General features: G+C 38.6%; 1 protein-coding gene across 3 annotated transcripts; it reads right to left on the minus strand.

Annotated features, from left to right (window-relative positions):
- Positions 1 to 7,494: 7,494 nt before the first annotated feature.
- Positions 7,495 to 98,939, minus strand: LOC111154409 (protein phosphatase 2 regulatory subunit Balpha). 3 transcript variants are annotated; one of them, XM_022513998.1, is made up of 11 exons: positions 98,608 to 98,939; positions 96,694 to 96,768; positions 56,457 to 56,595; positions 41,646 to 41,743; positions 24,637 to 24,802; positions 18,001 to 18,113; positions 17,105 to 17,282; positions 15,697 to 15,861; positions 14,576 to 14,745; positions 11,547 to 11,638; positions 7,495 to 8,493 (listed from the first exon to the last, which is right to left on the minus strand). In XM_022513998.1, the coding sequence occupies exons 3-11, from the start codon at positions 56,470 to 56,472 to the stop codon at positions 8,214 to 8,216; spliced, it is 1,278 nt and encodes a 425-aa protein (XP_022369706.1). In that variant the 5' UTR covers positions 56,473 to 56,595; positions 96,694 to 96,768; positions 98,608 to 98,939; the 3' UTR covers positions 7,495 to 8,213. The 3 variants fall into 3 exon arrangements, with proteins under 3 accessions (XP_022369706.1, XP_022369698.1, XP_022369687.1); XM_022513990.1 differs by lacking the exon at positions 56,457 to 56,595; XM_022513979.1 differs by lacking the exons at positions 56,457 to 56,595; positions 98,608 to 98,939 and adding an exon at positions 97,165 to 97,201.
- Between the last annotated feature and the right edge of the window lie 45,240 nt (positions 98,940 to 144,179).

The following is a 144,179-nucleotide window of genomic DNA, read 5'->3' on the forward strand; positions in this document are numbered from 1 at the left end:
GGGAACAAAGTTAAAAATAAAAAGTGCCTTTAATAACAAAGAGGCAGTGTGTTTAATATTATACCAAAGGACACATGGGAACGGGAGTAAGAAAAACTGGGTTTGAGCCAAAGCTTACCAACTGGTGGAGATTCTGCACAAATCCCATCCTCGGAGCCCTGATTTCAAGGGTCAAATGGGGAGAGTAACACTCTTTCACCATCTCAGAAATGTGGCTGGGATCAAATGAGAGTTTATAAGAGGACTACATAAACCATGATACACTCAGCAAAATATTTTATTATTATATTGAACGTTGAATCCTTAATATCATACGCAATTACAAATAATTTTGTCCTAATTGCAAAGCAGGAAAGGTGCAAACTCAAATGGTTACAGAAGAAAGGGAAATAACTAGATGTAGTGGAATAAGCTCGTCCACAAGATACGTCAGCACTTGGCCACCAGCAGGGAGAGTGAAGCAAGGGTAAGAGGAGAGAAATAACTTTATAACAATATTTTCTTAGACTAGCAGTGTTCTTAGTGTGGCATTCCATCACATCCTAACCACCTGTTCTTTGCTATTTAAGATAACAACTATATAATCTGATAAGTGGATCCTTTCAGGCGTCACTGAGTAAACTGCTGGGCAGCAAGGCTTTGATCTAGATCTGGGCCAACAGATTAACATTCTCAAAGTTACTGGGAAGAAACAAAATGTCACCAGTAAAAGTTCAAATTATGGTGCTTCATTCTGCTGACTTTGCTGGGTGATTCAGAGAATAATAAAGTAATAGTACATTTCAATTCCCAGAAGGGACATATGTTACAGCTCTCTTTGTAGAGTGACTCACAGCTATGTGACTCTTGACAGAACAATTTTATGTTTTGCCATTTTTCAACTGAGGAGCTTGGCTTAACGGGGTATGAGGTCCCTTTAAGCGATAAAGTACTTTATTGATGTATAGGTCAAGATTATGCTAATAGGACATAGTATTTGGTAATTTGGAGTAGATTCTTTACTTATAATTATTTTACCTATTATAACCTTGATGGAATTCAGAATTAAAATAAGGAGGAACTTTTGGAGAAGAAAGTAACCGCCACAGAAATAAAATCCCCTTACCTCTTGCCACCCTACCCCCACTCTGCTGGAATTACCAAGAGTACACCTGATTAAAAGAAGCAAAACCATGCTAAAGCATTGAGAGAGATGAGACCATCTCATTTAATTTAATCAAGCTGGCCCAATCCTGACAACAACAACTACACACAAAAACATCATCTAGTATACAGAAGTAAATTCCAAAAATATTATCCATCAATTTAGTAGTTTCAAAGGGAACAAAACAAACTCAATAGACAGCCACAGCATTTGATATTACATTTGATAAAAAGAAAAAAAAAATCTTAGTGAAAATAGGACCAGGAAGATTTTTCTTCTTAATGGGATGAAAAGTATCTCAATCAACAGCTCATGTTATACTTTAACAACAAATACCAAAGGTATTCCCCTGCAGTCATAAATAAAACAAACAACTTCATGTCTGTTTTGTATTTAGCATTACTTTGGAAGTTACTGCAATTAAAGCAGAAAAGTCAGAGATTTAAAAATAAGAAATTCAATATTAGAAAATAAATGAAATTATGTGTAGACAACATAATTACACAGAACACCAAAGAATCAATTGACATACAGAGTAGAACTACTAAATGTTCTAGTTAATGGTTAAATTTAAAATAGAGTGAAATTAACAGCACTCATATGTCATTAATAGAAATGAAAATGCAATGAAGAAATAAAATGATTCATAATAAAAAGCATTAATTGTAAAAAATGATTAAAGAACTTTTTCTCATTTTCTAACCATAAATGAAATTAACACTTTGGTTGGAATACAAAAGAAGAAGAAGAAGGGGAGGGAGAGACAGAAGAAGGAGAAGGGGGAGGAGGAGGAAAAGAAAAAACACAGTCTACAGTATTTTGTTTAGTAGCTTGACCAAAGGAAGATAAAACAGAATGTTATGAATAACTACACTCATAAGTTTGGTAACTTAGATGAAATGGACAATTTCCTTGAAAGTTAAACCGCCAAAACTCAAGAAATAGTCAGCATAATTCTATTTAAAGAACTGAATTCAGATAAAAATCTTCCAATAAAGAGGCCCAAATGGTATCATTGGTGAATACTATCCAAACTGTAGGGAAGAAATTACATGAAGTTTACCCACATTCTTCCATAACTCGTGAAGGCAACATTACACTGACGAGACAATGAAATTAAAAGGTAAGGAAAACTACAGATCAACATCCCTTATGGACACTGATGCAAATATACTCAACAAAATACTAGCAAAGGAATCTAAGCAATATTCTGGAAATTCAAGGCTGGTCCTACAAAGGAAAATGAATGTGATTCACACACCAACATTATGAAGGGAAAAAAAGACATGATGGTTTCAATAGATGCAGAAAGAAAAAAAAAAAAAACATCAGATGAAACCCAACATCCATTCATGATTAACAAGTCTCAGAAAACAAGGAATAAAAGGGAATTTCCTCAGTCTGAAAAGGCCATTTACAAAAGTCCTACAAATAACCTCCTTAATGAAGACTGAATGCTTGCCTCCCAGGACTGATGACAAGGCAAGGATGTGTCTAACCTCACCACTGCTTTCCATCACCTAGAAGGTCAAACCAGTGCAACAGGACAAGGAAAAGAAATAAAAGGCATTTGAAAGGAAAATTTTCTAGAAAGATTGTAAAGAAAGAAAACATTTATTACAAATAAGCTGCAGACAACACGACTGAATAGGAAACTTCTAAAAATCTACCTAAGTGGATTTGGTATCAGGATACAAGATCAATGTACAAAAACCAATTGTACAATGAACGATTATAAATTGAAAATTTTGTACATATACACACAGTAAACTAGTAACAATGTATGTGCAAGATCTGTATGCTAAAAACTAGAAATACTGATAAATCCATGACCCACATAAAACAAAGCAATATGCTGCCTTCATGGATTGGAGGACAAATATTAAGATGTCCGCTCTCCCTGGTCTATGCATTAAGGGCAATTATCATTAAAATCCAAGAGGTGTTTGTTTTTGTTCTCATCAAGAGGCTGACTCTAAAATGTATAACGGAAAGGTAAAGGAACCAAAATCGCAAAATGTTTTTTGGGGGGAAAAAAAAAAACACGTTGATTTACTGGCTTATGGAAAGCTACAGCAACCAAGGCAATGTAGTATGGGTGAAAGCACAGATATATAAACTACTGGAACACTTTTTAGAAAAAGACTAACATGGTGCCAACTGATTTTCAACAAAGATACAAAAAAAAAAAAAACTTCAACCCATCTTTGGTGTTTATGTAATGTTTATATTTACCATATGTAAAAAGTAACTTAAATGGATCCCAGACCTAAATGTAAAAAGTAGAAACTAGTAAAGTCCTAAAAACAAAAAATCTTTGTCACCTTAAGGTAAGCAGTTTTCTTAGATAGGACGCCAAAAGCATAATCCATTAAAGAAAAAGTTGCTCAAGCGGACTTTGTGAAAATTAGGAACTGCTGCTCTTCCAAGAGCTCTGTCAAGAGTAGGAAGAAAAGAGAAGCTCAGACTGGAAGAAAATATTTACAGAGCACATCCTGTATCAAGATTATGGAAATTAGTATCTGGCTAGAAATTTAAAAAAAAAATAGTTACCACTTTTGACTTTTTCAATTTAATAAAGATAAGACATGGGATTTTTTTTGTCCATTAGTGAGAGTGTGATGATTTGGGTAATCCCATATACTTGGTGGAGCTTCCAGTTTTGGAAGGAAATCTGACAAGATCTGTCAAATCTTAAATATACCCATATCCTTTAATACAGACTCTATTTCTAGAAATCTATCCTTAAAAATCTTGTACTCAAAACAAAAAAACCACCTTACACTCAGGTACTTGTTTGCAAAAATGATAAAAATCAGCCCTTACAACAGACTGATGAAATAAATAGCAGATCCACCAATATGAGGCTATGCAGACAAGGAACTCTTGCTAAAAGTGTCTTCTGATCTGGGAAACTGCTCAAGACACAACATTAAGTGGGGAAATAGGACATAAAACTGTATACAGGATCCCATTTTCTATGAAGAAGGAAAGACAAATATGTTTTCTCTGCATGATGAGATTGCAGGTGGGGTATTTTTCCTTTTTTGTACTTCCTGAAAAACATGTATTCTCAGGATATAGAAGTTACTTTGTAAAAGGAAATGGTGTCCCATAGTTTAACTCCACCTAAGTTCGACGTAAGCCAACATGTAATTCCTGGGCTCCTTGTAAAGGAGAAAGCGAGTGTGGCACGTAAGGATGGGATTTTGCAAAGGGGTTGGCAGATTGCATAGGCTATGACTGACAGCTCAAAACTTTTTTTTTTGTTGCTTCCCCAGTAAGACCGTGACACACAGTTAACTGACATGTGGGTTCCCCCTCTATCACTGAGCCCTTAATTGAGTACTCCTAGTATTCATGTTGAATACTGGTCTTATCTGGACTTAAATATCCTTTGGACTTTCCCTTCACTTGGCTCCCAACTTAGTTTTTAGCAATTAAGATCTTACAGTACGGGAATAGAATTCTGCTGATGCATTCTTAAAAATACCTATTTAGGACTTAAACATTGCCCTCTAGTGGGAAGCCCTCAAATAACTTATTGCTGTTCACAGATTAGAGCAGAAACTGTAGCTAGAATATTAAAAGAAAAAAACTACTAGCTTCCCCCTCCATGCTCGTTTCTTTGCCAGGTTTCTCCTTTTGGAGGAATCTTTGTAGTGCACTCATTATGGTAAGTTCTGTGCTAAAGAGGAACTTTTCACATGTATTAACTTTAAGTCCGTAAGGTGGGCAGTTCTTATGTTTTTTTAAAAGTGGCCACTTCTTAATGCTTACACACACAGAGGTTAAGTCATAGCGCTAATACCATTATGCAATAAAATGTCAGGGAGACAAAAAATTTATCTTATCATTATGGCTAAAAAAGTATCTTCAGCAGTTGAGAACATCCCAAGACCTTTAATTTCACTTTTCATTTAATACTACAGTTACAATATTTTGGCCTCCTATGCATTTTTACAAAATGAAGCAGGGTCAGGTTCAAAGATTTTGGGTTGAGGTGTGTAAAAGAACTTTTTAGCCAGTCACACACACACACACACACCCCACCCCACCCCCCGCCACAGCTTCAGTTATTGAACAACTGAATAAAGAAGATACCCCATAGAGTAGTGCTCTCAAATACTAAATAGATTTCAGTTCTCAATTACCTAGCATTCACCTTTTTTCTCTTCTCTTGGTTTGGTTTTGTTCTTTCAGAAGTTTACAGTACTATCTCCACTTGAATATGTATGTGATCTTTTAAAAAAAAAAAAAAAGGGATGTAGAAACAGTGTTGCCTAAGAAGGTAATGATTCCACTAAAAATACTGTCAGTAGTGTTCAGGTTTCACATATAAATTTTCCAAGACTAAAAACCTATTACTTGAAATAAATCCTGTTACACACAAGAACATGTTTTCGTATTTCTCATTTTCTCTAGGAGTATCTGTAACCAGAATCCTCACATTTGAAGATTTGAAAAGATCCTCACTTAAAAAAAAAAAAAAAAAAATCCTCACAATTTGAAAGGAAAAAAAGTACACGAATGTAATATTTATTTCCAAAAGACTAGGCTTCACAGAAGAAAATTTAATATCCAGTAGTTGTTATATAAACTTTTGTTTACATACAGAGATTCATAAAGTAACTATTGCCCAGCCACTAAATAAAGATCAAAGGAAATTAACAGAATAAGAGTTTTTTTCCTACTCTAATTTAAAAGGAAAAAAAGTTTTAGATAGAAGGGATAGGATATGGAGGTGTCAAGAAAATAGGAGAATACAAGCAATTTGACAAGACTAAGTTTATTCTAAGCAAAATTTTTATTAATAAAAAAATTAACCATGACCATATGAGATGAGTGGCTGGGCTTAGAGTCTGCTACATCAAATAAATTAAAAACTGATAATTGAGAATATCATTACAATTTATAATAGCATTCTTTTATAGAGGCATTTTAACTTTAGCAATGTTTCTCTTAAACATAAAAAACTAACCCTTAGTGTCATGGGTGAGAATCATCATAGCTACTGCTGACTCAAAAGAGAATTTCCAAGAGCTGTTTGGTGATATTACCTCAAGACCTACACCCGAACTTTAGGGAAACAATCTTCCAAAAAGATCTGGAACGCCTGATAGGAAACAAGTATCAGTGTTTGATACTGTGGCAAGAGGATATCCCACTTCAAGTGTGAAGAATAAATAACACAAATTAAGAATGCACCCAAGACCCCCAAATAAGTTAGCAAAAGTGCCGTTACTTTAAGAATTATCAGACATATGTGTTTAAATACAAATTCAAATTTGTTAAGTCGAAAAGATACAGTAATTTTATTACATAAAATTTCTCCTGTGTGCTAAAAATGTTAACTTACAAAAACATAATATTTGTATAAGTGTAGAGGGAATTACGGTCGAATTGTCAAATCATTTTTCATTGATGAGAATAGAACAGTAGGTAGTGGACATAGTCGAAGCACTCAAGAGTCCTTGAAAATTCAAGGTTGTCTATTACTGCTCAGCCAATACACACTAACCATTCTCTAATAATATAAATGCCTACTTGATTTTTATTTTTAAAAATAAAGTCCATTTGTTTCTCCATTAAAGCTTCTGCAAGACTGACAAAGGTACATTCTACCTATTAAAAATAGGAGTACTCTTCATCTTTGGATAGGGAAATGTAATCATATACAGATTACCAAATTTTTATTTGAGGCAGCTCTTGGGAGTCCATTAAGCACTTTTTGAACACTATACCTTTAAAGTTTGTCTTTAATAGTAATACTTTGGAAAACCAAAAATAGAGGAAAAACATCTATGGCAAAGTACATTTCATTCAGATTTGATAGCAGTAAAGTACAAAAAAAAATAGTGCAGTGTCAATTTTCTCTGTAAATCACTTGAGAATAGTTTTATGTTTTATGATTGAAAGACAAAAAAAAGTTTTAACCTGTTAAAAAAGTTTTTTAAGTCTTTGACTTTAGTAAGGCAAAAATGAAATTAAGACTGTAAAAAGACTTTAAAAATGAAGTTCTACAAATTTGGTTCCCATTTACAACCATTTCATTAACAGAGGAGTTAAGTGTAGATACAATGTATCCAATACTCATAACCACAGTAAAAAAAAAAAAAAATCTCTAGCAATTTGTAGATTGTGAAATCCTTAGTAATACCAATATATATTCAAAACTTGTTCATACAGAACCAAGACCTCTCCTTCTCCATGTAAAAGAACACTTGTTAAAGATAATTAACAAAAATACCAATTAAACAATGGAAATTCATTTCATTTCACTGCGCCCAAAAGTATGACACAAAATATTGGCTTAAAGAGGTAGATTAAAAAGAAAAAAGAAAACCAGATTCTCCATTCTTTGTCACTTTTATTCAGTAGTAGTATTTTTTTCCTTATTTTCGGTGCCAGACACGGCAAGGAGTGATTACAGCCAACTGTTATTAAAACATTTGTTCGCAACATATACCCCCCTTTACCACTGACCCCAAACTGACTCATTTTGTGTGCTTTCGTTCTTTCTTTTTTTAATATACCACCACCAAGACTGGGTGGAGGGGGCAAGGGTAAAAGAGATGAAGGGGAAGAGTCCAGGAGGCCAGAAGAGGAGGAATGCTACAAGCCACAGTAAGAATGAGCTGTATTTAATTTAAAAAAGGGGGAGGGGTGTACCCCACAAATGATACAGTAATGAGGATACACAATTAAATCCCATAAGCATGACTGAAGGCTTTCACTGTGTTTGACGTCATCACAATGGAAGGCATAAAAAGTGGAGTAAATCAATGTTGATACAGTCCAATCTAGTCCATTAGGCAAGATGGTGCAAGAAGTCATTTAAATTAAAAGTGCCCTACCCTTACCTACATGGCTAGCAGACATGGAGAACACCAGTGATGAATCCACAGAGATTTCTCCATGTAGCTATAAAAAATGTGTTGTCGAATGGCACATTGTCAAACACTGGAAAGGGGCGCCACAATGGACCTCTCTCTTTTTTAGGTACGAATGCTAGATTCAACTATCTCAACTAAGCAGGAAGTGGGCTCTTCTGCTGGGAATGCCAACCCTAATTCACTTTGTCTTGAAATATATACAGATTGTTTGTAGTAGCTACAGCAATGATATTTTCCTTGGGGTGCCAGGCTGTATGAAGGATTTTCTTGTTGAAGTCTAAGCTGTCAACACTTATTTCATCCTTCTTTCGCTTGCCACTTGCACAGACTTTTCGTGGTTTCAGAACCGTGCGAGGTTTGTTGTTTTCCCGTGATGCTTCTAGGGTTATGTCTCGCTTTGTGTTCCTGTCAAACATTCTGAAGAAATTATTGTAAGATCCAGTCATGACAACACTGCAAAAGCAAACAGGATGCAAGTAAGTGAACAAAAGTTTATTTCCAGTAAAATGATTCAGTGATGAAACCTAGCCTATTACCACATAGGAAATAGCTACTTCAAGCTGATCTGGATTTAGGGAGAGGGTTGCTGACACCAACCCAAGGACCAATTATTCAAATAAACTAGTACTGGTCTGGTACTAGTTAGTGGTAATTAACTTGGATTTCTATTAATAGCTCCTTTTCAGGACTACCAAAACTATCACCGAAGTTGAAAATATTCTCGAAAGTAGCTTCTTAGTAGTACTGAAATAATCTCTGCTGAATATATTTTTGCAACTATAGGTTTTGTGATTAACCAAACTGGTAGCTTCTTCAAATACCAACCAGGGGATCACAGGTTCTAAAACCCTTCAAAATTCATGGTATATAGCTATTCATAAGAAACCAATACATTACTTTGTGATTTAAATTATAAACTACAGAATCTGCTCCCAGGATGTTGTCTGATTGGGAAAATGCTGTCTTATGAATGCCTTTTTTAAGGTATCTGGGATGCCTGGGTGGCTCAGTCCATTAAGCGTCTGCCTTCAGCTGAGGTCATGATCCCAAGGTGCTGGGATAGAGTCCTGTATCAGGCTCCTTGCTCAGCAGGGAGCCTGCTTGTCTCTCTCCCTGCAGCTTCCCCTGCTTGTATGTGCTCTCTCTCTCTCTCTCTTAAAAAACAAACAAACAAAAACCTTATTCTGTGATTATTAAGAGTAGAATATAAATTTTTTTCTTCACAGGAAGTCATTTTACCTATTGCATTAAATACATTTAAAGCACTTTTTCTGGGGACAAATATTTTTACAATATCCGTTTAATCGTTGCCAAATTTTAACCTTACCCAGGGTACCTCTGTCAGTTCAACTTTCCATCCATCACTGCTCAATGTTTGCTAAGTTTAAGCACCAACAAGCAAAACCACCCAAGTCTGAAACTATTAATTTAGAAAGGGTCTGGTGCTACTATTACATACCATGTTCTTCCATATGGTTTAAATTATTTTTTAAGTAAGATTACAGAATATCAAGGAACTGTTTAAAGTAATGCTTGAAAATAAGTATTTTTATGTTATCATACATTATACAGGTCATATATGAAATATAAATGATTACCATCTATTCAGTAATGTCAAGTCCTCCAAAGGACACTTGACAACATTTTAATCAAACTCAAATTGGTGCACATACCTGAGGGTAATATAACTCTCTTTTAATATGAATTATGTATTTGGATTGGTACCCCCATATTATCTGAATTTGTGAGATTTTAGTAATTAGAACACCTAGGTCGATGGCTCTTTGTAAATTTTAAAAGGTTTTGGTAGGTCAGCATTTCTATGGTATACCTGCCCAAAATGTATAACCTGAATCAAATTATGAGAAAACATTAGATAACACTCAGATTAAAAAATGTTCTATAAAATCAATGGCCTGTTTTTCAAAATGCCAAAGTGGCAGTAGACAAGAAAAACATGAAGAACTACTATTTCAGATTAAAGGAGAACAAGACAAGACAATTAAATGTTATATATACTTTGGGACTGCATATTTGACTGGATTTTCTTCTCTGCTAGGAAGGACATGGCCAAGAGGGCTGGTGAAATTTTAATGGGCTCTGTGGATTTGATGGGAGGACTGTGCCACGGGAACTGTTTTGCTTTATATGACTGCCCTGTCACAATGTAGAAGAGACTCTTATCCTTTAGAAAATGCTCATTAAAAAGTTTAAGAGCAATGGGCCACCATGTTATTGGTTCACAAATAAAGTATGTGTATCTATTTGCGTGTCTTTACAGAGACAGATATAAAGGAAGAGACTGACACAGCAAACAGTAACAGGAGACCCTGAGTAAAGGCTAAATAACACTGTGTCACTCTTACAAATTTTCTCCCAGTTTGAAATTATTTCAAAACAAGTTTTTAAACAGTAAGGGAAATCAAGAATTTCTTTTTGATAATGAACATAACTTAAAACCGGCAGCAATATGTTTCAACAATGAGAAGAGCTGGTACAGTGGTGCATCAGATCCTAGTGTATCAGTATCTTCTTTCTCTTCCTGTCTGCAAATTTCTCCTTTCTCTTCTTCCCTTTCCTTCTTCCTTCCTGATGGCTTAGGGTTAAGCAGTGGCATTCAAAGGCAAACCTTGCTTGTTCTGAGTCTAGGTTTACTGTGGCCAGCCTATTTCGGGGTGTCATGTTACATTCAGATGAAGGTAATATTAAACATCACAGCAAACATAAGTGATCCAAGTTCTAGCATCCTCTATAACACAGAACACCATGATCCTTGAATGTTCTATCAAGCTTCACTGATTAAACTGTTAAAAAGTACATCTAATGACCATGAAGGCAAGCTTAAGTAATTCCAAAATGTCTTTTCTAACGTTTTCTGTTCTACTGGAACACAATAAATGGTAAATAAATATTGATAAGGAAAAACTGAAAGACTTATTTGTCCTTCGAAATAATGGTACCACACATTTTAATGATACAGTAAAAATGAATCATACACTGTGGAAAAGTTGTAGATTTTAAAAACCCTAATTACTCAGATAATATGGTTAAAATGACTTATGGTAATCCCACTTCTATGAGATACTGATGTGATATCTGGAAAAAACTGGTGTTTAATATTCCAAATGAAATATCTATTGCCTAAATATTTCTCAAAAGTTTCATAGATGAACCACCAAAGTGAAATTTCGCCATTTTAACAGTTGTCATGTCAAAGATGTCACTGCTTCGGTTCATAAAAAGGAATATTTAAAGATGTTTAAATCATAACTTAAGATAACTACATTTTTGTGTATTTTCATATTTATTTAAATTTCATATTTACAAAGTTTAATTTTTATTTGCTATTATTGCTACAGGATTACTGAATTTATTTCAATCAAACTGAAGGAAAAATGAAGTAAGGATTTATAATTTCTGTCAATCATACTAGAAGTGAAACAGAACATTTTTTTCCTCCAATAAAAGGCCGATTTGAATGAGAAGTTCAAATTAAAATCAATTACCTGTCAGATCCATTCCAACAACATTCAAATTTATCAAATATGCAGTCATTTTCATATAGTGAACAAAGTTTACTTCTGAGGTATTCATGAACCTGGGTTTTAAATATAAATATATTATTATAGATATATTTAACTTCAAGATCTAATTGATATTAGAAAAATAAACAAGTCCTTATTTTTTTTAAAGGAATATACAGACACATACATACTCTGTAATCTTACTAAAACTCAACTCTCTTAGTAACAAACAATAAAGGCGTTTTATCCTTCTCACAAACAAAGCTCTCTTCCATGAACACACATTTTCCTACTGTAGGACAGAGAAAAATACCCTTTGGGGCATGACACATGAACTCTACACGCTGGACTAAAATATTTAGGCTAAAATACATTTGAAAGTGGTGCAGATAACAGAATAAGTAAAGACTACTATATCAATAGTTGAATATGTTAACACCTGTTTTTTTCAGTCCATTAACTGCTGATTAAAAAAATATTCAATATTATGTTTTACTTCCTTTTTAAATACCATTTTCGGGCATAAATAACTGAATCCTACATTATCATTAAAGTGCATATGCTATGCAATTATAACTGACCCTTGAACAGCTCGAGGATTAGGGGTGTTAATCCCCCTGCACAGTCAAAAATGCACATATGGGGCACCTGTGTGGCAGAGTCAGTTAAGCATCCCACTCTTGGTTTTGGCTCGGGTCATGATTTTGGGGTCTTGAGACTGAGCCCCATGTCAGGCTCCATGCTCAGGGTGGAGTCTGCTTCAGATTATCTTCCCCCTTCCCTGTGCCCCTCCAGTTTGCGCTCTCGCCCTCTCTCAAATAAATAGGTCTTAAAAAAATAATTCACATACACTTTTTGACTCCCCAAAACTTGACTACTAAGAGTCTACTGTTGGCTAGGGGGGACTTACTGATGATAAAGTTAACACGCCATTTTATGTCTGTAGTATGTATTATGTACTGCATTCTTATAAGAAAGTAAGCTAGAGGAAAGAAAATGTTATTCAGCAAATCACAAGGAATATACATTTGCAGTATTCTACTGTTTTTATAGACAAAATATCCAAGTATAAAGTGGACCAACACAATTCAAACGCTGTTGGTCAAAGATCAACTGTATACAGTTACTCAAAGCATGCATCACTGAAAAAATCTTATCACTTGATATTCCTCATAGAATATCAAACTAATGAAAATGTACCTCTTTTTTGAAGTATAAGTCACTAGGATTTCACAAGGGGATAAACCAATAAATAAATAAATTTGGTATTTAAAATGTACTCTGAGAAACAATGCATTTCAATATTAACACTGTTAAATTACAAAGGAGGAAAGTTCCAAAGCTTTTGTTGTGATGGGGTGCAAGGGAAGGGGTTGTCTTGATCTCACTAATCCTTTTTACTTAAGAACCTTAAAAAAGAATTAATGATAGAAAAGGGTAGGTACCTTCCCAATGCTTAGAATTCCCTGTTCCTTATGAAGCAACCTAAAATCATTTTAAGTGTCCATTTCAACTTTTAAGTATAATGGAATGATTCAGGCCATGTCTATGTGACATTACGTGCAAATTTGTTAACTATGAGGAACTGCAACTCAGGGAGGGGTCAGGATAGAAGGCAAAAACTTAAGATCAAAATACCCTTTAGTCACAAAAAGCTCAGGAAGATGCTTATATAAATTCAACAACAGCTAAATCTGCATACGTTGAGTATAAAATGTAACTCTACTCTGAATCACTAATCCAATTCAGCATAAGCAGAAAAACTGCAAATTAGGTTAATCATAACAATTCAGCAAAGTTCTAGAATCCACACATAGGGTTTCCCACCAAATAATTTTAAGAGTATGAAATTAAGATCCAAATCAATTTTATTCTCAATGGCAATGGGGGTGGTGGTGGTGGTGAGAAACACCAGGAGATAGATCACAATCTTGTAAGTTATACAAATTTAACTGAAAAGAAAGCAGTATGTATCTCTTTGCCTTTGTTTCAACGTAGCATTTCCTTTAAAATTTCAAACCAGGGGCGCCTGGGTGGCTCAGTGGGTTAAGCCTCTGCCTTCAGCTCAGGTCATGATCTCAGGGTCCTGGGATCGAGCCCCGAGTCAGGCTCTCTGCTCAGCGGGGAGCCTACTTCCCCTTCTCTCTCTGCCTGCCTCTCTGCCTACTTGTGATATCTCTCTCTCTCTCTCTCTCTCTCTCTCTCTCTCTCTCTGTCAAATAAATAAATAAATAATCTAAAAAAATAAGATTTCAAGCCATTAAGGAAGAATATTTATAGTAGTTTATGTTTGTAAAAGAGGAGTAAAAGGCTTGAGAAACATCATTTTAATTTTATAGAAAACACACAACATAAAGAAGGTACCATTTACAAATTCTGTATTCTTAAAACAGTGTTAAGTGTCTTCTATACTATAGTTTAGGGTTTACCCCACGTTTCTGCTTGCCCCCATTCCTGTCCCCGGCTGTGCATGTCTTTATTCTATTCTCCAGAAGAAAGGGATAGGGTATCGATGGTGGCTGACTGACAAGAGAACCCAGAACTAATATCCTGGGCTTTCAAGCCCTTCTCCTTTAGCCTAAGACAACAGTCATCCGCCGAAAGGCAGAATGTCAGTCTGTTTGACTGGGCACGCCAAAGTTAAGCTCCAGTTCAACTACTACTGCTCATACTCCAACCAAGATGGGCCATTCTCCACAATCTTCTTCCCCACCTAGACCTTATTACTCTTCCTCCTCACTTTAAATGCAGACAGCAGTGTGGAAAAATGGTGTCAACAGTGAACCAAACTGGTAGCAAAATCACCCTTTAACTGAACAGACAACACAACCTCTATAAAAGTATACATAAAATCAACATATGGAAAAGCAACATATTTATGAATCTCTGAAGGAAAATGCCTAAGGGTCCACCCATGCTGTATTGGGATTAACACATAGTACAAAATCCTTTTCTGTGAAGACTCAGAGTAAATAGGGCATATGCTAATTGAAAGAAAAAACTGCAAATACCTGGTATGTTTCCACAGGCCTGTTTTCCATATTTAAGTCCCAAATTTTGACTGATAAATAGTCTCTAGTCATCATATATCGACCACTATGGCTGAATTTTACATCAGAAATAGAGGAGATGATTTCAGAAAAAAAAGACCTGTTACTGGGATCTTCAGGTTCTTCAAACACTAAAAACAAGCAAAAAAAATTTTTTTAAAAAGGGCAATTTGTAGAATATTCTGGCTTGGACAAAGCACTTGCTGAGACAACCATTCACAAACTTCCTAAGAGTGAGCTGGAGATGACAGGCTAGTGCAGAACTGAAAAACATCTCTCTGACTATAAGAACATAACCTTCCCTGAAAGTTTCTTAAGGGGAATGACTTAACATTGATATTGAAGATATAAAAGTATACAGTATCTTCCCAGGGTCCTATAGCTGATTTAGCAAAAACAGGAATAGCCAGGACTTCTGATTTCAAAGTGGACCAGGTCTGTAGGTTCTGCATATACCTCCATAACTTTGCCTGTATGTTCACCACAAGGGAACACACTATCCGTATTTATACCAGATTTTATTTTTTTTAGCGGCCAAGTATTTTGGTAACAGGCATGTACCCATTTTTATGAGTTTTAAAAACACTTAACAACATGAAGACAATAATAATGCAACCCCTTAATTTTTTAACCCAGTGTTTTTTCTAACTTTTTTTAAACCAAGGAAATCTCTTCTCAGAAAAATCTTCCTAGAAAGCTCAAAACAGAAAGCAACAAAGGGAGAGCAGGAGGAAAAGAGAAAAGGGAGGCAAGGAGGAAAGGAAAAAAAAAAAAACAAAACCAACTCTACTTAAGAGTTAGAGAGCCCAGCCCCAAGTTCTCCCAAAATCACATTCCATTTAAAAATATATCCACTAGGACAACAACAGACATGCTCCCAAGAGAGCCTTTTATGGTCTTCCAGTAGAATGACCTATAATACCTCACGTGGAGTCAGGCAGTTTATTACCAAAGGGTACAGGAGGCCCTGGGCACACAGGTTTCCAGATTTATAAACCCATGTAAATGTAGTCACTATGCCTGATGCCACTTTCAAAGAGCAGAAAATGTTACCATTTGAAAAAAAAGACGAAAACACTTACGTTTAGAATGCCTATCACAGAGGGCAGAGGCCCTCATGTCACATAACCGAATAGTTCCTTTACTGCTGCTGTATACAAACGTGTTGCAGCTGTTTGGATGGAATTCTGCTGCCGTAATCACCTCTGTTAGCTCTTCCATATTGGCAGGCTTGATATCCACAATATCTGGATAGCATTTTATTAAGGAATTTCCACTTAGAAAAAAGGGCAAATATAATTTTACATTTCTCAAGTTTGAAATTAATTCATAAACTTAACCACAAGGATTAATTCTGAATTGCATTCTACTCCTTATAGGAGTACAAATCCCAGAGGGATAAAAACTTCTAATGCTTGGGAAAAAATCTTAGAAGAAACCATGTTAGAATGTAGATGGGCCTCTTTTTCTGAGTATGATGCGAATCCCAGAAGCCATAAGGGAAAGACTGATTAAGTTTATCTTCCTATATTAACAGGACTTAGTGTAAATTCTAAACAAATCAAAAGTAAAAAACTTCAAGGGGGTAAAAAAGGGAACCTATCTGCAACACAAAGGAGCTGATTCACTTAATATTTTAAAAAAGTGCTTTAAAAACAAACAAAAACCCCAGAAAGTATGTAAATTCAATGAAAAAATGAGAAGAGAACAAAAAGAAATATAAGTAGTTGATAAATAGGACTTTTCACTAACTAGACTGGTAATGAAGGGAAACAGGCTCTTTTATATACTATGGGCAGATTATGAACTATAGTAAAGTACTGATTTTTCAAATGATGTCTATTTAAAAAATATAACATTAACACTAGCAGCAATAACTACATGTAACAAGACCTTTAAAGAAAGATACTTAAATATATTTATAAACAATCCTAGGTTTATATGTATATAGTATACTGTGTATGCCAGGTATGTCTGAATCACACACTTGTACATGTACAGAAAAATCTCATAAGGATAATATAAACAATGAAAGTGGCGTCTGGAGAAGTATTTCTATTGCCTTTATACCACGATGACTTCTATGAATTTCTTTAGCCAACCTTACTAAGAATATTTTTATAATTATAGATAATACTCTACAAATTTGTTTTATTAAAAACTCAACCATTAAAAAAACTTTTTATAGGTAAAACTGTATTTAATATACATAGTAGTATTATAGGAAAGTATTTAGTACTAAGTACTAAACTTACTATAATAGTACTTAATAATTCTAAGAATCCTATTTTTTAATCAATATATCATGCTCTTTATCAAAGAACTTCCCACACTATTTAATCACTTAAACACAAAGAAAAAGTGTTATAAAGTAAGAAGCTACTTTTAAAAAGAAGAAATAAAAATAACACGGAGAGATGAAAATAAATCTAGTATGGGGCACAACATGTCTTCTTTACCAAACACCAAAAAAAGAAACCAAACAGATACTAAAACTCCTGTCTGTAATCTCCAGATGCCAAAGATTAATCCGTAAATCGTCTGCAGATAAATATGTTTCATAATCACTATTAATAGAAATTGAGTTGATGTGATATGTATGAGCATTGGCAAATATTCTTCGTGGACTGGCCTCAACCATTAGGTCCATGGGCCTAAAGACTGGCACCTGTCAATAAGACACATGAAAAACGGTCATTACAAAATGCTCACTATTTACAATGGCACTTAAGGTTCAGTTCTTTATCCTAGTTTTTGAGGCAACACTATAGTATAACAGTGCAGTACGGTAGTTTATATAGTGTAATATTACACAGATTTAGCTTTATAAAGCAATTGACATTGATCTTTATAAAGTGTTGAAAAGAAAAATAAATAATTTTGTTAATTTACCTTCTTTTATAGATAGCAGTATTATTAGAATTTGATGTGCTTTCTAGTTCCAATCTTTTGCTGGAGACTCGCAAAGCTAAATGTTTCTGGTTTGGACTGGCTAAGAAGGAAATTAGCTCAGAACACCTAATTCTTGGTATTTCTTAGCTTGAACTAGAATATCTGGTCCATTTTTACCTACTTTCTTATCTCCAAAGCAAATTAATCTTGATACTTAAGGTCAGAATAGCTGACATGCAAACCATAAGGGCAAAAAAGAGTGTGGTATTGTATAAAACGGTCTTGTATTGGATCCTGGGTCACCCCCTGGCACAGACAGACCTTTATGTGGGACAGTTATTTAAAACAGGAATTTTTAATGTCCTATCTGGTTATATACTTTTTGAGAGGGGGCAGATTATCGTTAATCCTATTCAAGTTGTTTAGGATCTAGAATATGTACTATGAATACAGAACACTATCAGACTTACCATCATTTTTTCTTAAGTACTTACTCGTAGTGTAGTGACTGTAGTAGGATCTCTATACCTTCCATCTTCCTCTTTCAAGTTATACCCTTCTGGTCTTTTGTCCCTTTCACTGATTTTCCATAATTTTATTGTTTTATCTGGAGAGAAAAATGAAAAAAGTCCTTAAAAAAAGAATACTGCTAATAGAAGAAAAACATTTTAAGGCATATTCAAACACGCTATTTCATAGTTCACCTAAAAGGATCCCAAGAATACAATCTCTTATATGACTTAATAAAAAAACAAATTTCCTATTACCTGGCGAATAAAGACATATATACATAGAACTACAATACAGAAATGACAAATTATACATTAGTGGCACTCAAGGTACCATTTTTTAGAAAGATTGTATTTATTTATTTATTTATTTGAGAGAGAGAGAGAGAGAGAGAGAGAGAGAGAGAGAGCGCGCGCAAAAGCGGGCAGAGCAGCAGGCAGAGAGAAACAAACTCCCCACTGAGCAGAGGCCTGACACTAGGCTTAATCCCAGGACCTTGGGATCATGGCCTCAGAGCCAAAGGCAGACACTGAACTGACTAAGTCAGAGGTGCCCCTCAAAGTACCATTTGGTATTAAAATCAAGTCACAACCAGGTCCTTGTCCTTTAAAACTAATTAATCCTGGGGGGGGGGGGGTTGTGTTTGTGCGTATAAGCACCTACATGTCTGTAAATACAAACACATACATACACATACACATTTTTTTAGAAAAGAATGGAGTTACTACTATAGCCTATTATCTAGAATAAAAAGGATAAAGGAGTATCCATCTCCTTTATCTCCTAGGATTTCTAACAGATCCTACCAAAGACTCCACAAATTCCTACAAAGACTGGATGCCTCTGTTTGAATCTATCTTTCCCTGTTGTATTAGGGATTCAAGTCAAGTTGGTCACGGTCTGAAAAAAAAAAGACCAATTAAAAGCTGTGTCCCAAGTTCTTTAAGACAAAATTCCTGGTATCAAGAATATATTAAATAGTATTTTTATTTTTTAAAATTAAATGCTTACTTTTGGAGTCAATTTTGACTTACAGTAAAGTTGCAAAATTGTCCAAAGTGTTTCCATTACGCTTCACCCAATTCTTCTAATGTCAACATCTTAAGCAACCATGGTATATTTGTTAAAATTAAGAAATTAACATTGTACATTACTACTAACTAAACTCTAGACTTTACTCAGAATGCACCAGGTTTTCTCCTAACAGCCCTTTCTCTTCCAGGATCTAAGCAACACTGTATTTATCTGTCAAGTTTCCCTAGTCTCTCTGACTTTAACAATTTCTCAGACTTTCCTTAGTTTTCATCATCCTGACAGTTCTCAGAAGAGCGATGCAGTATGTCTGCTGTTTTCGCATGAACAGACTGGGATCACTGGTTTTTAGGAAGAATACCAGAGGTGCAGTGAAGGTATACACAGTATCAACATGACTTTCCCACTGGAGATGACAGTTCTGTTCACTTGGTTAAAGCAGTATCTGCTAGGTTTCTCCATTTCAGAGTTAATTTCCCCCTTGCCATACTCTAGTCTCTGGAAATGAATCTCTGAAGTCCAGTCCACACTTAAAGGAACAATTAAATTACAGTCCCTGTGAGGAGGAGCATCCATCCATGTATTTTAAATTCTCCTGTAAGAAGCATTTCCTCTCCCTGCTTATTTATTTATTCAACTAACTTTTTATTTAAATCATTACAGACTTGTGCATGTTTATTTGATACTTTGGTTATAATCTTCGAACTGCATTCATATAAAAGTATCACATTCTTAATGGTCCTTTCATAATCCAAAGGGTACAATTGAAAAAAAAAGAAGTGTATAGAGGCACTTTCTAATACATTGTCTCACAGAGAGGTACAGGACTCCTCTAAGCCTACCACCTCTCTCTGCCTGGTAGTGAAGAGGGTGCTAGCCAACCCTGTGGATACCCTTTGCAAGGATGAAGTGTAAGAAGAAAAAAACTGCTAACTTTACTAACTTGTAATCTATTTTATCTAAACCCTAGTAATCTACAGTTAAGTCATATGTGTTTTCTATGTAGTATGTCTAGGTAAAGATTTATGCATGTTAGGATATTCTACTTGTCCCCAAATGTAGTAAGTCAAGCCTAAACTCTTAATTTTCAGGGTAATTACCCAAAAATAAGGATGAAAAGCTTCTCCTCACCCAATCTCCGAAACTGTCTTATTGCCTGTCCAAATTAATCATCCTTACCAAAAATCCAGATAAAGAAATCACAATATACTTACCAAACTTTTCAAATAAGATGTAATTAGTTTATGGTTCCTAATAGTGTTTTAGGAAGAAAAAAAATTTTTTTTAAATCACGAAAAACTGGGTAAAATGATTTTTTAAACGTATTACCAAAAAAATTGTCACTTAAGAGGTTAAAACAATTTGGGAGTCTGGGTGGCTCAAGTGGTTAAGCATCTGCCTTTGGCTCAGGTCATGATCCGGGGTCCCGGGATCGAGTGCTGCATCAGGCTCCTTCTCAGTGGGAAGCCTGCTACTCCCTCTGCCCCTGCCCCTGCTTGTGTGCTCTCTGTCAAATAAAATCTTAAAAAGGGGGGAAAAAAAAAAGAGGTTTAAAAAATTTAGTAACATAGGGGCGCCTGGGTGGCTCAATGGGTTAAAGCCTCTGCCTTTGGCTCAGGTCATGATCCCAGGGTCCTGGGATTAGGCCCCCCGCATCGGGCTCTCTGCTTGGCAGGGAGCCTGCTTCTTCCCCTCTCTCTGCCTGCCTGCCTCTCTGCCTACTGGTGATCTCTGTCTGTCAAATAAATGGATAAAATCTTTTTAAAAAATTTTAATAACATAAACACAGGATAGAAAAGTACTATACAATTTCAGTGCAATGCTTGGGAACAAGGCAGGTCAGAAATAAAATATTTTAATACGTGTAACAATTTTAAAAAAAAATCAAATTCTTAAGATCTGTAGTAGTGACTTTTTTAGCTGTAGTTTTTGGCCTATTGGAGGTATGTGACAATAATCAAACTCCATAGGACTACATGCAAAATTATGCAAATATACATATTTTTCTATAAGGGAATTATTGGATTCCTCAAAGAAATCTGTCATTTCCAAAAGGTTAAGAACCACCGCTCTATGGTGTTTCCCTACAGTGCCAATACTAACAAGTAAGGGCACCTGGGTGGCTCAGTCAGTTGAGCATCTGCCTTTTAATCAGGTCATGATGCGGGGGGTCTTGGGATCCACCCCTTAGTGAGCCCTGAGTAGGGTTCCTTGCTCAGCAGGTAGTCTGCTTCTCCCTCGTCCTTTGCCCCTCCCCACTGCTCATGCACTCTTTCTCTCTCACAAATAAAACCTTAAAAAAAAAACAAAAAAAAACAAAAAACTAACACATAAAGAGGGTTCCTAAAGTCCGTAAGCCCCACTGTTGGTCTCACCATAAAAAGAGGATTGGGAAAGGGAAGACCGCGCTACCATGTTTCCTTTGTGGGAATGCAGCTTTATGATTAAAGAGATTCTTAACAACAAGCTGTTAAAATACACTTTACTAGTAAACTTTTTATTACTCATATATATATTACTCATATATACAAGACCCACGGTCAACAGGTTAGAGGTAGAATGATAAGCAATGAGGAAGAGTTGAGGAGAACTCAGAGAAAGCAAAAGGAGATGAAAGAAAGAATACACCCACCTGAAGAAACATTAAATGAACTAAAACTATGAAGTTATTTAAGTAAAACCGATTTGGGAGACATGGGACAGTTTATGATGACCGTGGAAAGCCAATGCACAGACAAAAGTAAGATTACTTTCGGTCAATCACAGGTGATATGTTTAGTCCTGTTTTCCACCAATTTCCTACAGGAGTTCATCTTTTATGAGTGGAAAGGCCTGTTGTTATATGTGGAGGAGAGGTATTATTTTGCTCAATCTCACAGAGACAACTATACCAAATAATATAAAAAGTATTACTTAGATTTAAGCGATGCTGACATTCTCCCATGATTACTTTCTCTCTTCTTAAACAATAAAGCTTTCCAGATACTGCTTAAGTTTTAGTCCTTCCATCCTTTCCCCATCCCACCACATCCAGACACAGTAGTCTGTAAAATTCCCACAATGGTTTTATCCTTCCAAAGTGGGCTCTATTTTCTAGCTCAAAAAAAAAAAAAAAAAAAAAAAAAAAAAAAAACCACAGCCCCAAATAAATGTATTTTATTTACTATTCATTAACAGTAACAACAAAAGACAGAAACCTACAATGCCTTGTGCAAGTGCCCTTTAAAATAATTTGTATTATTAATCAAGGGCTTAAAATTTACATGGTAAACATACTGGGGAGACTGCTGTTTCCGTCTACAGAAAAATACTACATAGAGTCACATACTTGAGACCCAACCACTGGAATTCCCAGTGGCCTCTCCCTCCACTGAGCCTTTGAAGAGCTTACTGCCTAGAAAAGCTTGTCTGGCTAAACACTGCCTTGCATATTTCAAATCAGATAGCATGTGGATACCTGCATGGAAGACAAATTTGAGTATCAACAGAGAAGTTAAAAGGTAATTAAGACTTAATCCATAAGTGAACTAAAATGGGATTTGTTTCCAAACAATACTGAGAAGGAGGGGAAGTGGAAATATCTGAAAAAACAACTGGCTATGAACTCAGACCTGCTGAAGCTGGCTGATAGGTACACAGGGCTCCCTTATCCTAGTTCAGCCTATGTTTTAAATATTTCCCTTTATAAAAAGAAAAGTAATTTATCCCATAAGAAATGAACTGCCAAAATTAAGAACAAATATCCCAATACATGAATTATGTATGTCCCAACACACTTACTGGGGGCATTTATTTCCAAAAGCAGAAACCATATAAATTATTAGATTATGATTTTATGTGAAAGAGCAGTATCTCAAGAGCCATTTGAAATAGCTCAGTTTACCATATAAATGAAAACTGAACCAAGATTAGAAGCCAACATACAACAGGAATAAATACAATTCCTCCATCTATAATGCTCTAAGTCATAAGCTTGAAATCATTTATTTTTCTTTTAGTAAGGAGAAGAGAGGCAAATACAGTGATGTGAGAAGAGAGGGGGTAGAGGGGCGCCTGGGTGGCTCAGTGGGTTGGGCCGCTGCCTTCGGCTCAGGTCATGATCTCAGAGTCCTGGGATCGAGCCCTGCATCGGGCTCTCTGCTCTCTCGGGGAGCCTGCTTCCTCCTCTCTCTCTCTCTGCCTGCCTCTCTGCCTGCTTGTGATCTCTCTGTCAAATAAATAAATAAAATCTTTAAAAAAAAAAAAAAAAAAGAGGGGGGGTAGAGGGTTTTGGTGGACTGGCTGGGGAGAAATTTGACCTTCAGAAAAACAAAATGGACACCTAAGAGGAAGTAAACTTGAGGTGTTAGCTAATGACACTGTGTTAAGGAATACACCTTTAAGAACTTGAAAAAGTGGGTGATGAGGCCTAAACAGGATGAAAGGGGCACTTTGCATTTTCCACCATGTAAAAAACTTTTCAGAAGTTCCCTGAGTTTATAATCAGCAAATGGTAAAAAATGGTAAGGTCTACCAAGTATTAAAATCTGATTTAATTAACAGTGCCTTATATCAGCCTCAAGAAAGTTTTAATTTAAACTTTTACAGACAATGGCTAACCAGAACCTGTAAGTCCCCATCAATCACTCAATCACTCTAACGGTTCTCTTCAGACCCAAGCCCCCGAGGATTAACCAAGTCACAAAAACCCACAAGAAAAAAATTTTGAATAACAAAAAGAAGGTGCCTGTGTGGTTCAGGTCATGATCCCAGGGTCTTGGGACTGAGGCTGGCATCCAGCTTCCTGCTCCACAGGAAGCCTGCTTCTCCCTTCCCTGTCTCTCATGAATAAGTGAATAACATCTTAAAAAAGAAAAGAAATGTTCTTCAACTTGTCATGAAGTACTTTAAATTCTGGTATTCTCTTATTTGATAACTTTTCCCCAGCAGACTAAGAAGAATCTTCTCCCACCCATGAGGTTTGTTGGGAAGAAGGCAGAATGCAGACTCCAGTTTGTATCCTAACTGAACAATGGATCAAGTAGGAAGGGTGCTCCTCTAGAAAGTATCCTGGAATGGAGACCATCCTTTGACAGAGTATTTTGTATTTATAGTTTGAGATATTCTTTGGAGAGTTTAGGCACACTTTAACAATTATGAGAACTTTAACATTTATGAGAACTTACTACGCATACCAGGAATTTTATTTACTACCCATAACAATACTACTACATAGATATTACCATCTCCAGTTTGCTGACAAGGAAGTAACTCAAGTGCTATAACCTCTCCAAGGCTAGTAAGCCAAGCTGTGACAAGCCATACCTGATCTAAATCCAATGATCAAGTCCCTTTTTATTTCCACTACAGACTGTGTATGCACCATAAGAAAATTGACACCCGAGGACCTTTTTGTGGAATTTAAAAACTAAGAGAATTTAAAAACGGAAGACAAAAAAAAAGAATTTACACATTCCCTATGGAAGACATATTTCCAAGTGTCTATTTGCAGAAATCTCTGAACACCTATTCCTCTTTGTAAAGAACTAAGTATCCTATAGGACATATGTAGATAGTGGGCATACAAAAGGAAAAAAAATAACACTTACCATTGGTAGACAATAAAAACTGAGCAGCATTTTTCTGGGGTAACCACCTAATTTTGTTGATCTTTTCTTCTATTTCTAAACTTTTCAAGTAGTCAAACTCTGGTTCATGGCTCTGAAAGGTGCTGTAAACATTATATTCTCCTCTGCTATGAGACTGGATTTTGTTCTAAAATGGAAACAAAAATATTTGGACCATTGTTGAAAAATATTTCAAAAAATAAACATGCAATCAATTTCCAACAGACCTTGTAAAATGCTGGTTAATTACTTGCCATCTTAAATACAACTATATTGTTTTTTATATTTAAGGCCTTCAAGGAATAAGTAAAACAGCTCCCATCAAAAAGGGAAAAGCTAAATAAAGCCTAATAACAATTAAGCCCAATTCAATAGGAAAAGTGACATTAAAATATGATCATTTGATTATTAATTTACCATTATTTAATACACAGTAGAGAACTATTAAAAAAATCTAAGCATCCTTAATGAGGGAGCACATCTGAAAAGGTAAGATTAAATAAAATTAATAAAAAGGGAAGATAAGCGTGTCAGAATCAGCTGGCCACCGCACTCTTTCTCCACCCACTTTAAGGTCAATCAGTTATTTATTATGATGTATTGTCCTCCTCTTCCTTTCTTCCTTTCTCATGCCTGCCTTTAAGTCATTTCACTGCTGAAAAATTCTTATTTAAGAGCTCTCATCAATGTAATGGCATTATCTGACCCTGACTTCCCACCCCAAGACCACTGTTACAGAGCTCTGTTACTCACTAAAGACCACATTCAGCATTACCCAGCAAACCTCATTCCACAAACCCATCAACAATTGCTTCCCCTCCTTAAGTCTGCCTTCTTATGAGCCTAGCACACACTAATTTCTTTCATTTAGTTATCAGTGTGAGTGAATATAGTTTAAGCTATTGGATAGAGACTACTTGTGAACTACTTCAGTTAACACTAATACCTTTGCAAAAGTGAGAATCAGAACCATGAAGGAATTTCATCTTTTCAACCTATTACCACATAACTAAAAATCTTTCCATCAAAAACATTAAAAGTCTAGTTCTAAGAACCTATGGGAAAACAGTTTATAAACGAAAGATATTACTGATAGTCAATTACTTTTAAAGTAAAAGTGAATTTATCAAGTGAAATGTTTACGATTACCTGATTATAAGAATGGCTCATTAGTTATTGTTCTCCATATAGAAAGAAAACCTTATTGAATCATCATCTTAAAACCATGTTTTGGGGTTTTTTTCCCCAGTAGTTTGATTATCTGGATTGTCATTCATAATTCTAGTTATATTTGAACCCTCTGATAGCAGTATCAATTACTGAGTTTGCCAATATAAAGAATGCAGGGCATACCATAAAACATAATCCACACTGCCGATTCGAATCTTAGTCTCATTATCATACTTACACACTAAATCAAATAACCCTATCTATCAAATATATATATGCTAATATTGCTTTAGAGAAATTCCGTAAGCCTTCTATGGAAAATTGCTGTTTTAAAAGGTCTGTCATGCAGATGTTGGCGAGGATGCAGAGGAAGGGGAACCCTCTCTCACACTGCTTGTGGGAATGCAAGCTGGTGCAGCCACTCTGGAAAACAGTATGGAGGTTCCTAAGAAAGTTGAAAATAGACCTACCCTATGACCCAGCAATCGCATTACTGGGTGGGTATTTACCCCAAAGATACAAATGTAGTAATCCAATGCACCCCAGTATTTATATCAGCAATGTCCACAATAGTCAAACTATGGAAAGAGACCACATGTTCATCGATAGATAAATGAATAAAGAAGATGGGATATATATATGAGGGAATATTATGCAGCCATCAAAAAATGTGACATCTTGCCATGTGCAACTATGTGGATGGAACTGGACGGTATTATGCTAAGTGAGATAAGTCAATCAGAGAAAGACAATCGTATGATCTCACAGATGTGTATAATCTGATACACAAGGCAGAGGATCATAGGGGACGAGAGGAAAAAATAAAACAACACAAAACCAGACAGGGAGACAAACCATAAGAGACTTTTACTCTCAGGAAACAAATGGAGGGTTGCTGAAGTGGAGGCGGTGAGAAGGATGGGGTGGCTGGGTGAGGGACACTGGAGAGGGTATGTGTTGTGGTAAGCACTGTGTATTGTGTAAGACTGATGAATCACAGACCTGTACCCCTGAAACAAATAATACATTATATGTAAATAAATAGTTTGTCATGTTATTCTCCAAAAAATCCAAAATAGCAATTCAATTTTTAGCATGAATGCTATGTTTTGAATTTAAACAAGAAACTATGGTACCATGTACACATCAGGTTCTAGAAGTATGGAGATTGAAAAACACAGCATCTCTACCTTCAAGTAACTTATGTAAGTGGAACTTTACTTAAAGCAGAATTTAAGGTCCACATAACTTAGGTAAGCAATATAAAGAACTAAGGGCAAGCACATATAGTTCTATATGTAAAAACTGTATCTATATGGATCACAACAAAGAAGTAAGTAAAGCACAAACATATGAACATATCTTCTAAAACAGAAAAGAAAAAAATACCATCATTCTAAAGACTCAATAATTACTACATGGGTCTAAACATGATCCATTACAGAATACAAAACGAAACCATGGAGGTGATTAACAGTCTTAATGGATTTTAAGAAGCACTGTTGCTTTTCAACAGAAAAAAAATACATCACAGAAGATGAAAGTTATGTCTACAAGGTTAAAAATGCCAGCCTAGGCTCATATATTAGCATCCACACCCCTGAAACTCCACTAAAATTACAGTGAAAGAATTTTTAAAGACAAATCAACAAGAACAAAGAACAGCAGCAAAAATGACAGTAGCAGTAACAAAAAGCAGCAGCCATAAAAGAGACGCATAAATGGAGACTAGCTTAGTGAACTGCAGAGAGCTGTGAGCTTTTGCCTTAAGTGAGCAATCAGATTCCACCTAAAACGAGGAGGGATGAGTTTATATTATTGTAATGATCATGACAGTGAGTAAGTACAAACGAAGTACCGTGAACAAAATATGAAGAAAAGGAAATATAATTCCCTGTTCTTAACACTGTGCCCCCCAAAAATGCATCACAGAATGTTTTGTTTTAAAAATTCTCCTACATAGAGAACCAACACATTGTAGAAATATTGCATATTTTTGTTTTCTTGCATAGCTGTTTGCAACTCCCTTTATCGTAGCTTGTTATGACCACTTAGAGAACTTATGTTCTTAACCAATCTCTTTACAGAATTATATATACAGCTAAATAAAATACTTTTATATATGAAAATAAATAAATCTAGAAGTGCTTTATCCTTCAATACATGTAATAGTGCCTGGCGTAACAGGCATTCAATAGATGACCAAAAAGAATAAAAGCTGGTACTGGTATGGTAAAGGAGGTTGGAATTAACCCAGTAATTAGAGTACAGTGCAGAAATCAGAAGAAATGGGTTAGAGGTACATATAGTAAGACAAAAGGATCTTGAAAACATAGCTCTTCGTTTAAAAAAGTAGGATATTGAATGAGATGTGATATACAGTATTTTTCCTATATACTAAAAACACACAGTACCAAAAAAAATGAAATCACACATTTCAACAAACAAAATTCATAAATATATAAAAGATACTATATCATGACCAAGTTTTAGAACAAAGTAATGAAGACAGTGTGGTACTCACACAGTACTGACAAATAAACCAAAGGAATAGAATAAAAGGCCCAGAAATAGCCCTGAATTACAACAAAGTAGCACTGGTGAACCAGGATGGTCTTACCATTAAATGGTTTTGGTTAATTTGCTATTCATATGTAAGAAAATGAACCTCAGGGCGCCTGGGTGGCTCGGTGGGTTAAAGCCTCTGCCTTCCTCTCGGGTCATGATCTCAGAATCCTGAGATAGAGCCCTGCACTGGGCTCTCTGCTCAGCAGGAGGCCTGCTTCCCCCTCTCTCTGCCTACTTGTGATCTCTGTCAAATAAATAAAATCTTTAAAAAAAAAAAAAAAAGAAAGAAAGAAAGAAAGAAAAGAAAGAAAATGAACCTCAAGCCCTGCTACCTCAAACCAGTCATATAAATTGATTCCAGGTGAATCAAATACAAATACAGGGGCCCCTGGGTGGCTCAGTGGGTTAAAGCCTCTGCCTTCGGCTCGGGTCACGATCCCAGGATCCTGCGATCGAGCCCCGCATTGGCCTCTCTGCTAGGCAGGGAGCCTGCTTCCCCTCCTCTCTCTCTGCCTGCCTCTCCACCTACTTGTGATCTCTGTCAAATAAATAAATAAATAAAATCTTTAAAAAAAAATAAATATAAATGTTTAATAATCAGGTTCTAGGACAACAATGCCCAATATAGCTTTCTGTAATGGTAATAGTCTGTATCTGTGCTGTCCAATATGGTTGCCACTAAGCACATGTTGTTTTATGAAATGTGATTACTGTGACTAAGGAAGTGAACCTGAAATTTTATTTAATTTTAATTAATCAGAATTTAAATAGTCACATGGAGCAAATAACTACCATAATAGACAAGCACACGTCTAAAAGATCTGGCACATTATGTCTTCCTGGACCTTGGTGTAGAGAAGTATTTCTGATGCAAGGCAGAAAAAGCAGTAAGCTCAAGGAAATCATTGATAAACTGTACTGTGTTATTCTACTAATAACCTCTATTTATCAAAATCCACCACTGAGGAAAGGGAAAAGGTAAGACACAGAGTGAAAAATTCTTCCAACAAATTTTAATTAAAATTACAGTATGATATACTTAAAACCTCCAAAAATATTTGAAATTTTAAAAAGACTGACAATAATGAAGCATTGGCAAAGATGTGGAACAGCCATAATTTTCATATATTGTTCATGAGAATAAAACTGGCAGAACCACTTCTTACTCTTCTGTCTATCCCATGACATAATTTTATGCATGATTATATTACCAAAAAACATAATCAGGAATATTCATAGCTGCATTTATTAATAGCCACAAACTGAAACACCAAAATATACACTTCTATAACATAATGGATAAACTGTAATACAGCAATACAAAAGAAATTATACAGCAATGAATGTGAGCAAATTATTTCTATACAAAGGTAATACTGAGACAAAAAGGCCAGACCCAACACTTACTGCCTGATTCTATTTATAGAAAGTTCTAAAACTATAGATTAAACTAAGTGTTAGAAGACAGGCTTATAAATAGGCTTATAGGGGGAGGAAGAAGAAATCAGTGACTTGGAAGGGGAATGAGAAGGGTTATGTAGAAGGGCAGGAAGTTCTATTTCTTTTTTTTAAAGTTTTATGTATTTCTTTGAGAGAGAGACGAAGAGAAAGCACACACACGTAAGCGGGTGGAAGGGCAGAGGGAGAGAGAATCTCAAGCAGACTCCCCACGAGCACAGAGTTCCACTTGGGGCTCAATCTCATGACCCATGAGATCATGACCTGAGCCAAAATCACAAGCTGGACACTTAACCAACTGAACCACCCAGGTGGTCCATCTCTTTCTTGACCTATATGTCTGCTGTGTAATAATCTCCTAATGCTTTGTGTGCTTTTTTGAGTATATTTCAATAAAGTGTAAAAATAAATGTAGCACACAAAAGGTGCAGCCACTTTGAAAACAGTACCAGGGAGTGATTTTTTGAAATAAAACTACTCTGTGACACAGCAATTCTGCTTCTAGGTATATATCTGAAAGCACGGAAAACAGGATCTGAAAGAGATTATTCACAACAGCCATGTGGTGGAAGCAAACTAAATGTTCACTGATGGACAAATGAATAAAGAAAATGTGACATACAAACACACATGAATATTATTCAGCCTTATAAAAAGGAACTCCTATCATACGCTACAACTTAGAGGAACCAGGAGGAAATAATTCCAAATCAAACAATCCAGGCAGATAAAGACAAATATTTCATGATTCCACATATATGAGGTTATCTAAAGTAGCCAACTTCATAGAAACAGCAAGTGAGAATGGTGGTTCAGGGGCTGGGAGGAGAAAGGGGGCCAGAAGTTGTTCAGTGGTTATAGAGTTTCAGTTATGCAGGGCTGAGGGGTAGTTTCTAGGGATCCGTTGTACAACAACATATACATGGTTGGCAATACTGTATCATATAGTTGGAAACGGTTGAAAAGTTCCATGTTATAGAATATTTTGCTATAGTTGAGTAAGAATTCAGCACACAAAAAAACAAAATACATATTTACAAGAACACACTGAAATGATTATCCAAATGAGGAGGAGGTGATGTGCAAAGTATGTGCGTCTGCACACCTATGTGTACAGGTTCGTTTCCTTGAAGAGAGGACCTTGCTATGGTATGTCATGCACTCAAGTAGGCCCCTGAGGTTTAAGCAAACCAAAACAAAATTTATAAAACAATAATAAAATTCAATGGTGTTAGAACCAACCAACCATTGGACAAGAGGACTGAGCTTCATTTCTTATACAAAAGTAAATTACAGAAGGAAAAATTAAATTCTTAAAAATAAGTAAAAGCACCAAAAGGAAAGAACAATGGTGAATTTCTATGTATCTTGACAGTGAAGAACTTTTTAGTATAAATGACAAGCAAAGAGCAGAGAAAGGCTGATATCTAACTTAAGAAACAAATATTTAAAGGTTAAAAGAAGCATACTAGCAAGAAAATTGTATCTTATGATAGCAGGTTATGGTCTTTCATGTATAAAAAGTCCTTAAAAGTCACTAGGAAAAATATTAACACCTTTCCTTGAAAGATGGCAAAGGTCAAAAGTTGGCAATTTATATAAAAAATGGTGAGATATTTATGTATAACTGATCATCAGTAATCAAAATTAAGAAATAATGTTTGTCCTTAAACTGATGAATAAAAAAATTTTAATGTTTCTCAAAATATGGGCAAAATCATATACTACTAGCAGAAGTATAAATTTTTACAGCCTTTCTGGATAATTTGTCAATACTTACTGAAAGCCTTAAAAAATAACAGATACTCAACAATTCCACTTCAAAGTATAATATCTGCAAAGATGTATCAACTTAATGCATAAACAACCTCAATGTCCATCAAATGACTTATGAAATTACTACAGAGCCAACTACATTCAATCGCAAATCAATGTTTGTCAACCATATTAACTTAGGCACAACGCTTCCTGGTACCCATTCTCTGCGGTGCCCACAAGCTACATTTTTATTGGCACTTTTGTCACTTAAGTTATAAAAACAGACTGGACATATTCTTCCAACTACACATGTATTCCTTTCCTTTCAATAGTTGTAACAGTCTCATCACTTCACTTAGATTAACCTGAGTAAACATCAACAGATATAAAAACTGAAAGTTACAGAATGACATGTTCAACATGATTCTCTCTCATTCTGCAAAACAGTAACAAAAACACCCAGAACATGCACAAATTGGTTTTTACTCATGAGATGGGATGATTTTGGATTTTTATCTTTTTCTTTGTGAAAAATGATACATTTGTTCATATTTTCCATGATAAACAAATCAAGTATAATGAATTAAAAATGATCTTGGAAAAGAACATCACCTGATAGTCCATTAACAGTTAATTCTAAATATAAATAACTACACTGTGCTTTTAACTAACTTCCTCCTTTTTAGATGAAACTCTGAAAATGTAGGATTTCCTCTGCTCCTTGAACAATACATAAGTTTTAGTAAAACTGAACTGTACTTCAATCATTTCATATAAATGAGAATGGATATTTTTTAAGCTTCCAAACAGAACACTACTAAAACTTAGTTACTGTTTAGTAATGCTACTTTAATCTTACATTTGTCAGGGAATCATTTGTTTTCTATTTCAAAGTAGTTTAAGGAGTTTTAGAGACTTGTGAAAAGGACCATTCAGGGACAGTGAGATAAATCAATTTATATCTGATAACAAGCCACTATCAATGCAAACAAGTGGAACTTTCTAGAATAAATCAAATCACAACACCAATTACATCAATGATGTAAACAGAAAACAAAAAAAGAAACTTCAAACATTTTATGAACTGATCACAATAACAGTGACTGTGGTGGAATACCTTAAGATTTTGCAGGAACTTACTAAATTACATTCAGTAAGTTGTGCCCCTTCACTGAGTGCCTACTATATACATACTTTACTAAGAAACATGCACTTTATAGACAACTTTTTAGACTCTTAAGGAGTTGAGTTTCAAGATTCAGCAGATGGACCCCACTTAATGTTAAGATTTAGAAAAAGGCGGGGGGGGAATTCTTTCTACTAATTTTGTGTGTTTTTACCTCACAGATTCATTAAATATAAAATCTTCAGACCTCAATTTCCTCACGTGTTAAACAGAATTTATCCTCACTACCTTTGGTGTGACAGGGCAGTTTTGAGAATTAAAAGAGAAAGTGAGTAATGTTGAAGTATCAGTTTTTCTTCCAGATAGACAGGAAGTCCAATCAATCCACATCATGCGATTTAGAAACAACATGATACAGCTAAACATATAATGGCCTCAAAATCAAGGAGCCTTAAGTCAGTTTCTCAAATTAGGAAACCTCCAACACACTTTATTCTGACCAAGTCACTTATTTTGAAAAGAACATAAAGAGATATATGAGAAAGAAACAACTTCAATGAATTTCAAAACCTGTCTATACAACTCAATTACAATACGGGAAAAATGAGGGGAACCTGGGTGGCTCAGTCGGTTAAGCGTGTGCCTTCAGCTCAAGTCACACATGATCCCAAGGTCCTAGGATTGACCCCTGTGTCGGGCTCCCGGCTCAGTGGAGAGCCTGCTTCTCCCTCACCCTTTGCTGCTCCCCCTGCTTGTGCTCCCTATCTGTCAAATAAATAAATAAAATCTTTAAAAAAAAAAAAGTTGTTTCATAAAGATACATTTAAAACAATCATTGTGAAAAGATTTTCAGTAAGTATGTTGGAATCACATGCCTGTCCATTTGGGAGTGGCACAGAAAGCAGAGGCGGGGAAGATCCTGAAACCGTATTAATTAGGGTAATAAATTTCAACCAGATAATGAATTGAAATGGGACAAATGAAATATGAGTAAATGTCTAAATAATTTAGAGTCAGGAAAGCAACAACAAAGACAAAAAAGTGAACAAAAGTTAAAGGCAGTCAATCCACAAAACTGAAAAACACAGCCTCATGAAAAAACTTGTTCTCCTCACAACACGTGGCCTATAAGAATCATTTTAACAAACACACCAACAGAAAAACAGGGCACAGAGCAAACAATTTTAAGAACTCCAAGTATTAAGAGGTTAGGTAAAACTAAAACCCAGTAAAAAATACGTTTTCAACTACCAATTTGTTTTATTTATCTCTAATGAGAAATTTTTGGTTGAAGTATAAATCGGTAAAATTTACTAAAAAAGATCTGGCCAATATGACTAAAAATGTGCACAACCTTAGATCCAGCTACTTAATTTCTAGAAGGTTCTAAAGCAGTAATAAGTTCTTCAAAGATTCCACCAGAAGAATATTTTTATAGCGTCATTTATGATAGAAAACAAAAAATGAACCGAAAACAAGAAATAAAACACTCTAGGTAGTATCTAAAAATAGAGACTACATTAAATAGTAAATGGAATCAGTAATGGAATACCATACAATCATTAAAAATGATGATTCAGAATCTTTAACGACATGAAAGGTCTTTACATATATTATGCAAGGGAGGAAAAAACCACACCACCCTAAATATATTATAACATCATTTTAGAAAGATAAACTTAAAAACACACCAAAAGTGTTTGTTTTTGTTTGGTAGTTGTAGATATTTTCTTTGCACCTTGTCCTTATTTCCTACATTATCTACAATGAGTATGATGACTTTTTTTTTTTAAGACTGTGTTTATTTATTTGAGATAGAGGGACAGCACAGAGGGAAAGGGAGCAGCAGACTCTCCCCTGAGAAGGAAACCCGATTTGGGGCTTGATCCTAGGACCTCAGGACCATGACCTGAGCCAAAGGCAGACATCCAATCGACAGCCACCTAGGCATCCCCATGACTTTTTAATTAGAGATAAAAAATTACTTAGGAGAAAAATACAATGAAGTAGTATTGTACGATGTTGAGGAGACAATAGAAGAGGGAAGAAAAAGTAAATTCTAAAATTACTGGGTATTACTAGTTTCACAGATTTTGATCTGTTTGTTGCTGTTGGAATTTGGGGAGGACAATATAAGAAATATGGTTAACTCAAATTTCTGGGCAACAGGTGAAGTGGAAAAGTAATTTTACTTTAATATGTCAAAATATTCTTTCAAGATCTAATCTAGTGTTAAGAAAAATAACACTTAAATGAATCCTACTTTGTCTAACAATTGTTTAGTGACCATCATTCTGACAAGCTCAGCAATCAGCAAAGGTACTTTAAATGATAATCCACTTTTGAAAAATATAATATTCTAAATGAGATAGAACCTCAAAAATTAATAGGTAGTTTATAAGTGTGTGACAGCTGGTTGGAGAGAAATGTGGAGACAGACAGATGAACGAGGTGAGGTTGCTGATGAATCCATGAACAAACAGAAATGAAGACTACAACTTCTCCAGGTATTTATTTATTTATTTTTAAAGATTTTATTCATTTATTTGAGAGAGAGAAAGATCACAAGAGGCAGAGAGGCAGGCAGAGAGGGTGGGGGAAGCAGGCCCCCTGCTGAGCAGAGAGCCCGATGTGGGGCTCGATCCCAGGACCCTGAGATTATGACCTGAGCCGAAGGCAGAGGCTTAACCACTGAGCCACCCAGGCGCCCCTTCTCCAGGTATTTAAACTATCAATTCAAACTTTTTAATTTTTCTCTCCTTAAGCCTACCACAGAGAAAACATCATTCATTAATGGCTACTATTAAAAAGCTAAGATCCAGTACTTTCCTCATTATTATTAAGGGATGAACCTGATTTTCCTGTGTGATTTATACCACTTAGTCTCATTACTTAGCAGAGACAGATTTGTTTCATTTGTTGAAAACAATACTCAGCGTTTTGGGTATTCTAACAATTTATACAGAATTAGCTTTTTTTTTTTTTTTAAGATTTTATTTATTTATTTGAGAGAGAGACAGTGAGAGAAAGCATGAGTGAGGAGAAGGTCAGAGGGAGAAGCAGACTCCCCATGGAGCTGGGAGCCCGATGCGGGACTCGATCCCGGGACTCCAGGATCATAACCTGAGCCGAAGGCAGTCGTCCAACCAACTGAGCCACCCAGGTGTCCCTATACAGAATTAGCTTTTACCCACCTTCGCTAGCTGTGTGATCTTAGAAAAGTTAATTATCTTCTCTGATCTCAAGTCATTTATAAATTGGTGATACACTGAGACACAGATAGGAAGTATGCATACATCTTCAGTATTTTGCTGTGAAGATTTATAATTGAGATTTAGCGACCTTGGCAGGCCTGGCAGAAAAACTACTGTTGCTATACCCAGGTCGAAATGGGAAAAGCTACAGGCAGGTAAACAGGACAGGGAATAAGGGTTCACCTTATTAACTGTATGATTGTGGCCCATCATCTGGGCCCCTAATCTCTTTATTGGTAAAAGAAGATTACACTACTAGGGACTGTTAAATCGGGGCCCTATTACAATCTTATCCATGGACAGAACCCAGGGATTTTGTGAACTTGGATGTGGTGCAAGTTTACGTATTTATCCCCCTAATGTCCAGCTAAAATTCGGCATTTCTTCTAAGTATGGATAGAGGCGATAAACCATCATTATTAGGAGTACCTGTGACTTTGTCACTATAGAAATGACAGGTTTTTTAAAATCACACCACAGCTGCTGTCCACAAAAAACATGTATTACTCAATGTGTTTTAACCTTGAAAATATTTTTCAATATAGTTTCCTTCTATGTATTTTATGCATCTAAGACATTTTGAGAAGTCCATGGAATTGACCAGGCTGGAGAAAATCCATGACACCAAAGGTGGAGAGCCCTTGAAAAATCCTGTAAAGTTTAGCATTTAATTTCTATGAATGCATCATATAAAGTTCAATACAGGCAAAACAAGTTCACAGTTAGCTTTGGTAGAGGGTAGTAGTGACAAGAAAGGACAGAAAAGGCTTCTGATATGCTAGTAATATCCCATTTCTTGATCTGGGGAAGAGCGACACAAGTGTGTTTGTTTTGTGAAAATTCACAGAACTATACACTTGTGATTTTGTGCATTTTTCTCTATGTATCATAAGATCTACCTTGGGAAAACAGTTTAAATGTATTTTTAGATAATATAAACCTGAAGCTATATTTTGGAGTTTGTATCATTACCCTGGTAGTGGAATATACCCAATTTCAATTTTACATTTTCTATCAGGTGAAGTTCCCAAAGGACTTAAAAAAAAAAAAAAAAAAGTAAAAGTGGAATCTCATGCTTCCAGACATTCTGATTTAGTGGTTCGGAGACAGAGCCTAGGAATCTGCATCTGAAATATATGTCCCTTGGTAATTCCAGTATTTTGCACTCTGAAAAACACAAACTTAGGTCAAACAGAGAATGAAAAAAAAAAAAAGACAGTGAAAGCCTGGTAGCTTAGAAAAGAAATCTCATTTAATAGATTATGTTGATTTGGAAGATACCACAACAGTGGTATTTTCTTGAACTTCTAGTGTATTCTTTCTAGAATACTCCTGATAGAAGGGCATCCAGCTCTTGTGCATTTATTTCCACATACAAAATAAACTAATCATTTTCTTCTCACGCGTATCTCTAAACATCAAGACTCTAAATCATCTCTTCTCCCAGCTATTACAGGCTCAGTCCCTTTGACCATTCCTCACTGGCACTGCTGAATTTGCTGTTCTGATTGGCGCTCAGTAAATACACCACGTTAAGTGAATGCTGCCACATCACCCTAGAACAGTGAGTGGGTTCTATTCCTTCACTTAAACATCAAACTAGATCAACTCCTTTGTACAAAGTTATAGTTAATTAATAAATTCTGTTAAACAACATCTTGTTGATTTTGAGCCCCATTCTAGTCTTTCCAAATAATTTAAAAAGAAAATTCAATCTTTTAAACCCCCACCCATCTTTTGTGATAAGCATGATTTCTAAGGTTTCTTCTATATCCTGTTGAGCAGCTTTAGGAATACCACAAAGCAACAAACAGAGAGAGACAGAGACAGAGAGGGGAGAAAAATCCTGGCAAATTACTAGCACTCACAGAAAACAAAAACCAAAGGCTATACAGTAATCTAGGAAGAACTGAAAACAAGGAAAAATTCTCCTTCTCACCTTTCTCCTTAATTATTCCTTTAAAAAAAATCACTCCCCACACACATTAACTTATCATGTACATCAGAAAGCCTTAGAGAAAACTGAAGATCTGAGCAATCCAAAGTCAAGAGGAAACCAGCTATTTCAACAACTGCAAACCACCTAATTTGAGCACCCATAAAAACAAAGCTCCCCTAAAAAGTACAGAAACCAAGCACACCTAACAGTGGCTTTGGAATCAGCCAAGAACAACTGTATTAATATTTTCATTATCAAAAAAATATATCCCACCATCTACTTTGTTGTGAAAAGCTATTACATACAAGCTATGACAATAAATTAGTTAAGACTGTTGACTTATTTTAGGACATGCTATGAACACTTGATTGGATATCAAAACACAAGAGGAAGGATGCCTCATGGAAATCATCTTATCCCTGTGCCTCAATTTCCCTACATGACTGCTTCTATCAAGAGATTCTATCAAACAGAAAACTTTAAGAACATATTAGTTAGGGGCACCTGGGTGGCTCAGCGGGTTAAGCCTCTGCCTTCGGCTCAGGTAATGATTCCCAGGGTCCTGGGATCGAGCCCCGCATCGTGCTCTCTGCTCTGCAGGGAGCCTGCTTTCCCCTCTCTCTCTGCCTGCCTCTGCCTACTTGTGATCTCGGTCTGTCAAATAAATAAATAAAATCTTAAAAAAAAAAAAAAAAAAAAAAAGCACATATCAGTTAGAAAAGTTATTACTGAATGACAGCAAAAAATGTTACAGGATCACCAGGCTGAAATATACTGAATTGAATGAAGACCTACCCTCAAAATGAATACCTAGTTTCTCTGACAGGGGAAAAGAGGGACAGGCAGCAAGAGGTACCTAACAGGATGACAGGCAGAAGTTTGCCACATTTGAAGCACAACAGAAGTGAGACAGGCGAGTTAAAGGCATCAGTCTGATATGTCAGTTAAGTGAAGTTCTCACCCAGCCAATGGGTGAGAAGATAAAGACAATAATGCAAATGCCACTGTGTTTTGCAAACAGAGCAGGCTAGCATCATCAACAGAGGTGAAGACGTGCTCCATGGACAAGCATCAGTGTGCCCTGAAATGTATGCATAATAGCTGTGATTGTTAGAAGGTGGACTGAAATTTAGAAATCAAAGTTGTAATTCCAGAGCTCTGCTATTAAACTAAACAATGTAGCCTTCCGATATAAACTTTTCCTATGATTATCTAAAAACTAGGAAAGGGCCACTTTTCAAACTGTATCACTGTTTCACAGATGTAATAAGTGTGAATTCATAAAAATCTAAATATATTAGGTACTGACATAAAGGTGCCTCTAGATGTAAGCAGCACATATAGTATCAGTGTCGTAAACAGTGACTGTCCTGAATACAGCACTATACTAGAAGCTCCAGTAAAAGATACGGCTTTAAAATGCGGAAAATAAATTAGGTAACAGGCACCAAATTAATATTAACAAGATCAAGTTTCAGAGAAGGAAATCAATCACTACATCATCATTATTTAATCTATCACTTAAAAATACTGATACTCACACTAAGTAATTCTCAGTGGACACACTACTAATCTGAAGTACTAGATAATGAATTGGTCTTGAATTCTTAAATGCAGTTAAGAATGATAGATACCAGTGACCCTTCTCAAAAAGTCATTTTGCTGATTCTCGTTATCAGGGCATGTATTTTAAATATCAGTACTTTAGGGATGCCTGGGTGGCTCAGTCGTTAAAGGTCTGCCCTCGGCTCTGGTCATGATCCCAGGGTCTTGGGATTGAGCCCCGCATCAAGCTCCCTGCTCCGCAGGAAGCCTGCTTCTCCTTCTCCCACTCCCCCTGCTTGTGTTCCCTCTCGCTGTCTCTCTACCAAATAAATAAAATCCTAAAAATAAGTATCAGTACTTTAGAATCTCCTATATCATTTCACAAAAAAAATTATCTGCTTCAAAAATTTTGTTTCCCAATACAAGTAAAGTTCAAGCAGTTTCAAGTAACTCCGTGTTAGACCTTTTATTCCAATTTAAGGTATTACTGACAGCTTCAACTGTTACTCTTGAGTACATTTATCGAGAGCTCCAAATACCTTTCTTTAGAATAGAAGCAAAGCATAGACAAGTCATTAACTTCCAGGAAAAAAAAAAAAGGCAAAAACACTCAAGGGCACAGAATGCTTAGGGGAATGCCAGCTCAAATTCTGAGTAACAAAATTAACATTCATTTTTTTGGTTATCTAACATGAAAGACACTGAAGAATACTGAAAAGATTACATGTCAAAAGTTTTGGGTTCTAGTTGTTAGTTCTGCCACTAATCAAGTGATTTCTTAGTATCCTGACTTTCTCACTTGTAAAGAAAGGGAAACTGTAATGATCTGTAAGGTTCCATTTCAACTCTATGTATTTCAAGATTCCTGTGGTCAAGATTTTAGTTGCTTGAAACAGGAACAGAAAATTGATGTTGCCCCCATCCCCAACCCCACTTCCCACAAGAACAGTCTCTGACAAGAAAAGCTGGAGTCTTTTCATCTTGTCTTCCAACCAAAAAAATAATAAAAGGAGACATATTTAGTGTTTGTGCATCTTCTAATCAGACACTATTAATCATTTCTTTTAAAATTAAATTACCTACCTCACTGGGGTGTTGTGAGGATTAATTCATTAGTGTTTGTAAAGCACTTTGAGATCCTCAGGTCAAAGGCGCTATAGAAGTGCAAAGTAGTAGTATTATTACTAGATTCTTTGCTTATTTAAGGAACTTCACAATCCTTTAAAACCTAACTATTATTACTAGATTCTTTGCTTATTTAAGGAACTTCACAATCCTTTAAAACCTAACTCCCTGTTATGATTTAGACATCTATTTGTAAACCCTTCCAATTTATGCACATTATTTTAACCCTCTTTGGATCTATAGACAGGGACAGGATGTTTCAAAGCAAATGATTTTAAATAAGGTTTAAATTTTGATCTATAACTGGTGGGAGAGAGCAAGGGAAAATCTAGTGTGACAAATTCTGTTCAGCATAAAATTTTAGTGAGAAATCCTGTCAATCAGATTTAGAAGTGTGCCTAAGCTATACCCAAACAAAATAAAACTCACTTTAATCTCAAGAGTCTTGAATGAGAAATTCCTTTCTTCAAAGAGAAAAGGAAACAATTTTCAAATCAACTTATCTTAAAAAGGGTACTGAGCTTATAAAATTACATTACATAGGTATACATGCAATTGTCATTTAAAACCGATTTAAATCATAGTAACAGTATTAGTATGAACTAATTATCAAAATAAGTGAGCAGCTTTTCCTTTAAACTAGCCTCCCACCCCCAATTACACAAAGCAAACTAGGCACTGAGAAGACAACAAAGCAATTTTGCTTTACGGAGTTTTTTTGGGGGTGGGGGGGTACGGGGGACCAAGGCTTCAAAACCAGTTCAACTCTTGGATTAATTCCACCACTTCCCACTCCTTTCTCTAACCAAATCTTCTAACAATTAAAGTGCTGTGTTTTTAAATCAAAACCACACACACACACACACACACACACACACAAAGCTAAGAAAAGCAGAGCTATCTATCAGTTAAGATATTCTGCTTGAATAAACAGGTACTTCTTTAAAAGAAAAAAAAGCCAACATCCTTCGATGAGATACTTCAGTGCAACACAAGTTCTAGCCCCAAGAGCAAACTGAAATTTAGATATTAAACTTTAAACACTTACCTCCTGCTCCTGTTGAAAGATGACAACTCTACCACCTTTATCTCCTGTTGCTAGTAATTCTCCAGAATGATTAAATTCTACCGTAGAAATTATATCTGCTGTATAATTGAAACAAAAACAAAGAGAAAATGTAAGTTTTTCTTTCCCAACTTACTAGTTTCAGAACTTAGCATGTTTTCCCTAACATGTTCCAAGCATATAGATCAAACCATCATCAGAAATAAGTAATTCTAAGGTTCTTCCATGAACATTTTGGTTCTCCAAAGAAACACTCTCTCCAGAATAAATCAATATGAGAATATTTTAATAAGAACAGAAGTAATAAATACTTAAATACTAGAGGGTTACTGGTATTTCACTAAAACAACAATTTGTGAAACATTTTGATCGCATCATTAAACATTAATAATTCTGTTAATTTTCTTTCTTATATACTTCTGATAAAGTTCTTTATGCAAACCCAAAGGCAACCTACAAAATTAAAGCAGATAAAACTGAAATGGGGGAAATTTTTAAATGTAAAAATGATTTCAGATAGAATAGTAAAATTATTAATTCAAATTATGGCCTCTCAAACAAAAGTCTGCAAACAGAACACACATACAGCAGAAATGCATTGCACTACTGCACCTTCAATATTGCACAGCTCTTGTGGCAACACAAAGGCTACTAGAATCAGTCATGTTACACCTGAAGTCAGTGCTAGTCGCACAGTTAAGTTCAAATAAAATTAAAGGGTTTTTCACTTGCTTTTTGACACTAGAGCCATTTTGCTAAGGAAAAAAAAAAATCCAAGTTACAGAATTAGGCATTAAGATAAAGCAACTACTGTGTAAAACTTACCACTGTTATTAAGAAGTTCTTCACTACAAAGTATTAAGCCAAATTACTAAAGACTACGTCATATGCACTTGAAGTAAGTAAACTTCCTACAAGAGAAGAGTCATTTTCTGGTCTACACAGGCTTACTGTAAGAATTTAAAGATGCTGACTTGATATAAATAAAGAATGCTGTCTACCTTAAATTTTTAAAATTACTAACATATCTTTATCAATAATCCGTACAACACTGCGTTTTATAGTTTTCTTTTTAGTGATTTTTCCAAGACCAGTTTGATTTTGGAACGCTTTCTTTGATTTCTCCGTTGCCTAGGTCCAAGACACTTTACCTTTTTGGAACACTCTTGAGAATCTACTGAAAGTTACACAGCATATAAGTGCCTATGTTTTAAGTGTGCACAAAAATTTGTATATACCTTTCAGAAGGCATGGGCAGCACCCCACCTCCAGGTTAAAAACCTTATTCCAGAAGCCTCCCATGGTCAGTGGTATCAGGAGGAAAGATTAAGTTTGGTGTTTGCATATGTAACGTAAAGCTGTAAACTGAATAAACTGCACTACTCTGTAAAGCCAAACACATGTAAATACTTCTTAAAGCCATTCTATATTTTATTGTTTTTTATTTTAGTTCCAGCATAGTTAACAGTGTTATATTAGTTTCAGGTGTACAATATAATGATTCAACAATTCTATATTCAGTGCTCATCATGATTAAGTTTACTATCAATCCCCTTCACCTGCTTCACCCATCCCCCACTCACCTCACCACTGACATGATTTATTTTAAATGATACCCTTAGTTAAAATTTCTTTTTCAACAAGAACATTTTTTACTTGAAGTATACTTCAGAATACATGATTCTAAAATATACATATAAAACATTCACAAGAAAAGCAGAATACATATTTTCTTCAAGTACTGAGAATCCCCTGATTAAATCACATAAAAAGAGACCTAACAAATACTACAAATTTAAGACTGAAATCACACCAAGTATATTTTCCCATCACAATAGTAAAAAACTAAAGATCAACAATAAAATAACGTTGGAAAAGCTACACTGTAAATATTAAATATTTAATATGTAAATACTGAGCAACACACTACTGCACAAGCAATGGGACAAATTAAGAAATCAAACATTGGGGCACCTGGGTGGCTCAGTGGGTTAAAGCCTCTGCCTTCAGCTCAGGTCATGATCCCAGGATCCTGGGATAGAGCCCCATATCAGGCTCTCTGCTTGGCAGGTAGCCTGCTTCCCCTCCTCTCTCTGCCTGCCTCTCTGCCTACTTGTGATCTCTGTCAAACAAATAAGTAAAATCTTTAAAAAAAAAAAAAAAAGAAAGAAAGAAATCAAACATTAAAGCCATTCTATTTGGTGCTGTGTACTGTACTTACTTCTGTACTGAATATGTTAAATGACTAAAAACATACAAAGTCCCCTCACTCAAAGTACATTACAGTACAGTTTGAGACAGAAAGTAAATAGGAGCTAACAATATCAGACAGAATATATGGACTCACTTATTTGAAGGTTAGGTTCTAAAATCGGGGAATAAGGTAAAAATCATACATAATAAAATTATCTTTAAATTCAAACCCCTCAGGGGCTTCTGGGTGGCTCAGCAGGTTAAGCCTCTGCCCTCAGTTCAGGGCATGATCTCTCTGCGTCAAATAAATAAATAAAATCTTAAATAAATAAATAAGTAAATAAATTCAAGGCCCTCAGACAAGCATAAATCGCTTCTGCTGTCAGTCCAACTCAGCCAAGTTCCCCTAATGCACTGCTAGTTTATGGTTTCTTTGGCTAATGCACCAAATGAACTACTTAGTTTGAATATAAAGTCACGCTGCATCAAATGAACTCTAAAACTCTTGACTTGGTTAAATGCTCACACCTAACACCAGATTCATTTTTCTGTTCATCTAACAAATAATAGGCAGGATTTGCTCAGTATTTACATTATTTCATCTTTTTTCCAGGTACAAATTGTTGCATTCACTTAAATCACAACTGCTTGTTTAGTAGATGAGCTGTCATGGCTATACCTTAATACATGTCAATGATGATGGTATGACTAGCCTGACCAGCTTCCTGGCTGAGTAGTGAAAAGCAGGAGGGATAGGTATTCTGCAAGATGGGCTCTATTTCCAATGAACCTCCTTGGAGGACCGGGACAGGAAAAAAAATCGAGAGATGATCAGTCAGAAAGGAGGTTGTTATAGTAAAAAGGGCTGAAGAAAGATGTGGAATGGGGATGGTGGTGATGAGAAATCCACATCTAAATAATCCTTAGAAGACAGAACAGGGATCAAGTAATAAAGCAGACTTTAATACACTACCCCTAGGTACTAAAGACAATACTGGGGGCACCTGGGTGGCTCAGCTGTTAAGCGTCTGCCTTTGGCTCAGGTCATGATCCCAGGGTCCTGGGATTAAGCCCCACATCGGGCTCCCTGCTTAGCGGGAAGCCTGATTCTCCTTCTCTCATTCTCCCCACTTGTGTTCCCTCACTCGCTGTCTCTCTGTCAAATAAAAATACAAAAATCTTAAGACAGTATTGGTCCACGAAGCAAGTTATAATGCAGTCACTGAATATGTGATAGGGAGGGGAAGCAAAGTAAGTGTGTAGGTCTGTGTCTGTGCCCATGTAACAGAGAGCCTATGGGGGGCGGGGAGTAGAGGAGGGAGAGAAGAATAGAAAAAGACCAGTATTTTAGTGCAAGCTGCAACAAGAATAACACATCTGTTCTTACATATGTTAACTAACTAGAATTTAAATAAAAATTTGAAAAAGAAAAAAAAAATTGTTCTCACAATGGTCACTCATCCCAGGAATGGTTATTTTCTAACAGCTAGAATGCCAAAGTAAAGTGATGTTATAAATGTTTAATACTGAAACAACTCTGCAGCAAGGGTACAAAAAATTTTAACAGGCACACTTGACAGGCTGAGAAATCCTATAAACAACTAATAACTGGCCTAAGAATCCAAAGACACTGAACATTAGGGAAGGGCAGGAACCGAAGATAAAGATACCATACACCACAGAAATCAACCTACTTTAAATCCTTTCGGAAGGAAGAGAAATGATGGGTGAAAGGCATACAACTTTCTCAATTTACAGATATTCTTAAGATACTGGTGTTTGTTATTATTCGTCTTGCCAAAGTCAACGGACAAAGAGAAATTTTCAGAAATAGTCAACCAAATCACTGCTTAGTTAAACAGTGTAGAGCAATGTTTCTGGTGAAGGGGTAGGTGGACAGACTTGTAGCCTCCTTGCTGTGATTTTTATACTTCATGTATTTAATACAGCCATACTTGAGGTAAGTATTTTTCTGGTTTGTGTGATGGGATTTAAATAGGCATGGTGTCAATGGCATTCCTTCATCCTTTCCCCCCAAAAGAAAAGAAATACCATGATTTCTGGATGCTAAGCCACATGTATCAGCGTAAGAACCATCTAATATACACAAGCACCTATTAAATCTCCAAGTCTGTGGATGATGCTTTTTAAGTTGTTTTTTGACTCGTGAAATGCCAAGATCTCACAGTCTCACTGAAAATGTGACTATGAAAGGGAGGAATAAAAGGAAGAACAAAACCAAACGCTGCCTACAAAACCACAAAACCTCACTTATGAAGAGCACTATGAAACTGAGCTTTGAACTGCACAGGCCACGGCCTACTGGTGTGCTAAGATGGATTATCAGTTTGACTGGATACTGCAAAGCACCCAAATCTGTTAACCTCCCATCTGAACAGACTTTTTACCTCAGCGTGCCATACTGACACAACTGCCTTCTAGGGATACCATGATGCACAAAAGGTAAGGAAGAAGCATGGCTCTAAAAAGAGTGCTCCCTTATCACACTATATACTGGCGATGTTGACCAAATACAGGTTATCAGTTTTTGGAAAATTATAATAAATTCACTCCTAGAAAATAATCCTTTTAATGTTCCATACCATTTTTAAAAAATAGAAGCGATCTGTAAGTCCACAACAGGGTTATTCTACAAAACTGTGTTATAATTTAAGTGTCTTGTATCTGCACTGTTTAATACGGTCATCAGAAGCCACACCTGGCTCCCACACTGGACAGTGAAAGTCTAAAACATTACAGCACAGACCCTGACTTCTATCGCAAAGCCAAGAATGCCAGACCGAAGCTACTTTTGAACCTTTAAACAATGAGTTATGGGTAAAATAAAACTATCTTACAAAACATGGACTGCTGCCCCAAGGAGCAGCAGGATGAAAATATAAATGTGTTTCATGAAAATATAGATTCCTGGATACTACTTTTTAAACAAACTATTAACAAAAACTTGAGAACACTTCAGAGACTAAAGTAACTATAACATGCTTTTAAAAGCAAAGACATTAACCTCACTGTTAAGAGTCACACTACTAAACTCAAGGGATGTCTCAGTGTAACACATCAACTAGGCTATGTTCTCCCATACCAATAGCAACAAACAACAAAACTCAAAGAACAAAAACTTCCTCCTTTAAAGAAAAAAGAAAGATACTGCCTATGGGCAATAAAAATGTTATTTCACAATGAAAAAACTGCCTATGTTAATCTCATAAAAGAACATTCTAATATAGTTATTAATAAAAAGAAAGGACTCCCTTTCAACTGCCCTCCTGTGCACTAAGTCACACAGTAATTTTAGGCAGAGACTGAATTCCAAGCAATATAAAGACATCACTTCAAGGCACCATCAAATTTTTAGTAAGAAAACTTAATATCCACAATGTTTTTTACCTTTACTGTCAAATCTTCTATACTGTTAGTAAAAACCAACAATTTATAATGTATTATATAAAATGGAACTCATTTCTTCCAACACTTTCCTTCTAAACTATCAGTAGCCAAATCTCATTCTAAGAAAGCAAAATAACTGCTTTTGTTTGGCAGCAGAGTGGTAGGTGGTCGGTGGTGGTTAAGAGTGACAACTGCAGTATTATTGGTCTGTTTTTATTTCATCAGACATAACATTACCTACCTTCTCTATTTCTTAAGTGGTAAAATAAACAGGGTACAGAAATACAACATTCTCAGCAAAAAAAAAAAAACTCAAACAAGGGAAAATTAACTTATGGTATATATATACATGGTAGTAATAAACAATAATTGCTATGTATTAAGTGAGGAAATAATTATTAGTTCTGACATGTGGGTGAGGAAAAGGGTTAGGATGGGTCTTCTGCTTCTGGCCATGAGAAAAAGAAAGTAAGACAATCTGGATGGATCCTCCTGCTGGGAAGGACTAGAAAACGGAACAAAATACCATGGACTATGAACCGTTAGACAAGACAAAGAAATGGAGTCATATATTTAATCCCCTTTACTTTCGGACAGTGTAGTCAGACAGAAGAATTCAAATACAGACCAGCACTCTCACTTAGTTGTGGTAACAGAAACTGGGGGTTAGAGAAAGCAGAATCAGCTGCAATTCGTGGCAGAGTACCGAAAGAATGTTGGAGGGATTTAGAGAGGAAACTTAGGATCCTTAACTGAATACCCATCTGAGCATTCCATATGGCCTAGGAAAGAACCACCAGAAAGCTAATGAGGGCTCAGGATTGTTAAGGATCCCTACCAGCTGGAATAGAGAAACCTCACAATTAATGAGGCACCAGGTAAAGTCTTCAGAAGAGCATCCCCTTAGAAGTGGACTAAATCAGCACTAAAGATGGAAATCTGTCCTAACAAAGCTAAAAGTAAACGTTAAAACAACCAAATTTACCTCAAGTAACGATGTGCTAGAACAAAATCCAAAGCTCAACAACGTAAACTGACAATGTTTGGCATTCAACCCCAATTCACCAGAATGTAAAGTGATACGAATATGTGACTCATAACCAGAAGAAAAATAAACCAACAGAACCAGAAATGACAAAAAGGATGGAATAACGGTCTCAGCAGACAAGAACCTTAAAATAGCTGTTTTAAATATGCTCCAGAACATAGAATTATCAACATGTTGAGAACTATGAAAGACAAAGAAGGAACACCTAAAAATGAAAAATACGCTAGATGGCATTAATACTGACGTCAAAAAGATCAAGAATTTGAAGGGCTAGCAATAGGGGAGGGAAAATTTTAAAAAGGCAGGAGCAAAGCAGGAAAAAAGAACAAAGACTTGACCTGTGGGATACAAACAGTTATCTAACGTATGGGACATTGCAGTCCCAGAAAAAAAGATGGGAAATACTTTTTTTTTTTTTTTTTTGAAGACCACTATATAAATGTTCAAGCATGAGGACACTACATGTAGGATAACAACTATAAGAGATCAGTTATAAATGCAGACTTATACAGGTATATAATAGTGATAACTCAAAAACTATCAATAGCCTGCACTGGGGACTGCCTTTGCAAAATCACAGAGAATTCTTTGTAAAATTCCAGTATTTCAGGGGTGCCTGGGTGGTGCAGTTGGGTATACAATTCTCGCTTTTGGCTCAGGTCATGATCTCAGGGACCTGGAATTGAGCAGTGCATAGGGCTCTGTGCTTCGGACTCTGCCCTTCCTCCCAGCTCACTCTTTCTAGAATCTTTAAAAAAATTTCTAATATTTCAAAGCACAATATTCCCTTGATATACACAGTAAACCTCAGTATGTACATTAAACCCATGTTTAACTAAAAAAATAGCTGATAAATAGAAAGTTGTATTTTAGGCTCAGAGTAAGTGATTTTTTCTTCAGCACCATGAACTTTTGGCAGAATATTCTAAGTCATGCAGACCAGAACAATTTTTCCTTGTTCAAGACCATCCTGCAAGCTGCCAAATAGCTAATACACTTGGCCCATGCCTAGTAAATGCCAATAATGCCTCCAATCATGGTTAAAGTAAAAAAGAAATCAATAGGACCAAAAAAAGCATGGTAGAGATGTTAACAGTCATGAATCTTTACACCCAGAGATTTTTACTATATGTAATTCAAGGTTATCAGAAATGAAGGAGCTGATAAAGATTTGACAAAAATTTAAACTACAGTGTAAGAATGACATATGCTTCTCCATGCCTGATAGATTTGAAGAACAAGGGGAGAAAGTGTATACAGCTGGTAGACATAAATGATACACACTTGCAGAGAACTTTATACTAATATAAAAAATTAATATCTTCCAAAGAACTATGCAATTTTTAAAAACTCATCCACTGAGCCACAGACAGTCCCTTAAAGAATTCTAATTACAAATTTAAAGACCACATTCTCTAACCACAATAAAATTAGCTAAAGATTAAGAACCACTGGTTCTAACTAACCACCTGGTAATCTTACAATTCTAAGGCAAAAGATAAAAATCAGTACCGCAATAAGAATACCGAAAAAAAACTTAACAGGAACCTAAGTATATAAATATTTAAGACAAATATTTAAGACAAGTATCTTTGTAAAAAAAAAAAAAAAGAAAGAAAGAAAAGAAAAGAAAAAGAAGAAAAAGGAAAAAAAAACAGCGATCACTTTAACTAACTTAAAAAAAACTGAAAGAATAAGAAAACATGAAATCCCGCTACTAAGAGATGACCACAGATGAAAGCTAAAGAGTCTTTCAGCAAACTTGTGAAATTATAAAATATGTATCTGATGTATTTATATACACTGTGATTTCTGTAAAATCTGTAATGGAATTATAATAACTTTACTGTTTTAATCACACAAACTGCTTTATAAAAAAAGACAATCATCACTCTTAACACCACTTCTGAGAGAACCTATTATATTAGTATATATCCCTCCAGAGTTTGTCCATGTATACCTTACATTCTCAGTCCAAAACAGTAATATCTATTTGTATTAAAAATGTTGTCTACATTGTATCACTGAGTTTAAAAAAAATAACAAAGCATATTTGATCTTACTTGTGCGACCTAAATAAACAATGAGCATTATGGAATTTGTTTCCAGAGCTCAGACAGGAAGACCAGGTTAATACATCTATAGCCATTACCATAAAAGTAACCTGGAAACTCTGACAAAAAATTAATCTCTACAAGCTTCCAAGCTTTGAAAAAAAAAAAAAAAAAAAAAAAAAGGAATGAGACACCACTACACACCATCTGAATGATTAAAATTTAAAAAAGAAAAAAGATGACAATGCCTAGTGCCAATACTGAACAACAGAAACTCTCACATATAGCTGATGGGAACGGCACACCCACTTTGGGGAAAAGGAGAAAAAGTCTGGCAGTTTATGAAGTTAAAACACCATGTGACCTAGCAATCGCAATACTAGATACCCAAATGAAACAAAAACCTATGGTCATATAAAAATCTGGATGCAAACGTTTATGCAGCTTTACTGGATGAAAAACAAGAAACTGGACGAAATCACGATAAACTGGACACAATCCAAAATGACTCTCAACTGGGAAATAAAGAGAATATAATATAACCATACAATGAAATAACACTCAGCAATAAAAAGCGACTACTGATACAAACAATAATATAATTAAACTCAAAATGCATTGTGCTAAAGCTAAAGGAACCAGATTAAAAGGTTACATACTATATAATTCCATTTATCTGACATTCTGGAAAAGGTACATTTAGAGGGACAGAAAACAGATCAGTGCTTGCTTAAGAATGGGGTAGAGGTTGAGTACAAAGGGACATGAAACCTCTTGGAATGATGTAACTGCTTTTCATCTTGGTAGTAACTTATGTCTGTATGGGTTTTTTTCTTAAAGATTTATTTTTATTCATTTTAGAAAGAGAAGAGAGAACACATGCGCGTGCAAGTGCACATGCTTGCAAGGTGGAGGGGGAGATTGAAAGCAAGGGGGGTGTTCACCAGACTCCGCGCTGAGCCTGGAGCCCGACACGGAGCTCGATCTCACCACTCTGAGATCACTACTTGAGTTGGAACCAAGAGTCGGAATCTCAACCACGCAGGCACCCCGTGTCTGTGTGTGTGTGTGTGTGTGTGTGTGTATTTTTTAATCAAACTTTGAAGAACTGTATGCTAAAAAGGGTGAATTTCACTGTTTGCAAATTTTAAGAACAATATGAACCCTTCCCCTGAATATACCGTCTTCCTTTCTAGTTCCATAGCACTAGCCAAATTCTCTAGAAAACAGGACGTTTTACATAGAGCTTCCACATTTATACTTATGCTCACTCTTATACCTCCTCTAGCTTGGGTGTCTTGTCTGCCTTGCTTGAAGTATCACCCTTCCTACCCCCATCCTTTAGCCCTTCTGTATGTGGCCCATCAAGAAAAAAAAAAAAATTTGTATCAGATCTTTGGAGGGGTGGAAATACACCAGAGATAATCAATATAGATGTAATAAAAGAAAATGTGATTTTACACAATAACTAAAGACAAGTGGACTAGGAAAAAAATGCTTGTATTTCCAAAAACAGTTAATATACAACACGGTAAGACAATTCACAGAAGAGCAATACTGGTAAAATCTAAGAAAATATCCACTCAAAAGTAAATTAATTTTTAAATAAGACACCATTTTCTACCAAACAAGAGAAAAAATATAAACTGTTCTACTTACATTGTAGAGAGAAGTGTATCTGGTTATTTTGGAAAACTATTTCGTAATTTGTATATAGACAGCCACAAAGCACTGATTCTCTTGGAACTTTATGTCAGGTTCCAGAAGTTATCCTACTGAAATAATCCAACAATTTTAAAAATGTATAAAGATGTTCACTAATATCTTCAGTAATCTAAAGTGTCAGAGAATATAAGGGAAACATCCAATGTTCTTATTCTGCTAATATCCTTTCACATTTTGCTCTAATTTTCCTTGCAATACTCCTCCCTTTCTACTCTTTTCCCTTGGCCCTTCATTAACCATTAGGCAAGAAGTAAAAGACCCCTGGAGACGCAGTCTCAACTGTACTATAAAATATAATTCGATCGTGAGTAAGTCATTTATGAACTTCAAAATTTGCAAGAAATTTCATTTGCAAAGAAACACCAAAAGATGATTTTTCTCTTCAGAGGATTTATCTTTCACAGAGCATATACCATGTATTCAAATACTTAACACATCTAGGAAAGGAAGAAAACAGAATAAAAAAATGGCTGGAGAAAAATAATGTGCTTTTATCAGGCAACTTGGAATATGGAAAATTTTAAGACCTGAAAGGACAACACATCTGCAAATGCTAAGTAACTCCACCCATGACCATGTATCTCTCTCTGTCAGTCCACTAGTACAGAATGCACTGCGACAAAATGGATCTCAGATTTGTTTCTTTGTAACCTGGAATTCATCAACAACACTGATTTAACATAAGTTACTTTCTGTAACTTATAAGCCAATCAATGGTGAAATCAGAACAGAACTGAGGCAGTGGATGTAGCATGATTCCGCTCTATTCAACTCCCACCACTGCTAGAGCAGTTAACCATGGTACTAGAGATTCTTGAGTCACTCACTGATCACTACTCACTCTTTTGAGATGAGGCCTTTCTCGCTTTTAAAGTCACACACACAAAAGTCACATGCTACTTAACTCCAAGTGATAATGCATAAATACGTAAGAGAGAAGTTCCCCATATTTCAAGACACGGGATGGTTTTTCAAACATCACTGAACCAAAGTTACATAGCACAAAAGTTAACCAAGCTGAATCTTTGTTTTCCATAAGTTAACTTTAGCATAATTTTAGAATTACGGAAGAGTCCCAAAGACAGTTCCCGTATACCTTCACCTAGGTCCTTCCTTATTTGCTGGCATCTTACATTTGCTATGGTTTATTTGTCACAACTGAAGAACAACACTGGAATATTAACTGAACTCCACACTTCATTCAAATTGCAGTCACTTTCTCCAGTGTCCTTTTTCAGTTCCACGATCCCACATTACATTTAGTCCTCTTGTCTCTAGCTTCCTCTGGTCTGTGACAATTTCTCAGACTTCCCTTGTTTTGGATGACCTTGACAATTCTGAGGAGTACTGGCCAGGTGCTTTACAGTATGTCCCTAAATTTGAGACTGTTCTTCTCATGGCCACACTTGCTATTATGGCTTACTGGCAAGAAGATCACAGAGGTGCGATGTCATTCTTATCCCATCAGGCAAGGGTACATTTTAACAGTATTATTTACTGATGACTGCCAGGTTTCTCCACTATAAAGTCATCCCCTCCCCCCCCTAAGGTGGGAAGTCATTAAGTGCAGCCCACATATAAGGACGGGGCGGGGGGGGGGGGGGTGTTAAGCCCCACCCCTTTGAGGAGTATCTACATAAATTACTTGAAATTCTTCTGTTGGGGAAATTTGTCTCCCTCCCCCACTTATTTAGTTATTTATCTATATGAATTCTTATTTATTTATTTCATACTCTGGGTTATACTCTTACTATATCATTTATTGTAGTGTTCAAATTATTCCAGATTTGGTCATTGAAAGCTCTTTCAGGCAGGCTCCTGCATCCCTCTATGGGATGCTCCCACCCTTGTTTTGTTTTGTTTTGTTTTGTTTTTGAGCACTTCAAGAATCTTTTAAAAATGTGTAATTTTCACATATTCTTAATATTACCACAAACTGAACATGACTTCTAACTTTTTCATTCTATACATACTAACTATGTATGAGTTCTGAAAAGAAGAATAAGCCATACTGAGAACAAGAGGAGTACATTTGGTAAAGGTCAGCAATGTAACTAAATTCTCATCCGTGGGGTATCTGACCAGAACTAAGATTTCTGTCTTCAAACAGATTTTTCATTTGGTCAGCTGAGGTTCTAAAACTTAAATTGTATGTTAGCTTTCTTAGGTTTTAACATACGCCCGCAATTTGGACTTTGGCATATCAACCTTCTGGTACTCACTGCTCTCTTCTTTTCAGAAGCTGGGGAGGTGGGGTAAGAACACAGCGGGTATAGTGATCACGTTTAGCTCTGCTAAAGTCAAGGCCTGCTGTCAGAACGTTCTGATAGCACAGAAATTCATTCTCATTTTCATCCGGTTTGCTTCAACACTCAGAGCTCCTATTAAGAAGCATGCTCTTTTGTTTGTACACAATCTATTTTCAAGATCTTTTCTCCTTTACTAGTTCAATATACCCTAAAATACAGCAAACACTGAATATTAGGATTGACCCCACATAGCTTATTACAGTTATGATTAACCCAAATTTCTTCTCAAAGGTAGCTAACCACTCCCCAAAGAAAATATTTTTCCAAACATTGCATCGATAAAATGCTAGTTTCTTGCTAGCTTCTTTCATGTAGGCCAGCTATAGGTTCAGTTTTTTACCATTATGATGCGCCTTTCTCACTGTTGACCTCTAGAGGGAGCTCAAAGGTTTTGTTACCTTTTCTCAAAGGTCCGTCCACTCCTCCCACAAATGCGGTATATTCAAGATTTAAGAACATTTTATTATGGCCTAAAAGCAAGTTAAGTGTGTGCACTCCCTTTAGGAATCTCTTGTTCCTGTTACGTAAATAAGGTCTTGACCCACTCACCCTGGGGGGGAGTGGGCTCCAACCATTTCTTTCTGTCTCCCTTCCAGACTCTCTTAACACTCTTTCCCACTTGCCACTGACTAGCACTTATTACTGTAGCCAGAAAGGCTGACTGGAGGATGGCTGTAAGAAGTGGGGACAAATGCTCTCTCTTGCTGACTCTTGTTGCTTTCAGTGGAGCAGGACAGTGCATCTCTATCTTCCTCATGTCAGCACATACACAGAATATAGTATTTGTATGGCACACCAGTATAAAAGATTAGACTGGTCATATCTATTCAGTCAGACACTCTAGTCAGCTAAGTTCCACCCCCCCCATCCAGCCCAGTAGGCATCCCCCAGGATCAAGTGATCATTATCTTAGCACACCTGTAATACATTCTTGGGGCCCCATCTCTAAGAAACTTGTTCAAGAAATGAGAAGTCATACTGGACACTTCTTCACTTCACCTGCCTGTATGACCCTGAGGAAGTAACTAAGGCTTTTAAAGACTCAGCTTCCTCATCTTTAAATACCTATCTCTCAGAGTTGCTCTGAGGACTAACCAAGCAATAAACGTAAAGAAATGAGCACTGAATGTGGCACAGAGTAGGCACACTGGTAAGCAAAAGGTGTTAGCAGGGGTTTGGGCTTTGCTGCACAAAGAAACAAGCATTTACCGATTCTAGTTCTAAGCTACTGAGGCCAATTTGGCTTAGGTAAAGTTCTCCAAATGGTCCAGCAAAGCTCCCTGGAGCCTGAAGCTAAAGCCGGAACTACCAACAAAGTGTTACAGCTGACCGGCTTTGCTGCTTCTTTGCATTAACAGTCTTGACTGAAGACAGGGTTACAGCCCAATAAACCCATCAATAAATTGAAAATACCATAAACTGAAATGCATTTAAATGCACCTACCCTACCAAACATAGCTCAGCCACACCTACCTTAAATGTGCTCAAAACACTTACATTAGCCCACAGTTGGCTAAATTATCGTATTGGATAATTTTGTATGAAAAGCCTGTTTGATAATGAAGTGTTGAATAGCTCATGTAAGTTACTGAATAACTATTCTGGCAGTGAAAAATAAATGGTTATATGGGTACAGAATCACTGTTAAATGTACTGGCAATTTACCCTTGTGGTCACATGGCCAAACAGGAGTGAGTATCATACCGTGTATTGCTAGCCCAGGAAAAGATCAAAATTCAAAGTACATCTACAGAACGCATACAGCTTTCATACCATCACGAAGTTGAAAAATCCTAAGTCAAACCACCATTAAGTCGGCAACTGTCTGTACACTCAAGGAGCCTCAGGCTGAAAGCAGGACTGGTCAGATAAGATTCTGTACTCCTAGGTCTCTGGACCAAAATATCACTTTGATTACACCATTATTTCCAATAATAAAGCAACTGCTAACAGACTTTATAATATCCTTTTTCAACCTCTGACTCAGTGAACAGGAACATGTTACGTGATAGGCTCAACAAAGACCACTGGCTATTGATGCTCATATAAAACCTACATTGTAATGTTGCCATGAGAGTCAGGGTCCATAGGGTAATTTCCAGAGATGTGTTCTGGAACCAGTCTCCCTTCTTTTTAACTTGTTCCTGGATAATCTGATATCATGTTTGGATAAAATGGAATGGAACCATACCCTCCTGCAACAAAGAACAGAAAGATAAACAGTTGCTAATACATTTACTCTATAGGTGTGATCTTAACAAACAAGCCTTGGTGTATTAAGGTTATATAATGTTAGAATGAAGAGCTCGAAACTGACCATTCTAAACCTAAAGTTACCATCTTTGTTAGATGTTCACTAACTCTTAACTGGCTCATAATTCATTCCACAAAGCAAATCACCTCATTAAGTGCCTTATCAAAATATAATGCACATAGTTTCCATGGAGATTATACAAAGTAATACTGCACAAAATTTGCACATCTATGCATGCCCTAAGATATTTTTATAATCAGAATGGGCATCTGGTTATTAATATCACCTAAAATCTTTACAAACTAGGGGCACCTGGGTGGCTCAGTGGGTTAAAGCCTCTGCCTTCAGCTCAGGTCATGATCCCAGAGTCCTGGGATTGAGCCCCACGTCGGGCTCTCTGCTCAGCAGGGAGCCTGCTTTCCCCCCCTCTCTCAGCCTGCCTCTCTGCCTACTTGTAATCTCTGTCTGTTAAATAAATAAATAAAATTTAAAAAAAAAATCTTTACAAACTAGAATTATTATGGCCATGCTTTAAGAAACAGAAAGCCCTTCCTTGTTCATCTGTCCTGGCAAAGTCACACTCAATTCTATTTTGTTTTGACAGGACTCCTCCCTATTCACCTATAAACCCCGCTACAAAAGAGCAGCCTGTTCACAAAAAGAAGTCAGAGTTCATAAGGTATGTTATAAAAAGTTTCGCAGATGTTACTCCAATGATAAAAGGAGCCCACTGAGAAGTTTTAAACAGGGAAGTGTTAAATACAAGTAATCCAAACAGGTGTGCCTTTAGATTACTCAGGCTGAAGTGAAGAGAACTGGGAACTGGGAGAAGACTAGACAAATCCTGGTAAGGAATGAGAGTGATCTGAACCAGTATCTACAGTAACAATATTAGCATAAACAGCAAATATTCAAAATGCACTTATAGTATGTTAGGTATTTAACCCTCACAACAAACCTATTAAATTGGTTTTTTAATATTAACTATTTCATTAACTAAACCACAGAGGCAAAAACGGGACAGAAGTGAAGAAATTTTAAAATACATCTATGAAGTTTAGAATGCAAGGCCTGATCACTGATAAGGTGTGGAGAGCTAAAGATGAAAGCAAGAATAATAATGTCCAGCTTCCCATCATGGCGCCTGAATATACTTAATACCTTTAGTAGACTGATATTCGTCTAATATTAAGTATTATTTAACAGCATCTAAATGGCAGATACAATTTTGGTTTAAAGAAAAAAGTTTACCTCCATTGGCTAAATAATACAAAAGATTATGTCACGAATAAGAAAGCACCAAAATGCTTGACTAAAAGGAAAACATTCTATGACATTAAAAGGAAATTTAGTTCAGAAAAAATCTTCTCGTCCATTTTTCCCCTTTTTTTAAATCCTTTTTCTCTCAACTCTGGCAGGTTCGCTCAAGGTCATACTCCTGACCTTCCTAACAACTGTATTTACACTGAGATTCAGTGCCTCCACCATACTTTTTTTTTTTAAATTATTTTTATTAACACGTTATTATTTGCTCCAGGGGAACAGGTCTGTGAATCATCAGGCTTATACATTCCACAGCACTCACCACTCACCATAGCACATACCCTCCCCAATGTCCATAACCCAACCACCCTATCCCTACCCTCCCACCCCGCAGCAACCCAGTTTTGTGAGATTAAGAATCTCTTATGGTTTGTCTCCCTCCCAATCCCATCTTGTTTCATTTTTTCCTTCCCTACCCCAAGCCCCCACCCTGCCTCTCAAATTTCTCCTATCAGAGAGAGCATATAATTGCTTTCTCTGATTGACATACTTAGCTCAACTAATATCCTCTAGTTCCATCCACATCCTTACAAATGGCAAGATTTCATTTCTTCTGATAGCTGCATACACACACACACACACACACACACACACACAACCCACATCCTCTTTATCCATTCATCTGTTGATGGACATCTAGGATCTTTCCAGAGTTTGGCTATTGCGGACATTGCTGCTATAAACATTCGGGTGCACATGCCCTTTGGATCACTACATTTGTATCTTTAGGGTAAATACCCAGTACTGCGATTGCTGGGTTGAAGGGTAGCTCTATTTTCAACGTTTTGAGGAACCTCCGTGCGTGCTGTTTTCCAGAGTGGCTGTACCAGACTGCATTCCCACTAATAGTGTAGGAGGGTTCCCCTTACTCCTCATCCTCATCAACATCTGTCATTTCCTCGCTTGTTAATTTTAGCCATTCTGACTGGTGTGAGGTGGTATCTCACTGTGGTTTCGATCTGTTATTTCCCTGATGCCGAGCGTTTGGAGCACTTTTTCATGTATCTGTTAGCCATCTGGATGTCTTCTTTGCAGAACTTTTCTGTTCCTGTCTTCTGCCCATTTCTTTCTTTCTTTTTTTTTTTTTTAAGATTTTATTTATCTGACAGACAAGAGATCACAAGTAGGCAGAGAGAGAGAGAAGAGGAAGCAGGCTCCCTGGGGAGCAGACAGCCCTATGTGGTGCTCAATCCCAGGACCCTGGGATCATGACCTGAGCCAAAGGCAGAGGCTTTAACCCACTGAGCCACCCAGGCACCCCTCTTCTGCCCCTTTTCTTGATTGGATTATTTGTTCTCTGGGTGTTGAGTTTGTTAAGTTCTTTATAGATTTTGAGTACTAGCCCTTTATCTGATATGTCATTTGCAAATATCTTCTCCCATTCGTCAGCTGTCTTTTGGTTTTGACGACTGTTTGTTGCTGTGCAAACAGCTTTTGATCTTTAAGTCCCATTTTTTCCCTTGCTTCCCTTGCCTTTAGCGATGTTTCTAGGAAGAAGTTACTGCTGCTGAGGTCAGAGAGTTTGCTGCCTGTGTTCTCCTCTAGGATTTTGATGGATACCTGTCTCACTTGAGGTCCTTTATCCGTTCTGAGCCTATTTTTGTGTGTGGTATAAGGAAATGGTCCAGTTTCATTCTTCTGCATGTGGCTGTCCAATTTTCCCAACATCATTAGTTGAAGAGACTGTCTTTTTTCCATTGGACATTCTTTCAGCTTTGTTGAACATTGGTTGACCATAGAGTTGAGAGTCTGTTTGTGGGCTCTCTATTCTGTTCCACTGATCTGTCTGTTTTTGTGCAAGTAACATACTCTCTTGATGATTACAGCTTTGTAATAGAGCTTGAAGTCTGGAATTGTGATGCCACCAACTTTGGCTTACTTGTTTTCAACATTCCCCTGGCTATTCGGGGTCTTTTCTGCTTTCATATAAATTTTAGGATTATTTGTTCCATTTCTTTGAAAAAAAAAATGGATGGTATTTTGATAGGGATTGCATTAAATGTATAGATTGCTTTAGGTAGCATAGACATTTTCACATATTTGTTCTTCTAATCCATCAGCAGAGATTATTTTCCATTTCTTTGTGTCTTCAATTTCTTTCATGAGTACTTTATAGTTTTCTGAGTACAGATTCTCTGCCTCTTTCTTATGGTTTGGGGAACAATTGTAAATGGGATCAACTCTTTAATTTCTCTTTCATCTGTCTTGCTGTTGGGTGTATAGAAATGCAACTTATTTCTGTGCAATGATTTTATATCCTGACACTTTACTGAATTCCTGTATGAGTTCTAGTAGTTTTGGAGTGTAGTCTTTTGCGTTTTCCACATAAAGTATTCTCTCATCTGCACAGAGTGAGAGTTTGACTAGTTCTTTACTGATCTGGATGCCTTTTTTTTCTTTTCATTGTCTGACTGCCAAGTCTGGGACTTCTAGTACTATGTTGAACAGCAGTGGTGATAGTGGACATCCCTGCCATGTTCCTGACCTTAGGTGAAAAGCTCTCAGCTTTTCCCCATTGAGAATGATATCTGCTGCGGGTTTTTCATAGATGGCTTTGATGATATTGAGGTATGTACCCTCTATCCCTACACTTCGAAGAGTTTTGATCATGAAAGCATGCTGCACTTTGTCAAATGCTTTTTCAACATCTATTGAGAGTATCATATGATTCTTGTTCTTTCTTTTATTAATGTGTTGTACAACACTGATTGATTTGCAGATGTTGAACCAACCTTGCAGCCCAGGAATAAATCCCACTTGGTGAATAATGCTTTTAATGTACTGTTGGATCCTATCAGGTTGTATTTTCGTGAGAATTTTCACATCCATGCTCATCAAGGATATTGGTCTGTAATTCTCCTTTTTGGTGGGGTCTTTGGTTTTGGGATGAAGGTAATGCTGGCCTCATAAAATGAGTTTGGAAGTTTTCCTTCCATTTCCATTTTTTGGAACAGTTTCAGGAGAATAGGTTATTAATTCTTCTTTAAGTGTTTGGTAGAATTCCCATGGGAAGGCATCTGGCCCTGGGCTCTTGTTTGTTGGGAGAATTTTAATGACTGCTTCAATCTCCTTACTGGTTATGGGTCTGTTCAGTTTTTCAATTTCTTCCTGGTTCACTTTTGCTAGTTTATATGTCTCTAGAAATGCATCCATTTCTTTCAGATTGTCAAATTTGCTGACGCATAGTTGCTCATAATATGTTCTTATAGTTGTTTGTATTTCTTTGGTGTTCGTTGTGATCTCTCATCTTTCATTCATGATTTTATTTATTTGGGTCATTTCTCTTTTCTTTTTGATAAGCCTGGACAGGGGTTTATCAATCTTACTAAGTCTTTCAAAGAACCAGCTCCTAGTTTTGTCGATTTGTTCTACTGTTCTTTTGTTTCTATTTCATTGATTTCTGTTCTGATCTTTATGATTTCTCTTCTCCTGCTGGGTTTAGGCTTTCTTTGCTGTTCTTTTTCCAGCTCCTTTAGGGGTTAGGTTGTGTACTTGAGACCTTTCTTATTTCTTGAGAAAGGCTTGTATCGCTATATACTTCCCTCTCAGGACCGCCTTTGCTGTGTCCCAAAGATTTTGAACAGTTGTGTTTTCAATTTCATTTGTTTCCATGCATTTTTTCAATTCTTCTTTAATTTCCTGGTTGACCCATTCATTCTTTAGTAGGATGCTCTTTAGCCTCCATGTATTTGAATTCCTTCTAGCTTGGTTGAGTTGTAGCTTCAGAACACCGTGGTCTGAAAATATGCAGGGAATGATCCCAATCAGATTTTGGTACCGGCTGAGACCTGATTTGGGATCCAGAATGCGATCTATTCTGGAGAATGTTCCATGTGCACTAGATCAGAATGTGTATTCTTTTGCTTTGGGATGGAATGTTCTGAATATATCTTTTATGTCCATCTGGTCCAGTGTGTCATTTAATGCCTTTATTTCCTTGCTATATTTTGCTTGGATATCTGTCCATTTCAGTGAGGGGGGTGTTAAAGTCTCCCGACTATTACTGTATTATTGTTTGACTGTCGATGTGTTTCTTCGATGTTGTTATTAATTGGTTTGTGTAATTGGCTGATCCCATGTTAGGGGCACAGATTTTTAAAACTGTTAGATCTTCTTGTTGGACAGACCTTTTAAGTATGATAGGGTGTCCTTCATCATCACTTATTATATAGTCTTTGGCTTAATATCTTATTCATCTGATATAAGGATTGCTACCCCAGCTTTCTTTTGCTGTCCATTAGCATGGTAAATTGTTTTCCACCCCCTCACTTTAAATCTGGAAGTGTCTTTAGGTCTAAAATGAGTTTCTTGTAGACAGCATATGATGGCTCTTGTTTTTTTATCCATTCTGATACTCTGTCTCTTAATTGTATCATTTAGCCCATTCACATTCAGGGTAACTATTGAAAGATATGAATTTAGTGCCACTGTACTGCCTCTAAGTTGACTGTTGCTGTATACTATGTTTGTTACTTTCTGGTCTATTATTTTTAGGCTCTCTCTTCCCTTAGAGTACCCCTTTCCCTATTACCTGCAGGGCTGGTTTGGTGTTTGCAAATTCTTTTAATTTTTGTTTGTTCTGGAAGCTTTTTATCTCTCCTTCCATTTTCAATGACAGCCTACCTGCATATAGTATTCTTGGCTGCATATTTTTCACGTTTAGTGCTCTGAATATATCATGCCAGTTCTTTCTGACCTCCCAGGTTTCTGCAGATAAGTCTGCTGCCAATCTAGTATTTCTATCATTGTATGTTACAGACTTCTTGTACCGAGCTGCTTTCAGGATTTTCTCTTTGTCACTAAGACATGTAAGTTTTACCATTAGACGACGTAGTATGGAACTATTTTTACTGATTTTGATTGGGGGATTCTCTGTGCCTCGTGGATTTTAATGCTTGTTCCCTCTGGAATATTAGGGAAATTCTCTACTATAATTCACTCCAATATACTTTCTGCCCCTCTCTTTCTTTTTCTTCTGGGATCCCATTTATTCTAATATTGTTTTATCTTATAGTATCACTTATCTCCCAAATTCTCCCCTCGTGGTCCAGTAGTTGGTTGTCTCTCTTTTGCTCAGCCTCTTTATTCTCTGTCATTTGGTCTTCTCTATCACTAATTCTTCTGCCTCATTTATCCTAGCAGTAAGAGCCTCCATTTTTTATTGTACCTCATTAATAACTTTTTTATTTCAACTTGGTTAGATTTTAGTTCTTTTATTTCTCCAGAAAGGGATTTTATTTCTCCATAAAGGGATTCTTTAATATCTTCCATGCCTTTTTCGAGCCCTACTAACACCTTGATAATCGTCATGCCTTTTTCGAGCCCAGCTAGCACCTTGATAATTGTCACTCTCAAGTCTAGTTCTGATATCTTACTAATGTCCATACTGATCAGGTCCCTAGCAGTCAGGACTCCCTCTTGTTCTTTTTTTTTTTGTGGTGAGTTTTTCTGCCTTGTTATTTTATCCAGATAAGAATGTAATAATGAGAGAGTAAAATACTAAAAGAGTGGCAAAGACCCCAGAAAAATGTACACTAACCAAATCAGAAGAGATCCAAAACCTGGGGAAGAAGGGGGGGGTTAAAAAGAAAAAAATAAAAAATTACATATATGTATTAGACTGGTGAATAGAACAGAGCCACCCACTTGATATGGGGTGTATTATGGTCTCTTAGCAGAAACCACCTCCTAAATTTTTAAAGAAAGAAAAGCATATATACACAAAAATAAGGGTAAACACGATGAAGGGATGGAATATACTGTGAAGATGAAAATTTTTAAAAAGATTCTAAAAAAAGAAATGTTAAAATAATTTGGTTAGAAAAAGAAAAAAAAAGAATGTGATCAGGCTGAAGACTGGAAAAAAGCCAAGTGCTAGATTTAGGGTATATTTTGAGCTATTAGAAGAAATTGTATCCCAAAATTTTAAAGAAGGAAAACCTTTATGTATACAAAAAATAAGGTTAAATACAATGAAAGGATAAAATATGACTATAACAAAGAAAATTAACGATTTTTTAAAAAGGTAAAGATAAAATAGTTAAAAAACGTTAAAGAGGTAAGAAGGATAATTAAAATAGAATAAGAAAAAAATAAAATAAAAAAAAATTTAACTTTGTAAGACTAAAGGTTCTCGTTCATCAGTGAACTTGGTCTTGGCTGGATGTTCTTGCTGATCTCCTGGGGGAGGGGCCTGTTGCAGTGATTCTCAAATGTTTTTGCCCCAGGCAGAATTGCACTGCCTTTGCCAGGAGTCAGGCTAAGTAATATGTGTGGGTTCAATCTCCAGAGCTTTTGTTCCCTGCATGTTTTCCCTACAGCTTTCAAGGAAGGGAATGAAAATGGCAGCCTCCCAATCTCCAGCCCCATCGGAGCAGAGAGCTTGAGGCCCCACCCCTCAGTGCACCCTCAGAGAAAAGCAGTCAATCCCTCCTGTCTCCCTGGTCTCCAGCCACACTCCATGCTCACCTGGCCTATGACCGAGCATTTCTATCTCTGGTGCACAGCCCCATTTGGAATCTCCAAACCCAACAGATTCCTGCTGTGCACTCCTGTGCTGCTCCTCTCGGAGGAGGAAGGGAGGGGGTCTCCCCGATCTGCCGCTTATGGGTTCCCTGCTAAAAGAGCAGTGGCACGAATGTGCCTTGGATCACGGTTTAAGGTAACCACAAGCAGCAAGCTCACTCTGGGCTCCGTCTCTGTAGCCGGCTTCCTCACTCAGATACCTGGCAACTCTGTCACACTCCGACAGCATGACCCCACGGGTCCTGACACCACATTGTCCCCGAGAGGGCTCCACCCCCGCTTAGCCTCTGGAGCTACATCCCTCAGTGGAGCGAACTTCTAAGCGTTCTGATTTTCTGCTCCGCTGCTCCACCGCTTGCAAGGAGCCGGCCCCTCCCCCCACAGTCTATCTTCCGGTCGCTTTAGATTCACTTCTCCGCCCATCCTACCTTCCAGAAAGTGTTCTATTTTCTGTTCCTAGAATTGCTGCTCCTCTTTCTCCTGTTTAGTTGTTCAGAATAATTTGATAACTGAAATCCTGGGACCTAATGATATTTCAGTCTGCTACTCTTCTGCCACCTTGCTTCCTCCACCATACTTTTTAAATAATTGTAATCATGCTTATCCAATGACTTGAAATTTTCACAATTCCATTTTCAAAGATGCAATTTCTTTCATTAATTCATTAAGAGAGAATTAAACATTAAAGATCTTCTCCACTTACTAGAACTAAACATTTACCCTCTAATTCTGGAAACTTTTTTTTTTGTTTGTTTGTTTGTTTTTAATCTCATTCACTTCTGTGGTTTTGCTCATTTTAGTGAAAGGCCTCCCCCTTCAACAATAGTTTAGTAAGCATCTATTTATATGCTAGTACAATACTCTGGGTCATGCTAGGATTTCTAGCTGCTAGGGATATAGGAGTTAAATAAGACAGACAAAAAAAATCCCTGCCTTCATGAACATACATTCTAGTTTTGGGGGCTATTATAAACAAATATAAAAATGTTTCAACTAGTGTTAACTACTATAAAAACAGACCAATAAGAGAATGTAAGTAATAACAGTGGGGCATTATTTTAGGTAGAATGGTCATAGAAAAGCCTCCCCGAGGATGTGACTAAAGCAGAGACCAAAATGAACAGAGAATTAGTCATCCAAACTTGTGAAGGAAAATATTTCAGGCAGCCTAAGTAGAAATAAGTTTGCTAAATTTAATAACACTAATACAGAGTAAGGCGGTAGAGGAGATGGCTCAGTTAGTAGAGGCCTGACCAGACACAGCTTTGTATGCCATGGTAGAAGGACCGTGCATTTAAGAGTGGTTAAGAAGCCACTGCAGAGTTTCTACCTTGTTCTGAGGTAATTATCTGTTGTGTGAATACAATGCAAAACTGGAAAAAAGGAGACTGGTTCCTGAATTACTGCTGTAACATAGGTAAAGATAATGATGGTCTGACCTCAGGGGCAGCCACAGAGAGATGGATAAACTCAGAATACGTTCTGAAGATAGCACGGCCAGATTTAAGCTGGTGGACAGAGGAGTCAGAGGATAAATCCAAGGTTTTAGAACCAAGCCCAATGGAGGAAAAGGCAGTTCCATTTACTGAGGAAAAACACACCAGGAATGCGCAAGTCTGGGGTAAGAAAGGAGCATACAGGCCCCTGGGCACCGGAGTCAGTTGGGCGTCTGACTCTTGGTTTCAGCTCAGGTCATGATCTCAGGGTCTTGAGACCTCAGGGTCAGGCTTTAGCTCAGTAAGGAGTCTGCTAGGGTTTCTCTCTCCTCCTCCCTCTGCCCCTCCCCAAACTTGCTCCTGTGCTCTCTAAATAAATAAATCTTATTTTAAAAAGAGAGAGAGAGAGAGAGAAGCCAAGAATTTCATTTTCACCTCTTTGGGTATTGATTTCAATCACACATACAAGCAGAAGAAATATCATATAGGCAGCTAGACAGATTTAACAGCAGTTTAGGGAAGGAAGAGGAGATATAAATTAAAGTATCATCAGCTAACAGAAGACATTTAAACACTAAATGTGATTTCCTAGTGAGTAATTACAGAAAACAAGAAGTCTGGCCTGAGGACTGAGCCTTGAGGCCTCCCACATTTAGCACTGAGGAGGAGGAGCCAGTTAGTGAAGGAGACTGCACAGGGAACTACTGGTAAGGTAGGAAGAGTTTTTCTGGAAGCCAGGCAGTGTTTCTAAAAGGAGACAATGATGAACTGTGCCCAAGAAGTACACAGAGATCGAGCAAAGTGAAGACTGAGAAGTCAGCTTGGATTTGGCAGCACGAAGATATTCTGTGTGATTTCAACAAAAGTGGTTTCAGTGGATTAAGTGTCCTTAAAATACCAACTGTTTTCTGTGGTTTTATTTAACAACCGTCAGAGGGAGAAGCAGCTCTGGAGTTGAGATGTTGTTGGTTGAAATCACTGCTCTCACAGCCTGAAATCTGGTTTATGAAGGATATTCTCTTTAGATTTGCCATCAATGAAGATTTTCCCTTTAATAGATCTTAGGTCATTCTGAGAAACAGAGCGTTAAACAAATAGGACTCTGAAGCTGATTCATCATCCTTCTGAGTTGCTGACTCCCCAGGTGCCTGGATTTACAGAGTAGGATTTTTTCAAGAAAAGTACTCAAGAGACATACTTCCAATCATCACAAGCCTGAAAACTGCCATACTGTTATCCTGACTATTTGAAGGATAGTTTCACCAATTTAAAATTCTTAGGTTATAATAGCTTCTTCCTCAGGATTTTCTAAATGCCATGCCACTATCTTTAACACGGTGCTATCCAACAAAACTTTCTATTATAATGGAAATGCTCTATTCTGCACTGTCCAACATGGCAGCCATACGTCTTCCTTTGCAGGTAATCTGTTTCTTGTCTGCATACTTGTACTATTTATTTCTGTATTTCAAAATTTTTAAATCCACTAGGCTATTCCTAGGTATGAATCTCATTTATTTTGCTTGGCATGCATTTTAGTTATCTGTAGAATAACAACATTAACAGATCCTACCACATATGGGGGTGGTAGAGAATTTCAAATGAGTTTCAAAGTGAAAAATACTTGACACATAATAACTGTTCATAAATGTTAGCTATACATTCTCTGAGCCCTTTTGATCCTTCCTCTCTAGGTCAAGATAATTTTTACTGTTTCTCTGACTTTATCTTTTATATGTTTGCTCTGATTGCTCACTCTGAACCTTTATTATACACTGGATCTATTCTTTGTTGTTTCTTACGCTTGTGCCTATAGTGTCCATTTCAGATTTTCCTCTTAAATATGGGACTATTTCTAAAGCCTTCTGCTACCTCTCCAAAAACAAATCAGTTAAGAATCACAAATCTCTATGAACACTGGGGAAGGTATGTGCTATGGTGAGTGCTGTGAAGTGTGTCAACCTGGCGATTCACAGACATGTACCCCTGGGGCTAATAATACATCATATGTTAATAAAAAATTAAAACATTTATAAAAAAAGAATCACAAATCTCACTTAAGAATTTTCACTTTTTCCTGCTGTCTAATTCTTTTTCTTCAAATGTTCATGAGTCTCCTTGAGAATACTAATTGGTTCTTCTTTAAACTGCAACATTTTCTCTCATTTCTTGCAATGTCTGATCACAGGATATCACTTGCTCATAATAATGGTCATCTTCTTTTAGACTACTGAGACTGTATGTGTCTAGCTTTTTGTATATTCAAATTAAAAGAGAAAGATCTATGTTTATATAACATTTGGGAATTGTGTCAGGTTCAATAAGAAAACATTCAGAACCAAGTTCAAAACTTGGGGGCAGGTGTGTATGTGTGTGTGTGTGTGCGTGCGCGCACGCGCGTGTTGTGTTCACATTGTTATTTCCTGTCTTGGCTCTCAAATTGCTGCCTAACAAATTAGCCCAAATTTAAGAAGCTTAAAAAAAATCAAACATGTATCTTCTCAGTTTTTCTATTTTCTCAGAAATCTAAGTGTGGCTTAGCTGGGGGCATTCAGCTCAGGGTCTCTCATAAGACTACAGTCTATGTGTCCACCAGGGCCTCTGTCATCTCAGAACTTAATGGTGGAAGGATCTGCTGGCAGTCCAAGCTCATATACATGACTACTGGCAGGCATCAGGTCTTCACTGGCTGTTGGCCAGAACACTAGGTCCTTGCCTCATGAGCTCCACAGAGAAGTTTACAAAATGGGAGATTGTTTCAGAGAAAATCAGAAAGGACAGATCAACATGAAAGCCAAAGCTTTTTTGTAACCTAACCTGAAAAGTTTTGCTGTTAAGTTAACCCATTCACTTCTGTCATACTTGGGAGAATCAAGTCACTAGCTCCAGCCACACTCAAGGCGAGGGGAATCCGATACAAGGCATGAATAACAGGAGGCAGGGATTATTGGGGGCTATCTTACAGGCTACCTGTCAAACTTCCTTGGTCACCAGAGAGACTCAGCAATATGTAGTCAAGTAGCAACAATCCAGACCACAGGCAGATTTCAGAGCAAGCGAACTTTGAACTCTGTGCTTCACGGTTAGTCTCTCCCCTGCTTCATGCTTCATGGTTAGTCTCTCCCTTGCAACCATGATCACTGATCATACTACCCTTGGTAAGAACCATTCTGAGTCATTTAGTTTTCAATCCTTGCTTCAAAGTACAATATATCAAAATCAACCACCTACCCCATGGACAATCCTTAAATTCTATCTCAAAATAGGTCTTTACCCACAACCACAGAGGGCTTCTCAACCACCAAGTTAACCAGAAAGAACTTCCCTAGCTGCATTTCTCATTTGTACCTTTTCCTGCCAAAATTCTCTTTAGTTATGGCACCTTTCCAGGGTTTCCATGGAGACCAAACTCTCCCCTTATCTTGTTGGTCATTTCAGTGTGTGTTTGTCTGTTTGTTTTAACGTATGGGCTTAGATCATCATCTTCCACCGGAAGTCAGCACAGCGATTTGTTTAATAAAGAACTTTACACATTCTTTAAAACACTGTTTTGATAAATATGGCAGGAAATGCCTGTTGGTCTTCCTACCCATGAATTCAGTTCTATTGTTAGATAAAACAAAGATGTTTTAATCTGCATCATCAATTCACAGGATACATTCTACTATGATAATTTAAGTAACTAAATCTTGATGATTCCCAAAAAACGCAATGTCCAAACTTAGCATAGAAACACTTTAACAAAACACTTAAAATCTTAAAAGGAATCAGACACGCAGCTGCTCAAAAGCATAAACTAGTCACACATGGTTGTAAAGAAGCCCCTACAACTATGTGCCCAGCAGCAGGTACCTAGCACTGTCAAAAGAACCTAATGCTTAATCAAAGACAAATCTTAAGTCAGAATACCAACAGAACTGTAATTCACAAACCAAAATATCCAGTTTTGGTTTACAATGAAAAAAATTTTTCCTACACTGTATTATTCCTCTACCCCACCCTTATTCCCCTTAACATCATTTATTTGCCCTATTTTCTTCGAATACTAATAAACAGGGCAGGAGGAGAATCAACAAAAACTATTATCAGATGTCAACAAATTTTCTCAAGTGATAATATCTGGTACAGAGTGTATACTCTTCTTGGATAATCAGAATTATGGTTTCTTGCCCTCTGCTGATGAATATACAGGAAGTGGAATTAAGAAGGGACTTAACACAAATAACATTAAGCACCAATAACATACTGCTGCACTGGACCTATCCTATATAGCAGCCAACCTGCACAGACGGGTAAAGCAGAGCGCCTGAGGGATAAACCCTGTATCTGAGCTCTGATCAGATTTCTAGGTGGTATGTTCTTAGTCAAAGAAAAGGGATTTTCAAACGTGTTAGCACTTAAGGAATAAAATTACTTGTTATCTCAATGAAGTTGCAGGACACAAAATCAACACACAAAAATCCATGGTGCTTCTTAACAATCCCAAAAGGAAATCATGTAAACAACTGATTTTACAACAGCATCAAAAAGAATAAAATATTTAAGAATAAATTTTATCAACAAGGTGAAAACTACAGAACATTACTAAAAGAAATTTAAAAAGTAAGTGGAAAGACATCCTTTGTTCATGAACTAGAAGATTTAATACTGTTAACATGTCAACATTATCTGAAGTGATCCACAGATTTAATGCAATCCCTATCAATATCCTGATGGCATTTTTTTGCAGAAAACTGAAGGGACCTGAATAGCCAAAACCATTGGGGGGGTGGATAAAGTCAGAAATTTTGCACTTCCCTATTTCAAAGAGTACTACAAAGCTACAATAGTGTGATACTGACATAAACACAGACATACACACCAATGAAACAGTGACCAGAGAGAAATACTACTCTATTCCACCTATGGTCCCATGTGACTGCACATATAGTCAAATGTTTTTTGACAATGTCTTTTCAATACATGGTGATAGGGAAACTGGATAGCCACATGCGAAAAGAATGAAGTTGGATCCTTTCCTTACACAACCTACAAAAATGGATCAAAGACCTAAAACTAAGACATAAAACTTTTATAAGAAAATAAGGAAAAGCGCCCATGCCATGAGATTCGGCAGATTTCTTCATCAGGATGCTAAGAAAAACAGGCAACAAAAGAAAAAGTAGATAAACCGAACACCATCAAAATTAGAACTTTTTTGTGCATCAAAGGACAAAAGTGAAAAGGTAACCCATGGAATGAGAGAAAATGTATGCAAATTATGTATCTGATAAGGAATTATATCCAAAACATATAAAGAACTCCAACAACTCAACAATTTAAAAAAAAGCCAATTTAAAAATAGGCAAGGTGGGGCGCCTGGGTGGCTCAGTGGGTTAAGCCGCTGCCTTCGGCTCAGGTCATGATCTCAGAGTCCTGGGATCGAGCCCCGCATCGGGCTCTCTGCTCTCTAGGGGAGCCTGCTTCCTCCTCTCTCTCTGCCTGCCTCTCCGCCTGCTTGTGATCTCTCTGTCAAATAAATAAATAAAATCTTTAAAAAAAAAAAAAAATAGGCAAGGGACGTGGAGAAACATTTCTCTTAAGATATACAAAAAACATGTAAGAAGATGTGTAACATAGCCAGTCATCAAGGAAATAGAAGTCAAAACCACACTGAAACACCACTTCACATCCATTAGCATGACTATTATTGAAAATAAATAGTGTTGATGAGGATGTGAAGAAATTAAAACCCATGTACACTGCTGGTGAAAAGTAAAATAAAATGGAGCAGCCACTGTGGAACAATATGGTAGTTTCTCGAAAAGTTAAACACAGAATTACGTTAAGATTCAGCAATCACACTTCTGGGTATATAACCAAATGAATTCAAAGCAGGGACTTGAACCTATATCAGAACATCAACGTTAAGAGCAGCATTATTCGTGATAGCCAAAGGTGAAAACAATCAATGGATGAACAGATCAATGGATAAACAAAGTGGTATTAAAATACAATGGAGGAAAGAAATGGACACATTCTGGAACATGGGTAAGTTCCGAGCACTATTATGGACTGAATGTTTTTTTTTACCTCCCCCTTTCTGTATTTTGTATCTCTCTTCTCTTACAGTGAGAACCTCAGTTCCCCAATCTGTAGCTAACTTTTGACAGAATGTAAGGTGAAAATAACCTGGGTCTCTGATGAAATAAGCCCAGAATTCATGCTGAAATCCTAACCCTCACTGTGGTATGAGGATGTGGGGCTTCTGGGAGGTAATTAGGTCGTAAGGGTAGAGCCCTCATGAATGGGTTTAGTACCATTCTATAAAAGATCCCAAAACGCTCTCTCACCTCTTCTGCCATGTGAGGACACAGTGAGAAGATAGCGGTCTGCGAACCAAGAAGCCAGCCCTGATCAAATACATAATCTGCCAGCACCGTGATTTGGGGCTTTCCACGACTGTGTAAAAATATTGTTATGGCAGCCTGAACAGACCAAGACAAAGACATTATGCTATGTAATGTCATACATTATGCTATGTATGACAAAGACATTATGCTATGTAAAATAAGCCAGTCCCAAAAGGACAAATACTATGTAACTGCACTTTTATGAGGTACCTAAAGCAGTCAAATTCCTAGAGACAGAAAGTAGACCGGCAGTTGCCTGGAGCTGGGAAAGGGAAGAATGGGAATTTACTGTTAAGTAGGTATGAAGTTTTAGTTTGTAAGATAAAAAGATCTGGAGATAGATGGCAATGATGGTTTCCACAATGTGCACATACTTATTAAACTGTACACTGAAAGATGGTTAATACAGTAAATCTTATGTATATTTGATTACAAAAAAAATTATTTGTTATCTCCAATAAGAATTCCCAAAGTAAGGCAATTAAATGCAAGGTTAGTTAATTCAGTGGTTTATTTCATCAAAGACCCAGGTTCTTTTCATCTTCATATTTGGCCAAAAGATAGCTATGGATTTGGGAACTGAGCTTCTCACTATAAGGGAAAAAAAGATACAGATAGGAGTGGGGAAGGTAATAGAGAACTCTGGTAGTAAATCGAAATGGGCAGATCAGTATAAACCAGTATTCTACAAATTTCATCACGAATTATTTTAATTATATATGAAAGTAGGTAGAAGAGAAAACTCACGGCCACTCTTGTTTTATCCATAAAACCATCCTATATTATGTTGTGCATATCCCAGATACCTCTAATTATTTTGCCCATAAAAATTTTTCAAAGGTATCTTTGAAAGATAATACCATTTTAAAAATAACCAAACACCATTATACATGGGAAAACAAAGCAAAACATAGTATTTCCTTAATATCAAATATCCAGTATACTGCATATATTCAAATTTCTAATTCTTATGTTAAAAAAAAAAAGTTTACCTGTCTGAATTACAATCCAATAAGGTTTTCAAACTACAATGGATTGATATATTTTTAAGTTTTTTCTTTCATCTATAGGATCCCCCTCTATTTTTTCTTGCAACTTATCTTTTGAAGAAACAAAAGTACTGTAGTTCATCCTGTATGAACTCATAAATTAAACACAAAATGGCAAAATCCTTTTAATAGCGGTCTTTAAAAAAAAAAAAAAAAAAACCTGACATTCCAGCAGTTAAGAACACACTCAGCACATAAAATGGTTTCTAAATACCGTGCCCTCCTAAAAGAACCCAAGACTTCTTATGATTCCAAGTCTTAGGAAGAAGAATTGTAATCTGAAACATCTCTTGTCAGAAAATAGGGAGTGATCAAAAACTGGGACATGTAAAACCCGGCAAAGGAGGGACTTGAGGTTCTCTCTCACAGATCAAATTTAAGACAATCTGAGCAACAAAAGGACAGTGGCATTAACAGACTGGGTGACATTAACTGATTAACACACTGAACAACAAAAGAACCTATCAGTCCACAATGATACCATAAAGGAGAGGAAGAGTTAGAAGATTAGGAAATCACCATTCTGCATCCAGAAATGGAATAACTAACTGCCTCAGGCAACGACCATCAATGAATGTTTATTAATTACAAAGATGAAAAAATTGTCTTTCTTGAGAGATCTGGCATACAAGTGATCAATAATGGGACAAATTTACAAGATTTGATGTACCAGGAAGTACACATTATGTTTTGCTAAGAATGTTTAACATGGATTTTATTATGAGGAAACGGTGAAATCCAGAAAGTATGATGTTTTAGATAATAAGCTTTGACTCTTCAAAATTAACAGAATGCTTTGACTGGATCCTGGATTTAAAAAAAAAAAAAATTTAAGTATAGTTTTTAAGCCACCTGGGAAAGTTTAAATATGAACTGTGCAACAAAGAACATTTCTGAATTAATGTTAAATTTCTTGGGTATGATAATGTTGTTGTGTTTGTGTAAGAGAATATTTCTCTAAGTTATTTAGGGGTAAAGCATATGCTGTTTCCAACATATTTTCAAAAGATTTGAGAACTTAAGTGCAGGTCTAAGTGTAAAAGGAGGTAAAGGTAAAGCAAATGTGCCAAAATGTTTATAACTGGTGAATATAATTAAAGCATAGTTATAGAGGCACCTGGGTGATTCAGTTGGTAAGCATCTGACTCTTAATTTTGGCTCAGGTCATGATCTCAGGGTGAGATTGGCTCAACGCTCAGCAGGGAGTTTTTTCTGGTTGAGATTCTCTCCTTTTCCCTCCCCACCGGTGCACACACACTCTCTCTCTAAATTAAATAAATACATCTTTATTTTTTTAGTAAGATTTTTAAAATTTATTTATTTGAAAGAGAGAGCATGTGCATGCACCATCATGGGGGGGGGGAGGGAGAAGGTAACTCCCTGGCTGAGCAGGGAGCCTGATGAAGGATTCCATCCCAGGACGCTGGATGGTGACCTGAGCCAAAGGCAGATGCCCAATCTAACTGAGCCACCCAGGTGCCCCAATATATACATCTTTAAAAAAGAAAAAAAGAAAAAAAAAAAATTGCAGCCCTCTTCCTTGGGTTTCTTTTTAAAGCCTTTGCAAAGCCTTTCATGGAACCACCTCCCTGGCTTCTACCCCCAAGAAAGAGCTCTTTATTATCTCATTGTATAGATCTAATATTATCTGTCTGACCTCATTTCATATTTAGCTTAGTCCTAAAATCATGAACACACCTACAACGAGGAAAAAAAATATCAGACTGGACTTTTCCCACCTAAGCAGCAGAAAAACCAAGATCTAAGCTGGTATGTTTTTCCCAAACCATTACGGAGACAAAAAAATCTCCCCTACTCTATCTAACACTAGGCTATATAAGGGCACTCATAATTGGGGAAGGATTCTTGCCTCTTAAAAAGGACATTTAAGTTTTTTCCATCTCCCATCAAACAAGACACAATCAAACCAAAACTGAAGACTGTTACTCTTTTGTTACTGCTCTAGAACCTACCCCATTCTGGATTAACCAACATTTTATCTGACAATGAAAGTTGCAGAAATACTTTTAATTCTTAATTTCCTGAAAAAAATATCTAATGTTAGATATAAATGAGGTGGGAAGGAAAGAACAATGCACTAAGGAGTCAAAGGCTTGAGTAAAAGTTCTGAAAATTACTAGCTATAGCAGAGACTGTCCTTGCAAGTGGCCATGTTTCCCTTTCCTCCTTTTAGTAAAAAAAGGTACCCTGGTACCCCTTTCCTCCCCAGCAAAACCTCAGAGTTTTCAAGTAAATTAGAGGTTACATTCCTTGGGCTCTCCTAAAGCCACATGACCAAATTCTGAACAATGGGATATAAGTGTAAAATTTTCATGTCACACCCTTACAAAGAAGCTACTTGCCCTCCTTGCTTTGTCTTCCTCCTATGGGCTGAAAAGAGATGTGAGTCAGATCTGACCATGCAGACAAGAGCATACTAAACACCAAGACAGAAGAAAAGAAACCTGGGTAGCTGGAAAATCTCTACAAAAGCAGCTTATCCACTCTGGACTCCTCTCTACCACTGGAGAATTACGTGAGTGAGAAATTAGCTGATTTTCAGAACCACTGTATGGGTCTTTTCCAGCAGCTTGGACCATAAGAGCTTGTATGACTGGGTACTTCTCTGGGCCTCATTCTCCTAGATTACCCAAAACTGGGAAGATGGGTATCAGTGCTGTAACTTCTTCTTAGCTTACTGTATTTTTTTATTTAAAAAAAAAAAAAGATGTACATTTAGTAAAATTAAAAACTGAAGTTTCAAATACTTTCAAATAGGATGACATGTGAAAACACTTTGTACAGTTTACATAACCCTTCAACAAATAATTACAAAATGTCCACCAAGTGCCAGACACTGTTATGTGCCTGAAACTGTTCAAAATGCTAACAATAAAGTGGTAAAACATAAGAAACAGAGTTCATTCCTTCACAGGTGAAACTTAAAATGTGAGAGGAAGCCTATAATAAGCCGGCAAACAATAAACAAGATTATTCCAAGTAACAGCAAGGTTATCTGAAAAAGAGAAAGAAAAAAAAGCAAATAACACTGAGTTACCTAGGTTTAGGAGGGGAAATCAGTTAATTTACACAGGGCCACACAAAAAATCTGGGTGAAGTCTATTACAGGTTAAAGGGCAAGTCTGAGGCCTTAAGCAAGAACAAGATGGTGTTTGTTTAGGAACCACCAAGAAAGTCCCAGTGGCTTGGAGCTACTAGTGAGCAAAGGAGAGAAAGAAAAGCTCTAAAGCAGGCAGGGGCAGTGTGGTATTAAGCGCACAAACGTTATATTACTATTATCAGGGGATGAGTGCTCCTCATGAAAAGCAGGGGAAAAACAATTACTCCCTTAATTCTGTGTGCTGGTTTCAGGAACAACTAATAGTCCCAATAGAAAATTATGATCTTAGCTGCCCTTCAATCAGTAAGTGACTATAATCTTACATTCTACTTATAAATGTCTTTACTGGGGCGCCTGGGTGGCTCAGTGGGTTAAGCCTCTGCCTTCGGCTCAGATCATGATCTGAGGGTCCTGGGATCAAGCCCCACATCGGGCTCTCTGCTCAGCGGAGAGCCTGCTTCCCCCTCTTTCTCTGCCTAATTGTGATCTCTCTCTCTCTGTAAAATAAATAAATAAAATCCTTAAATGTCTTGTCTTGGGGATAAATGTTTTCATTAATTAGGAGCAATTTTTGGAGTAGAAATAAAACTTAAACTCACTGGAATCCAATAAAGCTAACACCTTCTCTGGTATTTTAGATACGCGAACAAATTTCACATAAGTACTCAGTCAACAAATACTTCATGAGGACCTACTGTGTATGCCAGATATGGCTGCAAGCACTTTATTAACATATAGACCCACTCCTTGTAGAGTTTAATAAATCAGAATACATCTCAAAGTTTAAATATGGTAATAATAAGTTTTTTAAAACCTCACTGCTTTTGGCTGATTCCTTAAAGGTGCCTAAAACTTAGGTTTTGAAAATCCAAGTTAGTATCTTAATTTCTGTCATCTATTGCTGTACTTGAGGAAAAGAATTCACAACTGTCTAAAGCTTAGTATATTAAAAACAATACTACACAACCTTAGAATTTAGATCTAAGAAAGCAATTTTCTAAAAAGGGAAATAGAAATATGAATTCTGTGAATTCTCCTTTTTTTTGGTAGATAAAGCAATTATCAAGTGTTTTGGAACATGAAGGAAACAGTACTAGAAATGTTTTATTAACACACTTGTTAAACACAGAAATCCGAAACTCCGTTCTCTCCCCCCTCTGGATCCCATTAAAGTGACAATAAATGAATAAAAACAGTTAAAGACTGTAAGAACAATGGAGCATGCAGGGAATGAGCAGAAGGAAGAAAACAATGAATGTGCTAGAAAACAAAAACCACGTAACTTAAGAATAAAAGCATGTGGAAGGGGTTGCCAAGCAGAGGCGAGTAGACTCGCCTGGCAGACCCCAAGAAGGGTCAGGAAAGGACAACAGAGAGAAATGGGGCTCAACACACGGCTACTGTGGTTAGTTAAACCTTTAACTACCAGAGGTAGTTAAAACCTCTGTGTAAGATGCACAGAAACCCCATTCTCATGGAAAAACGACTTTACTTTCTGAAGTAGCTGGACCAGAGAAATCAGAGATGGAGCTGAGGCTGAGGCTGATGGTGAAGTACCAAACTGAAAACAAGGTTAAGTGGAAGGACACAAACAAAACAATGAGCTGCTCAAGGCAGGGCTTGAACACACCACCCTGAGACCAAAACCTGTTAGTTCCTCATTCTTAAATGTTACTGACAACCAAGGATCCCTTGATAATGCGGTCTGCTGACACAAAACAAGAAACTTGAAAGAAATGGAATGCCAAAACCAAAACACTTTTTTAAAAATTTAGCCTTCTCAAAAAGAAAGGTCTACTGGAAAATGAACAGAGTTCTTAAAAACAACTGGAAATGTAAAAATCAGTGATAAAGAGTTGGAAACAGAACTGAAGAATTTTTCTAGAATGTAGAACAAAATGGAGAGAAGAAAAAAAAATTGGAGGATCTGTTCAAAACTGAAGGAAATGAATTCACAAGTTGAAAGGGGCCAAGGAGAACCAACCCAGTATCGAAGCACATCATCCAAATAGGAAAAAAGAAGAATAAACAGAGTGGCATTAGGCTTCTCAAATCCAACAGCAGACAGAAGAAATGACTTTCAAATTTTGAGGAAAGATGACTTCCAGTTACCAGCCAATCCTTGAAATGGGCAAGTAGAATAAAGATGCATTTTCCAAGCAAGGAAGACCTCAAAAACTACAACCTATGAAATCTTTCTCACAAAATATTGATGCTGTGCACCACTAAAAAGAGGAAGCAAACCAAAAAAGGAAAAGATAGAGTTCCAGGAATAGAGAGCCAACACAAAAGAAGCAAAAAGAATTCCCAAGATGATGAAGTAAAAATAAGAATGAAGGAAAATCCAAGGACAAGAGCTATGCAAAAACTTAAGAGAAAAGCCAGGCCAGACTGAAGGATAGAGCCCAAGACAAAAGTAAAACTGGTAGAAATTTGACATACCTCAATATACTGACAGGAGATTTAGTAACCTGTCAGAAAAAACTAAGGATGATTTAGTGATAGAGTTACAGAGAACAAAGCAAATCACTTTAGACTGAAACATAATGGGAGAATTCCAGAAGGTGGGGTGCGTATGTGTGTGATCTGACTCTCTTGACCATGTAGAAAATTATATTGAAAGGTACACAAAGAAAACAGTGATGATGTATTAAAAAACAACAAGTGAAAAACAAGGTAATTATTAACCCTAGAGAAAATAATGTCAGAGCAGAAAGGATATAACCACAGTACCTGGCAGCAGTGAGTATATAGACATAGTAATGTCCACTCTTCTATAGTTTCCTACACAACTATAACAAATTACCACAGATTTGTTGGTGGCCCAACAGTATGCAGGTTACTCAAAGTTCTGGAAGCCAGAAGTCCAAAAGCAGCTTCACTGGACTCAAGGTATCAGCTAGTCTAACTCTTCTTACTAGAAGCTCCAAGGAAGAATCTGGTTACTTTCTTAGTTTTGGGAGGATACCTGCATTTCTCAGTTTCTAACCCTTCCCCTGCATCCATCCTTCCAACCTCTTGCATCTGGTATCAAATCTACCTACTTCTCCTCCTTAGATCTTACCTCCCTCTTTTCCTTGTAAGGATCCTTGTGATTACATTTAGGGCCTAGGATAATACAAAATAATCTCCCTATGTTAAGATCCTTAATTTAATCACATCTCTACTCCCTTTGCCATATAAGGTAAATTCACTTGTTCTGGGAGGACATCATTCAGCTTACCAAAACCTGAATACTGGTTTAAACTGTAACAGTAGGGGTGTCTGCCTTCAGCTCAGGTCCTGATTCCTGGGTCCTGGGATCAAGTCCTACGCTGGGCTCTCTGCTTCTCCCCCTACCTCTGCCTGCCACTCTACCTGCTTGTCTCCCTCCCCCCACAAATTAATTAATTAGTAAATTAAATTTAAAAGAACAGTAACAGTATAGCAATACTGAAAAACAGGAGCAGTAAGAGGGGCTATCATTTACATATGAGGACACCTAAAATTGACAAACAGCTAAATGAACATACTCTTTAGAAATAGGAAAATAAATACCTGAAGAAACTAGCTGAAAGTCTGAGGAAGGGGACTCCAGGGTAGTTACAGGTGAGGAAGACAGAAAACTGTCACTTTTCCTCATAAGCATTTTAAAATTACTAACTTGTTGAACTACGCACACGACCTATAAGGATAAAGTGAAAATCAACTTAAAATAAAACTAAGATTAGGCAGGGAGGGAGAAAAATCCTGATTGGAGACTGAAAAAGTATCTCCCAGGCTAACAAAACAAACAGAAAAATCAGAAAAATAAAAAAGCTAATCATTTATACTTCTAAAAATCTGTTAAGAGATTATAAAACAACCAATTTAGGAGTGAAGATTTTATTTCCTAAATTCATCTTTTCACAGCACTAGGAGGACAACCTATTTAAAAAGGCAAATAAATTACTGGGACGCTTGGGTGGCTCAGTGGGTTAAAGCCTCTGCCTTGGGCTCTCAGGTCATGATCTCAGGGTCCTGGGAACAATCCCCACATAGGGCTCTCTGCTCAGCAGGGAGCCTAACCGCCCCCCCCTCTCTGCCTGCCTCTCTGCCTCCTTCTGATCTGTCAGATAAATAAATAAATAAATAAATAAATCTTTTAAAATAAATAAAAAATAAAAAGGCAAATTACTAGCAAAGGCAAACCTTTAAGTATACTGAGATACTGATTGGTATGAGCTAAATTTGAAATACAAACACAAATTTAATCTAACAATTAGGGGTGGCTAACAAGTAGTACACTATGGTGCAAGCTGCTCTTTTCACAGCTAGTACAAAGCTCCCCAGGAGGTATTTATTCATTTATTGAACAAATGTTAAATGATGTGAGAACAGTACAATGAATCTATTCAGTCTGTCAGAAATGCTGAGTAAGATACTACCCTACCTGTTCTCCCTTCCCCGAAAAACGGCAATAAACTGCCTCTTCCCTGTAAGTGTAGACTGCAAACCAAGTGAGCAGCAGTGGCGGCAACATGACAATCACTGGAGTGAGCAAAATCATAGGCTCCGCCCCAGATCTATAAGCAGAATCATAATCTGCATTTTAATAAGATTTCAGAGAAACCCATAAGCATATAAAGCTTGAGAAGTGCTGATATCCAGCTAATACAGTTCTTTTGACAATAAAATAGTGCATTTCTGAATAAGGAATCAGAGAGAGAAAATAAGGGTGTTCATTGGTACAATAATATGCACTTTCTCTTCAGACTCCTGTAAAATTTTTTATGGGCTCAACATATATTCATCAGCCTACTCAAGGCCTGGTAAAAGATTCAGATCATCACAGAACATCATAGAAACAGAGAACACTGCCACAGAGGGGGAGGAATAACAGGGCTTTTTTTTAAGAACCTCCGCAGTTTAGGGTCAACACTTCTCATGGGATCTTCCTGAGATCACACCTTCAGGTGCTTCCAAACTCCACTCCTACCAGCTAGGGGAATATGTAACCACCAGTATGAAGGATGCTTTGGCTCTAGTGCCCGCTGAAAGCCCCACCATTGATGCAGAGTATCCAGTCTCAGGAAAGAACAAAACCATGGAGGGACTTGAGAATAGGAAAAGGAAACAAAAAAAAAAATTAAGCAAGCTTGAACTTTTACTGTAAATTAATCAACCTAATAATCAAAGTGCCAGACCCCAGCCTAACTCAAATTCTGATGAAACTAATCTTCCTACTTTTGTCTTTGGATTCCCCAAACTCCCAACTCAACTAAGCTAAAGCTGTATTCATTAATGCAACATGTACTTATTGAAAGTGCCTATAAATCGCAAAAACAACTGGCCGATCTTGGTTTGTGGACTTGAAAGACATTTATTCTGTTAATTGTTAATCTGTTATTTCTGTTAATCATGCATTAAATAACTAACTGCGCCAACTAAATTTTCTGAGCACTAAGTATATGCCAAAACTAAGTACTCATGTATATTTAATCCTTTAAATAACAATGCAAGTACTATTAATCATCCCCATGTAGATAAGAAAACTAACAAACAGCAGTTGTCAAACTTTTCTTACACTCTGCCTTCCACACTGCCTGTCAATAACAGACCAACAACAACAACAACAACAAAAAAAAGGCTACTTCATTTAGAAAGACTTTCCCCTTCTACTCTAGACCCAAATTACTTGAGTTTTCACACAACTTTCCTCAGCTATGATGATGGGAAGGAGGAGAGGTTTAGCTATTACAAATGAGTAAGAAAAGCACTGGCAAGGAGCAACAAAGGACATGAACAGAATCTACATACTTAAACATGCTCAAACAAGTAAGTGGAAAAGATTTTACTGAATGGCAATATTGTGCTAGACACTGTAAACACGTCAGGAAATGGGTACTCCTATTCATTGCTGAAGGAAGTGAAAACCCACACTAACTTTCTAAGGCAATTTAGCAATACATTCTTTAAGCCATAAAGAAGGTCACATCTTTTGACCAGAACTCCCATGTCTAGAAATATACCCTAAGTAGTAAGATTCTCACAAGGATGTTCATCATAAATTTACAATAGCAAAAACTGTAAAAACTAAAAAGCCCAAATTAAGTACAAAAGCCATTTATCTTCTTAGACATTAACTGGGGGAAAAAAGCATTATATAAAGCCTAACATGTAATGCTTGTTTTTAAAATATACATTCACAATAGAAAAAGGAATGACCAACACCAATATGTTAATAGGTGTTACCTTAAAAATGGTGAGATTATGTGTGACTTTATTTTGTTGTTTACTTATGGTAGTTCTAAAGTCAGAAGAACCAAGGTTCAACCTCTGGCTCCCCCACTCACCATGTGTAACCCTGATCAGGTTATTTTATCTAATTCTTGACTTCCTTATCTATAAAATGAAAATACTATTAAGACCTATCCTCAGGGGTGCCTGGGTGGCTAAGTGTTTAAGAAATGCCTCTGCCTTCGGCTCAGGTCATGATCCCAGGGTCCTGGGACTGAGCCCTGCATCGGGCTCTCTGCTCAGCAGGGAGCCTGCTTTCCCCTCTCTCTCTCTCTCTCTCTCTCTCTGCCTGCCTCTCTGCCTACTTGTAATCTCTGTCTGTCAAATAAATAAATAAAATCTTAAAAAAAAAAAAAAAGACCTATCCTCAGAAGCTAGCTGTGATGATTCAATGGTAACACATGCAAAACACTTAACACTGGTTGGCAGTTAGCTAAGTTTCTTGAGCACTTTTTTTTTTTTAAAGATTTATTTATCTATTTTAGAGAGAGAGCGTGCACACACCAAGCACAGGGGTGATGGGCAAAGAGACAAAGGGAGCCAGAGTCTTAAAGCAAACTCTGCCTGGAGCCCAATGCAGGGCTTGATCCCACAATCCCAAGATCATGACCCGAGCCGAAACAAGGAGTCTTAGATCCTCAATCAAGTGTACCACCCAGGTGCCCAGCGCTTACTTTTAAAATATATGTTTATGCTGATACTGAGTTATTTTTCCTTAAATTTAAAAAAAAAAATCCGTAATATTAACAAATCATCACATAACAAGAATTTAATGAAGCTGTATTGTCACTAACTTGAGCAGTGTCATTTTACACAACGTTAACAAAATTCCCAAGCGATCTGGTCAAAAATCAGAGATGGTGGACATATGAATAAAAGGAGCTATGCATTTACTGAACAGTCAAAGACTCAAAAGGAGAGGGGGGGAAAAAAAGACACAGGTAGGTCTTTAGGATCTAGCATACTTAATAACGTCTAGTTTAGTTCTAAATAAGCACCAAAAAAAAGACCGAGTCACTTCAGACATCAGAAACAATTCAAGGTCTAGTTTAATGATGGAGTATGACACAGACTTCCGCTTCAGGTATCAATGAAACCAAATTGTTATTTTTTAAAGATCAGGGTATCTTGAACATTACTACTTTATTATTAGACATTATTATTTCATAAATTTTACTTAGCTTTAGAGTCTACTAACTGCACATCTAGATGCACATTCCGAACATGTACAACCTTCTCAGCAATTCTTCAGAATGAAGCTATAGAAATCACAGGATAGTTACAAGAAAATGGTAGCTACCTGAGCAATTCCTTAGATCCTCTCTAAGACAAGGCCTATATACCTTGCCTATCACAGATCTCTGGAATGTAATTTCCCACTTTCAAATCTAAAATGATGAACACACTCTGTTAAGTTAAAAACATTCAACTATGAAAAAAAAATTGTCATACATGAAAAAAAACATGCAACTATGAAAAACTTCTGAAACCATATATCAGAAATTCATGACAAGATCTCTAGGGACAGAGAAGCTGGGAGAATGGGGTTAAGAGGGAGACACATATTTTCACTCTATACCGCTTGCACTGTTTGGATTTACCATCTGTAGGTGTCACCTAAAAAGTTTACTTACTATTATTCATTTGTAGATTTCAGTGTTCAATTCAGCGTTTATTACTATATTCAAAGGACTGTGCAACCATCACTATCTAATTCCAGAATATTTTCATCCCCCTTTTAGAGAAACGCTGTATCCAATGGCAGTCACATCCCTCAATGGTCTTATCAACCACAAATTTACTTTGTCTTAATAAATTTGCCACTTCTGGGTATTTCATATAAACAGAATCATTTAATATGTGGTCTTCTATGCCCAACTTCTTCAACTTAGCATAATGTTTTCCAAGCTCTTCCATGTTGCAGCATATAACAGCATTTCCTTCCTTTCTATGGCTGCATAATATCCCATTGTACAGATACACCACCTTTTCTGTATGCATCATCAATTAACAGACGTTTGGTCTGTTTCCACTTTTTGGCTATTATGAGTTATGTTGCTATAAACATTCATGTCTAAGTTTTTATGGACATATGTTTCAATTCTCTCAAGTATATACCTAGGAAGAGAACTGCTGGGCTGTATGGTTAAATCTATATTTAACTTTTTAAGGATCTGCCAAATTAACCAAATGCAGGCTTGAAACACACAGGATAGAGGAAAGAGAGAAAAAGCCTTATGGGCAACTACATTTACCTGGAGAGATCTCCAGTAATATTCATTTGTAAATTCAACTCACAAGCATTTAAAACCACTGAAAGACATAGTTATATCTTAGAAAAACTTGAGATACATGTGATTCTTCATTTAATTCCAAGAACTAAGTATTTGTACTACAGCACCATCTCAACACCAAAAAGCATGTCAACTCAAAAAACGGAAAATAATTAATTATTCACATTCCAAAACTACCTGTAAATTTTTTACATAGGATTAGCCAAGGATCTCCCAATAATATGAACAGGTTAATACCACAAGCCAGAAAATGTTATGGAAAAGGCTTAGTGTAACAAATTGATGCTCTTAATATACCTAAAGTGAAGGATATATATACCTATGCTCCTCATATTCTCCACAGCACTGGGCACTCACTATATTCTTGTTGACTTGTGGATGAGTAACTATCACTCTACGCTTTCTCTATGAGAACCAGAGATTTAGATTTTTAATCAAATAGTATTTTTAAAAACTGAACCACAGAGAAGCAATGGGGAAGACTAAAAAGCAGACAGAATAGTTTTACTCACTCATAATCTTGTGTACAAAACGACAATAATGTCTACCTCAAAGGCTACTTCAAGAAATACAATTATGGGGACGCCTGGGTGGCTCAGTGGGTTAAGCCGCTGCCTTCGGCTCGGGTCATGATCCCAGCGTCCTGGGATCGAGTCCCACATCGGGCTCCTTGCTCAGCGGGGAGCCTGCTTCTCCCTCTGCCTCTGCCTGCCACTCTATCTGCTTGTGCTCACTCTCGCTCTCTCTCTCTCTGATAAGTAAATAAAATCTTTAAAAAAAAAAAAAAAAAAAAAAAAGAAATACAATTATGATCATTCCTTATACAGGTACCAAATTTCCCTAGTATGCTAAAGATTTTGCTTAATTAAAACATGTATGAGGGGCGCCTGGGTGGCTCAGTGTGTTAAAGCCTCTGCTTTCAGCTTGGGTCGTGATCCTGGGGTCCTGGGATCGAGCCCCACTTTGGGCTCCCTGCTTGGCAGGGAGCCTGCTTCCCTTCCTCTCTCTCTGCCTGCCTCTCTGCCTACTTGTGATCTCTGTCAAATAAATAAATAAATAAATAAATAATCTTTAAAAAAAAAAATAAAACATGTACGAAATAACATACTAACCATCTTACTGTTAATATATGGTTTACAATAATGAAATGTGATTTACAAAATTCATGGGATCTTCTATTTTTAAACTAGAAACTGCAAAACAAATGAGGTAAAACTCTGGTCAAAAATTTAGATTTTTCGGCGTGCCTGGGAGGCTCAGTGGGTTAAGCCTCTGCCTTCAGCTCAGTTTATGATCTCAGGGTCCTGGAATCGAGCCCCACATCGGGCTCTCTGCTCGGCAGGGAGCCTGCTTCCCCTCTCTCTCTGCCTACTTGTGATCTCTCTCTCTGTCAAGTAAATAAATAAGAATCTTTTAAAAAGAAAAAAATTTAGATTTTTCCTTAATCCTATCCTGTAATAGCCTACAAAATAAAGTAATCCATTTCTGGTTTTCAAACTGTTAACCTGGGATAAACAGATTTGTCACACAGCAGTACCCATCTGCCTTCTTTAGTATCTTCTGTCCAGGGCTCTCTTTGTCTACCTCCGATCATTTAAAGGAAGTACTTCTGCTGTTCCTTCCCCCAGCAATAAATAAAGACTAGAAGCACACACTTGCTATAAGGTAGAAGCTACCTAAAATGTCCATAAATGCATGAATGGATAAACAAAATGTGGTATATATATACACAATAGAGTATCATTCAGTCTTAAAAAGGAAGGAAATCTTGTCACATGCTACAATATGGATGAACCCTGAAGACATGAAGTAAGCCAGTCACAAAAAGACAAATACCATATGATTCCATTTGTAGGAAGTATCTAAGGTAGTCAAGTTCATAGAAACAGAAAGCAAAATGGAGGACACCAGGGGCAGGGGAAGAATGGGGAACTGTGAAACAGGTCTAGTTTCAGTTTTGCAATGTGAAAAAGATCTAGAGATAAGTTTCACAACAACGTGAATACAGTTAACACTACCAAAGTGTATGCTTAAAAATGGTTAATATGGTACACTGTGGGGTTTTTTGTTACGTGTTTTTTAACAATAAAAAATGCATTATAAGAATTTATTTTATAAGCTAAAAAATATTTTGCTTGAAGAACTGGTTCTGTTGCTAGAAAAAAATTAATTCTCCTTTTATGTCAAGGGAGAAGATGACTAGGAGCAATCCCTTCTCAACTACCAATTCCCATAATAACCATTTTTGCATGCTGCATCCCTAGATAAAGAATTTGACAAGAATTATTTATTGCCTGCAACAGATTTCTCTCTTGAAATAGAGCCTTCCCAATCTACTAGCCAATAAGAATGTATTAAAGATTCCTCTTGGGGTGCCTGGGTGGCTCAGTGAGTTAACTTCCCTTCCTCTCTCTTTGCCTGACTCTCTGCCTACTTGTGATCTTTCTGTCAAATAAATAAAATATTTAAAAAAAAAAAAAAAGATTCCTCTTATGCTATCTTAGAAACACATCTATTCCATACCCACAGGTCTCTTACCTTGTGGTAAACTGGAAAAAGAAAGAGACAGGCAACACCAAAAAGGTTCTATTTCCACTCTGAGACAAAGGACACCTGATACTCTACAATGTCAAGTTCTAAAGTTAAAATTTTTCCAGATCTTTAGAGAATTTAAAAAATTTTCTCACCAATCATTTTTATCTACTTTGGTGTCTCTCTTAATATGGGCTACTAAAGAAATTTAGATTCCTTCTGAATAAAGTATAAAACAAGGCAAGTTGTTCAAAACCCAATACATCCCTCTTAATAGTTTTAACCATGGCTAGAGAGACAGAAGTTTTTAACTAAAAATTTTAAAAAATGGGAATACACTAAAACTGTCAAGTCCTCTATCTTAAAGATCCTACCTCTAATATCACAGCAGAAACAGTGAGTACTAAAAGGATTCCTAAGAAAAAGATTACCCTCCTAACAGTCTAAAAGCTATTATTTCCATATAAAATAATCTCAACTCTTCCATATTTCAGTAGGCATATAACCATAGGCAAAACTTTAGGTTAAAGCAGAGGTTCTTAAATAGGGTCACTGGTCCATGAACTCCCTTGAACTGGATAGAAGAGTTCACTGAAAGATTTCAGAAGAGAAAATCTCAGTTGATACTGGAACATTCAGAGAGGGAATCAACCAAAAGAAACTAAAAATTACAAAAGTACCACCTCTGGTACAGTGGGTTATAGAAAAGCATTTCTTCATGATTTCCCAAGGATTCCACATATGAAGTAGGCGAAGACCTGGGTGACACTTTAATCAACTACTGCTAAAATTAACTAAACACATGTTATGAAAACTAAGTTTTTAACAAACTCAGCATTTAAACACGGATTGGGAAATTGGTGCAGCCAGTTTTAAAAGGTGTATGTACTTGGACAAATGTTCTCTGAAGGACAGAAAAACAGCCACAAAAATACTGAAAATACTAAACAATAAATAAGATTGGGAAATTCAGCAACTGCTTTAAAACAAATTACGCTGTACTTAAAGTAAAATTTAGGAGTACCTGGCTAGCTCAGCAGGAAGAGCATGCAACTCTTGATCTCAGGGCTGTGAGTTTGGGCCCCCCACTGGGTGTAGAGATTACTAAAATATAAATAAATTTAAAAAAAAAAAAAAAGTAAAACTTAAAGAAAACACTGTTCTCTCTCCCGTTCCTCCCTATAGTAATGAAGAGTTGGGAAGTACAAAGTTACCACGCCAATTTTATGCCTTTCTTCCAAGAAAAAACAACACATCAAACTGCTACATACTGGCCTCAAAATTAAACACAATGCCAAGGTCACCAACTCATTTCTAATAACCAGGCACCAACCCAGAAATGGCACCACACCAGGCTCTGAGGAACTCTGTAATCCTACATTAAGTATTAATGTTAACTGGACCTGAGCAGACAGTGGGAAAAGCCCTAAAAAACTTTAAGCTAAAGTATTTTGGCAAATATGTACTGGTAATGTAATCCCTGCAAGGGAGGTAAATTTAAAAATAGATATTTTAAAGTCCTAAAGGTATCCTTCCTTCACCAAGATCACCAGATGAAAGAGCTTAAGGCAGATCTAACTTGGTATCTAAAGAACAGCGAGAGAGTAGGCTGAAACAATATCAAGTCACAGGAAAGCTTTTATAGGAAAGCTTTAGACATTCATGCACAAAAGCAGCATACTGCTCTGATCACTTATCTTATAGTCTGTGAGACTCTTTTAAAGCATTAATACAGTGAAGCCTATTAACAAACTAAACCAACTGCTGTCAAGTATTTCTGGATGTCAGGATTTCTTTACACTTAAAATCTGAGGACCCCTAAGGCCTTTCAAATTTTCAAGTATTTATCGATTTTAAAATATTAGTGATGAACCCTACACATTAACAAAAAAAAAAGATGAAAAATAATTTTACTTTCCCACAAAAAATTAGCAAAAAGAATGGCACTGTTTTACCCTGCTGCAAATCTCTTTAATGTGTGGCTTAACAGAAGACACCTAGATTCTCTTAACTGCTTCTGCATTCAATACACTGTGTTGTGTTGGTTAGCTATATGAAGAAAACACCCTCATTCAGGTTATGTGGTTGAAAAGGCAGGAGTATTTTAATAGGCCTTTCAGGTTATGGATATCCCTTTGACACTACACCAAAACTGGACAAGTGATAGTTTTTTGAAGGTCTGTGGAATCTGAAACCATTTATCAGTCGTGTGTTACATTAAAATCCAATGCTGTATGATGCATTTTTTACTTATGCATTTTTTAAACATCACAGGCACTGGATAGTTTTAAAACACTGATTCAGTCATCCAAATATTCAGAGGTTCCAAATGTTGACACATTTCATCACATTAAATCAAAAAATTGCAATCATTAATATTACAGGTCGCATCTGAAACATCTTTACGTACTGGTAAATTAGCCAACTCAGGATGGCATATACATGTACTCTAAAATTCTCACTTTTGCCTGAAAGCTTAAATTTTATCGTGGGCATCAAGTGTTGTCCACTAAGGCAACAAATTCACTGTTTACTTGAGAAAATGTCTGCCAAATAGCCAAGTCTAAATAACCATCGTTTATTTGTCATTAGTGCTTTCTAACAAAACAATGTTCCATGAAAGGAGGAGCTAGTTAAATGAGCTCAAAACCCAAGGAAGTGCACCAGTGCTTTTCCTCCAGACAACATGTACTCTGGTCTGTAGCATTAGTGCTGTGCTGTATCTCTCATTTTGCCACACAGAATGTTTAACAGACATGTACTCAAGAATCAAGATTTAATAAAGTTCGTTTTTACTGCTTCATCCAAAACATTCCTATGTAAAACTGGCATTTTCAAGCCGCTGGTACATGGTGAAGATTATTACCATGACTGCTGGGGCCAGCTGCTGCCAAGGCCTTGATTCACCAAGACGCCAGCAGCTTTACCCACACTGCTTTTGTACCATTGCTGCACATGCCAACACTGTCAAAAAGGCAAATATATTATAATGCAAATAGTTTTGACTTCATGGACCTTTTGAAAGAGTTGAGGGGTCACCAGACCACACTCTAAAGTAGCTGTTTTGATAATGGTTATGGACCCTCTCTAACCAGAAAAAGTGTACATGTGTACAAATATACACACTACTTTTTTCCAAAGATTTTGAGAGTGTGTGCACGCATGTGAGCACACTGGGGCAGAAGGAGAGGGATGGAGAAGCAGACTCCTCACTGGGCAAGAAGCCTGATGCAGGACTCGATTCCAGGACTCTGGGATCATGACCTGGGCTAACGGCAGACACCCAACTGACTGAGCCACCCAGGAGCCCTAAAACCATTAAAATTTTATGTGATATCCCAAAAACTGTTTTTCACAATTTTATTTAGGTCTTTATTTGGGGAATATTTAGACTCTACAACTGAATTTTTTTTCCCTGAAGAACCAGTCTGTAGGTCTAAATCCTACCAAAAATAAACAGAAAGTAAACTGTTGAAAGATGCAATGCAAGTGGACATGGATATGCACTAGATATGCAATGCATATCCAAATTCCGTAAAAACAAGGCTTCATGTAATAAAATCATATCCTAAAATAATTTACTATAAAAAAATCGAGACTGTCAAATATGGAGATAAGGGAAGATATACTTGTTTTAAAATATTATAAATCTAAAATTATTAAGTCAACAATATTAAATAATGAAAATGTACAAAAAATAATGTCCACATGTATTTGAATTTTTAGTATTTAATATTTCCACAAGTAAAATTTAAGCAAGTAATAGATTACCAGGTATTGCTACTGCAAAAAAAAATTAGGAAAACTTCCTTCCTGCTGCACTTTAAAATGATGAACTTGGTTTTCTAGTGTTGAATCCAGATTTTAAAAACAAAATCAGTAATGTTTCTACTACTAAATACAAAGGACTGAGAAGGGATCAAGTGATATATAAATGGGTTGCACTGGCCATGGGTTGATGATGTTGGGTGATGGGGGTTCAATACGCTATTCCATACACTTTCCATAATATTCAAAATCTCCCATAACAAAGTGTTTAAAAAAAAAAAACACAAATACAAAAAAATAAAAATAAAAGCACAAATACAAAAAGAACCAGACCAATTAAAACTGGCCAATTACTACCTTCAGGACAAATGAAGGGATGCACAAGAAATACTGCAGTCTTGGTTCAGCAGTGAACATCCACATGGTCATCCTAATTTAAGCACTGACTTCTAATTTAATCATATACGGGTATGGTTAAATTAGGGTATGAGGATGATAAACTGGGGTATGGGGTGATGGGGTGATAATATTAACAGCTTCATCTTCATCTACTAGATGAAAGTTTGGAAATTGGAAATGTCTAAAATGCATGAGAAATAGAAGTTATCACTTTATTCACAAAATATTAAGCAACAGGGAATAGTGGAAGAGTTGAATATAATCGCCTTTAGAAGGACAAGGGAGGATTAGGGCGTGGATGAAGGTAGGGACTGCCAGTTTTCACTCTAAACCCTTTCTAGCACAGTACTCATTTAAAAACATACTGACAGACACACACACACTTTTTTTGGGTGAAATCTAACAAATACAGAAAACCAAAAATCAAAAGAGAAATGTCCGGGATAATGGGTTAATCACTACAGCCACCACCCAGTCAAAACACTATCTCCATGAGGCCCCCAGATTCCTTCTCAAGAACAACTCCCTTCCATCACTTAAAAGTAACCACCACATACTGGCTTTTATAGCAATTATTTTGTAGCTATTCTTCAAAGTTTACCACTTTAGTATGTGTCTCTAAGGCTATGGTTTAGTTTTGAATGTTTTTTAAACTTTGTATTAGTGGACTCAAAGAATATGTATAAAACACATATATACCATCTCTTCACTCTGGCTGAGGAGAAATTCTTAATAAATTCCCCAGTTTTCTCATTCTCCAACTCTTCCTTACTTGCCATAAATGTTACAACAGTAACAGCTAAACCCTTACAACACTTTATGTGCCAAGTTACTGTTTTATGCATATTAACTCATTTAATCACCAAAACAACAGCGTAAGGAAGATTTTATTGTGATCTTCATTTTAGAGAGAAGAAAACAGGCACAAAGAGGTGAATTAATTTGCCCAAGATTACCCAGCTAGCAGAGGACTGTATTATGTAGAGGATGTAATTATGTAGCCTAGCACCAGTGTCTGTGCTACCTACTATCTCATGAGATCAAGTTGTCAATAAAGTAAATTTTTCAAGTATGGAATATGGTAAAATGTTATTACCACTACCACGATGATTGAAAGGAAAACTGCAGGATTAGAGATTGTCTGAGTGATAGAGACTTTAGTACCTCACCCTTCTCCCAAACAAAGAGCTATACCAAAGATAAACCACTTAAAAGTGCCTGAGGAGGGGCGCCTCTGTGGCTCAGTCCTTAAGTATCTGCCTTCGGCTCAGGTCATGAACCCAGGGTCCTGGGATCGAGCCCCACATTGGGCTCCCTGTTCTAATGGAAGCCTGCTTCTCCCTCTGCCACTTCCCCTGCTTGTGTCCCCTCTCTCACTGTGTCTCTGTCAAATACATAAAATCTTTTATTTAAAAAAAAAAAAAAGTGCCTGAAGAGACCTGTGCATAGAATAAGTATCCCAATAAGAATACCCCCATCAACCAAACACCAATCACAGTTATCTGGTCAAACAAAAAAATTCTTAGTTCTGCAATGCACTTAATGAAAAATTCTGAGCCTTCATTAAGTCCAATAAAGACTTCTTTGTAAATTAAGGCCCCCAAAGAGCCCAGTATCTCATACAACTTAACTTACCGGTAGTAATAATGTTGGGCTCTTTCTTCTCTAAAACATCTTTGAGTGTTAACAAGATTAGCATATAAGGAACAACAGAAATCTAATCCAGTCCTGTCATCTTAAGGCTAAGCTTACTGGAACCCAAAGAATCACTTATTTCAAGTGACATATACTTGTTTATCCCCAGGATAAAAACTCAAGGTCTCCTAACTTCTATTACACAGCTGTAGAACATCAATCCAAGTAAATACATCCATGACATCCAGAGTATATCACAATCATCTTTTCAATGGATCTCTCTCCCTTTCAAAACCTCTTAACAGTAATCACATTCCTTCATTCAACAAGTACTCAACATTTACTGGTGTGCCAGGCACTGTTCTAAGCACCCTAATTTGTACAGGATACTCTGCATACAGCAGATGCATTAGTCCTACACAGTGTAACAGCAGAGATTTAGGGTAAATTATAAATAAGAAGGGCTATAAAGAAAGATTTTTTAAATATTTCCAAGAAAGGAAGATAAGGAAAAGAGTTACAGACATGACCTGAAGAATTCTAATAAGTGATAAATTGTGGGATGACTGTAAGGCATTCTGAGGTGGGAACAGCAAAAAAACAAAGACCCAAGAATAAGACTGTATAAGACTTGTTTGAAGAACAGCAACCATTTAGCTGGATCATAAACCGTATTAGCAGATGAACTTAGAGAAACAGGGGACATACTGTTGAAAGATCTCATATTCTAGGCAGAAATATCTGAATGTAATTCATAATCCTAGGAAAGCAGTGACCACTAAAGATCGCTGAGGAACATAAAATTGGGACAGCATTTAAGATCAACTTAGAAGCAAAACAGAACAAGAAGCATGGAACCATTTAGGAAGTTACTGCAATGTGGATGAAAGATACTGAGATCCTGAACTAAGGGAAGTTGGGTATGGAAAGAAGACTAAAGCATCACAAAAGTAACAATGGTATGCCATGACAGCTAGCTGAGTGTAGGAGGGGAAAGACAACCCAGAGCCTTTGATGGGAAAGAACTTGCAACACATCATTAACAGAAAACAGGCAAGCTAAACTGAAGATCTAGCTAGATGTAACCTGTTTAGAGATTACAGTCTAAACCAAGGGGGAAAACATTAATCTTATTTGAAAAAAGCTAATCTTCCCTTAGGAACATAAACATAATAGACCATGACATGGAAACTACAGTATGCAAAAAAAAAAAAAAAAACCCAAATTAAAGGAGTATAATGTGAAAATTAGGGGCTTTTTTAAACTTACTACACTAGCATAAACTTAGGTACTTAAGTCATGTTTTTATTAAAATACACATACCAAGCCTCAGCATGCTAAGATGCTAGGAATGCACTGTATGTTAAAGTATTATTTAACAACCTCAAAAAAAAAAAAAAAAAACATTTAAAGAATCAGTAGCAAGGGGCACCTGGGTGGGTCAGTGGGTTTGGCTGTGGCCTTTAGCTCACGGCTCATGATCTCAGGGTCCTGGTATCTCAAAGTCCCACACTGGGCTTTCTGCTGGGGGGGGGGGGGTGCCTACCTCCCTCGCACTCTGTCTCTCTCTCTCTCTCTCTCTCTGCCTACTTGTGATCTCTCTCTGTCAAGTAAGTAAAATCTTAAAAAAAAAAAAAAAATGAATCAGTAGCAAAATGTAGCTACTAAGTATTAGCAGAATAGAACTACAACTGATACCATCATACATATCACAAACCATCATTTAATTCAGTTAGATAAGTTTAGAACCATCAATTTCTTCTAATTAAAACCCATGTGGTCTCTTTGCCTACTGTTTAAAAAAAAAACTATGAGCTCCTTCAGGGCAGGGTTTATGTGCCAGATACCTTGCAGCCCCAATGCTCAACATTTCGGAACCCCCTCAACAGATCTTTGCTATAAAAAATAAATGGAAATCAACCCAGGAATAGTTTCCAAGTATACAGCACTCTCATAAGTTGAGTATTATACAACAGCACAAATGATCCAGTATTCAGTGGCTACTATTCAACAGGTAATGGAATTACAAAATGAGTAACACATGAGTCCTCCCTTGAACTTAGAGGATTTCTCTCAACAAGTCAACCACAAGCTTAACCAGAAAACCTTGATTTGCGCTATTTATGCGACCATCAGTGAGTCTCTTAACTAAGATTTCTCATTTCTCATCTGAAAAACAGATGAGGATTCAACAGAAATGTGATAGTGCTCCATAAAGTATCACAGGTACAATGTATGCCAGCTGGCTCCCAAAGAACACCAAACTGATCAAAGTGATAAGGACACTGACACAGGCAAATCCAAGCATTTGACTGGCTCAACACAAGTCTATCATCCTACCACCACTTGAAGAAATCCTCAAAACTAACAGTACTGCAGACAGTAGGTTAGAAATAGGATCTTAACGAGGACAATACAATCTAGAAGATGATTTATAAACTTAAGGGAAACTTTTTAAAATTAAAAGTACATTTTAATTCATTTGAGTTTTGTTGGAAAATTCTTACTATAATTCAAGACAGAATACCATTAAAATTCAAACTTTAAACAATATTTCTGAACAATGAAATGATACAACTACTTTATGGGAAATAATGCCTCCAGCACCTAAAACCATCTCAAATGAGTGCAAAACTGACATTTCCAAACTTGAAGTTTTTGAAATACACTAATAAATTTGGGAGAAGAATTAAGACTTAAGTAGTTTAACTGATCAAACCTACCTTCTAACCGCAAAAGAATAGGCTCCCCAGAACCATGGTTGTTTCCTTACCCACCTAAATTAATCCTTACCAGACAATAAAATGTATCATTTGAGCCATCATTTCTTTACAGAATGTCAATCAACACCACACACTGAAAGCAGGCAAGTTAAACACTAAAAATCTTACCTCAAAAATGAAAGACAGTCATTCAAAAATGTCTGAGGTAAATGTTGATGCCTTTTTTAACATAATTATCTAAAAATGACGTCTGAACATGAAAATGCATCACCATTTATTTGTACATGAAATTTACAGTCAGAAAATCTTTACAATATGAAAGTTAGATTCTTCTTGTGACAGTTTTATATACATCATCATCTAGTACCTTCACTTAATAGATAAAAAGTAATGATATAAGGTATTAATAATAAAAGACTAAAGACCATTTTCCAGAAAAGTGACTTTTAAAACTGTTCCTCCATTGCTCAGACAATAAACTCAGTCTGTTCTTAAACTGTAACAGATCGAGCTGCAAGGAAATCATCCAGTAATAAAGATTTTGACTCCATATTCAAATTTTGCATTATTAAGTGCTTTCTTACCTTCTGCTACATCATCATCTACTGCTCCTTTCACCTGAGAAAAACACCACTGAATATCGTTCCCTCCTCCAGCTCCTGGAAAAAGAAAACATAGCAATTAAAACTGAGTTCTGTTCATGTTTACTCTCGTAAACACAGAGATGGTATCCATGGTTGGCATGATACTAATAGCCTGGTACTGCCCACACATACAACCACCAGCCCAGAGCACTAACTTGGAAGAAGGTTAGTCTCCAATAACTGATAGTGCATTTAAAAAGAGAGAGAGATTCCAGGTATGAAATATCTGAAGGCCACGTACTATCATTAACACTGCACATGTGTTTAAAACTTCCATTTTCCCTTCCCCTCAAATACAGTAAAAGCCTCACATTCACGCAAGACCTACCAGAGAAAAGTAAATACCAAAAGTCAGACAGTTTTCCTTTAAGTTTACAAAAGCCTGCAGAAGGGTTAATAAGGTTAAACTACCATAAAACATGGAACGAAGAGAAAACTTCAGGAACATTACAGCCTGGGTGAGGAGTAATGATTCATATGAACCCAATCACCAAAGCGCACACACAGCAAACACAACACTCACCACCCATTTCTTTGCATTACCAGCAAATCACTGGCTCCAGACGGGAAAGAAATCGAAATAAATGCTGGTGAGGAGACTGTCAGAGGAAGCTTGTTTTGCCTCCTTTCACCTTATCCCTCAGAATCCAGAGGACCTTGCAAAGAATTTCCCTAGTTTGTCATCATCTTGTGCAAAACAGTTTTTATTTAGCTTAATTATTCAACAAGGCCAAAGAGCAACTTGTTTACAGCAAAACATAGGTCAATCCAACACCGTTAACTTTTTTGAAGGTTTATTTAAAGGTTATCTAAATACTGTAAAAAGCATGGAAAATTGGTTTCGTTCCTGAATGTCTCTATTTCACTTCCAAGCACTGTGGAGAAAATGTCCCGGATCTATGGAGGAAGAAACTGAATCAACACCTAAAATTGGTTCTTAGAAAAAGGAAGACATTCAGCAACATCAAAATGTATAAAAATCACTCTCAAAGCAATTACCTTTCTCTTCCTTCACCTTCATTCCTTGCTAAATATTCCAAACTGGATTTCTCTATGCAACCTCCCCCACCCCAAGCTTTTACCTAAATCTCTCTCCCCTTGGCTATTTATATCACTGAACTCCACAACTATTTTAACTAACTCTAGGAAACCCTTTTGGGAAAAGGACATCTGCCCAAAAACTAATACAAAATGCAAAGTTTAAATTACATTTTTCATGCAATTTGGTGTATTAAAGACCTTGCACTCTTAGACACGAAGGGTGAGACACCAAAGGGAACTAGTTCAAGACAAAAAAATTTAGGCTTATGGTCTCAAAAATATACGTACCCACAGTGGGGGGAAAAAACAGACATAGGTCCCCATTGTATTTCAACTTGCAAAGTACTCTTCCTTCTCAGTACAAAATACATTAATATGAACACCCAAGAAGGCTTGCAGCAAGGGAAAAAACAGGAATTGTATTAAGGAAAAACCCTAAAAAAAGCCCCATGGAGCTGGGGGGAAACCGGGGAGAGCGGGGGTTATAACCGGCTCTTCCAAGCAGTAGGGACAAATCTGCACTCGCCCCCACCCCGCCCCACCCACGCCTTACCCCCCGGCTCGCCAGCACATACCCCACCCCCACCCATGCCAAGGTTCCAGCCCTCATTTTAAAAGCCATTTCTGTATCACAACGACCCCTTGCCTCAGCAGAACCCTCCCCATCCCCACCCCACCCCACTTGACCAATTCCCTGAAATCCAAGGGGCGCCCCGTGGCTCTACGAGAGGCACAGGCGGTCGCTAGGGGGTGATGGAGGGAGAAGGAAGGAAGCGGTGCCTTGTCAGTGGACGAGGGTGATTTCTCCTTTACCTGCCATGTTGCGCTGCAAATGGTGACCCTGCTGGGTTCCTCGGGGTCTCTGCTTCCTGAACTCACCCCCCTCACCTGGGGATGGGGGGGTAGAGAGGGCGGATGGCGGCGGATGGCACCTGTGGGGGGAAAGGGCGGGGGTCAGGGGAGAAGGAAGGAGGGGCGAGCAGATCAGCCAGCAGGATGGTGGATTTCACTCTGGGGCTTCCCCGATCTCGCTCTTTCTCCAGCGGCGGCGGCGGCAGCTACGACAGCGACGGCGGCGGCAGCGGCAGGGGTAGGCGACTCCACTTTCAAAATGGCGCCGGCTGGCCTGGCCAGTGACGTCACCCGGGGGCGGAGCGGCCGGGCCGGGCCGGGCCGGAGGGGCGGGGCGGGGCGGGGCGAGGGCCGGGGCGGGAACCAGAGGGGGAGGGGCGGGGAGCCGCCGGCCCGACTCCGGGTCCCCGCCCCTTCCTCCCCCGCCCCGCGCGCTGCGTCCCCGCGGGCCTGGCCTGCGCCGCGCCCTATCCCGCGCGCTGTTGGTCTGCGGTCTTGCAGTTCCCCGTCTGCCCTCCGTCTCCGGCCCGTTCCGCTGTCCTGAGCACATCGCAGTGTCCCAAACCCTCGCGCCTGTGCCTGGACTCCGGAACGTGCATCAGCCGTGCAGTTACCATGCTCGCTCGCGGGGATTCGTAGGATCCTGTGTCTTTGAGCGTACGGTGTTTCTACTTAAAATAGTGACTCTGTAGCCAATGAAAAAAAGGACGGGGGTGGGGGCGCTGGATAGACTTGGCGGCTCGGCCAAGGGAAGAGTTCGCGGGTCTGAGAAGGACGCAGCTGGCCTGGTTCCATGCGGGTGAATTAAATACCTTCTCATGGGCCCCGGGAACCGAGGCAAGAGTCCTTGGCGACTGAAAGCAGTTGAGGGTTTCTGAACAGAAAGCGGAGTTTGCTGGTAGCAGACATGGCGGAAAAAGTGGCCCCGGTCGGTCCAGCTGAGAGAGTGGAAGCGGTGGTTAAGCAAAGAGCTGGGCTCTGAAGCCAGGCTGCCAAATGCTGACGCCATGCATGAGATGAGGTTAACAGTCCTACCTCATAGTATTGTTTCAAAGATTAAATGACTTAATTAGAATACATGATGAATGTTTGCCGCCGTTATTGTTAGATTTGTGTTGAAAGCATCTTCAACAGAGTTAAGAGGTATAAGAAAAAAAAAAAAAACAGGAGACACTAGTCATCATCCAAGAGGGTTAGCATAGGTACCTCATTGAAAGATGCATTAACGATGCAGTCGCTATATCCTACTGGACACTTTACATATCTCAGTCCCCGCAACACTCCTAGGATACAGATATGCAAATTTTGCACATGACCAACACCTGTAAAAATATCCGGAATTTGACCTTAAGCCTTAAAGGAGTGATCAGGCATTCAAAGACTAAGGGGAAGTTAACAATTATTTACATCTCCTCCTCATAGCTCCACTTTCTACCTTGGTCTTGATTTCTAGAACAGTTCGATTGTAAAAACAAGTTTCAAAACGTATCCACACAGGGGTGCCTGGGTGGCTCAGTGGGTGAACCTTCTGCCTTTGAATTTAGTCATGATCTCGGGGTCCTGGGATGGAGCCCCATGTTGGACTCTCTGCTGGGCGGGGAGCCTGTTTCCTCCTCTGCGTCTCTGCCTGCTTGTGATCCCTGTCAGTCAAATAAATAACTAAAATCTTAAAAAAAAAACAAAAAAAAAAACAAAAAACGTATCCACACAGAAAAACTGCACCATTGGATTATTACTCCTCCATTTCTATCTTAGTATTTCTCCCTTAACCAGTGAATAAGCAAACTAAAAATCCACCCTGTATTTGTCATCTTTCAGCTACCTATATGAAACATGAACGCACTGTGTGCAGTACTGACTTCTATTTTTGGTTGATCTCATAAATGTGTCTCTCTGCCTATGCCTTTACTACTCGTTTTTCCTTTTTACTTTCCATGCCATTGTTTAATAATTCAATCCTAGACTCTCCAGTGAACCTTAATCAAAACAGAGAGACTAGACCATTATACTAGAGGACTGGCACCCCAATACACAAGTCACTTTCTTGTTTTATGCTTCAGCTTTTGCTATGTGTAAGATTTGTATCTTCACGCTTCCTAAAAAATGATTCGGTCTACATAAATGATTCGTTCTTCTTAGAAGCCAATGAAGCTTGCCTAGAAACTAAGATAATTATAACAGAAGTTCATACAGCACTATGTGCTGGGTGCTGTCCTAAGAACATCGTACGAACTCTTGAGGGTACTACATGCCTATGGGACAAGCTGAGATAGGTCTAATGGGTTTAATAATCAAGAATTGGTGACCTTAAGCTAGTAGTCCAAAGACAAGGATTGCTCTTGTTGGTCCCTGCTTCCTTATCTTACGTTCTATCTTCCATCTCTGTACTAGGGCCCTTTCCTTACCACTTCATGGAAATGTCTTCTGTCAAGGTCATTAATGATCTCCATGTAACCAAATCCAATGGTCACTTCTTTGATTTTCTCTTTCTCGACTTTCCAACAGTATTTGAAACCACTCACCACTCCATGCTTTTTGAGACCCTTTTTTTTGCTTGTTATATGATTGGTTTACACCCAATCTTTCCATACACTTTAGTTTCCTTTGCTGGCTCCTCCTCCTGGACCACCCTGTAAATATTAGGGTGATATGTCTTCCTGTCTTCTGTCCTATATACGCCTCTCTATCCCAGGCAACCTCATTTAGTATTTACAGATGTAAATACCGTGTATATTCCAGTCACTGCCAAATCTAGACCTCCAGCTGTCCTCCCCATGGAACTGCAGACACATACATCTACCTGCCTGTTTGACATTTCTACAGATGTCCAATAAGCATATCAAACAAGTAGTGACAGAACATAAATCTTGATTCCACATCTGCTTCATACCTTGGCTGATGCTGGTTTTTCCCTGGAATGTCACCATTCCCTCTAACCCACCCCTGCCTCAACAGACCCACATACCCGTCTCTTTCTCCTTCCTCAGCCAGTAAAACCCTTCCTGGTTCTTTAAAAATCAATTCTGATGTAACTGCCTTCAGAAAGCCTTCTTTGATATTTTCCCTCATTCCCTATCAACCTTAAGCTGGGTTGGGTGCACTTCTGAAATATTCTCATAAAATCTAATGTACTTCACTCTTACTAGATTATGTTAAAATCATATAAATATGTGCCTGTTACTAATGGAGTTCTTTGAAGAAGGAAGTATGTCTTATTCATCTCCATATCATAAGCCTCATAATTTGTTGGATTAACGGATGAATGAATAAATCTCTCTGGCTTGGGAAGAAAACCACTGAAGTATTGTCTCCATAAAGCTTACCCTATCATACTTGTTTTCACTTACTCTTCTTAACCCTGGAAAAAAAGAGGCATTTTACAAATTATCTTGGTCATTCCGATGTACATCTATTAGGCATAGTTGGTTAAATTTCTAAGTTGCTTAGGGATAGATTCATCCCAATTATTTCCAACTGCTCCTTTGTCCCTGAATACTTATTAACCAAGAGAATCCCACAAGACATCACTCCTCATCCATATGATCCACACACCTTCATGCAAACATTTTGTCATTAAGCCCCTAGTCAGAACTTCAACACCTGACCATGGGTAAGATGTCTAAAGTAATAGTTCCCTGCAGAACTGAGTTCAGCCTAGACACACCAAAAGGAAAATTCGAGGTTTTCCCAATGAGGTCCTGGAGAACCTACAAGTCTTAGAGGTGTTTTGGTTCCAATCTAAGCTGAGAGGCACTAAGGGCACCTACAATCTCACCAGCAGAATGGAGCTAATGGGACTCACCAGTGGGGTTTCGCAAGCTGGCTTTTTAAAGCATCTCGTATAAGGAGGGGAGAATCACTTGAAAGTTGTTTGTTTCCTTGGAGTGAGGTTGAATACAAACCCTCCTTCACACTGAGAAGTGGCACTGTCTAGATGCTTCTCCTCTAGGCAGTTAGAATTAGGAATGTCTAAAAAAGACCATGAACTCAAGGGTAAAAGGAGAAGTCCTTGATTAGTAAATGACACAATTTAAAATTTTGGCAAACTCACTACAAGCCACGCTTTCTAACATAGAACAAGTTCAAGGACTTCATAGGGAAAATTATAAGCAGATGTCAGCTTCTTACATACTTTCTTAATATCTACAAATTTGGCCTACAAAGCAGTTTTCCAAAACCCCACACAGAGTCTAGATTATATTGACAATTCACATCACAATATTCAAGGTATAGAACACACTATCAGTGGGTGCCTGTGTGGCTCAGTTGTTAAGTGGCTGCCTTCGGCTCAGGTCGTGATACCACGGTCCTGAGATGGAGCCAGGCATCGGGCTACCTGCTCAGCGGGAGGCCTGCTTCTCACTCTCGCACTTGCCCCTCTCTCGCTATCTCTCTCTCTGACAAATAAATAAATAAAATCTTAAAAAAAAAAAAAGAATGCACTATCAAATCACTAAAATATCCTACACTAGCAGGTGTTTAAAGAAAACAATAGTGAATCTACCAAGAGAACTTTATGTAGCCAAATGTTTGTAAAAACAAAGGAAATTGCTTACGCTTTAGTAACAGGATACGAAATACAAATACAATACGATCATAGGTATGTACAACAAACATACACAAAATACATGGAACTGAAAAAGACAGGAAGGAAAGGTACCAAGGTGTTCACAGAAATGTCTCTAGGCAGGGACACAACGGTAATTTTTTCTTCTTTGACATTTGTGTTTCTCCCAATTGTCCATAATCAATAAATATTAAGGGAAAGAATAAACTTTAGCTTGAAAGTTCTTTAAAAGTCCATTCTAATGCTGGTATTAGAGTTTGTTGATAAAATCTGTGTTATAGATACTCTACCTTAAAGTAAGAGTTGTAGTCCATTATAAATAACTATGTTCAAAGATGTGACTTAATCCACGGTTTTACCATAAAACAAAGAAATATTTTCTTTTGGCCTTTTAACAGTGTGCATTTTTTTTTAAAGATTTTATTTATTTATTTGACAGACGGAGATCACAAGTAGACAGAGAGGCAGGCAGAGAGAGAGAGGAGGAAGCAGGCTCCCCACAGAGCAGAGAGCCCGATGTGGGGCTCGATCCCAGGACCCTGGGATCATGACCTGAGCCGAAGGCAGAGGCTTTAACCCACTGAGCCACCCAGGCGCCTAAAACAGTGTGCATACTTAAAGATGAAGAAAAGATCAGTAAATTCTTGCCGTTACCTTGAGTTTGCAAATTGCAACCAAAAATCTCGTTTTGTGCTTTCATTGGATATACAGTGTATAGATATATAAGATGAATATCTCTTTGATATAAAATGCAAACTTTGTGAAATTAAACATTATCTCTGAAATCTATATTCAATATTGCTTATTAAATAACTATAAATGCTCTGCAATGTAGATAAATTATTATCCAAACCGCTTGTTCGATGTATAAATCTATTTCCACGCTGTAGATTTTTTAGGAGGCATTTGAGTTTAACTAAGACACTGGCATGTGTTTTATGCCTAAGTAATAGAAACATACACACTCAAGATTAGAAGGAACTTTAGGGACTCACTAGCTCAATTCTCATGATGCATGAACTCCCTATTCAACACGCTTTCTAGTGCTCATTCAGTCTTTGCTTACAAACTTCCAAGTAATCAAGAACTAAGATCTCTTCTGACTTTACTAATCACTGAGTAATTCTTCCCTATATTGTATAGCAATGCACTTGATACAACTTTATTCTACAGACCCTGGCTCTCCCATCTGGGACATCTTTTACGTGAATATGAAGGTCATTTGAGTATTAGGATATAACTATGTCTCTCAAATTTTCTCTTCTCCATAATCATTGCCCCAGCTTCCTTAAAGCTTCCTTCCTTAATCCAGCTTTGATCTATGTATCAATGCATTATCTCAGTCAATATCCTGTACATACAGGCCAATTGTTCCAAATGCCTCATACAATCATGCGGAGGGCTAAGCACAACAATTCAGGCCCAACAATTACACATCTGTTACCTGCTCTCACTTGGAAACCTTGTTTCCATTAATGTAGTCAAGAATCCCTGGGATTTTACAATCATGTATTGTGATCTGAGTTCCTCTTCCATGCTTAGCTGTTAAAATAAAACTCCCTAATCTTTTCCCCTAATGGTTCATTTTTCAGATTAATACATAATCTCTAGAACATAGTAGGAACTTGATAAATATTTGGATAAACAAATACAAGTCTTTTTTTCCATTATTGTTTCCTTCATAATTGAAGTTTTATTGATCACAATTTGATGAACGGTTCATAGAAATTATGAAAAATATATAGGGAAAATCTAAAAAGCCATGCAATTGTAATTCTTCCTAGAGAACTATTCCAGTGACTTTTTAGCTTAAAATTTGGTATCAAGGGGTGCCTGGGTGGCTCAGTGGGTTAAGCCTCTGCCTTCGGCTCAGGTCATGATCTCAGGGTCCCGGGATCGAGCCCCGCATTGGGGCTCAGCATCTCTGCTGAGCAGGGAGCCTGCTTCCCCCTGACTCTCTGACTACTTGTGATCTCTCTCTCTCTCTCTATGGCAAATAAATAAATAAAATATTTTTTAAAATTTTGGTATCAAAATGTTTTTTAAAAGAGAAGTTCTTACATCTAAAGTCCCCTGAGTTCACAGTTATCAGTTACACTACATGCTCAAGAATTTATACATTACACATTAGCAGATTTTTTAAAGATTTTATTTATTTGTTTGTTTGTTTGTTTGTTTATGAGAGAGCAAGAGAGAGAGAGCACATGCAGCAGAGGGAAAGGGAGAAGCAGGCTCTCCGCTGAGCAGGGAGCCTGATGCAGGGCTCCATCCCAGGACCCTGGGATCATGACCTGAGCTGGAGGCAGATGCTTAATGACTGAGCCACCCAGGTGCCCCCACATTAGCAAATTATTAAGAAAAAGTCATCTACAACAACCAAAGACATTACAGATAGTTCACATGTCTGACAGAGAAGATTTTAGGGCCCAACTCCAAAGATTCTGATTTAGTAGGTCCTTTAAGAAGCTTCCAACCATATGATCCAGCCATCCCATTTCTGGATATATACACAAAGGAAATGAAATTAATACCTCAAAGAGGTATCTGTGTTCCCATGTTTATTGCAACATTATTCACAACGTCCGAGATATAGAAACGACTTAAGTGTCTGTCAGTGGAAGAGTAGATAAAGAAAATGTGAAATATATATATATATATATATATATATATATATATATATATATATATAATATTAGTATTATTTAACCTTAAAAAGAGGGAGATCCTGCCATTTGCGGCAATATGCATGAACGTGGAGGACACTATGCTGAATGAAATAAGCCTGACAAAGAAAGACAAGACTGCATGATTTCACTTATATGTAAGGCCAAAAAGTTGAACTCACAGACGCAGGGAGCAGAATGGTGGTTGCCAGGGGCTAAGGGGAGGGAGAAGTGGGGAGATATTCGTCAAATGGTATAGAATTGCAGCTATGTAGAATGAATAAGCTCTAGAGATCTATGTGCAGCATAATAACTGTGGTTAATATAGTGTATTATATACTGGAAATTTGCTAAGACAGATTTCAGGTGTTCTCACCATGCACACAAATACACACATGCACACACAGCAGTAACTACATGAGGAGATGGCTATGCTGATTAACTTTACTAGTAATCACTTTATATATGTATATTAAAACATCATGTTTTAGGGATCCCTGGCAGGTTCAGTCAGTAAAACATGTGACTCTGGATCTCAGGGTCATGAGTTCAAACCCCACATTGAGCGTGGAGCCTACTTAATAAAATAAATTATTTTTTACATTTTAAATAAATTAGCATGTTTTACATTTCATAACAAGCAAGCTTCTACACGAATCTTATACACAATCAAATTTGAGACTCACTGATTTAGCATATCTACACACTTGACTGACATGCTGTAAAGTGTCTGACTGAAGTCATTAAAGACAAATATTGAGGGACGGGGTACTTCCTGCCTACTCACAGAGCAGTGTTTTTCAAACTATTGTCCACGAAATATTAAGTACTCTGTAGAGGAAAAAAGGATTCTACAGTCAAAAAAGTTGGGGAACATTAGGTGTAAAAGTGTTCTTTACTATGTAATGTTTTAAAGATTTTATTTTTTTTATTTTAGAGAGAGGGAGAGCGCGCGCATGTACATGGATGGAGGGGCAGAAGGAAAGAAAGAAGCAGAGGCCCCGCTGAGTGTGGACTCTGCACACGGCCTACATCCCAGGACCTGAGATCTTGAACCTGAACTGAAGTCAGACCCTTAACCCACTGAGCCACCCAGGCGCTCCATTACTATGTAATTTTTAAGTGTACATCTTGAATATGCAGCAAATGAGATCTAACATGAAGCATGGAACAAAAAAGATGGATCCAGAAGCCAGCATTATTTGAGCATAATCACTCTCTAGCTAAGTATTAACTTGAATGGAGAAGGATCTAAACCCACATTTCTCTGTATTTTTTTCATACAGAAAAAAAATATTTCACTGCTCTTCCTTTATCTTTTTATCTTTCCCTAAAGAGGTTCTGATGTTCTTTAACTCACAGCCAAAAGTGTCCTAGAGCACTTCATATTGTCTCTCAAGAGCTGGTTGTTAAATTTTTAGGAATTTTGCAAGCTGGTTGTTAAACAGACATTATTAAAGATTAAAAACTATATAGCAAAAATCAAATTATTTATATTACAAACAAAGATAATACACACTCAGATCTCATTACTTTCTAATTATTTTACCATTTCACTCTTTTCTATGCTTTGGGGGTTATTTACATCTATTGCAACTGTATGGTAGAAACTGGTCATGATGGGAATATTTATACCTTGGGAAATAGCAAATGCTAGAAATTAGCCCACAGTCCTCCGAGATCCCCTACAACCCTTGCCGCTCCCACCAGAAAGCTGGTGGTTAGACATTTATTAGAACATCACCACCCACAGATTCAGGGACTTCCCCATAAGTCCTAAGTAAATCTCTTTCTCTCTTTTTTTTTTTTAATTGAGATGACTACACATGAATATGTGTAGTCATGACTGATGACCAACCAACCAACATCAAAAGAAATCAATTATTTACAAATAAAGGCCGTTTTTTTTTTTAAAGCAAGTTTTTTTTTGTTTTGTTTTTTTTGTTTTTTTTTTTTTTAGATTTTATTTATTTGTCAGAGAGGGAGAGAGAGTGAGCAAGCACAGGCAGACAGAATGACAGGCAGAGGCAGAGGGAGAAGCAGGCTCCCCGCCGAGCAAGGAGCCCGATGTGGGACTGGATCCCAGGACGCTAGGATCATGACCTGAGCCGAAGGCAGCTGCTTAACCAACTGAGCCACCCAGGCGTCCCCAAATAAAGGCCGTTTTTTTTTTTAATTTTATTTATTTATTTGACAGAGATCACAAGCAGGCAGAGAGGCAGACAGAGAGAGAGGAGGAAGTAGGCTCCCTGCTGAGCAGAGAGCCCGACGTGGAACTCGATCCCAGGACCCTGAGATCATGACCCGAGCCGAAGGCAGTGGCCCAACCCACTGAGCCACCCAGGCGCCCCAAGGCCGTTTTTTGATTGCAATAAAGACCAATTTGGACATGCTAGAAGCTGTTCCTTATTCTTATCTCATCATATTGTCAGTCAGTATCGCTCCTGTATTTCTTCCCAGAAGTTGCTGCACAACTCTGCCCCAATGTGTGATAAGCCACTTGCAGGCTTAAGCTGTTTGTTTCTGTGCTTTAACCTCATTTTGGTCATCCACTATATTAGGTTTATTGTATCCTGCCATGGCCCACTCCCTACTCCTATCTAGCTCAAGGCATTCTGTAGCAGGTCATGAGAAACACTTCAGAGCTCACAGTTCTTCCAAGCCTCCTGGCGGGACATCCCGCACAGTCCTTCATTATTCCTCTGGACTCACAGACAACAGTGATGAAACAGTACTTCCATGAGTCCTTATTACACACATTTCCTTCCTTACATACATTCTTAGCCATGGTACATTCAACCCAAAATAGCAAATCCTTTTACGTGTTTCCACCAGACCTTCTATTCATCACTTTTGCATTAACTATTCAGATAAGCAGTGGGTCTGAATACATTCAAGAACCTAGGGGTCCTCTAATATTGATTACTGGATCCTGTTCTACCATATCCAAGGCCAGTGCACGTTGCTTCGAGGTCCCTCAGAGCAACAAAGAATACACGTGTCACTTAACCATTCAGAAAATAGCCTTTGATGTCGACACACACTTCACAATGTCTTACCTCCACAGTAGCACTTCTGAATTCGAAGCCTGGTTCAACAGTGAGTCTGCCTGGAACACTGGAAAGTCTGCCTGGAACATGAGGGAAAGTGTATGCAGGTCTTCCTGGGTTCACCTTCCAAATTCTTGAGTGAGCCAGGTCTGCTCATTTCAGTTTTCACCGTAATTCAGGTTTCACTTCTCACATCATTATGAATGACAACAAGATCAACGATAGTTTTCTGCATTGGGACAGTACGTTAGTTTTATTTGTCATGCCTGTTATCTCACAGAGACCTTTATTGAGAGAAATGAGAACACTGGGTTCTAAGAGATTAAGGCATTTGTATAAAATGCTGGTAGCTTGCTTGAGTTCACCCAGCTAGTTCGTGGAAAGTCTGGGAATTAGAAGCCAGTTTTTGGCTCTCAAACCGTTTGATCTAATGCTCTTTCCATTTTCCCACCAAACTACTGTTTATCTCAGTCACTTTCCTTGAACCAGAGCACTTACAGAAGATAGGTCCTCAAACGCACACATTTTGAAAACAATCAAACTGTAATTGCCTGAGTAAAAATTGCCTTGGGGGTAAAACATATAAACCCATCTATGAAGGCCCCAAAGGCAGCCTGGTATGACTGTACCCCTCATCCTTGAATAGACTCTCACCCCCCAACCAAGAAAGGTTACGTATGCTTCCACAAACACTTTGGAAAAAAATTGAAAGCTTAATGAATCAAATCCAGCTTATACTTAATAGACCTGCAAAAACCTCTCTGACATGGTATGTTGGTAGCTTTGCAATAAAAATTTAAATTTAATAACTTCTTAATTTGGAAGGCAATAAAGCTACAACGGAAGTTAAACTTCAAAATTGCTTTCAGAGAGGGAAATTAGAGAAGACACCACTGTGCAAATGCTATTTGAAGCACCCACCTCCACAACTGAACCTCCTCCACCACAGCGAAGTTCGCCATCCCCACCAAGTTGCAGAAGGGAAAAGGTGTGAGTCTCTGGAAGGTTACATGAGAATACAATTGCATGTCCCACCTATGTTCCCTGCCAGAGTCCTTTCCAAACTAAGAAGACTTCCCTCCAGCACACATACCCACCTCCACAACTGAACTTCTTTTACCACTGAAGGCTTCATGGCCTCAGGCAAATCATCCAAGAGAAAGGACAGCTGTGTCTGAAGGAGGCTAATAAAAATCAAGACAACTCGGTCAGATAGTGACAGTTCCGTCAAAGTTGGAAGATTGCTCCTCAGCTAAAATCCTGACATCCAGGAATAAATGGGCTTAAGCTACTTCCGTAGAGCAGAAGTCTACTGTAAGAGCAAACTGAGGGGGGCCAATGGTTGGTAAGCCACTAGGAATTAAGATAACTGAATTAACTGGCTGCTATGTTAATCAACCTGAACATGAGGCCACAACAGCTGGATAGACATTGGCTATGAAACAGCTGATAGACGTGGATGACTGAAATCTATGTATTTCATTAGGATTGTATAAACTTGACTGAATCCTACCCCGATTGTTCTCAAGGTGGATTAGAAATGGAGTCCCAAAAAGCCTATGTTAAGTTTTATAACACAAATTCACTCTATATCAGTACAGAGTGATTATAAAGGGGTTTACCAAGTATCTCAGACTCTGGTAACTACCCTTTTAGAAGAAAAAACAGATGGCACAGGAGACATATATAATTAGCCATTTGGAAACATAAGGAAATGCACTCTGTTCTTGGAAGGTCCCAAAAGAGTAAATTTTTAACAGGCTAACATAAGAGCAGCACCTACAGAGAACTGACTAGAAGTACCATTGTCGTCACTGACCCATATGTGGCAGATATTTAAACCCAGCCCTAAGGGCTTCTGCGTGGCTCAGTGGGTTGAGCATCTGACTTTTGGTTTCTGCTCAGGTTGTGCTCTCATGGGTCATGATCTCAGAGTTGCGGGATTGAGCCCCATGTGAGGCTCTGTGCTGGGCATGGAGTCCGCTTAAGATTCTCTCTCTCTCCCCCAGCCCCTCTCCCGCTCACATGGGCAAGCATATGCACACTCTCTCTCTCTCTCTCAAAAAAACAAAACAAAACAAAACAAAACAAAAAAACCAGCAGATTTTCTTTTTATTGACAGCTCACTGTTCTCAACAGGAAGAGCTGGGAGATGAGTTAGAGGTCATTGAAAAGCTGTTAAAAGCCACTTTCCAATAGGATTACTGATGGTACAATTATCAATAAGATGACTAATAATGCAAAATAAGATAGATGACAGGTGAATTTTAGGAAGAAAAGAAACCTAGGTTTGCCTGTTGTCCCCTTTTATTCTCAAAAGTGACTATGTCTAGAGGTGCATGGGTGGTTCACTTATTTAAGCACCCAACTTTTGATTTCGGCTCAGGTCATGACCTCAGGGTGGTGGGACTGAGCCTGAGTTGGGCTATGCACTCTGCGGGGAATCTGCTTGAGATTCTCTCTCTCCTTCTTCAACTGCCCCTCCCTCCCTGCTTGCATGTGTGCTCTCTCTCTTTCTCTACAATAAATAAATTAATTAAAAATAAAATAAGTCTAGGTGTGATCACCTTTCCAGCCATGAAAGATGAGAGAACTCTCTGTATTCAGAGGTCTGGGCCCATGCCTGACCGACCCACTACCAGCTGAGACTTTAGGCAGGGGTATCACCAAGCTGGGTTGCTTTCTCATCTATAAAACGAGAGAAATAGCACTCGAGTATCTCAGTGGTCCCTTCTAGCTCTAAAATTATGACTTTATAGGAACTTTTTTTTCTGCCTACTTAATCCCACCTACTCAGGCTTCACCTTACTCTTCACCTCTACCGATGAAAGAAGCAGCACTTCTTAGATGTTTCTGCCTTGTCTCTGGACTTCTTTACTCATGCAGATTTAACTGAGTCATCTACCTCTTCAAAATCAGCTTCAAGAATTTTTTTTTGGCCACCACCTCCTCTTTGTCTTCTGTTCTTTCAGTAAAGCATATCCATGAGCTTGGATGGCATTTAATAATCCAGAGTAGCTTTCATTTTCTTCTGCTTCTTGTTCTCCCCATCATAACCTCTGAGTCAAATGAAATCTTTCTTGACTGGTAGCTGAACAATATGTTTCTTAGTGACATTCTAAATAACAAGGTGAGGGGCGCCTGGGTGGCTCAGTGGTTAAGCCTCTGCCTTCGGCTCGGGTCATGATCCTAGGGTCCTGGGATCGAGCCCCACATCGGGCTCTCTGCTTGGCGGGGAGCCTGCTTCCTCCTCTCTCTCTGCCTGCCTCTCTGCCTACTTGTGATCTCTGTCTGTCAAATAAATAAATTAAAAAAAAAATAACAAGGTGAAAGGCAATTATTAGCTTAGAGAGGAAATTGTTATACCCCACACAGAAAAGACACTGAAAGTGTCACAGAAAGACACAGAAGACAGAGGAGTTTGCAGAAGCTGGAATGCCCATACTAACCGAATTATCCTCTTAAATACGGAGAGGCAGAAAAGCAGTGTTTCTTAACCTGGATTTAACATCCAAATTATCTGGGAGCTTGAAATACTATTGATCCCTGGTTCCTACCCTCCAGAAATTCTGATTTCATTGATCTGGGGTATGGCTTTGGGCACACCTTGGGATATTATTCTAACATATGGCCAAGGCAGAGAACCACTGCAAGAAGAGAGGTTAAAAATAATGGCAAAAATAACCGGATCGCAGGTTTTTACCTTATGAAGGTATGGCCCTAGAACTTGGCATATTAAGCAGTCACCATGGAGATGGGCCTCAGAGAATTTTGGAAAGAAGATCCATTCCAGAACTTTCTTTTTCTATTTCTTCTATGTCTATAGCAGGGGAATTCTAACTTGGGGTGAATGAATCCCATGATAGAGCATAAAAACTATTCCATGCATATAGGGATATATGTTCTGTTCTAAGCAGAAGGTATACAATTTTCATCAGATTTTTTTAAGGGGCCCACGGCCCAAAATATTAAAAACCACTGATTTATTGAGGGGGGAAGGTCATATGGGATGGTTCATACTAAATAGTAAAAGTCCTTATGTTGGTAGAATACAAGCCCTTTATGATTATTCCCTGTGCTCTTGCGTAAAAAAGTATCACTCACAATCAAGTGTTGTCTTTTTATGAGACCTTACACCCTTATGAAATGGGGCGAATACCACCTGTTCTGTCCAACAACTAGCAACAAATGTTTTGGGAAAATGTCACGGGTGCAAAGCAAGTGCCGCTTTTCATCCTTCCCGCTATTACTTAGCTAGAAATGCAAGGCTACAATAAGACAGTGGGATGTATGAAGATGATAATACTATAGTTGAGGGAACTGGAGTATGACAATAAAATGCAATCTCTTTCCACTTAGTTGCAAAGAGTTTCCACTCACTTAAAAGTTGCTGCTGGGAATTGGATGATGTTGGTGACATTTCTCCCAACTGCTCACCAGAGACATGTTTTTGAAGAAAGCAGAATGGCGACTCCAAACCTTGCAGATGACATGCAGGCTACTTCCTTTGGTTTTACATGGAAGAGTCATCCCCAGTCTTTTTCATCCCTCTGCAGAAAGTCTGAGAATACAGTCACGAAATACATGTCATCGTATACCACCCCTGTCATCTTATGCACCTTAGATGAGTCCATGCTCAATACGAGTCCTACTGGTTACTAGAGCAAATACTTCCTCCAGGTCATGCTTGGAGATGTGCTTCACAGCTTTGGATCTCAAAGGAAGAAGAACTTTGCATGCCCTTCAATGTGAGCTTCTGGTTCCTTCCAGAGAGATCAGCTCTTTGGCCAAATCCAAGATGTCAGTGACCTCCATTTTGTCACTCCAGCTCTTAAAAATTGATGGAAAGTGCTCTGGTATTTGTGCATGTTTCTTTCTTCCTTCCTTTCTTTCTTCTTCTTCTTTTTTTTTTTTTTTAGTCAGCCAAAACTTTGCAATTTGGAATTTCCCTGTTAAATCCTGAAATTTCTTGTGCAACTCAATGGCATGCACTTGCTGGGCCAGTGACTCACCAATTCTGGCCAGGCAGACTCTCCACAGTACCTCTGTGGGCAGCAGTGTTGAGGGATATGCTCTCCCCTGTCACCACACAGAATATCCTCAGAGACTGTGCAACCATTACTGACCTTGTCTGTCTGTGTGACCAGAAGTCACATAGTGACAGAAACAAATCACAGGGGATCAGAAAGGCAGACATGTGATACCCTTACCATCCTGGAGGAGCTGAACATGTTTCTGTGTCAGAAACATGATAGAACTGTCAAAAGTTGACTGAATGGCCTATCTGTTGTGAAGTGTCACAGGTTTTTTGTTGTTTGTTTGTTTCAATGACAACGTCACTGCAAAATTTTTCATCAAAATAGAAAAAGGAAACAAAGAATACCTATAATCACACTGGTGTAATCCAACAGATGACCATAGCACCCTCATTGTCCCATCCTCACTTGGCTGTTAAGAGATGCCAAATCTCTAGAAGTTTTCCTTGGACTCTTCCCCCAGTTACCTGGCTTCTTAGCAAACGCTGGACTGCTGAATGTAGTTAAAATAGACATGCTTCCCTCCTCCACCCCAGGCTCCTTATCCCTGACCCATACCGCTATATAACAGATGAAGACCAAATCTTTGACTTGAGAGAGAGAAAAAATATATTTATGGGGGTGTAGAAGTGAACTTTTGTCATTTGATTAGCTGCCTCAAATGCGAAGAGGACTAAGGGGCCAGCCAGTCAACATCAATCCAAAAGTTGCATTCAACCATCACTGGGGTAAAGTTAAACGAGCCCAGCCAAGAAAGAATACCTAATGAGTGAAAAGTAAAGTGGGCCTGCTATCACCAGAGTGTGTCCTTGAAGAAATACTAAACCCTGGGATGCCCGGGGGGCTCAGTTGGTTAAGCCTCTGACTCTTAATTTTGGCTCAGGTCATGATCTCAGGGTTGTGGGATGGAGCCCTGGGTCGCGCTCCATGCTCAGTGCTGTGTCTACTTGTTCCATGCCCTTCCCCTGCCGCTACCCCTGCTTGTGTGCCCAGGTATGTGCTTGCTCTGTCTCTATAGCTCTCAATAAATAAATAAATAAATAAATAAATAAATAAAATCTTATTTTAAAAAACACAAAACCCTCCCTGGGTTTTGTACTCCTAGTAACTTCATCATCTTATGACACATGCACTTAAGGCCCAGGTTGAATAAAATAGTGCTTTATTCAGGACCTGCCCCAGTCGTGAGAGCTCTCAGCTAATGGTTGCCTGGGTAATGGATGACATTGTGTCATTTATCTGAAACAACTTCTTTTCATTTAAATTTGAAGCTGTGCTATCTGCCTCCTAAGAAGTCGTCTGGTTCGGAAAATCAGAAAAAAAAATACGTCAAAAATCCCTTATTTTGAACAGAAAGAGGTATGCAATACGTATGTATTTCTTCAAAAAATGAGCTCCTCTCTAACTTCTCTAAACACAGGATAAAAAAAAAGTATCAGTTTACAGGGTGCATGATTACTACTCGCCTGAGGCACTGTTGGTTTAAATCAAGCTCTATATACTCACCTTATATCACCTCATAAACTCCTCTGATGATCTGCCATCTTTTGAAACAGTCGAAGTGATACACCAAATCACACTACGTGAGAACTGTTAGAAAGATCTAATAGCAAGGCCTACGTTTTGTCCTGCACCAGAATCATCTGGAAAGATTTCTTTCTTTTTTTTTTTTTTTAAAGCTACAAAGCTAGCTCAGAACTTCTGAATCATTCAGGAGTGGAGTCCAGGAAGGCAATCTGTATCTTTTAAAATCCCAATACAATTCTGCTGTGGGCCATTGGAGAACCAGGATTTGAGAACAGCTAATTTAGTCCACTGACCCCAGTGAACCAACCTCATACAGGGTGAAGAATGTGAAGCCCAGGAAGATCCCAAGCAAGCACTTAACACGCGTCTGGGGAGGGCCTGCTCTGTGCCAGGCACTATTCCAGGAGCGAAGCCTCCATCAGCAAATCGAATAGGCAAAAAACTACTAGTCTGATGGCTTGTTTGAAGTAACTGATTAAACAGTTATCAGGTACCTATGATGTAGTGTGTTAAGCTAAGTTCTGCCTTCAAGGAGCTTATAGACGAGTATGGAACCAGGTAATTATAACATAAGAAAAATCCTCCGTAGTAGAGATACACACCAGGTGGGCCAAAAACAGTAGTGGGAACCCTGAAGTCTAGAGGCCCTGTTTGCCTGCGCTGCACTTAACTTCACTCTCTCTCTCTCTTTCTTTTTTTTTTTTTAAGATTTTATTTAAGAGAGACAGTGAGAGAGGGAACACAAACAGGGGGAGTGGGAGAGAGAGAAGCAGGCTTCCCGTGGAGCAGGGAACTGCATATGGGACTCTGTCCCAAGGCCCCAGGGATCATGACCTGAGCCGAAGGCAGATGCTTAAGGACTGAGCCACCCAGGCACCTCTTCACTCTCTATTTGTATGTAGTTTTATTATTCTGTTAGTACAGCATTTAGTTAGTCATTTGGGAGCTGCTAATATGATGTTCGCCTGGAATGCTGATTTATGTTTTTGGTGTGACTGAGGGAATGAGGCCTATATGATTAAACTACAATATAGCTGCGTAAAATTAAATACTAAGCTGGTGAGGTACTGATAAAAAGTGCCATTAAGGGGTACCCAAGTAGTAGTGTGGGTTGGACTGGAGGGGGTTGAGTGTCTACGATGGGCGGGGTAGGAAAATGGGCTTCTTTACATATTTGCAACCCTCCCAGCGCTTCCCACCTGCTGCCTTATTAAATGCTCATTGGAGCCTTCAAGGCAGTTGTTATTACCGAGCCACCCCCTCCTGTGGTAGAGGACAATAGGGAAATTCAGAGAGGCTGTGTAACTTGCCCGAGGTCACACAGTGCAAATCCAGTCCTCAAGGACTACCTACTTTAGGATTTTCCTACTTCACCGCCCAGGGGCCCTGCACTGCACTGCGTTCACGAGGCGCAGGGGCGGGACTGAGACCCCTTTCCTGGTGGAACAAAACTCTTAAGTGCTACCCTCCGCACTTGATTATTCACTGGATGGGGAACAAGAAAGGAACGTGAAGCACGCACGGTTACCCGGAACCTGTGCACAGGGAACCGCCCGGGCGTTCGAGTCCTCACCCGGGGTTCATTGAGCCAGAGGAAAGCATTGTTTGAGGAACTCGGCGCCCGCGATGGGCGGCCGGGGTGAGATAAGATTGCTGAGAAGCGGCTGCAGGGGCCTGCTCCATTCAAGCAGGAAAATGTGTCACTTCCTCCCGGCTCCTAGATCATTTCTCCGCGGGGGAGGAGGGGGCAGAGACCCGAGCCTCGAAAGAATTTAGAATGGGTCCGGGCGGGGTGAGGGGAAGGCCAGTCCGAGTGGAAGGGTAGGCTTTAACCGGCTCTGGCTACACCCTTTTTAAAAGCCCCAGCATATTTTTACTTCTTGGCTCATTCTCAGCCTACCCTTCTGTGTCCTCATTCTTTTTTTAATTCAGTGCTGGAATCTCAGCACATTTCCTCCTCCCCCACCTCCTTCTCCTATGCAAAATCTTGCTCCTCAATCTTTGCTGCATCTATTTTTCTGCAAAGCTGAAACATTCAGAGCGGGCTGAATGCTTTTTCCCCTCGACACAGCCCCACCCAATAGAAATGTACACACACACACACACACACACACACACACTCGGCACGGAGTGCCTGATTCCCACAGAACAGTTATTTTAAAGAGTCCTGGCTTCGCTCACAGCCACACTTGGTTATTTCTCTCTTACTGTCTCACTGGAGAAAGTCATGGAAGGAAAGGAAAAGGTGGGGTTAATGCTAAACCAATTCGAGTTTGTAACAGAGCTATAGTACAGACGGTCCCCGGGATTACAGTGGTTCGACTTAACATTTTTCCACCGTATGATGCTGCGAAAGTGATACGTATTCAGTAGAAACCATACTTTGGATTTTGAATTTGGATCTTTTCCCGGGCTAGCAACGTGCCACACGATCCTGTCTTGTGATGGGGCGCCATGGCAGTGAGCCGCAGCTCCCAGTCAACCACGCCACCGAGAGGGTGAACGACTGATAGACTTCCAGCCGCTCTGTACCCATGGAGACATTCTGGTTTTCATCTTCAGTACCCTATTCAATTACGTGAGATTGTCAACACTCGATGATCAAACAGGCTTTGCATGAGACGATCTTGCCCAACTGTAGGCTAATGTCAGTGCTCTGAGCACGTTTAAGGTTAGCTGGGCTGAACCCTGATCAAGGTAAGTTAGGAGCATCAGAGGCCTTTCGACTTCACGGGATTTTCAATTTATGATGGGTTTACCCAGAGGTAACTCCACGTTCAGCCGAGGGACATCTGCAGCTTAGAAATGGAAGAGCTTATCATGCTTTAACTTCTTTTCTGCAGATGAGTAAATCAGGCCTCACAGAGGTGGGATGACTGACTCCAAGCCTCACAGCTGGTTAGGAGCAGAACCCGGGCCACGGGCCGTGGCTCGAGTGCCATCTGTGGCTTTTGGTACCGTTGCTACAGAATGGGCTGGAGATGGCTTCCTCCTGAGATGTTTCCAGTGCCCACATCTCTTCGTCATTCTGTAATTCACCATGGGTGCATAATTGCCCCACTAGGGCTTTTATGGGTATTGAAGGACCCTCTTTAACCCCGCCTTCAATCACTGCTTTCCTCAAACATATCTGAAAGCCCAAAAGCCCAGCTTGCCACTCAGATGCATGCAGAGTTTCACCAGCAGTGACTCCACTGACCTCTCCTGCTCTGAAGCCGCCTGGATTCTGACAACCACCAGTTTCCCTCTTTGCCTCGTTCCTTATTTGGAAGCAGCTGAGCTTTCCCCAAAACATGCTGGGACAGTTCTAATGGGCAAGGTGTGTGTCAACACTTCTAAACTCACCAGCCAACTTACATTGTTCACCTCTCAAAGTAGTTCCAGGGGAGAAGCCAGTTCCCTTCCCAGCCCTCGCTCGGTGCCACACACGCCCAGCCCATGGGATCAGAAGGGCTTGTGCAGGGAGAATTTCCGGTTCTGCTGACTCATCTCCTGCAATGAGATGGAAGGCAAGCTTATATTTTCTTTTCCAGCTTTTAAAGGGAAATGGGAGTCTTCTGAGTTCAGACCTCTTTGAGACAAGATCAAGTACCGGCAACGCCTGGCGCAGAACACTAAATAAATGAGCATCGAGTGTATTTACGATGGCCCAAAGAGCCGACCCAAAGTGGTGGGCACTGTGGTGGGAGAGGGTGCGAGGCTGGCTCTGGGTGCAGCATAGCTCAGGGGTTGTGAGCTTTTAGTTTGCAGGGAGGCTATTGGCCAGGAGGACAGTTGGAAGGGGGCAGGCCCAGATTTCACTTGCCAGTGGGTAACAATGCAGCAGTCAGACCCAATATCCCATATGCTTTCTGACTGAGAACAAAGGCATTCCGCTTCTGGCCAAAACCTAAATCGGGGGAAGGATGATTCAACTCAATGTAGGAAACAGCAGGAAATCCGTCAATAGCATTTACATTTGGGAGGCAATCAAGGCAGATTTTTGCCAAACAAGATTGGAATTAAGAGAAAAAAGGATCTGGATAAGATTTGTTCATTTCAATGTATGTACATTTTACCTTAAAAAAAATATATATATATATATATAAAATAATGAAGTAGGATGTGGGAGTGATAGTACATGGGAGTCCATTATAATATTCTATTTATTTTATAAATGCTTGCATTTTTTGTAATAAAAACAATTTAAACACTTGAATCCTATTTTGGGCTTTAATTTACAATGTTTCCTTTATGATCTTTATTTCTATACTTCAAAATCTTCATCTGTAGTTTAGGGATACCTGAACGTATCACTTCTTTGTTAATGGATGTTTGGAGTATTTGTGAAATCATGCTTTGGAATATACTTCGTAAATTATAATGTTCTATTGAAATGTGGTGATGACTTTATCATAATAAAGATAATATGCACACATAATTAAAAAAAATTTCAAGCCATAGGAAAGGTATGACACAACAGTTTCCCTCTCCCAGACTCTCCTCCAGAAGCAATTACTCTTGTAGAAATTCTGTAGATATGAAATTTCATATGCTCATGTAAGTCACTTGAAACTTCTAGGCCAGCCTTTAAGGAAAGATTTGCTGAGGGGGAGCCCGGAACTCCACCTTTCCAACCGGCCCTTTAAGGACGTAAGAATCCCCTGGAGATATTGCTGAAATGGAGATTCTAGTCAGCAGGTAAGGGCTGGGACCTGAGACTCAGCATTCTAAAGGGCTCCCACACGCTGCAGGTTCAGGACCACACTTGGAGTATCAAGGCTCCGTAGACTTCTACTCTGCCTGGAAAACTCCTTAGGTTTATTTCACACACTTTCAGTGAAACAGTAAAGCACACAGAATGTAAGAATGAAAACCATATTGAGAAATTCCCTGAAACAGACAAACATCCCTTCTAAAAGCAACTCACACCTGCATGGCTCTGGTCCTGAGCACCAGCGAACAGCCCCTCAAAGAGGTCATGTTCTTATAAGCATCATTTCTTCTGTGCTCTAGAATCTAAAGCAGAAATAAAATCCTCTGTGCCTCCCACAGCTGATGCCTCCCAGGTGTAAAATGACATTTTTGTACCGACGTATAGCCCCCAATTTTATCCCTTCACTGCCTTTTGCCGATGACAATTGATCTCAAAAGATCTTTTGAGCTTTTAGTCTCAGCTTTTTGTGGACTGAAGTTGAACTAACAGGTAAGGTTTTTACAAATTTGTATTGGGCTCTCTGCAAGGAGGGAAGAGGGTCATTTGGCATACATATTAACTAAAGTTTTGGGAAATATTACAAACAGCACCTTTTTTAATATTTAAAAGAACACTTATGAACTAGTCCAAATTACACCACAGTAGCATAAAAATTATTTTGAGCTGAAGACATTTGAGAATCAGCAGATGCAGTAAGAAGCTTTGTCTAACTGACCACCACTGCCCCCCACGACCACCCCCTGCCGGCCCAGACACACACTTACCAGACTAAAACCAGAAACTCCTGAGAAAGAGACTCTCATAATTCCCCTCTTCTGGGCAGTTTTACTCCCTGGAAGGATATCGAGGATGGAATGATCATAAATCCCCTCTTCAGGGAAGTGTCATGCTCCCAAGAAGATAAAGAAGACCACTTACACCTGCATAAACAAACATTGTCACAAACTATCTTACGTCCCTTGTTTTTCTGCTAAAAGCCCATTTGTTTTTCCTAAAGAAACCATTTGTTCTTCCTGTAAGAGCCTTTTCCTACCCCTACCTTTCCCCTCTGTTGTGTCAGATATGTAAACCCTTAGTTTTAGTTGTCCAGCTGAACAACTTTCTTTGTGAGCCCCCAAATACCTCTGTAAATAAACATTGTCTTTTCTCTCTCCTGTCTGGCTTTTGGCAATTTAATTCACTGGTCCCAAGTACCAAATCCGAGAGGGTAGATAAAAAGTTTTCCCTCTGTGACACCTATATAATTCATATATGAATCCAAAACTCTTTTTTTTTTTTAAAGAATTTATTTATTTATTTGACAGACAGAGATCACAACTAGACCGAGAGATAGGCAGAGAGAGAGAGGGAAGCAGGCTCCTTGCTGAGCAGAGAGCCCAATGCGGGACTCCATCCCAGGAGCCCGAGATCATGACCTGAGCCGAAGGCAGCGGCTTAACCCACTGAGCCACGCAGGCGCCCTTGAATCCAAAACTCTTGATGGAGAACACGTATTACTTCATTTCTATTTAAAAATTTTTCCTAAGTTATGATAAAATGTGTATAACACAAAATGTACCATCATAATCAATTTTACGAGTATAATTCAGTATGATTAAGTGGATTCACATCATGGTGCAACCAATCTCCAGAACATTTTCATCTTGCAAAACTTGAACTGTTTCCATTAAGCAACCACTTACTATTCTCCCCTCCCCCTAGCCTCTGGCAACCACCATTCTACTTTCTGTGTCTGTTCAGTTGACTACTCTAGGTACCTCATATGAGTGGAATCATACAGTATTTGCCTGGTTCATCCATTTATGTGAATTTTTAAACAAAATGAATATTCATTCATAGAGATATTCCAGAGTCACTGTTCCATGAAGCTTCTTATTGTCAGATTTTATTTTCGTGGGGATAAGTCTTAGCTTCCGTGTATGTGTGGGTGTGTGTGCGTACCTGTGCACGTGTGGCCTGTGCATGTGTGTATTTGCACATGTGCACGCTTTGTGCCTATCTATGGCTTGTTCTGTTTTTCTAGTCAAGACTTGTGCTTTATGGTCTGAAAGCCTTTACGTGATTCATGTCATTTTACCTCACACTATTTCTGTGAAGTCATGAAGCCAAAATAAATAGACATTTCAGGAACAGTAAGTTGTTGGTCGAAAGTCAGGTTCCAGGGCTATTTTGTTTATGGTTCAGTTGGCTCTAGCACTGACCTAGGGGAGGTAAATCTAGGTTGTAAGCCCTGAGTGGGTCAGCTTTCTGGCTGTGTGTTCTCAGATGACAGTGTCCATCTAGCACCCACCACCCTCTTGATTCACAAGGGGGTGCATAACCACAGGAGAGCTATCTATAAAATTAGTCAAGGCCATGTCCTGTGGGCTTTGGGACAGTGGCATCATCTCTACAAATAAGGACTCATTCATGTCCCTGGCTTCCTCCCAAATATCCTTCAATTCCTGCCAGAAGGGACTGAAAAATGAGGCTTCATCTTCCTGGAAATGGTTTTATTTTTATCACTCTGAATGCTAATCCTCTAAGGCAGCAAGGCCAGAGGTCCCCCAGAGGGGACTGTAGTGGAGGGTGCTGGGAGAGGACAGAACTTGAATCCCAGCCCTGGCACTGTCACTCATGCTCCTGATAGAAACCCACAGGGACAGGCTGGACACATGGTAGACACTCAACAATTACCTCCTACGAGTGAATTTTCCCACGTGACCTTGGACAAACCAGTTGACCTCCCTAGTCTTCCATTTTCTTTCTGTCAGATGAAATAATGGGGTAGAATGAGCTCTGTTTTTCCTCTCAGCTTGAGTATTCTTTGATTTGAGAAAGAACTTTCTAAATTTAACTGTTATCACTTCTATGTCAGCATGTTCAGGGGAGGGATAAATTCCAAGAGAACAGTTTTAAGAATTTATCTTCCCTGAGAAAATTGTTTTTCTCCTTAGGGTAACACTTTGGTGTTGAGGGTTGGGTGGGGAAGAGGAGTAGAATTTGGGAGATTAATTATCAGCCTTGCATAAGAGTCTAGAGATGATTGCTTGTCACTGCCTCAGGTCATCATTTGGGATATCAGGAGTATCTTGTTAAGAAAGACAGATGGGGGCACCTGGGTGGCTCAGTTGTTAAGCGTCTGCCTTTGGCTCAGGTCATGATCCCGGGGTCCTGGGATTGAGCCCCAAATTAGGCTTCCTGCTCAGCGGGAGGCCTGCTTCTCCCTCTCTCTCTCCCACTCCCCCTGTTTGTGCTCTCTCTCTCGAGTGCCTCTCTCTGTCAAACAAATAAATAAAAAATGTTTAAAAAAGAAAGACAAATAGTTGTTCTTTTTTTTTTTTTTTTTTTTTTAAGATGTTCTATTTTGGGACACCTGGGTAGCTCAGTAGGTTAGGCATTGGCCTTTGGCTCAGGTGGTGATCCCAGAGTCCTGGGATCCAGTCCGGTGGCTCCTGGTTCTCCCTCTGCCTCCTACTCTCCAACCCCCAACCCCCACTTGTGCTCTCTCTTTCCCTCTCTCTCTGACAAATAAATAAAATCTTTAAAAAAACATTTTTTAAAAGGGAGGAGGTTCTATTTTAAAAATCTCACTGCAAAAGAGACAAAATCAATAATCAAACTATTCAAGGTATCTAAATTATCCAACAAGGGTATTATATCATTACATGCATCTGGAAAGACCACTTTTTAAAGATTAGCTTATTAAATATATTAAGTATATTTAATATATTAAATATATCAGTTATATATAAAAATTTAAATATATCAGCTTATTTATTTATTTATTTATTTATTTTATTATTATTTTTTATTTGACAGACAAAGATCACAAGTAGGCAGAGAGGCAGGCAGAGAGAGAGAGAGGAGGAAGGAGGCTCCCCGCAGAGCAGAGAGCCCGATTTGGGGCTTGATCCCAGGACCCTGGGATTATGACCTGAGCCGAAGGCAGAGGCTTTAACCCACTGAGCCACCCAGGCACCCCAATATATCAGCTTATTAAATATATCAGTTATACAGGATTTTGATCAATTTGTGCTTATAGCGATTTTCTTTTTTTTTCTTTTTTTTTGTTTTTTCCATAAAGATTTTATTTATTTATTTGACAGACAGAGATCTCAAGTAGGCAGAGAAGCAGGTAGAGAGAGAGGGAGGGGGAGAGCCCGATGCTGGGCTCTATCCCAGGACCCTGAGATCATGACCTGAGCTGAAGGCAGAGGCTTAACCCGCTGAACCACCCAGGTGCCCCTATAGCGATTTTCTTTTAAAGCAAAAAAAAAAAAAAAAAAAAAAAAAAAAAGGCAGACCAAAGCAAAAATGAGGAAATCTGTGATAGGCAAAATTTTCTAGCTTGTTCTGTGAAGTGCTAGGTAACTTCCCACTCCTGCTGCCATCTAACAGGGCAATGAGACAGCCTGTTGTGATCATATTTTACAGGACCATCTTCAGTATAGGCAGGTTTGGTATAAAATGAAAGTATAATAGTAGTGTTGCTCAAAGTGATGTTATTTCACCCCCGGAAACGAGTGTGTACTTGTTACCAAACCCTCAGGAAGATACAACGAAGCTGGGAGTAAAGCCATTTGGGAGCCCTGATTTGAGCACTATGGTTTTCTGCTTAATTATCAAGTGATTTCATTATTTAAAAGCTGCAGAAGGAGGCACAGAATTTTGTTGGACAGATACTCAAAACACTTGGCACAGAGCACACATCTGGGGGAGGAAGTTGGTGACTGGGAGATGCGAGTCAGGGTTGAGAAATAGAATATACTCTTTATACTTGAATTTTCAAACCCATGTGCATATAGCACACTTTCCATGTTCACAAAGACAAAGAGCTGTACATCATTACTCAGGCTGTCAGGATAAACTCTGGCCTAAACTCATGGACCAAACTACCAACGGGCTAACATGTTATAAAGCATAATCAAGTTATAGAAGATTAAAATTGGAAAAGGCATCAGGGCATGGTGAAAACAATATTAGAACAGCAGTCTAGAGGGTCTCTACTCCTGTCTACCTTGCTCATCTTGATTGGTGATTTCCCTTTTTGGCCATGTGATAAGAAGGGGTTCATCTAAGTCAGTGGTGCTCAATCCTGGCTATATAGTAGAAAAATAGCTTTAAAAAATTTTGCTGCTGAGATCCCACTCCTTTCTCATAGATTCTGACTTAATTGATCTGGAGACGCTGGCCTTTCAGTGTTTCTCAACTTTTTGTTTTCATTATTTCTCCCCTGAGATCCTTTTTAAAGATATATTTTCCCAGTTGCCCTCTCCCATAAAAATTAACCACCAGTGAATATGTTCATGGGCTGTGTGTACATCTGTACTTCATGCATGAAAAGAGTCAGGTCCTTTTTTGCTCCCATTGCAAATTCATGATCTCGATGAACTTTGAGGTCCCCTATAAGTTTAAGAATTATATAACTTTCTAAATTTAATTTATCTGAAATGACAGAAGCAAGAAACAGAGAGAGAGGATAAGCCGCCCTGCGCATTCCAACATGGTCCCTGGTATCCAGGCATACAATAGCCCCATGCTGTCTGTGCCCTGTTGGGTTAGACCAGCCTTGGTAATTCGAGACATTACATTCAGTGTAGGGAGCAGACAGAGGGGCCATTTCAGACAAATATCGAGAAGATCCACCCTCCCTGTGGGAAGGTTCCTGACTACTAGAGCTAGGCACGGTGGACGGGACTGCCACACAGGCGTGATCTGCCAACACGGGGGGAGTGGTCGAACACAAGCCAGATGAGAAAGCAAATCCCAGAATTTGCTGGGAGTTTGAGCTAAATAACCTTGAAGGACCCTTTTAAACACAATTCTATGCCCAATGCAAGTGCGAGTCACTGGAATGAATGATAAAGCCATTTCCCCTCCCCAGGACTTCATGGCAGGTGGATGCGTGTGAGGTGGTACTAGCCACCTCCACTTGTACTTAGTGTCGTTTACAAACATGTCTATGTCTATGGTCCTCCCACTAATAAAAGGGGCTTAAGAAATGTACAGCGGACTCCCATTTAAGAGGCACAGAGAGGGAAACAAACCACAAGAGACTCTTAATCTCAGGAAACAAACTGAGGGTTGCTGGAGGGGAGGGGGGTGGAAGGATGGGGTAGTTGGGTGATGGACGTGGGGGAGGGTATGTGCTGTGGTGAGTGCTGGGAATTGTGTAAGACTGATGAATCACAGACCTGTACCCCTGAAGCAAATAATACATTATATGTTAATTTAAAAATTAATAAAAATTTTGGGGCGCCTGGGTGGCTCAGTGGGTTAAAGCCTCTGCCTTCAGCTCAGGTCGTGATCTCAGGGTCCTGGGATCGAGCTCCACGTTGGGCTCTCTGTTCAGCAGGGAGCCTGCTTCCTTCTCTCTCTCTCTGCCTCTCTGCCTACTTGTGATCTCTGTCAAACAAATAAATAAAATATTAAAAAAATTAATAAAAATTTTAAAAAGAGAAAAAAAAAAACATGTCTATGGTCCTCTCACTAATAAAAGGAGCTTAAGAAACAAGTAGCGGATGCCCATTTAAGAGACAAGACAAAAACCAGCGATAGTACTCAAAGAATGTGGAATGACTTCCAGTAAAATGTTTTAAATTAAGTCCTTTCATTCTGAGAGAACCTATCACACGCAGGCAAGATGCGCCTCCCCCACTTCTCCACCCCATAGCGTTTCTTTGTTTTCATAACAACACAAGACTCAGAAAAGCCTAAAAGTCGTAGAAGTGGATTTATAGACATACAGAGTCCTAATCTAAAAAATCAGGCTTGATGTGAGATGCTTAGGATGCCGTTATTTATGGACGTTGATCCTGAATGCTGGGGGTTCCTTCCCTTCTGGCTGGAGAGCAGAGCTCCGTTCCTGACCTCACTTTCATTTGAATGTACCGGTGAGCACATTTTTGGTCTAACATTGAAGATTCAGGGTCAAAGGAGATAGTGAGAAGTAGAAGGGAGAGATGTCAACCTAAAAAATAAAAAGTAGCAAACAGACAACAACGATAATAGTACATTTGGAAACCCAGACTGGCCTGGGTGCCGTCAACGGTCTTACAATCCAGCGGGTAAATCAGATCATTTTTATGAAAAGCTAAGTAATAATAGAAGGTATTATTAAATAGGAAGTACAGATAATGAGGAATTTAGAGGTGGGAGTGCTCCCTGAGATCTGGTGTCAGAGATATTGAGGAATAATGGGGGTGGAAATATCTGCATATATATAAGGCAGGAAGAAAAGCCAGCTGGAGATTGAAAAGGAACAAAGTCAATTAATTGAGTTGAACTATTCAAGAGAAGTTTAGAAGTTTCTTCTCTTAAGTCTAGTTTTTCAAGCTGCTGCTTCTGGAGCTGTTCCTATGCCTAATAATACAAATCCAGAAGATGATGTGGTGTCTGCAAAAAGGTACCTGGGCACATTTGATGGCTTCCAGATGCAGATGGAAAGAACTCCGGTGCTCAAAACGAGAGTCATTAGCAACTGGGTGGTGGGAAAATCCAGGACAGGTAGCAGGGTTGGGGCTAAATGTGAGTGGGTAATTGGATGCATCTCTTCTAGCAATGATGTATGCGCCTCGCTGAGAAGGGTCCATTGTTCCCTTGCCCAGCACAACGATGGGGAAGCCAGTGGGGACAAAACATCATGTCACCTATGGAATCAAGAATTACACCCCTGACATGGTATGGAAGGATACTGACGATGCCATCCAGAAGGTTTTGACCCCCTGACATTCAAACAGATGAGACAGGGTGAGGCTGCCATTATGATATATTTCACACAAAGAGTTCACAGGGACTCCAATCCTTTGATGGCATCACCCAGGCTTCTGGACTCTGAGCTGGTATTGGAGGAAACTTGCATTTTGATAAGGCTGAAATTTAGATTAACTACACCAAAGGCATAAACTTGTTTCTCCTTGTTGTTCATGAGCTTGGCTGTTACAAAGATCCAAAGGCTATCATATTCTCCCTCTACAGTTATGTCAACTTCAACAGATTTGGCCTCTCTAATGATGACATCTGTGATGTTCAGTCTTTCCAAGGAGAGTCACAAAAGCACCAACCTATGTCACATCCTTACATTACAGAACTAGCCACCTGTGACCCCAGTTTGAATGCTGATGCTGTCACCACCACTGGAGGAAAAGTCTTTTTCTTTAAAAGTGGGTGCTTTTGGTGGAAGCTTCCCGAGCTATCAAGCCATTTATGAAATTGGAGCCAGGAGTCAAATTTTTCTTTTTAAAGATGATAAGTACTGGTTAATCAGTGATTTAAAACCACAGCCAAACTATCCCAAGAGCACACATTGTCTGGGCTTCCCTGACTCTGGAAAAGATTGCTGCTGCTGTTTTTAATCCACTAATCTACGAGCCTTTTCTCTTTGTGCATAAACATATGGGAGGTGAGATGACAGGAGAAAATTTGTGGACCTTTGTTATTCCATTTTGATTACTGAGAAATTTCCAGGAATTGGACCTACTCCAAAGGATGCAACTGTTTCTTCCAAGGATGTAATCAACTTGAATAAGACAAGCCATCCAACCACATTACCAGAGGTTGGGAAGAAATACTGGGTTTGGCTATTGGGAATGCTGTAAGTAATGGCATGCATCAATTTACTTCATGTTATCACATATTTACTGCATGTGGGCTTTGTGCCTAATGTGCCTTTATGCAGTGGTATCTTCAAATAATAAGGTAATATTTATATAGAGACCATAGACTAATAATTATGAAGAATACAAACTGAAATTTTTATAACATTCTTCAATTTTGAAAAGCCCTCCAGGATATAGTCTCTTCATTTTCCATTTTTCCTGTTAAGTTTGAAAATAGAGACCATCAAAGGCCAAGAGGAAACCTTTTGGAGAATACTCAGTAAGTTGGTTCTTAAAAGCCTTTGGACAGAGAAATTATAATTATCCCTCTCTGACTTGTCAAAAATTAGGAAACAGTGTTTCAGTGACCATTACATTTTTCAACAAGGGCATCATTTTAATTAAGATTTATTACAGAGAGGTGACTGGCTGGCTCAGTCATGTAGCATGTGACTCCTGATCTCAGGGTTGTGAGTTTGGGCCCCACGTTGGGTGTAGAGATTAGTTAAATAATAATAATAAAAATAAATAAATAAAAATAAAAAGAGTAAATGCAGAATACAACTTGGAACTGAAGAAAAGTTGCAATTGTGTAAACAAACTATTTAAATGGTGATAATATAATTTTATTCTATTTCAGGATTGACTCTCTTAATGTTACATATAAAGTATACACGAATTAAAACTTTGAAAGAAAAAAAGCCCCACTGAATCAGTGTTCCGTTTGGATCCCCTAATTCTGTCAACATCCCCTTGGCTTTGACCTCTTTGGATTGCCAGTTCACCCCTGGGCCTCTTGTAGCCTCAGCCCCACCAATGGCCAGCTTTGGCCTTTGCTGGTGGACAGCTCCCAGTGAGGTACTCGCAGGACACATCTCCACGACCATCTCACCTACGAGGCAGTGGCAGGAAACAACTGGATTTTGGCCTTGTGGTTTAAGACTCAGGCAGCTGTGGTGACCACAGTAGGGCATTTCATACAATGGCCATGATCTGAAGATTCGGAATAGAAAATGTGAAAGGCCCTTGGGGGACTATGTGCTGGTCATTTCACCTGGAACAGTTGGTTTGCAGCAGGGAACACTGAAGTAAGGCAGGAGGAGCTCAGAGTTCTACCAATGGAAACTTCTAGATGCCAAGCTGAGGACTGAACTCAAGGCCCTTAAGACCCAAAGGTACAACAGAACTGACTCTCAACCTCTAGATATCGTAAAGAAATAAAACTTTAGGGGAAGAAAGGGGTTAACCGTTGACATGCAGGTCCCCTTCGTACTTGCTGAATCTTTTTGCCCAGTTTTACAGTCAGACCCTTTGGGAAGGAAAGGAGCACAAGTCAGGTATGTTTAGTTGGTTCTCCTAATGTGGGAGGCAAACCCACCTGTCCCCAAGTTTATATAACCAGAGACTCTTAGAGGGAGAAAGGGCCTTAAAGTCCTTACACCACACCCTCACCCATTGCTTAAAAATCTGCTCGATCAAATAGCTGGGCATGGGGCCTAGGCTTGAACCAGTGCCGGCCGGCTCCTGACTTCCCAGAGCAAACTTTACCTTCATCCATCTCAGCTAGTTCAGCCTCCCCTGGGCCACACAGAGCACTGTGGATCCCTTGCCCACACAAGGTACCCCTACAGTTCTTCTCTTCCCTTCCCTCTCACCTCTCTAGCGTGAGTATCCCCACGCCCTTGCAACATTTCTCATGCATTTGGGTCTCCTCTCATTCTCATTTCTGTCCTTGTAATGTCTTTCTTTATAAAGAGTGATGTTTTATAGGTAAGGAGTAAAGAAAGCATTTATATAGTTTTTTTTTTTTAAGTTTTGTGAGCTATAATATACATACCATAAAACTCATCCCTGATCATTTCAAACACATCCATCCTTCCAAGATTTCCTTGTGCCAATATGCATGGTTTGCACAATTAATTCCCGTTCCTACCCCCAGCTCTAGGCAACCTCTGATCTGATTTCCATCTCTGTAATTTTGGGGTTTTCTAAGAGTTGCCTTTTTTTTTTTTAAAGATTTTATTTATTTATTTGACAGAGAGAGATCACAAGTAGACGGAGAGGCAGGCAGAGAGAGAGAGAGAGGGAAGCAGGCTCCCCGCTGAGCAGAGAGCCCGATTCGGGACTCGATCCCAGGACCCCGAGATCACGACCTGAGCCGAAGGCAGCGGCTTAACCCACTGAGCCACCCAGGTGCCCCTAAGAGTTGCTTTTTATACAAAAATTTTTTTTTCTATCAGCCATCTGAGACCCCGTGAAACAGTTATGTATTATAGAGCATTCCTTTAAGAGAGCCTTTTTAAAAAATTAAGAAAAAAATTTGCCTACAGATGCAGATAGAGTTAATAACAATTCATGAATGATTGTTCCAGGGTGAGTTATTATATAATTTATCTTCCTAATTACTAGAGTCATCCAAATAGTACAACCAGAGGCTCTCCCAAAATATCCCCTGGAGCTTTCTTCCAAATATAGAGTACTGAATGGACTATCGATCCACCCAGCACGGCACTTTATAAGGTTCTGATATCTTGCCTGGGGTCATGGGATGAGGCCAAGCCCTGGCTCTGCTCTCCTCCTTCCTCTCACAGACCCTCCAAGTTCCAGCCCGCCATTGTTTATATCTTCTGGCCTGCAAGGAATGCCTTGCCTCCCCCCAAAACCGCGACTCGAATCCAACCCACTCTTTGAGATCCAGCCCAGGTCTCTGATGCCTTCACTGACCATGAACTCCACGACCTTCCCGTGCTCAAATACCACATATTTCAGCGGCTCGTGACACTGTCTGTGGCCGTAAATGGCTTGGGAGTCTGACCCTGGCATTAAACCTCCCTCACAGTTCCCACAGTGTTAGACAAATGGGCTGTCCTGACCCTTGCCCCCTGCCCCTCACCCCTGATTTCTCCCTCCTTCGAGGGCCTCTCAGTCTTTGAACTTCTGCCTTATTTCATCGTCTTTTGAGTGCTTCATTATGTTGCCATGTGGGCAGTCCCTCACTCATCTTCAAGTCCCCCTTCGGGGCCCAACACAGTGCCTTGTACATAATAATAATAATAACAACCACCCACCCTGGCAGATCGCTTTGCAGTTTTGGAAGTGCTTTTATCGCTCTTCTGTGAGTTGACCCCATGCAATCCCGTGATAAAGGTGGGATTATTATATACTCCTTCAACAGACAAGAAGTCTGTGTCCAGAGTCCTGGCTTCTAAGATATTCTGATGCAAAGTGCCAGCACTCTGGTACATCACTCTACAGCTCAATAAATCTTTGTCGAATTGATTTAATGTTACTTGGTTGGCCGCATCGATATGAATGAGGGTACAAGAAGTAAGGAGCAGAGTTGGGTTGTTCTTTGTTGTAGCTTTTGTTGCTGTTCACATATTCATTATATACTAATCCATGTATTCATTCAACAGACAAGTACAGAGGCCCAACTACGGTCCAGTGCCAGGCATTGGCAATGCCCATGAACTTGCTCTCCCGTTGCTTGCTGTGTTAGGAGGGAGACACACAAGTAAACCATAAATGGAAATATAAAAACATATCATGTTAGGACTGTGGGAACCTAGATGGGGCCTTGAAGTCAGCTTGGGGATGTCAGTGAGGGTTTCTCAGCAAGGGTTTCTCCTGAACTGAGTCTTGAAAGGCAGGCAGGAGTTAGGGTTTTCGAGAGAGAGAGAGAGAGAGAGCAAGGAACATCCTGGCTTGATAACCGACAAGCATGCATACTGTGGGAAGGCGGGGTGAGCGGTGGGGGTCCGATTTGCTCCAGGTCAAACACAGGTTTTAGCACAGTAGGAGGTAAGATAGTTTCTCGTGGTTAAAAGATTCAACGTCAGGGGCACCTAGGTGACTCAGTGGGTTAAAGCCTCTACCCTCAGCCTGGGTTTTGGTCTTAGGGTCCTGGGATCGAGCCCCGCGTCGGGCTCTCTGCTCAGCAGGGAGCCTGTTTCCCCCTCTCTCTCTGCCTGCATCTCTGCCTGATTGTGATCTCTGTCAAATAAATAAATAAGATCTTTAAAAAAAAAAAAAAGCTTCAACGTCGGGTGAACTTCAATTATTTTCATTTTTATTATTTTATTTTTTAAAAATTTTTAATTTTTTTTTTAAGATTTTATTTCTAAGTGATCTCTACACCCAGTCTGGGGCTGGAGCTCACAGCCCTGAGATCAAGAATTGCTCTTCTGACGGAGTCAGCCAGGCACTCCAGGTGCGTCTCAATTTTAATCCCACCTCTGTCATTGATTAGCAGCGTGACTGTGACCAAGCCATCTAAGTTCTTACTTAGAACCTTAGTTTCCTTATCTGTGAACTAGATAAAGGTCCTCACTCACCAACCGTTGTGAGGAATGTGAGGGAGACCAAAGGTGAGGTGCTTGGGTAGCACAGTGATCGGCACTCCAGGAGCCCCCCAATAAATGAGAGAAGACAACATTTCTCAGAAGATAGGGATTGTCCTTTGGGGCATCATTAAGAGATGGAATTAGCCAGAGAGACTGGCTGCGGCAGCCACTACCTTGCCCTGTGCTTCCTCAGAGAAATATTGCTTCCCCACCTCACAGGGCAGAACAGGCCTACCTCTGCCTGGAAGAGCCCACGGTAGCAGGGAGAATGGGGGGAGGCAAGAGAGAGAACCAAAGCTCAAGACACACAGGCCGACCCACTGAACCAAGATCCAAAGCATAACACTGAGGGTAAGGACCCAGGAAGTCGGGGACCTTAGGGGAAAAAAGAAATCTGTAAGATTCAAAAGCAAAATGTTCCTCTTCCACTGAGTTTAAGGAAAGCTTTCGTTATTTCTCTCCTTTAACGAGAATGTTGGCACCACGGTTCTGGAGTTTGGGGCCTCATTTCCCCTTGTGTGTTTCCTCCCGGATGGTTTATTTTTCCCAGTTTGCAAAATGCTGTCCCGTATAGTGTCTCATTTAAAACTCACAGGAAGCCTTGACATTAGGCTGTCATGACAACGAGGCTGCTTCATTTTGCAGGTGAAGAAACAGAAAGCCAACTGCTCTGAGTCGAAGTGAACAGAGATCATCCCAATGTAGAGCTTCTTATAAAAATATCCCCCAGCTACGTACACCAAACAGAGCACACAGGCCAGGTTCCTACACAGAGAAAATTCTTTGAATCAGAACAAGGACGGCAAGGAAGGCCAGAAGCAAAGCAAACAAACATGTTCCTAGCTATCATTGTTGAGTTTATGGTTTTTTTTTTTTTTTTTTTTTTTTTTGGACTTTCTTGAGTTTATGGCTCTTAAAACACATCTGCTACCAAAGGCTACAGAGGCTAAACACATTACGTCCAGGAAGTACCAGATCACCAAGGCCAGTGCTCAACCACAAGTATGTGAGCTTGAAAAGCCTGTCTCGATCAGAAAGACTGGAAAGTAGATCTACTTTGGCTGGTCTTCAATGTGCTTTCTTGGCTTTAGTTTATATCTGCTCAAATGTTTTCTTCCAGATTTCTTGAGATGCAGTTGACAAGCAACGTTGTGTAAGTTGAAGGTGGAGGAGGGGATGGCTTGATACACCTTGCAAAATGTTTACCTCAGTAAGGTCAGTGAGCACGCTGTCCTCCTGACGTAGTGACCACTTTGTTGTTAGGGTAGGAACATTTAAGAGCTACACTTACAGCAACTTTCAAGTGTACAATACAAAATATTTTTAAAAGGATAATTTATGGCTTCAGCAGTTTAGGAGATGCCCTGTGATATGGTCCTAGGGACACACTACGGAAAAACCTATTTCAGCAGCAGTTAAAATGGGGGCTTCATAGATATCTCCAGTGTTTCTATTTCTGTGGCCCACACTCTGTGCGATAATCAGTGCCTTCTAAAACACTCAACATGTTTGTCTCTTATGATCCTCACCCTAAACGTAGGAGGTGAGAATTTTTATCTCCATTTCCAGATAAGGAAACTGAGGCCCAGGGAGGCTGTGTCTTCTCCCGTGTCACAGAACAGATGTGTGGTCAGGAGGGGATTCAAAACCAGGTCTGTTTTTCAAAGCTAGGGCCCATTCTCTTTCTCTTCCATTCATTCTCTCTCGAGGAATTTAGCTCTTGAATAGAAACTTTGTGTCACTCTTTTATTGTTCTTTGATTTTCCCGCCTTGGAGAGTAATGATTAATTTTCTAAAAATAGGATTAAGTCTCATTGAGGAGGCGATACTTGGCCATCGCAGTGCTAGGTACTTTCCACGTGATAATTTAGGAGGTGGCGATTGTTGGTATGCTTTTTCTGCTTGCCTCAATCATTGGAAGCAAACCCAAATGAAATAGAAGTACATTAAGAACAAGTAGAATGCACTCATTTCCACTCTCCTCCCCCAAAGTAACCATTTTTAATAGATTTGTGGGTATTCTCTTTGATGCGCTCCTTAGCACTTAAAACCATGTGTTGAGGACAGATACAAACGTACTATGGTATTCCCATTTACAGATGAGGACAGAGGTTCAAAGAGGTTGAGCAACTGCCCAGGATGGAACTGTAAGCAAGTGACAGAGCTGGGATCACAAGCCAGGTCTTCAGATGCCTGGCCCACAGCTCAACCCATCACCTCTCCCACCAACCTGAGGTCTCAACCCAAGAGCCACATGGAACTGCTCCGGGGCCAAGAGCTGGCTTAACTCTCGTGCAGAGTACATGTTATCAGATAAACTGCTTAGGATTCCTTGTGGACTTTGGTTTGTCTGTTTGAGAAAAAAAGGTAAACATGCCTTTACCCTACTTTAGCTGCAGGGGTGCAGAGAGAAGGGAGTAAATAATGTCTGCGGCACACTCCCTGAGCTCCTGGGAAGAAGGCTCTACTTGGATGCAGAGTGGTTGAGGCGGGGACACACAGTGCTCTCATGCAGACATGCCTATGCAGCCTCCTTTGGAGAGGTGCAGCCCTTGTTCTAGGGTTTCTTTCCAGCTGACTCATCCTGTGACCTTGAGAAAGTTCCCTGTCTCTCTGCACCTTTGCTTCACCCTCTGCGGTAAACCAGGGCTAATAATACTTCCTACCTCGTTCATAAGATAGGAAATGAACATACAGCACGTTCCTACCTAGCTGGGACCCAAGTGCAGGCACAAAGCAAGTGAGGTGACTATGTGATCAGCTAGCTCATTTTAGGCCAAGGGACCTGTGGAAAAAGAGAACACATTGTAGCAGATGTGCGCTTCTCTACGGAAACTGTTTCTTAAATCCCCACCTCTGTGAAATTTTTACCTCATGCCTTTGTTAAAATGCTTTGCTTCTCCTGAAATGTCCTCCCCCACCTCTTCTTGTGAAATTGTACCTGTCATTCAGTGCCCCGGCGAAATGCCACATTTCCATGATGCTTGCCTCTATTCTTTCAACTAAACACAGTAGCTCTTTCCTCCGGATCCTCTGAACAGTGTTTGCCTTCTCGTAATCTCAGATTTTGCCAGGAATTTCAGATTTTTGCCAGGAATTTTTTAATAACAAATCTCATTCTCCTAACAGATTATGAGTATATTAAAGGTAATAATAATACAGATTATAAGTATATCAAAGGTAAGAATAATACCGTATTTCTCTAACTTCTTAAACTACTAACACAACTTCTTGCCCATAGTAGTTGCCTAATAATCAATAAGTAATAATTAATTGCTGAACGAATACATGAAATGATTGAATTTTTGTAGGGGAAAGTTGGAAGTAGTGCTGAAGGTCTGGTGAAGATGGATAGAGTACCAAAGAATTTTTGCTCATCAGCATTGAAAGGTTAAATTCATGCCTGTCGATGGACCCATCAATCCACTGAACCTTTGAACACATGCTACCTGAGCATCTCTTAGGCCAGGACGCTGTGAGAGATTCTTCAGGGAAGAACTCTGTGGGTTTTGAGTGCTTGTGGCCCTTGCCAGTCTCATGTTGGCTCTAGTTTCTGAGCTGTGCTTGTGTCAAGGCACCTTGATTCTAATCCTGGTTCTGATCCTTGCAGCTGTGTAACGTTGAGCAAGACATCTCATAAATCTCAGTTTCGGCTTCTGTATAAAGTTAAATTGATAAAGAGGAGATAATACCATAGCGCTTGTTTTGTCTGGCTCCCAAAGATGTTGGAGGCAAGTTGCAATCCCAGGCTGAAAATATTTCGCCTTCCTTAAGATCCTTCCTAATTCATATACACATGCATTTTTAATATACACACACACACACGTAATATGTATATATATTACATACATATATTTTATATTATATGAAATACATATATTATATATGTAATATAATATCTATATATTATATCTATATACATGTTATATAGATAATATATGTATGTAATATGAAACTACATATAGATTTTTAAGGGACGCAACACATCATATATATCAAAAAGTTTAATTTAATTTTTTAAAGATTATTTATTTATTTGACAGAGAGAGAGAGAGAGAGAGAGAGAGAGAGAGAGAGGATAAGCAGGGATGGTGGGAGAAGGAGAAGCAGGCTCCCTGCCCAATGTGGGGCTCAATCCCAGGACCCTGGGATCATGAACTGAGCTGAAGGCAGTCGGTTAACCAACTGAGCCACACAGGCGTCCCTTATTTTATTTTTTAAAATGTATTTATTTATTTATTTGAGAGAGAGCAAGCACACACATCTGTGGGGGTAGGAGCTGAGGAAGAGGGAGGAGAGAATCTCAATCAGGCTCCCCAATGAGTGCAAAGCCTGACGATGTGGGACTCAATTCCAGGACCTTGAGATCATGACCTGAGCTGAAATCAAGGGTTGGAAGCTCAAATGACTGAGCCACCCAGGCACCCCAACCCAACAAATTTTAAACGGTGCCCTGAGTTACCTTAGAAAAACTCAGTAGGTTCAATTTGTGATACATACTTTTGGAACAACACATGGCAATTATTTTTTCATAGATCTTTTTAAAAAAAATTTTATTTATTTGACAGGCAGAGATCATAAATAGGCAGAGAGGCAGGCAGAGAGAGAGAGAAGAGGAAGCAGGCCCCCTGCTGAGCAGAGAGCCCAACTTGGGGCTTTATCCCAGGACCTTGGGATTATGACCTGAGCCAAAGGCAGAGGCTGTATCCCACTGAGCCACCCAGGCACCTCTTCCATAGATCTTTATAGCAAAAGCTAAAAAGCACTGAAAAAGCAAAATTCTAAATTTCACCAGAAAACACCCATGATAATGGTTCTATGACATGACCTTTTCTGGTCGTTGGCATTATACACACACCATGTTGCATACTCGTAATCAATGTGTATATTCTAGTTGGTGTTCCAGTTTTATTTTTAGGGTTATTTCAAACAGACCTTTCCATATTTACAATTTTAATTGTAGTATTATTTATCTATGATCAAAATCAATTTAATTATTTCTTAATTGTTGGTCATTTGGGTAATTTTCAGTTTTTCGTTACTACACACGGCCTATTTTTAATCACATACAGATTCCTACCCGCCACTTAATACATTCTTGGCTTGGCTCCCTCTACTGTCAGTTGATATATACCCAAGAAATGCCAACTCATTTTATTATTAGCCCAAGCAAAACAGAATTAGGAAGGAACCTCCAATGTTTTATTTTTAAAAATTAGATTGTGCATTTCCAAGATGATTTGTGAACCATTTCCTTTGGGCAAAGGGAGATCTGGACCATTGCACCACAGCTTCCATTCATCAGGGAAGAAGAGTGATGACCTACTCTATGCCAGGGGCTTTATACATTTATCAAATATTTATTGGGAACCTCTGAAATATCAGAAACTGGTTTTTGCTGAGAACAAAAGGTCTAAGCTTTGCCCTCAGGGAGTAGAGGACCAAAGCCAGCTCTCCCTCTGAGGGTAGAGTGACAAATGCTGCTGGAGTCGTAAATTCAGGGTCCACATGGGAGAGCAGAAGATTAATGCCTGTCTGGTGGAGGGCTTTGGGGAGAAGTGTCACAGAAACTGAGGCCTGAGTACCAATGGGCATTAACCTGGCAAAGAGTCATCCAAGCATGGGAAACAATGTTTACAGAAGCCAAATGAGACAGAGGATTTTTTTTTTTTTTTTTTTTTTTTAGGGATTTCTATGTAGATATAACCAAAGTAGACAGTTTGAGTGGGGGTATAGATGGAGATTAGGATGGAAAAGTAGGCTGTAGCCAGATTAGAAAGGGCCTTGTAAGCCTCATGAAACAATTTGGACTTAAAAATATCTGAGGTTAGTCTAGCTACTTTAGAAAAGAGCTTGGCAGTTTCTTAAAAGGTGAAATAGAAGAAAGTTAAATATGATCCAGCAATTTCACTCCTGTCTAGCCAAGAGAAACAAACATGTATACCCATGGAAAGATGCATATGTGAATGTTCAGAGCAGCATTAGTCATAATAGTCAAAGGCAGAATCAACTTAAATGCCCGTCAGCTGATGGATAGATAAAGAAAGGTAGAAGAGTCATACAATGGAACATTATTCAGCCATAAAAAAGGAACAAAGTGCTGAGGCTCGTACAACATGGATGTCCCTGGAAAACATGACGCTAAGTGAAGGAGTCAGTCGTAAAAGACCACGTATTGTATGATTCCATTTAGAGAAAATGTCAGAAGAGCAAATTTATAGAGACAGAAGGTCGATCATTGATTGGCAGGGATTTGAGGGAGTTGGGGAGAAATAGGGAGTGATTGATAATGGGTGTGGGGTTTCCTATTAGGTGATGAAGATATTCAAAAATTGATATGTTGCTGGTTGCACAGTTCTGTGAATATACTAAAACCGAGGAACTATAGACTTTAAGTGGGTAAATGATATGATGGGAATTTTATCTCAACGAAGCTGTTAAAAAATCTGGGGGCATACAAGTATAGATATTCTAACATGTATAAGATTGCCTTTCGGCCCCTCTTCCAGCAAACTCAAACATGAAATATAGCAATATTTCTTTTTTTTTTAATTTATTTATTTGACAGACAGAAATCGGAAGTAGGCAGAGAGGCAGGTAGAGAGAGAGGAGGAAGCAGTCTCCCCGCTAAGCAGAGAGTCCGATGCGGGGCTCGATCCCAGGACCCTGGGATCATGACCTGAGCCGAAGGCAGAGGCTTTAACCCACTGAGCCACCCAGGTGCCCCAGCAATATTTCTTGAGTTAAGGGCCCAAGGTCAGTTTCTCCCATTGGCTTTTTATAACCAGTATTTGAATAATTTAAGGACCGTATTTTTTTAAGTTTTAATTAGGACCTGTCTTCTGTCAAGGGTTGGATAAGATGCAATGGAAAGAAGTATTTGAATGCAAGACTAGCTTAAAATACAGCCTATATAGCCATAACATGTATCCCTCTTTCTTAGCACACACCAGGAAGCAATCCGGTTCAGCAGACAGACAGGTGGACAGACAGGGCGGCACTCACGACTTACTTGCTGTGTGCTCTTAGCAAGTTCTCTGATTCTCAGACTTCTCAGCTGAAAAATGAGAACAACTGAATAACTACATTTTCCATGTGGTAGATTACAGATAAAAATGTGTAAAGCGCCCAGCCAAGCGCAGGGTAGGGTTTCAATAAATAGTAGTTGTCGTTATTAATATGATGATCTTATGTTTTCAAAAGAGATTTGATACAGTGCCAGAAAGCAAATGTTCTGATTCTCTGTTTTTTTGTACTCTGTTCTAGTTCCTAGATCTGTTCTAGCTACATAAATCAATCCTGCCTCTTGGTAAATGTTATTTTAGACTAAGTATATTTTAAGTCTGTTCCCTTAATGAATTGCATGATTTTAAACTGACAGTTCTTTGATCTAATTTGCTGGCAGATTATGCAAGAAATAAATATTTTATTGAAATGCAAAAGCTAGTCAGTTTTTGCACCCCTTTCCTCCCCACCCCTGCGTGTGGGGAGTGCAGAGGGGTAGGAGACACAGAAGTGGGTGAGGTTTCTTTTCTGACTCAGATCCAGATGGCATGGATCTTGAAAGACCTCCATGTATGGCTTGATCTTGACCCCCACACTCTCCTCTACCTATCTCTGCACTGTCAGCAACTTCTCTTCCCTGTAGTGAATCTTGACCTTCTCTGTACTTCTCTCACCCAAGGTGTCCACCACCCTCTGGGTTTCCAAATAGCCCACGAGGGTGAGCTGGGATCCAGGCAGACAACCTAAGGACTGAGGGGAGTAGTTAGGTTTTCCTCCAGCCTGGGGCAGGGAGGCAGGGAGTGGGGGAGGGCCTGACACTCCCTCTGAGGGTCCCAGGAGGATTTGGCTCGGCTGCATTGCTTTTGTCTTTTCTCCAAAAGATGCTCCTGGGAGCCAACCAGAAAGCTTTCTGTGTCCATTTTGTATCCGGGGAACAAACACACAGCTTTGGCAAGGGAACATCAGACCTATAATAATAATTCAGATCTCTGACATTAAAGTGCAAAAAACATTTTCCATGACAGCTTAAAATTAATCACCACCACTTGCTGCGAGAGATCCTTCTCCTTTATGCAGTGCCAGCTTTGGGACAACTGTTCAGCCAGCCATGTGGCTCCCAGGGAAACACCGTGAAGTCTGCACAGACCATCGGCAAGCTGATTTCTCCCTTCTCTCTTTTGTCCTGGGGACGATGTGTTTTCCGCTAGGAGAGTAAGTAAGACGGGGCTGGTAATTGATCCCAGAGAACCAGCCACAATTGACTCTTCTGGGTGGGATTAGAAATGCATCTGGAGCTCTTAGTGACATTGATAAACCACCGGAGACGCCAGCTTTGCAACGAATGTTCCGGAAATTGTTCCTATGGTCTTTGAACTCATGTCAAGGGAAAAGAAAGGAGTCTATGCATATCACTTCCTTTATCCTGCTGCTGAAAACTAATAATCAAACAAATTCTCCCTCGACAAGGTCAAAGTAGTTCAACAGATACTTACTTGTTTACTCTTTAGAAATTTTTTAAATTAGCTCCTGCTGATGGTAAAAAGTTGAAATTGTTTTGGAGGGTAAATAGTGAGCATGAAAACTGGTTCTCTTTCTCCTCATTCCTTACCCCCTTTCTGTAGATATTACTATGGCAAAGTTTCCCATATAGCCTTCTGGAAACTCTTCTCGAGCATGCAAGCCTATGTGTGTATGTGTGTATTTGCAATATACAGGGGCTTTTCTCATTTAATAATATATATTGGACACTTTTTCCCACCAGTGTCTAGAGACCTACTTCATAGTCTTTAATGTTACATAGTGTTCCTTGGTGTGTGTGTGTGTGTGTGTGTGTGTGTGGTGTGCATTATTTATTTAACTGGCCCTCTGATTCTGGACATTTGAGGTGTTTTTTTGCTTCTTTGTTTTCTTGGTTTGTTACTAGGAACAATACCACAAACCTCATTTTTGGAGAATAATCTGTTTACACTTCTGCAAGTTTGTTAAACAAATTCCTAGAAGTGGAATATTTGGGTCAAAAGGTAATTCGCAATTTAATTGCGAAAGATTGTGAAGTTGCTCTCCCACCAGCGGAGAAGCTATACCGAAAGCTCTCTCCAGGCTCAGCATTGTGCTGGGTGCTAGGGATAAAAGGTCACAGTCCTTTTCCTTGACAAGCTCACAGGAGACACACAGCCAATAAATTATTATAATGTAATGTGGTCAGCACCATAATCAGGGTTTTACGGCACTCATCACTTTCCTGTGTTAGCCACTCGTTTTATTCCCTCCCTGTGAATTCTCAAAGAGATTCTTGAAGTGTTTTTCACTCCAAAGTAATTTCTGGACAGTGATACGTTTCCCAGGTCAAAAAAAGAAAAAACAAAAACAAAATGTCAAGGATGGGATTGGCTGGGACTTCACTGGTGAGGTCTAATCAATATTTAAGAGGCTCCCAAGCCCAAACACTCCTGTGTCTGTTACCCCATTTAATCTTTGTGACATTATGAATATTCCAACGTTACTGATGAAGAAGCTATGGCCAGAGGTAGGGAAGGAATTTGCTCAAAGCCATGCCACGAATGAACCATGTAGTTTGGTCTGATGGCGAACCCAGGACCCTTTCTACAGAGTAGCTTGGCCACACCACCAGGGAGTCATGCTGTCCCTGAGGATTTATACCGTGGCCTTCGCAACAATCTTGAGTTTACGGAGCAGAGGTAGAATACCAAGAATGGAGAAAAACAAGTAGGAGGAAGACCCACTATTTGCTCTTGGAAAACAGACTGCTTAGTGGGGAAGCAGGTATCCATCTAATATACATGAACCATATGCCAGTCATCCTGACTGACGTCATTCCAGACCAAAGCCGTGGCCCCCAGGAAAGGCTGATTCTCTCGGCTTGTTTGAAGGAGCAAAGGGTGATTTGGATGGAGAGGGGGAGCATGGAGCTGACTAAACCCCATGGGCAAGGCATGGGGAATACCAATGTGGTTAGGTGGCTGGGGCTTGAAGGGTGTGGGCCTTTGTAGGAGATAGGCAGGGAGGCTAGGCAGGGGCATATTACAGAGATGTTTAAGGCTACATCCACAAGTCTGAGCTTTCTGTGTTAAGTATGAAAATTTGTTTGTTTGTTTGTTTGTTTGTTTTTTAAGATTTTATTTATTTGACAGAGAGAGACACAGCAAGAGTGGGAGAGGGAGAAGCAGGCTCCTAGCTGAACAGGAAGCCCAATGCAGGGCTTGATCCCAGGACCCTGGGATCATGACCTGAGCTGAAGACATGAAAGTGTTTTTGAACAGGAAATCTAACCTATGTTGCAGACGAGTGAAGGCCAATAGTAAGCAGGAAAAACTGGACTGGGGAATCCTTGGAGACAGGGAAATCAGTTAGGGGACCACTGGGGCAGTCTCACAGAAGTCTGCATGGCTGAGGGAGATGGCCACAGAGAATGGATGGACCGGGAAGGGTGTGAGCTATGGTGGAGCTGGACTCGACATGATTTGACAGAATAGGTTTCTTGAAGGGAGGAGGGAGAAAATGAGAGATTTCTAGCCCAGACAGAGTGTTAGGTTATTAATGGAGATAGGGGGCACAAAAGAATAACTTTTATTTATTTATTTATTTATTTGACAGAGAAAGAGCATAAGTAGGCAGAGTGGAAGGCAGAGGGAGAGGGAGAAAGGAGCAGGGAGCCTGATGATGGAGCCTGGGATCATGACCTGAGCCGAAGGCAGATACTTAACCGACTGAGCCACGTAGGCGCCCCAGAAGAACTTTTGATGGGTGAAGATTACGAGGAGTTCAGCAGGTGGGAATGCACGTGGGATGTCTGAAAGGCAGTTGGGAAATACAGTCTGAAGTTTGTGAGAATACTAGAGCCAGAGATGCAGATTTATGTCATCTCTAGGGATTATAGTTAACGCTAAGGGTGATTGTTTGGAAGAAGAGGACCAAGAAGTAGATCGATGGTGAAAGTCTAAATTTAAGCAATAATTAGGGAAAGAAACTAGAGAAGACAACTGAGAAATAAGATGGGTAGGTGAGGATGCAGGCAGGATGGAAACCAAGGGAAAGAGTTTTAAGAG

The sequence above is a fragment of the Enhydra lutris genome, unplaced genomic scaffold (genome assembly GCF_002288905.1).
Source record: "Enhydra lutris kenyoni isolate GAN:26980312 unplaced genomic scaffold, ASM228890v2 scaffoldscaffold3, whole genome shotgun sequence".
Lineage (NCBI taxonomy): Eukaryota > Metazoa > Chordata > Mammalia > Carnivora > Mustelidae > Enhydra > Enhydra lutris.

Bases quoted from the DNA above. Each gene is read 5' to 3' on its own strand.
- LOC111154409 (XM_022513979.1), bottom strand. From the start codon at position 97,201: ATGTTCCTGAAGTTTTCTCTTCGTTCCATGTTTTATG. The intron at 18,114-24,636 runs GTAAGTGTTATT...TTTTCTCTCCAG, and splicing joins GTTTTTATTGTCTACCAATG to ATAAAACAATAAAATTATGG. The intron at 15,862-17,104 runs GTATCTGTTTGG...AATGCTATCCAG, and splicing joins GATTACAGACAGGAGTTTTA to ATATTGTGGATATCAAGCCT.